This window comes from Aquila chrysaetos, chromosome 11 (assembly GCF_900496995.4).
Source record: "Aquila chrysaetos chrysaetos chromosome 11, bAquChr1.4, whole genome shotgun sequence".
Classification (NCBI taxonomy): Eukaryota; Metazoa; Chordata; class Aves; order Accipitriformes; family Accipitridae; genus Aquila; species Aquila chrysaetos.
In genome coordinates, this window is record NC_044014.1 from 8,438,893 (window position 1) to 8,554,783 (window position 115,891).

Sequence of the window (115,891 nt, forward strand, 5' to 3'; positions counted from 1 at the left end):
CTGCAGAACCACACGGGAGATTTCACTGCAAAGGCAGATAAAAAGAATGCCGTGCTGTAAAAGTTACCCCGTAATTCACGATTTCAGGGGACCCGTTAATGACTTCTGACCGTTCAGGATAGCTGTATCCACACGCCCCTGACAACCTGAAGGCCAACAGCCGACATAACCTTGGCAAACAACATCATCGCTCGGTCTCCAGCAGGACCCCAGAACCCTTTTCCTAGCGCACGCAGATGAGGCAGGGTGTCACTTTGGGCCGCCGAGGGGCTGCTTTTTTTTCATAGCGATCACCGTCAGGGTTTTTCTGCTTCAGTCGCCGCGAAATCCGCAGCTGGGGCTGGGCTGGGCTGCCCCTCGGAGCTCGCCCCCCGCCCCGCGGAGAGCCCCACCGCCTCCGAGCGTGCAGCCGCAGCCCTGCGTCCCTTGTGCGGCTGCGGGGAGCGGGCGGGGAGGGGCTGCGCAGCCCCGCAGCCTGCGCGGGAAGCCTGTCAGCGCCGGGTCAAGCGCGGAGGCTTCCCTTTGGCTCTCTGCACCGTCTGCAGGAAGGCGCAGCGGGGTGGGGACGAGAGGAAGGAGCGGAGCCTCCCCCGGGGTGGGCAGCGCAGCTCCGCCGCCGGCCCATGCCTCGGCGTGTGCAGTGAGCGCGGCGCGGCGGGCAGAGAGCCGCGGGGCGGCGGCGGGCGGGCCGGGCCATGTCGGAGACGGAGAGCGGTGCTGCAGGTAAGGGGCAGCGGCGGGGCTCCCCGGCCGAGCGCGGCCCCGCTCCCGCCGGGCCCCCGCCGCAATGCGGGAGCGCTGCCGGCGGCGGGCGAGGCGACAGCTCGGCCGCTCCTCCGGCCCGGCCCGGCGCGGCGGGGCGGCCCCGGCTTATCGGGGGAAATGATCTGGAGCCGGAGCCCCGTCCGGAGGAGGGGAAGGCGGCAGACAATGTCCCGGTGGCCCCGCCGCCCCGGCTGCGGCCGCTGCAGGCAGGGCGGCCGCGGCGCGGCGTGGGGCAGGGCCGCCAGCCCCCCCCCCCCCCGCTTCCCCGGCGGGGTGCGGGCGGCGGCGTGGGGGGTGTCCCCGCGGGCAGGGACGGCAGCGGTGGCGGGGGGGGGCGGCTCGCTGCGGAGCTCAGCCCCGCGGAGCCCCCCGCCCGCTGCGGAGCTGCCGCGGCTCATGACGTGCCGTCCCCGGGGGGAGCCGATGCAGCAGAGCGGGAGGGGATCCAGGTGAAAAAACAATGCGGAGGCATCGCCGGGGCGGGCGCCCTGCCCGGGAGCCGGTGCTCTGCGGCGGGCGCGGCCCGGCGGGGCGGCGCAGCATCCCTCCTGGGGGGAGCGGGGGGGCCTTTGTGGCTCCGGCCTCCCCGCGGGTCGGGGTCTCCCTTTCCCGACAACGGCCCGGGGGAGAAGGGGGAGGGCTTGGGCTGGAAATCAGGGGCTGCTGCTGAAATAGAGGAAGGCACCCTTTTTAGCAAGAAGCCCGATGCACTGAAAAAGAAAGACCTGGCAGCTCGGTGGGAGAGGCAGCGCGGTCTGGGATGAGAGCCTGAGCATCCTGGCGCAGCCTCGGGGACCAGGGAGCTCCCAACGAGGCGTAGGGATGCAATAAAACCCGAGTGGTGGTTCCGTTGTACCACGTTAATGGGTCCGCGGGTCTCTGACTTTGCAAACTTGACATAGGAGCTGAGACGATCTGAATCTTGTTTTGCCTGAAACAAGGATTCGGTGGGTTTGGTCCGTTTGCGATTACACTGTGCCTGAGAAAAATAACACAGCCGTTTCAGGACAGGGGTGGTCTCTCCTTGTGTGGGAAGGGAACTGGGGGAGGGAAGAGGGTTCCTAGGATACAAATGATATGGGTGAATAACCCTAAGGGAAATGCAGGCTCAGCCTGATTTCGTTCGATCTCTCTGTCCCTTCTTCCTCACTGTATGCTGCAAAGATTTAAGGAAACTGTAATGTTGAGCCTAAGGTGCCGGCAGTAGTGTATGGGGAAACTTAAAAGGTTGAGTTTGTACAGATCATAATGGGATTTGGGGAATATTTTGAATAAAATAGCTTAATTGCAGTGCAAGTGGAATAAAACAGTCATAAAGTATCCATTAAAAAAAAAAAAAACAACCAGAAAACAATACTTGGAAACTAAATCTTCAAGATGACCTGCTCTACTGGATTCCCTCCCTGCCCCCTCCCCCCATCTAAATGTTCTCTCAGTGCTTCCTAAATAAAGTCTCTAATGTCTGTTTGAAGTAACCTGTAACAATTTTCTAGCATGCAGCTGACAAAGGGAAGAACAGACTGACAGGTTCACTTGTCTTTTAGATGACAGGGTATCATGTGTTTTGTTTTCTGCAAAGCTGCAAGTTAGTTCGATGCAATACTGAAATGAAGTAACTTGTGACATAGGGAGAATCTGTGCAGGAGGGATTTTGTTAGAAGACAGAAGACCATGTAGTAAAGCAATGATTTGTTATGCCAGAAATCTTTATGTTCTTTCCACACACTGGAATGCTGAAGCTGTCTGAGGAAAAAAAGGCTTCAGGGATAAAATGTGATTTAGTGAGTGTTGTTGTATTGACAGTATTGAAGCTGCAGTCACTTATTGCAGCATGGTACAATGCGTAAAAGAAATGTCTATATGTAAAATAGCCAAGTGTTCTATGCAGTGCCTGCCAATCATTTTTATAGCTTCAGTTAGCACAGCATTGCGGTATCTGCAGCTCGGTTATTATGAGCCTGGATGAAATTGTTCATACTCAGGAGCTGTTGCATGTAAAGCTTCTAATTACACTGACTTTTGGCTTTTTTAAAGCCATTGGCTCATAATTGGGTGACGCCGATTCAGCCGACAAGTTTTCCTTTGTGGTACTGTCACCCTATAAGCTTTCGGTCTGAATATTTAGTTCATTCCCACTGGGGCAGCAGTTGGTGTTCAACAGAGCTGCCCTGCCCTGTACCTGCAAAGTTTCCTCAGAGCTGCAGTCAGCTGTAGTGAGGGCCCAAGAAGTCTGTTCTGTCCAGAGGTTTAGCTGATGCGTGAATGGCGTAAGGGGGCTTTATCCTAGTCTAGAGGGAGTGACCAGGCTGTCTCTCAAACACCACTGTCACCAGGAGCTGAAAAAGGCTGCTGCGGCCTCAGATGTCAGCTCAAGTTAGAGCAGCCTTCGGGAGGCTAGTTCTGTGCAGGAAGACCAGAATGCTGCCTCAGCTACAAAAGACCCGATCCCTGCATGTAAATGTCAAGATTTAGGATATGTTTCACTTTCTGACTGTGTCACTGTTGGTTGGGGTTTGTCGTGGTTTAACCCCAGCTGGCAACTAAGCACCACGCAGCTGCTCACTCACTCACTCCCCCCACCCAGTGGGATGGGGGAGAGAATCAAAAAAAGTAAAACTCTTAGGTTGAGATAAAGACAGTTTACTAGGACAGAAAGGAAGAAGATAAGAATAATGATAATAATAATAAAATGACAATAATAATAATAAAAGGATTGGAATATACAAAACAAGTGATGCACAATGCAGTTGCTCACCACTCACCAACTGATGCCCAGTTAGTTCCTGAGCAGTGATCCGCCACCCCCGGCCGACTCCCCCCGGTTTATATACTGGGCATGACGTTGTATGGTATGGAATATCCCTTTGGCCAGTTTGGGTCAGCTGCCCTGGCTGTGTCCCCTCCCAACTTCTTCTGGCCCTCCAGCTTTCTTGCTGGCTGGATGTGAGAAGCTGAAAAATCCTTGACTTAGTATAAACACTACTTAGCAACAACTGAAAACATCAGGGTGTTATCAACATTATTGTCATACTAAATCCAAAACATAACACTATACCAGCTACTAAGAAGAAAATTAACTCTACTCCAGCTGAAACCAGGACAGGGTTATATGCGGGTTGACTGGTGTCTCATCTTCTGCTCTTTTCTGCAAAATGCTTTTTTTTTTCATTGAGTTGATGTGACCTGCCATGGCCAACTTCGCCCACTTTCATGGGAAAGCTGTTGCAATTTTTGAGGCCCCCATCTGGACGTCATATCTGCTGCTGCAATTGATTCTGAATTTTTTTTCTTTTTTTCTTTTAAAGCTACAGGTCTGGTCAAGTATTTTAAAATTTCCAGTTCCTTATTCTTCTAAGCTGTTCTGGGTGATTAGTTCCCTTTTTGCTGTCCTCAGTTATGATTTCGCTTATTCTATCTATAATTGCACCAAGCAACCATCCTTTTCTTAAAAAAAAAAATAAATCTTAGAAATATATTTCTTATTTTAAAACAATAACATCCAAAGGATCCCATCACCTCCATTTTCTGTACCTGAATTGGTTCCGCCTTTTGACGATGTGTCAGATGGGATTTCACAAGTGTTTGACTTCAAAGAGCACATCATTTGTGGGTTTAGAAATTTCTCTCTGTGGCTGTTTTAGTCTGTAGGTATCGTGAAGGAGCAAATTGGCTTTCTTGGGTATTCAAAAAAGCTGCACTGGCTCTCAGTAAACAATGAGGGAAAATGTGAAAGAATAAAAAACAATGCACTCAAACAATGTTACTTCTGAGTAGGAGAACAAGAACAGTCATGACCTTAATTATGCATGAAGCAACATGACCTTTTGGGGGAGTTTGGATCTATTCCTTTTTTATTTTTTTAAGTAAAGCAGATGTTGATGTTTTCCATATGCAGCTTAGTGAAATCTTTATATAGTGTTTTGTCTATCCATAATTGACTTCAGTTGCTTACTTATTCAGCTTCTGTACGGCACTTGTCACTTTTCTATTAAACAGCCTTGCTAGTTGAAAACAGAAATGGGTGAAACTCCAGACCGCATCACTATCATGCAGGCTTGTTCAGCTGTATTTCTGCAATGGTTAAAGAGAGAGGTACCAGGAGGACTTGGAATCTTTTTCAGTAACGAGCTCTGAAGTCCATCGGTTGTGACTTCACGTGTAAACGGTATGCTCGCTTCACAGATGTTTTACTGAAGAGTGTGCAGCTGTTTGGTGATGTAAGGTCACAGAAGTTGATGTTGCGCTGAGGGAATGCTGTTGCCAGGTATGAACTTCAGTGATCTGAGATGCCTGTGACATACCTACAGACTTCATCTTCTTTACTGTGACAAATGTCCTGGCTCCTGGGTCATTAAATTGAAACTGCCTCTTCTCAGTGACCAGGCACATTTTTGATCTTAAAAAGAACATTCCATAGCTCTCATTACTCAAAATATGTCAACTGTGGCCCATGTGCTGTGCTGTTAAGAAACATTGTGATATGTGTTTAAAATAAACAAATGCAATTTTTAATTTTGCCATAACTACGATTAAAGCAGTGACTTTGCAATGCTTTAAAATTAGGATGGCAGTGGTTAACTGTGTAAGTGATTGGTATTAAAACAGGACATTCCTTCAAAGTCTGTCTCAGAGGGATTTGAGAAAGGTTTTCATGTAAATAAAAAGGAAAATGCAGTCAGTTCTAATAAAGTAAGCAAATAGGTAAAGTTCTCAGAATATGGACGCCAGCATTCAGGCTAGAAAGCCTTTGTTCTTTACTAAGGACTTGACTAAATGTCCTTACTTAGGACTGCATCAGGGTGTGTCAAGGACATCAGAGAGCGGCTTTATGAACTGCATTGGTGTGCCCTGTCATCAGCGCGCTGCTGTGATCTGGTTGTGTGTGAGAGTCATTTGCTGCTTGCTGGCCCAAATCAGTAGCTCTATTGTGATTGATTTGCAGGGCTCTGGGCACATGGATCAGTTCTAAAGGTGTCTTAATTTACAACAACAGGAGACCTGGAGAGGGTTTTTCTTATAGCTGCTGCTTCTGTAAGTAGTTCCTCAGTGCCTGAGTCAACACTCTCAGACTGTGCTCTGCAGATGCAGTTTCTGAGGAGTATTGAGAGAGATTTCTAGTAATTGTTATCAGTTGGGGTCCGGAAAGAAGTATGTATGTGAATCGAGTTTCATAATAGCAATTTCATGTCATCTAAGGGAGTTTATTCACTTACTCTCTCTGAAGAAAAACTCTACCGCAGTAGCCTACCCACCTTGCACTAGCTTCCTTGGGGAAGGAGGCAGAGATAAATTATTCTCCTTATGCTACTTCCTTCTCCCATAGGGAATAATCTGGGAACACTGCTTCACTTTGTCCATTTCTGGATACATCTTATGTTCTTAGTGCTGTTCAGGACCACTCTCTAGGGTTGAAGCAGTTTTTCTCGAAGGGTTTTACAGTCCCAAGCACTCCACGTCCACCTGTCCCACACAGCCTTTCCTTGCGGGGCTCTGTGCATTTGTATTCACTTTTTTTTTTTTTCTTGTTCCCTGTGAGGTCTGAAGAGTTAGTGAGTATTTGGGTGTCTCTCTCCTTGCTACAGCAACTGAGCTATTTTTCTCTGTTAAGAGATAATAACAACATTAAAATCACAGTTTCTTTAGTACGTCCTTGCCACCTCCTTGTCGTTGTTTGGGAAATGCATTCCTGTGACAATTTGGTCTTGTGGATTTCATCATCATTTGAGGACTCTTGATGCTTTCTCCACGCTTAAAGATCAAAATACCTGTGGTTATACTAGGTTGACTGGCATCTAGCCCCATTCCCTGGTGCCAAACAGATCCAACAAATTTAACATCTCTTTCTCAAGTTTCCATGGATACCTTAGTAGAGCACACGCTGTAATCAGAACGGCAGGGCATGCCGTTTACAAAAGCTTTCAGTATTGTCATTATGGAACTGCTGCATTCAAAAATCAACCTTTTGTAGTAGCTCTCTTGCTTACTCAGCTGTGCTCCTGTTATCATTTTAGCCATAGGAACTCCTTTGCAGGCTGTATCATCAGCTTGTCACTGTAACTTTCTAGTTGGTTATCTGGCTGGTCAGTGTTGGTCTCTGTGTGATGTGTATGCACAGTCATGGCACTTGGATGTAAGCCTGATGGGTGCTAGTATAAAAACCTCTGGAAGTGGATTTTGGTCAGTGACTGCATGATTTTGTGATCTGCTCTACAATCCTAAACATGTACTTTCTTCTGTCCATGGCTTCACTTCTCATAAGATATTTTCCTTTAAGACTGATAGCTGATCTGTTTTCAAGATTGTAAAATAAAAAGAATAAAGAAATACATACTTACTTTTGATTTAGCTATAAAGTGTCACTCAGAAGCTAAATCAATAGCCATAGACTACGGATTCATAGATGACTTTGCTAATGACTTGTCAAATGTGATACTAATTTTTGCAGTTTTGCAACAACTAATATTCTCTTATTTTCCCATCTTTGAACAAAATCGGGTTTAATAGCCTTGAAGAACATCAAGAGATTTATATATAGCATCACTTATGCTGACTACTGTGAGAAGTAATGGTTATTCTAGTTTGGCTATTCCTTTTACCCTGTCTCCCTCTTTCTTTGGTTTTTTTTTGGCGGGGGGAGGGAGAGAGGTTTGTTTTCCCTTGTCAAGAGTCTACAAATGTGTGAATCATGTTTGGCATTCCTGAAGATTGTCAAAATGAAGAAGACAAATATTTTCAAGCATTTTTTTCAATTCATGCTTTAAGAAAATGGAGTCAGTGCATTCATCCAGCTTTGATGCATTGCAAGATACTTCATGAATCTAGGAATGCTTGATAACTATATAACCTTTTTGCTTTCTAAGTTAACAAATACCCCCCAAAGTGTTCCTATTCCGTGTGTGCTGGACACACAGCCCAGAAAAGCTGAACAGTAATTCTTGTTCAGTCTTTGGATATCTTGATCTAGAAAGGTGAATGTACGATTGCATTGTTTTCAGGATACAATTGCATCTTGAGATGTTCTTAAATAGGAACTTGCAGTAAAACAGGGATTTTATAACTCTGTAATATTTTGATCTTTCTTTTTAAAAAGAAAAAACAACCAACTAGCCCACCCTCAGCTGGTAAATGGTGTTTTTCCCAAAGAAAGTGATTAGCATCACAAATGTTCTGTTTTATGAGTGTGGTCCTGGGAATTAGAGCATAATCTTATTAGTGCTGTTGCTGACAACCTTGCAGTGAACCAGGTAGATGAGGTAGATGATGACAGACATGATGAAGGAGAAGGAGCAGGAAACCTTTTCTAGGAAGGTATATTTTCACTAGGTTCTGTACATCTGTGTTTTGTTTTCTGTTTCCTATGTCTTTCTCTTTGGAAGCAAGGAGGGAGGAGATGAGACATGCAGGAAAACAGTGCTTGCACAGAGGCAAACAGTGCAAGGAAGCCTGAAGGAAGCAAGTTCATAGAAGAGCTTGTTGAAGGAAGACAAGGTTAGTTAGTGCGTATTAAAGGTGTCTAACACAGAACTATATCTGTGGAATATTTAGAAAGATCCTGGAGAGTTGTTTTCTACCACTTTGAGCTGCGAAATCTTTTGTTAACCCACCTTTATCACAACATGCAACCTGCCCTCTCCAACATGTAAACCAGGATCAGTTTGTCTCTCCTGGCAGTAGTACATGGGTGTGGAAAAGCTGGAACCTAGGAAGAGAGCAATCCCTGCAAGGTGCTGCTGGTGAGTTCCCCAAACCCCAGGCTCTGGGATGTGAGCAGGTTCTGTGCAAGTTGGAACCGTGTCACGACTGAGAGGGAAGAGGGAGCCGACTGAGAGGGAGCTGACTGACTGCAAAAGCGGGAAAGCTCTCAGGTCATCCAAGGTAGAGCTGGCTTTAAGACCTTAGAGTGCAGGTGGTGAACGGGTTTGAGTTTAAAGCAGCTTTAAGGGCGGACTTAGCTATTGGTAAGGACCTGGCTGAGGCTGTACAGACCCAGTTGTGAAGTGTGCAGGGGTGTGTGATAGTTCTGTTTTAGTCCAGCTTACCAAGCATTAGCAAGGTCAGATCAAATCTAGGTAAAATAGTTTAGCCTACATCCTGTCAAAAAGAGAAGTGAACGTAACCCATGTGGCATTTTCAGAAGGTTATTGCGTGTTCTTGTGTGTTTCTTTCATCTTAAATTAAGTTCACAGAAAATACGTAGTGTCTTTTGGTTTTCCTTTGCTGGTGAGGTGCAGGAAAATTAGTATTATTCACAAAGTGAGTGATGGGATGAACCTGGGATTGTTTTTCAATACTCTTTAACAATAATATTAAAAACTTAAATTATCTTAGAAAGCTTGATAGCATAGTGGAAAAGTAATTCCTACAGTCACACTGTAATTGTGATGGGAGACAATGTAAAAGCATAAATGAAAAAGGTCAAAGTTGTAATGAGGAACATGTCTTATTTTTAGAATTTTATCCAAAGAATTGGGAGATTTGTTTTACTTAGGAAATCACTGTACTCTTAATTGGTATCGATGCGATGAATACCAGCTCTTTGGATGACCAATTATTGTGAAAGGGTATCAGGAAACTTGGATTTATACCAGAGATTAGCTATGGCCGTATTCATAGAAGGGAAGCGTATTGCAGTTTTCAACAACCCAGCAGGATGCCTACTGGCATTTTAAAACAAAGAACTCTGATTCCATTGATGGCAATAGCAGTGGTGTCGCTGGTTTCAGTAGAAACAGAAGGTTCAGTAGAAACAGAAGGTTCTTACTTCTGATATGAAATAGGGGATCTTTTTATTATGCATAAGAATATTTTAAGTGGTTTTCTGTATTTGCTTCACTCTATCTCTTTTTTTGTTGTTCTATAATTATTTTCAAAGGCCACCTTTGTATTTACAGTAAAATGCTCTAGGTTGTCATGTTACATTTGGAAGCTGTGACATTTTGTGCTTAATGCAAAGCAAAATCTCAGCAATAGGAAAAGCTGAATAAGGTTTTCTTCATCAATGCAGCAGTTGCCAGCTAATAGCAATATGGTAAACCCTTCTTTTCCTGTTGTGCAAACATCATTAGCAAGCTTGCTTGTGGCAGAATTACTGATGCGCAAAATGATATACAATGTTTTAAATGAAAAACAATGGTTTAATACCATTCTTTTATTGCCTAATGGATACATTATACCCATATTTGACTCGGTACGTCCTCTTTTTAATTATTTTTTTATCTTTTTTTTTTTTTTAAATCCAGAGATATTGCCTGAATGAAAAATGAAGAATTTGGCTGAGATTTTGGTATGACCAGCAACCTGACTGAGATCATAGCTACATATAGCAGTCACTTTTACTAGCTGCTGGATGGCTGGAAATTCCAGAAAAATGGCCATCAGATATGTGCAAGTGTTTGATCTGTGAAAATGATCAGCATGTACACAGTAAATTCAGTTAACTTGAATTTATTAGAGCCATAAAGATCGGCTGCAATAGTGGCATTTTTAGTAGGACTAATGCATCCTGACTTACCCTGTGCATCGGGTTCCTCAGCCTACAAATGACTGAGAGGCTGAATGGATTTGGCATATGGAACAGTGGCTATGTATTATACAAATCAAGAAGAGTTATTGCAGCTTTCCTTTTGAGGCAGGGTGGTGTACTGCAGGCGTTCTCATTTGGGAATTTGGGAGAACCTGGAAAAGGGTGTGGTATCTAGGCCTTCCCAGTGGGTCCCCAGGCTCAGCCAGAGGTTCAGATCTGCACAATGAATGGAATTCATTGAATTGTATATTATGGATTGAAAAAAATGACTTATTATTGTGAGAGCACTTCTTAAAATGCTAGAAGTATGATCTGAAATAGGGAATAGTATTGATCCTATTGTTGATTAAGAAAATCGTGAGAAGAGTTTAATTAGCAAATGTTGGGTTTGTGGCAACTCTGGCAGGATAGAAATAGAAATGAACTTAAGGTACATTGATTGGGATATAACATCCATATACATAGTGTTCAGGCATGTTCCTGCAGAGAGATGATATCCTAGTGATGCTGCCTATTTTCTGGTTTGCAGAACAGACCATGTAGGAGATCCAGACCATGATGAGTCTCTTTCACCATCACTTGGAAGTGAGGTCTGCGAAGGTTTGGAAAGTACACTTCTTTCCTGGCCAAACCTCTTTTGTAGGCATGACTGTAAAGTACTGCAGAATGTGTCTGAAAAGGTCCATGTTGGGGTTTCTGATGGCAGACTTGGGGCTTGATACCTTATTTCTTTTTTTTCTTTTACTTTTTTTGTTTTTTTAAATTGTTTCTTTTCCATATGATGAACTGGTGACATGAGACATAGTCAGAAATTTCCCCCCTTCCATGACCTGACTGCATTTCTGTGCTTTATGCTGTTGAGCAGCATATACTGCTTCCTGAATTCCTGCTTTTACTTGTCTTGTTAAATTCTTACTTAGAGACAATGCACGCTTGCAAAAACTTTAGCTTATCTGTTGTCTATGTTACTTGGGTTGCAGGGAACCTTCTGTTAGCAGAGAATCCACTGCTATGGCATGCTGCTTTGCTGTTGAAATGAACAATTTCCCTAATACGTGAAGCAGAAAATTTTGCTGATGCCTGGTGTAGCTGAATTATATAAAGTTAAATATTTCATAAAAGCTGAAATTAATAGAAAAGATTTCTGTGTAGCTGCTGAAAAATTTTTGGTTTAGTACCACCTTAGTGACTTGTGACTGCAAGGTTTAGTAGTCGTCTTTCCTAAAGCAGGTTTAAGCTTGCTGTCTTAAAACTGATTATCTAAGACTGTAGTGGTCCATGTCTGATACTTTCAGTGGTTCACTAAAACTCATTTATCCAGTCTAGGAATCTGTGGCGGGGGCTCCCAAATATTCAGAACAGACTGATAGTCTTCCAGAGGATATCAGCTGCCATTAACTGATCTAATTAAATAACGAGCTTGGTCCTGTTCTCTAGGTATATTAGAAAATCAGATTCATCTGAACATGCTATCAGTGAAATGTTCACACTGCATCAGCTAAGATTTTACAAATGTGCTGGACTTTGCTTTTACTCTGTATTCTGTGACACTTAAAGGTTAATCCTTCGTTGCGTTTTGTCATCAGCTTCGTTGCATTTTGTTGAAATCTAGAACGTGGCTGATCATTTACTGAAATACAGAAAAAGCTAAACTGATTAGCTATTACAGGAAACCACAGAAAATAAACTCTTGCATGTGTTTAGTTGAAAAGAAGGAATAATTTAAATTAAATCTGTTAAACCAGTAATTGCAGCTAATATGATAATGGACATGATTCATTATTAATACAGTATCTGCTGATCTCATAATTTCACCAGTTCTGTAATTGGGGATTTGCAAATCAGATAGAACCCTCTGAATGTTAAAAAAAAAATGCTGAAAATGAGGGTCTTCTCTATTTTCTCTTCCTCTTCTGGTCACCTTGAAAATATACAAGGTGTTTTTTGGCAATTGCTTAGGTTAGGACTAAAGTCAGAAATTGTAATGATGTGGTCAAATTCTTTCTATACACATTTAGTTAAATTATCCAAACCCCTGATATAGACAGTCTTATTTCAGGTTAATGTTCATATTATTGTTTCATAAGTAAATTAAAGAGTTTCTATTTAAGAAGTTTTCTTCGTATTTAGAAAAAAGATTATTTTAAATATTGGTGTAAGTGTTTGAAGACTTACTTTAATTTGGATTCTAAATCAGATTCCTCCATTTATTTTGCTGTGCAAATTGTCAAGAATTAAATGTTTATTTAATGCATGCTGATTAGCTGTATGCTTTTTTCCACAGCATGTAGTTTGACACAGATAGAGGCCCTTAGTAAACATGAGAGATAAAGCTGGAACTTAAGCTATGTGGGACACTGTTTGGTTGTGGTTTTTTGTTAAAGAAGCCTTAATAAGTCATCCTGCTTTTAAGAAATGTTCCAAATACCATGATACTATCCAGGACATCTTCTTAAATTGTTAAGAAGAGGAATTTAGTCATAAAGGCTAGGCATCCCTTTTTTGTTGCATAATTGCAAATCAGGTTCCTTGCAACACTTTTCCCATTCCCTGGCTTGGAAAAGATGCTTTTTTTTCCTTTCAGATCAACCAATCATAGTCCTTTAGAAATAAGAGTTTTTTAAACATCCTGGAATATCTGTGCATTTACTGCTCTTCAGAACACAGTTGTGAAGATTGTGAGACATGCACATTTTTTCCCTAAGCAAACACTAACTCAACAAAATATTAAAGCTCCCACATGGACAAGTATATTTTAACACCTTTCAGTTTAGACAGGGCAGATATTATAATGTTACATATTTCTTGATTTCATTTGCTTTTAACAACTGTTTCACTACTTGTTAAAAGAACCTTTGGCATTAAATTCAGGGTGACTGCCTTGTAAGCCATTTTCTGTAAATGCCAACCGCTCTGTTAAATGACTTTTTAACTTCCCAGTATTCTGAACTGCACTTACTCACTTATTAGCTCTGCAAACTCTCTGATAGTGTCAGGGCCTCTTTTAACAGCTGAGTTACAATATTACAATTATGGCTGCCTCAATTATTTCCCATGATTAGTTAGTAGTCTTATGAAATGAGTTGTAATGTAATGCACCTGCTACTTGTGCCAACATGATAGCAACTCTACAGAATCACTAACGGTACATTTTGGTTAAAATTTTAGTTTGCTGCTTTAGAGGTTGTAGCACTGCCTTCCATGATTTTCCTTTCTTGATCCAACAAAACTCTAGGCTGGTGGCATGTAGGACTCATTGTAGAATTATTTTGTTTACCTGGATATTTGCAGGAGCAGCAGTGAATACAGTGCAGAATGGTCATGGGTTTGGAAGGATTTTTTTTCCTCTGCTCAAAAACCAGTGATAAATCACCAAGAGCTTAACCTTCCAGCAGAGTTGAGCAGTTGATGAGAATTAGAAAAAGTTAGCCGCTCCACAAATCCAGCCTTTATGGATAAGTTTTCAAAAGGATTCTGAAACTGAAATGGACAATTTATTTTAAAGATTTTTGATGAAACTATCTAAGTCTGTTTTAAGTGGTATTTTCTACAGGTAGCTAAGACAGACCTCTGATCTCTGCTTAACATTTTTTATTTGTTAGCAAATATTTCTGTACTTGTGGATACTGTAAGTGTCCTTAAATACATTTTACATCTCTGGATTATCACAAGTTAATTGGGTTGAATAAATTCTTGATAGACCACCACCCAAGTTAGCACAGTTTCATTGGATAAATATGAATATTGCAGTGGTTATTTAATCACTGCTGTCTGAGAGACAAAAAAATGTGTACATTGTCACAGAGGATTTTCTGAGTTGCATGTAGAGCTATAAATAACTTCTCAAGGTACACCCAGGCTGATAACTGAAGACAGGCTGGAAAATAGATGACTGAAACATGAGTGCTGAAACAGGTAACGAAAAGAATTAGTAACAAAGAGAAACACTGAAAACACATAGATGGTGATATAATGTCTACATTTTTGTGCTTCAAAGCCAGCATCCTAAGTGGGGGAAATGTACCAGTTACCAGAGATGTTGAGTCAGTATTGCAATGTCCTGATCTGCTCAGGAAGTATTGGTTCAGGTTCACTCAGGAATGACAGCAGGATGCAAGGAACATGTTTTGTTACTAATTCCCTTTTTTTTCTGTGCTGAAATATTGTTCTTAATTCTAGGAAAAATGCCATGTTGATGGTATAAAAAATAATCTGTTTTGAAAAGAGGAAGAAATTGCACAAAGGAGGCTGATAACAGCATCTGAGGCTGATAACAGCATCTGATTCAAATATATCTTAACGAACTGAGCAGATTCTGTGCTTGTCACATTTGGCCTGTGGCTTTTTGTACTTCACCACAAGAGGAGTAACATAATATATTCCTGAAGAACTTGTATAGGAAATGTGAATATTTTGCTTCTGCAAATGCTTCTGAAGATCCGGCTGAACATGCATATTGTAACTTGAACAAAAATAAATGTTGTTACAAGAGCAATATTAAGATTTGGAGGAAGATTTTTTCCTGTGGGCAGATTATCCCTTAGTTGCCTACTGCAGAGTTTTTGCATTTTCCCTGGGAACAACACATATTTGATTACCAGGAACAACAGGATTCTTCACTAAGTAGTTCTAAGGTCTTTTCTTAGACAGTAGCTCCTGTGTCATCTTAGATTAATGCTCTGACTTGTCAATCACGTCTAGGAATTACACGCTACGCATAAAGTCTTTAGAGACTTATTAAATAATTCTGCTTTACATCTAATTAGCTCGTATTTTACAGAAGAGAATTCAGTAAACTCAAGGCTTAAATTTGGGGGCAGAGGGGTACAAGCATGGACAGGGTGTGTGGTACCTTTTCTACATTCCATTTTGATAAACTATTGCAGTCTTCATAAGAGATATATTATATATAACTCCATCTGAGTCATCAATGCTTAATTATTTTAATAAGCCATTTCCTTTTCTATCATCAATGGGGTAAATACAAGAAGGAAAAATACAAATAGTGCATTACAGTATTTGTCACTCATTTGGTATGTTCCTTTAAATGAAATTTCAGTATTGTATGCAGGATAGAAATATTTCTTTGATGATTTGTTAATAATACTTTCCTTTTTCCCAGCTGAATTCTGTCCTGCAGTCATATTAACAGCTGCAAGATGTTTCAGTGCAGAGTATTGAAGAATAAAAACAGACACAGTATTGGGAAAGTTTCAGAATAAAGGTTCATGATGGAATAGTTGCAACTTACTCTTACTGTGTTGTCAAATTGATACCAACTCCTCTTTTTCTCTTAAAATGAGTCTGTCTTTTCTGATCTCAAAACTTGCGTTTAGTTTCTGCATTCACACATTTAAATCTTAGACTGTTAATGTGAGTGTATAGTGTTCAAGCTGCTTGTATAACTATGACTTCTGAATATAATTAGGAAGACTTTTAAAATTATACATGGTGATGTAATAGGCAGACGAATGGAAGTTAGTCATGAAGGTCAGACAAACATTTTAAAAGCAAAACTGCAGTTGTTGTGTCTTAGCATGTTGTAAGGGCAAAAAATATATTTTATGTGGTGACTGTGGAATTTGCTTTCTTTTTAGCACATTTGTTACAACAGGAAAATAGTGTAGCAGTATGCAAAGAAACTGTCCTATCCCACTCATTCTGCTTACGGACACTGAAGAATTTTTGTTTCCTTTCAGATGCAGTTTCCACATCTGCTTACTCATCACCAGCCAAAAGTTTGGGAGACCCTGGAATAACTCCATTGTCTCCATCACATATTGTGGTAAGAAATGCACTCTTAACATATACTGTATGTTGACATTACTTTCTCCCGCCTGTTTAATGGGATGTAATTTCTTTGGGAAGTTGTTATTTCTTCACATAGTGATCCCCTTTATGCTATCCATACTCTTAAGTGAAATTTTGGTCACGCTGGGGTTGGTAACAGAGCTGTCATTAATTTTGTTGGGGTCCTGGTTTTCCGTTTTTTTTTGTCTACTTGCTAAGCTGATAGATTTCTTCCTGCATATTTTTATAGCAAATGCAGGGGCTTCTTGATCCTCAGGGTTCCCAAATTCTGTCCCTGTCTTTATCATTGATTTGTTTAGGTAGCCCCTGAAAAGTGTCATTCTGTTCAGAAAAAAAGAAGGGTATGTATGATACTCAACAGTAAAATCCAAATTCCCAGAGGAAAGAATCTCCTCCAACGTAGAGAGAGAAGCTCAAAATAGAACTAGTTTAGTTTCTTAAGGAAAATAGCCACTTCTGTAAGCTTTTAGAAGCAAGCAAACGTCCCATAAAGGTAGTGTGTTTTAATCTCTTGTACATCATGCTCATTTTGTTGATAAACTCCCATTAAAACTAAGTCCCATCTGTTTTTAAGAGCATCAGCATCATCTGTAACACAGTATATGCACAGTGTATTTCTTGATATTGCAAGGGATCATGTTCAGAACAGATTGCTACCCTTGTCGGATTTCTTCCTTAGCTTTCTGAATCAAGTTCAGAGTTGTACAAGATCCCTCTTCAGGATTTTCAGAGTTGTCTCTCATAAATTTTTGCTTTTATTCCCTTCTTTCTCCATATACTCTAGAACTTCCCCCTTTAACTTCTGTCATACTGATGACTTTATGTCCTCTTTCTGTTAGATTTGTTCCTTAAACGCTTTGAGGAAAACATATAAATAACATATTGTCCTAGTTGAAAAGCTTTGGTAGGAGAATCCAAACAAGTCTTTCATTATTTGAGACCAAACGTTATTACTCTCGTTTCTCCATTTTAAGTAGCAGGCCTATGGGATGATCTTGGAAAATGTAGGGGTACAATAGAAAGGTGCTGGACGTAGCAGGCATGGAGATAACACAGATATGTGAGAAGGATGGTGGAACATTGCTCATAGAGTGAGAACATTTGGCAGTTCCCCTGTAAAAGTTAATAACAATTACTTCAAAATGTTATTGACAGTACAGGCTGAGCAGCAGTGGTGGAATTTCAGGCATGACCTGTGTAGTATAGGTCGACAGGTCTGTTCCATGGTGATTTTGCCAAGATGATGTGTGTGCAGACGGGTGTATTACCCTCCTTCACTACCTGCCTGTATCACATAGCCCTTTCACCAGTGTTTCCAGCTTGTTCTCTTCCTGTCTCGCTAAGCTGTTAGTCCTTTAACCACCATCAGCATGTGAAGAGTAGTTCCTTGCTGTTCATTACTTATTCCTCCTTTATACAGGATTTCTGTTAGGCAACAGCATATGGGGAGTGGTACAATTCCTTGTTTATTCATGTCGTGATTTATATCACACCATTATGATTTGGGCCATAACCCTTTCACCTCTTCTAGTTAACGTTCCCATGTTGCCCTTGACTGTGCTTTTCATGGATTGCAGGATTACAGGTAAAAGGCAGGGAGAAGGATTCAAATTCACTATAAGCAGCTGAACAGCTTTCCACATACTAGCACAGGCAGGAGGAAAGAATTCATATAGTGCTTACAGAATAAGTGTTATGTAAATTCTTCATAAATAAATAATTGTCACGGGATATAAAGCTTGTTGCTGTATTTTGGGTTGTTCTGTCTCCACTAGTCTTGAACGGTAGTAGTACCTCATGTTCAAGGCTATGACATAGTTAGCTCCTAAAACCACCAAATAAGTCCCAAATGTACCACACTGATGGATATAAACATATTCTTCAGTTGATCAATTTAAGGGAAAAAGGCTGGAAAAAACCAGCCCAAACCCAATAACCTAGTGTTTAGCCATAAATTTTAATGATACAGGATAATAGCTATTCAAAAAAATGAGTATGAAGGTAACTCTTGATTCAGAAGGTTATGTATAAAAGGCTCCAGCAAATATGTTGAGTTGTATATTGAATTTCTACTTCCATTGGAATGTGTAGCTTTCTGGTATCAACTTTGGTCACAAATGCAACTTTAGGGAAGTCCTTATTTCCACTGAAGAGATATACATGTCTCAGAGAGCAGGAATACTGGAGGGTGAGACATGTTACAGTTACTCTAATCAGTGACTTGGTGTCTATTTTGCTTCTGCTATTTAACAGAAGGACTCTGATGCAGATGATGCTGTAGAACAGTTATTTCTTGTTGTTGTGGCTATTGATTTTGGCACAACATCCAGTGGCTACGCCTACAGCTTCACCAAGGAACCAGAATGTATTCATGTAATGAGGTAAGGGCTGCAATGCAGCATTTAGTTTTCAATCGTGATAACATGGATTGTCTGCAGTAGCTATGGGTATTTTCTACAGGAGCCTGAAGTGTCTAGATTTGTCTAGTGTTGCCACAGTGTATGCCTTTCTCGTGGTTATAGTATTTTGTTGCATCTTACTGTATTCTAATTTGCTTTAATAATAATTTTGAACATGTCCTCTCTCTGTTATTTTGCTGATGACATTGTTATTTTACAAGATGACATGAATAAAAGGAGGGATCAGTGAGTATTTAGAATTGTTCAGGGAGCAGCGCTAATTATTAAGTCAGGATGCCCTTATCTCAGAGATTGAGAGAAACTACACATTTATTAAGGGTCATGGCATTTTCCAGAAGCTGCCCGTCCCCTGGAATCATGCTTCTATACAGTTGTATGTACAACACTTAGTTACTTGCACCCAGAAACTGGTTTTCATTTGGCTGATTTAAGCTTTTTAGCATTAAATTTGAATCAAATCTCCGATAATGAACCAGTGATACTGGGAAATAAGCAATCAAAAGGCATGAATGTGAAAATTAAGGTTTGATGTGAAATCTGTTCTGTATTGTATGTACGTAAGGGACAGACTTCAGATGCTGTTATGTAGGGGTTTTTATTTTTTTATTTCTTGGTTAAACCAACAAAATATAAATCCATCCATATAAATCTAATGCAATCACAGATGCAAAAACTATTATGGCAGGTACCTGAAAGGATTGCCCTACAAACCATTTTGATAGTGTTTTATAGTGTTTTTAAAAAGTTTTTTTTATAACTAAAAACATATACAATTCTTATTAAAGTATCTTTCAAATTACTATATTGTAACAAGACCAAGATATAGATAATTTCAGACATAAACAAGGTATGTAAGAAAAGCTTAGCCATAGAAGTTCTTCTAAACAACACTGCTGTTATAGCAGTAGGTAATGTACTGTTTGCAGCACTGTAATACTGAGGAAAAAAGGGCAAAAAGACTAACTTGCTGTAGTTCAGTGAGATACACTGTAATTTTTTTAAGCAAGGATGCTAGCTGAATGCAGCTCTCTCAATCTCAGCAGACTGTATTGATTGAGCAGTCAGCCTGCATATTTGGTTTGTATGTGGTTGCAAAGTATTTCAAATATCTAATGCAACTGAGTGATTTGAAATACTGTCTACAGGGAGGTAAATTTTGGAATGGTATTATGCCATCCAGTTGCAAAGATACCTACCATTTTCAGTATGGACGGGTAATCCTTCAAGGCCTTTTATGCATCTCATGCATCTGTTGTTCTCTGAACAGCGCAGGAAGCTGTATGAGACTAGAAGTCAAAGGACAGGCCATGCGTTGCTGTCTCGGACAGGTTACAGGGTTGTCAAGTCAGAACCCATGTTTATCAATTCCTACTCTCTTTTGACAGCAAATAATGAAATTTCTTAAGAAGTTCAATGAAATGAGGGAAGACATCTCTGAAGCTGTACCTGAGCAAGCCTAAATCCTATATACTGTGTTGTTGCTATAACCTCTGTGGTGATTTTACTATGTGAAATCACTACTGTTTCTAGGGATGTCCTTTAAGCGCTTTGGACTCAAAATTTTACCTTAGGACCTGATTTTGCTATTGGGTTCACACTATACTGCAGCAAATTACAGGCTAGATTCTCCTTCCAGGGTACCAGGCTTCCTGCTGTAGATCACTGGGACATTGAAATGTAGGTGCTGTGTGGCCAGTTGAGAGTATATGCCAAATCTTAATTGACATTTTGCTACTTGTGGTTCAAAATGCCATATTTTCTTCCTTATGCAATAATGGTAGCATGATTGTGATTTCAGACCTGGGTAGATATTGTATGAGATGCTGATGTAAAAAGAAATGAAATAAATTAATTGATGTATTTCCAACCAGAAGGGAGTAACATATTTGGAGGGGTAAATGTATTCAGATTTCCAACAGGTATTTCAAACAATTGAAAATATTTTAATAGCAAGAAGGATTTTTTTTTTTTTTTTAATAAATATTGCTGGCAGGGAACGATTTTGGGGAAGATACAGCTGAAACTGACTTATGAATTAATGTGTATAATATTTTAATATATATTTATATATAAATACTCATGAAATCATGAAATTCAATTAAAAGAATGGTCTATGTTTCAAAATAAGGCTTCAGTAGTTCAGCAGGTATTAAGAGGTTCAAACTTTGTATATAATGAGGCTTACATGTAGGATAATTTACACATATTTCAGCAGAGTAAATGTAACTTCCTGCCCGCACTCAAGAAGGTTTACATTAAAATAAAGCATACCAATGATGCATGGTCCTCTTTGCTTCCTAACATTTTTTCCACCTTCCTTCCTTAGTGTTGATCCTTTCCAGACATTTAGATTTCTGACTGCCTTTTAACAAAGCTGCTTTTCTGTAAATGTCTCAATGAAGGGTAAGATGGGTTTATTTAGAAGGTCCTACTTCAGAAAAGAGTGAATACACAGGGCTTTAGTACTGAGTTTGACTGTAGTGTCTGCAAAGTTGTGATTCTAGTAGTGTAGACAAAAAAAGTCATGTTTTTGACTGTGTGTGTTTATTTGCTGTGATGCCCGGTACTAAAAATGAGTATATAAGCATTGACATAACAAAGTTCTTTAAGCATATACTTAGCTTTAAAAGTATGTTCAGCTACTCATGTTCAGTATGAGTAGCCTCAGTCATGTCAGTAGACTAAAGCATGTGTTTGGAGTTGGGTGTGTGTTTCTAGATGACCAATAAATGACTTCACTTTGATTGCATAACATTAGTTACTGTTTTATCAATTTTAGGTCATACTTCACATCTGTCAACTCTTGCTAGCTGCTCACAGCTTCTGTAAAGATAGTTGTGGTTACTTTCAGGCTCTTGTTGCAGGGTAGAAGTATATGTAACAAACAGTGCTGTTTTCTGCATACCTTGAGACTGTGGGTAAATGCATACGAACAGCCTGGACATGAGTTCAGCAAGCATTTCAGTGGACAGGGCAGTGCCAGAGCCGTAATGAAAGACAGTTTGGTGCTGTAGAATGAGTTAATAATGTCTCCTTTGAAGGGAACACATGAGGTCTTACACAGTTTTGAAAAACTCCTATTGATTTACATGCACTTATGTGAAGTTATAAATGTTTTGGCTACTGGTTAAATAGCAGCAAACTGAATGTGAGTATTTCACAAATGGAGAAAAACAAATGGAAAAATGCTTGTGATTATGAAACAAATTGCAGCCTGTCTTTGGAAGAAGGGAGAATGTGGTCTTTTTTCAGCGTAACTTTACTTAAACCTTCAAGTTTTTCCTTTTCCTTCTCTTCCCTGTTTGATTGTAATTCTTGGCAGACACATGCTTGCCTTTCTTCTGCATACACACTCCTAGTGGCATTCAGCTACGTTTTGATGACCCCATTGCTTCGTCTCCTTGACTGTTATGCTGCAGCTCTGGATCAAATTCTCATCACTCTGCACGGATCACTCTCTTTGCTCTGTCTGTTAGCCAGATTCATGTGTAAGGAAGGGCATTTCTCTAACCTTAGTATAACCCTGTTATCCTTTCCACACTAACTTTCCTCCTGTGTCTATTTTCACTTTTAATATACAGTTAGATCCTCTGTGGCTATAAATGGGTCTATGCTGCTCTGTTGAGTTAATCCACTTGATATCGGCCTAAGAACTGGTCTCATATGTCTGAATTTAGGCAGAAATCTACCTTGGGTTCTGATTTAATAGATTTTTAGCTCTGACCCTGCTTTGAGAAAATATACCCCACATGCATTTAGAGTACTGCTGGCTTGTATTAGTTCATGCTCTTAATAGGCATTTCCATATATCTTTTTTCCTAAGAGCATTATTACCATTATTTTGCCTGTATTGCGACCATGAAAGAAAACTGCAAATGACGGTGCTGAAATCGTAGCCCTACTGACTAGAAGCCTCTGCTAACTGGAGTGAGGCTAGGGCTCCACCTGAGAAGAGTGTCACCATCAGGAGTTACCACGCACATGCCTTTTCAGCTGCTTCTCTCTGGAAAAGATGTCACACAGGAATATTTTTAAATCTCTGATTGCGAGTGGTAAAGTTGGACTTCCCCTCCTGTTTCCTTATTGCTCCTTCTGTGACTGAACAGTAATACAGGCTGAGAACTTTAGAATGTGCTGAGCAATTACCGTGTCTAGTTTCCACCAGAAACTCATCAGGAAGTGAACATCCAGTTCTCTAGGTGGCTTTGAAAGCTTCAGCCCATACCCACTGAGCATCAGTTTGTCTTCATTTAAACTGCACCTTAAGTGTACTTATTCCAGAAAGAGAAAATATGCCTAGCCGTAATGAAAAATGAAGAAGTATTGTTATTAGCCATTTATGGAATTTCCCACCAGTGACTCAGAATGAATCATTAATGATTCCAAGCAAAAACGATACCAGTCTGTCTCCTCTCTGCTTGCAGTGGGTGTGTGGGATTTAACAATCTGGTGAAATAGGCAGTGTTTTCTGTTCATGGGCTGCAGGATCCCAACTTTTTCACACTGGAACAGTATGTTTGCTGTAACACCTACTCAAAGATTTTGGAGTTGACCAAGTACATTTCTACCAGCAGGTTAGAAGAAATGGCCTGGAGCAGAGCCTTTGCCAGCTGATAATAGCTCAGGGGCTGAGCAGCGGGACGAAGGAGGTTTAGGAAAGTTTTTCCAAATGGTTGAAGGTGGAAATCATTCTACTTCTCATCATGCTGTTTCTGCTCTCAGAGCAGTGGAATTGCCCTCTACACTGAAGTAAATTCATAGACATGATTCCCTGCCATCGCTGCTGCTGGTGGAAAAAAGGGCAAATTTTGCTGTTTGATCTAGTTGAATGGTCTGAAGCGTTCCCAGCACTGTTCTTTGTTACTTTGCCAAGTGTTAACCCCTTAGATTGCAGTTTTCCATGTCAGTTGTCTGCCTTGGTCTGGAGGCCAATTCATTTTCAATTGGTTCAACTGTTTCTGAGAATGAAATGGAAAAGATTTTTCTTCTACATAATCTTCCTATGTCACATAAACAAGTACCACAGAACAAGGCAAGCTTTTGGTGCTACTTTGGCAGTAGTATATTGTGAAAGTGTATTTTGCTATCTTTAGAAAAAAGCAATCAACATGTGGTTTAATAATGAATGCAGTTGCCTGTCTGATCTTAACTTGGCTTGTGTTTGAGCTGTGTTATGATTATATATCTGATAGCATAAAGCAGATTTTCCACTGATGCCTTTTTAAGAAAATGTTTTCTGTTAAGTGTTTGTTTCCCATGCTGAACATACTTGTATATGAGGCGAGGAGGAGCAGTAATGCGATTTTCTTTTTCTTCCATTCTGCTTTTTTTGTGATGGAGAAGTGAGGAGAAGACAAGAATGCTCACAGCTGTCTCTGTGGTACAACTTTCTACTGTCTGACCTTGTCGTCCCACCATGCACCCCCCAATTTCTGCTGCTAGGTGTTCCCATATTCAATGTTCTTATTTATTTCCTTATCCATTCAGTGAAACAAGCTTTGGGTTCCTTTTGCCTTAAAACTTTTGTGCTTCTTGGGTCTTCCTGAAGATAACTTCACAATCTTGATAAGATAGGATAGTTTTATTCACCATTTTAATAGATAGTAGTGAGGTAAATGTTTTGGTGCCTATAAGATACTTGGGGATCGGGGGAGTCTGCTTTATTTTTGACAGATTAAAAATTTTACAGCATTTTTGGCATTTAAAACACAAAATCCATCAACTTCAGGTGAGTAGAGAGTGCAACACTGAGAGCCCAACATCTGCATCATGTCTTCAGAGTTTCAGTTGTCCAGGAAATTAGGCATATGATCAGACATTGGTTGAACTGGCTTGTCTTGCTTTGGAGAGCTTTCTGTGACAAAAACAGGGATTTAATCGACTTCTCCACAGTGGTGTTCAGATGACTTAAACAGGTCCCTAATTCAAAATGGGGAAAATATCCTGTACAAGTAAGCATTCATGGAGTCTGATTGACAGTTGGATAGGTCACTCAGTTTGAAGATTTGGATTTTCATTAGTAGTGTTCTTGGAGAATTACTTGATATTTTTTCTGTAGGATATTTATTACATGTATACGCTTAGTTTGAAAATTTAAGTGCAAAACTGTTTCCTTGTTAATTGTGTATGGCTTACCTCAGGCAACCTGTTTTCTTATCAAAGACAGAGTATGATTATGTCCTTAAAAATTATACAACTAACTGCAAAATTTATTGAATTATCTGAAATGAAAATTACTGTCATCTTTTCTTGGATGTGAATAAAACCACTTGATTTTGGTATTATAAGGATTGAAATTAGTATCTTTGGAGGGGAAAGCAGTCTGTGCAATCTGCCGCCACGTTGTTTTTCTCACAATATACTATTTTTTCTGCTGCTCTAAACATCAGTATCACTTACTGAAGCTCTTTCACTTGTTGGATAGACGATGGGAAGGTGGAGATCCAGGAGTATCCAATCAGAAGACACCAACCACTATCCTCCTAACACCAGAGAGAAAGTTTCATAGCTTTGGGTATGCAGCAAGAGATTTCTACCATGACTTGGATCCCACTGAATCAAAGCACTGGTTGTATTTTGAAAAGTTTAAGATGAAGCTACATACCACCGGTGTAAGTAATAACCAATTCTCTTGGATAATTGTGCATTTGCTACTCAAATTATCTTCCTGTGGACAGTACTAGATTTTTGCCTAAAGATGGTCAACTAGATGTGAAGCAGCTCTATTTCTAAGTTTAGAGAGTAAATAAAGTAAATTAAACTCTTCAGTTAACATTATGATTCATTTTGCTTTTCACTGCATTTGCCAAGTGTATTTTGCCAGCCTTCTTTCTAGATCTTAGAAGTCCAATATCTGCTTTGCTTAGATCTTCTTGTCCTAATTTTCCTGGGTGAAATTCATAGCTGTCTATGGAGTCTGCGTGAGGTTGGTTTGTTCTATAAATTTACTCAGAAAGCAGAAATGGAATAGAAGAGCCATACTGAACTCTAGCACAGTGGAACAAATTTACCTGGAGTTCACTGTCAAAAGTGCAAGTGCAAATCATGTTGTTAATTTGACATTATTCGTACTGATTATATTTTTGACTTTACTCTGTTGCAGAGTTTTGGGATTCGGCCAGTACTTTCTGCATTGAGGTGTTTTCTGGTTTCATGTGTTAGTGGGAAGCCAAAAATCTACACTTTTAACTCTGAACTTGGACTAAATATCATGCATATGCAGCTTTGTCGCAATTAATTACAGATAGATTTATTGTAATTATTTAATATTTAGTCCATATTTCTCTCTCTGCCTGCAGTTGTCTAGACATGGTAAGTGTTTAAAAACAAAGTCTAAAATAAGCAGCAAATGTCATGCTCCAGGAAATTCAAGTGATGAGTTAGATCCTCTTCAGAACAATTTTGTCACTTTTTCCTAACCGGGTGGATAATGAAGAGTTCCCTTTCCTCAAGCAGTGGGAATTAATTCAATGTTTACCTTTTCCTTTTAATAACTTCCAGTTATTTTCTTTCATGTAGAATCTTACCATGGAGACAGACCTGACAGCTGCAAATGGCAAAAAAGTCAAAGCCCTTGAGATATTTGCTTACGCTCTGCAGTTCTTTAAGGAACAGGCATTAAAGGTAGGGTAATGTTTCCTTATCTGGATTTTCTGTATTTATAACTGGTATAAATGTGAGCTTAACACTTCTAACCTTGCCAAGCTTTGACCTCAGTAGTACTTGATGTAAACAAAGCAAGGCAGCTGTAGAAACTCTAGGCAAGCTGTGGACTCTGGAGAGCTCACAATAGCCTGAAGTGATTTCCCCTCACACAAGGGAAGCTTGATTCATTAATAGTAAGTGTATCGCTGTGGTGCAGAGTTCTGATTATCTTCTTACTGGCTTGAATATTTTCTACTGCTTTTCTCATAGAAAAACGTTGATTTGAAAAGAAAATTTAAAAGTGTAGGAGCTGAAGCTCAGGAATTAAATTTGAGACTGGGTCCTGTCCTCGTCCCCTACACTTCTGCTGCTGGGACGATGGGTTGTTCTGTGTTCACACAAGGTTCTCTCTTATGTTAAAGAGTTGGCACTGTGAAACGCAATAGGATGGGCACCTAGAGATGTCTCCTGCCCCAACCTGACTTTGTCTTCACTGATTAAGCAAAGGGAAGTTGGATGAGCTGGATTTATTTTGTAATAGAAAGATTATTAAAAGCTCATTTATAATTTGGTGAGTTGAATCTCACTGTAAGTCTGTACAAAGATGACATGCTGAGGTGTACAAGCTGGCTAACCTGGTGGAAATAGTGTAATTATGCCAGTACAATGATTTCTACAGGCCACTTGATTGCACTGAGACGTTCAGTATAGTAGCCTATGTGGAATTCTGCACCAGCGCAGATAAATAGCCTCCATTACCCAAACCAACACAGGTACCTTTGCACAACACTCCTTTATTCTGTTTTACACAGTTAAACTGTAGCATGTGTGCCAAAGAACCGCTGACCCTTTGCAGGGGTGAATTTCATGTCGCTCTGCTGTGAGATAGAATCGTAGAATCGTTTAGGTTGGAAAAGACCTTTAAGATCATTTTGTGCAACTGTTACCCTAACACTGCCAAGTCCACCACTAAACCATGTCCCTAAGTGCCACATCCACACATCTTCTAAATACCTCCAGGGATGGTGACTCCACCACTTCCCTGGGCAGCCTGTTCCAATGCTTGATAACCCTTTTGGTGAAGAAATTTTTCCTAATATCCAATCTAAACCTCCCCTGGCACAACTTGAGGCCATTTCCTCTCGTCCTATCACTAGTTACTTGATAGAAGAGACCAGCACCCACCTCGCTACAGCCTCCTTTCAGGTAGCTGTAGAGAGCGATCAGGTCTCCCCTCAGCCTCCTTTTCTCCTGGCTAAACAACCCCAGTTCCCTCAGCCGCTCCTCACAGGACTTGTGCTCCAGGCCCTTCACCAGCTTTGCTGCCCTTCTTTGGACACACTCCAGCACCTCCATGTCTTTCTTGTAGTGAGGGGCCCAAAACTGAACACAGTATTCGTTGTGCGGCCTCACCAGTGCCGAGTACAGGGGGACAATCAATCACTTCCCTGCTCCTGTTGGCCACACTGTTTCTGATGCCGTTGGCCTTCTTGGCCACCTGGGCACACGGCCGGCTCATATTCAGCCGGCTGTCGACCAGCACCCCCAGGTCCTTTTCCGCCGGGCAGCTTTCCAGCCGCTCTTCCCCAGGCCTGTAGGGTTGCATGGGGTTGCTGTGACCCAAGTGCAGGACCCAGCACTTGGCCGTGTTGAACCTCATACAACTGGCCTCGGCCCATTGATCCAGCCTGTCCAAATCCCTCTGTAGAGCCTTCGTACCCTCAAGCAGATCAACACTCCCACCCAGCTTGGTGTCATCTGCGTTATTTGGTTGCCCTGATCCTGAATGCATGTTTATGCAGAAAATCTAACAAGCATTAGGGAGAACAAAAAGTAAGACAGACATCTGTCAGGGGTTTAATTTGTAAATTCATACTGTGTTCTGATGGACTGCTTCCATTTATGTTGCCTTTTTTTTTTCTTTCTTTCCTTTTTTTTCTTTTCTTTCAACTGTGGCTGGTGTTGGTAAGGAAAATGCATTTTATTTTCCATTTCCCATTTGAAATGTTGCAATACTAATTTCTTGTAATATTATTCTTGGGTCACAAGATTTTTTTTTTTTCATATTCTCCTGTGAAATACATGTCCCCAGTAAACAGTTTTTGAGATTTAAAATCTCATGTAAACAGTCAAATGTAAATTAAGTACACATTGGCTTCAAATGTGCCACTATAAAGTCAATGTAAGCATAGCAGTTGCTGGGTCAGATGAGAATGTTCATCCAAGTAAGCATTGTTTAAAATAGCCTTGTTGTTAAAAATTAATGTACTTTTTTGAATGGGTTTAATTTATTCTCTGTGAGATCTCATTGTATTCATTATGGCTATAGAGAAACATTCCTACCATTACAACTCAAATTCCTCATCTTGTTAAAGACTTACTTAACTAGATTTTGGGGTTGATTGTGGAGTGACAGACTTGAACCCGTGCATAGCCTGGGGAAATTCTTAGTGAATATGAATGCTGTTGGGTACAATCCCATATACTTGCTGTGCTGCCTCTTCAGGGCTACATCCTTTCTTGATGTTAATAAATAAATCCCTGTGATTTGTGAGTGCATGCTGAAACTAATTAGACAAGCGATGTAAATGAACTGTTACTTTTCACTATAATCTGTCCATTTCTAGTGCCCTGTGCAGTATAAAGGTACTACTTTTCTAGCATGGATTTTTAAACTGCAGCATAGCTAAACAAACACAACACCTTGGCATAGCACATGCAGAAACTTTTTTTTTACATTCTAAAGGCCCGTTGTTCACCTTTCTGAACCCTTCCCTGTTTGGATGGAGATTTAGATAGGACATATGGTAATGACATTTTACTTGGAACCTTTCCCAAAACATGTCAGTATATCACCTAATTTGCAAATGCAATACAGACTTTCCTCTTTTTAAGGGAAAAAAAAGGACAATAAAAGAACTAAACTAGTCTTGAATGTTAGCTTAAAGCAAAATTTTCAAGGAGCAATCAGTCAATTTTTTTAAAGGGTTTAACTGTAACTTTTCCCTTGTTAACAGAGTTGTAAAAATTTGATTTAAAGGTGAGTCGTGTATAAAGAAGTTATTGAAAAAATCCAGATTGTAAAACATAATGTTCATCAGTGATACCTCAAATATTTTTCTGTGTATTAATCAAGATGCAAGTGTGAATTCTTCAAGCTAACAGCAAATCCCACACTGTGACTAAGAATGTACATAAACATTCTGTAATATTCAGCAGTGAATGAGCTGCTTTTGGAAAAACTAACTTTTCTACTTCATGTTAAGCAGTAAACTTTTCTGTAGGCCTCCTTGAGAAGGCATCAACCCTAATCCCAGCTTTTGGCACAGTAAAGCATTCTTGACAGGTTGGCAATAATTCTGATTTGTAGCATAGATGTAACAGGAAAAAAATTGCAAAGAGAAAGTTACTGTTACTAGAGCTAGCAGAAAATAATGTTTTCTTATAAAGTTGACACCCATCATTTTGCATTCACCTCTATTTTCCTTTTATTTAGGAGCTCAGTGACCAAGGAGGCTCAGACTTTGAAAACACTGAAGTAAGATGGGTCATTACAGTGCCTGCTATTTGGAAGCAGCCTGCAAAGCAGTTTATGAGACAAGCTGCCTACAAGGTAAGGTTACAGGCTGAATGTAGAATTGCCCCTTTAAAGCCCTAGTTGATAGACTAAATGATAAACTGTATTTGGGGCAATTAGCTCTGGTATAAACTGTATAAAAATGGTCTAGAAAAGAGTGAGACTAGAAACATTTAAAGAGGTGTTAACTCTACAAAGCAGTAGCTTTAAGTCATACACATTCACCTCTTAAATGCCTTTTTCTTTCTATTTACTTTTATATATTGGTCTCCTTCACTGCAGACTCTGATGTTTTAGTCATCTTGTACACTGTATTCCTGCTGAATTCAGTGCACATGGAGCAGATGCAGTTTTGAGACCCAAGGGAAAGCTGATTTTAACATACTGGACACAGTTTTGTTTTGTTACTTTCTTTAGGTCATCACAGACTTTTAAAGCAAAAAAAAAAAAAAAAAAAAAAGGAAGAGGAGGGAGAGCAAAGAGCCTCCTCGGTGGGACTTATTTTCCAGTTCCCATTTTCCCACAGTAGGAATGAAAGGACTGTGAACCGGATAGTCTGGATATAAAATTAAATTCAAATGTTATTTTCACCAGTAAGAGGCTTATCTGCATTTAACTCTTTCCCCTCAAATGCCCCCCAAATATTCCATATGCACTTCCCATATGCATGTCCTTTATTTCAAATTCAGTTTGCATCTTTAATACATGAGATGTACACATTCTTCTTTTCATCAGGGTATTCATTTTCTGTTTTGTTTTTTTTTATTTTTGGTCAGAGATTTGCGTAACCCTCTGGCAGCAGCTCTGTGATGCACAGTATATAAAATATCTAGTAGTTCATGAGTAATTTGCAGAGTGCTCCTGGGAAGCACCCAGATTTTTCTAACTCTGTTTCTAACTATCTCTAATGTTGAGCAACATTTTTCTTAACAGTCTTTATTGTGGGATTGCTAATGCTAGTGCCAGAAGCAAAACACTCTTAAAGTTCTGATGGAAGGACACGGTTGTAGGTAAATCTGAAACACTAGAGACCCATTCATTATCTTTGTATATTGTTGTCTGCCTGCTGTCTGTGTGCATGTGTGCTCGTGTACTGGGAGCTGTGTAAGGAGCAGGGCAGGCTAAGGTAGATCTCTTGGCATTTCTCATTTGTGGCACAATGGAATGTTGTTAATTAGTGTCTGTGTCTGTGGTTGTGTCTGTGATTGTGTATTTTTATCGGCAAGCTTGATAAACAGCAAGGACTGACAAGGCTTTTAACTCGGGGTGTGTGATCAATTGCAGGACAACTTGAGTTTAGGGGAATAATTGATGTTTACTTGACACACGGTTGATTTTTTGTAAAGTAATGGGGATGAAGAAAGAAGTGCAGAAAACTGAGAATTCTGCATTGCCATTCGGTCTTTCATATTCCGGTTGCTGGATCCAACACATTCGTCAAACCAATATGTACAGGTGGATCAGAAGTTGCAGCTCTTGTTTCTAGCTATTGGAACATGCAAGCATCTTGAAAATGAGAGCTTGTCATAAGAGTAATCGGGGCATCGAGTAGAGAAAAGTGTGAAAAGGGAGTGGTAGAAACTTTGTTACTGGTAACACACTGAAGTACAACCACTAGTCTAAGCTGAGAGTTAACTATTGGGAAATGTTAATGAGCTGTAGAAATCTGTGGCAAGTGACATAGCTCTAAGAGAACAAAAATACTAACGGCTTCAGTCATTGGTTCACAATGTAAAGACTTGCCTTTCTGGAATGGTTAAGTAGTTGTCTAGGCAAAGCTAAATATTGCATGGAATTAATAAAGTCAAGTAAGTAGTGTTGTAGGTCTGCTTCTGCACTCAACATCCAATCAGCTTTTGTACAGCCTACAATCTCAGTGCATCTCTGACATGCCCTCATTTCTGTTTTGCCTTAAACAAAACATTGCTAACCTGGAACTCTTAATCTGCCCCAGGGCTCCTGTGACACCCCCTTCCAGCTGCTGTGCTGCTTTCTCATTTGAATGAGTAATCTGAGTGTTCCCTTCAGCTCACAGTTCTCTCTTTCCATCCAGCCTATCAAAATCCTGCTAATGCTGTCTGCATGACAGCTTTTCCTGTCTGTACATACTGCTGAGCTTTCATCAAAGCTGTAACTGATTTTGCATCTTGGTTGCTGCAACATCATTTCCTTGGCTTTGGCAACTGTAATCTGGCCTGTTCTCTATCTCTTCAGAATATTGCTGCTAAAGGGTTTTGTGGCCTCACATTTGACAGGGAATCAACCTACATTTGACTCCTTCATTTGTGTCATCTCAGACATAAGCTGCATGTCCTGGACATGAACATCTGTAATGCAAACTCATTTTCCTCCTCTGAAACCCCCTCTAAAATGCTGTTTTATTCACGCATACAAAAACTTGACTGTGATTAACCTACTGATATGTGAAAACTGCTCCTCATTGCTTCTTGCTGTTACTCTGCCTGCCCCATCTGTATTCATCTATTGTGCTTTTTGTATCCTTAAGTCTTTTTATACTTGAGTCATTACCTCTTTGAAGCAGGTGTTTGTTTATTCTCATTTGTCTTGCTCTCTGGGGCCTCCCAAGGGACTAAGTCTGGTAGGCTGTAGAGCTGCATGTCTTTACAGCTTCACTTTCCTGAATCAAAATTGCTCTGTTCCTGAATAACAGTTCACAGATGCTTCTTCCTGTCCCTCATGCTTAATTTCTGTGTGTCCAGAGATAGTTCTAAAGCTGTGTGACACTTGTTGAGGTCTGGTCACACTTGGAGTGAGCTCTGTGGCAAGAGCAGAGTATCATCTCTGTAAGACCCACTTTGGCTTAAGTTTCCTTTCTCAAAGCATGTCTGCTGGGATAAGTGTGCATTGCATATGTGTTCGTTACATCCTGAATAATGACTCTCAGGATGCGTTAGTCAGGTTTGCCATTGTCCCCACCAGTAAAATATAAGGCACCATAAATAGCGTTAACTTTTCTTGTTTCCGTGTCCTAGTTGTTCTGTTTAAAATTTTTTGCTTTGGTGTAGTTGTCCGAAGTGCTGCATTTACCAGTATTAGAAGGAATCCCATTCTCATGAAGAACTCGCATCGTGAGTAATAAATTCAAATTGTTGATATATTTTCTTATTTTGGAGACCTTGGCAGCATGGTCTGGTTGGACAACATGTAGTAGGACTCCATCCCGCTCATTTGGGTGGGACCTGCCCTTATTCTTGTCCTTGCAGAAGCAGCCAAATGCAACTACCTGCACTGGCCCTGAGGTTTAGACCCCAACGTGAAAAGATGGCTTAGGTGTGGAGGCAAGCCACTTCTTGCTCGTGAACATGGCCTGGCACTTACTGCCTCATCAGAATGGTGGGTGAACATGGACACAAAACCAGGATCCCACCTCTGTGTTGTCTGAGGTCCTACTGACACAAGAAAATTCAGTGTTTTGTTAGTCTTGTATTACTGATGACAAAAAAAAAGAAATGGAAAGGTGAAACTCTAAAAGTATTCAAGATGATTTGTGTAGAAATCCATTGAATCTAGGTAGGCATGAATAGTTGGTTCAGTCTTAACGGCACTTTGCTGTCTTAATATATTACTATGAGCAGCACTTTTAATCCTTTACCCAAATGAAATTCAGGCACTGTAGATTGTTTATTAGAGGAACACAGCATCCAATATTCTTGGCAGAGTGTTTCTTTTTAGTAAAGGCATTTTTCCAGCTCATCTTTCAATACACATTCTTTGGGCACAGTAAGTGCAGAGCAGAATCTGCAGGCTGGAATTCCGTGAACATGCCAATAGGAATAAGGTTTTAAGGAAGAGTTTGGAGTGTGACAGGAGTATGTGAATGCAGAAGCTATAAAATAAGAAAGTAAAACATGGCACACCAAATGCACTCAAGGCAGAGCAAAGGAAAGGGAAGGATAGTGCATTTTTGTAAGCTTGCCCCAAATGTTCTGTAGGCTTACAAACATCAGTCAGCTGGTCTACTTAGAGATATCGAGAGTTCTTTTTCTTTTTAATATGAACTGTTGATTTTGAAATGGAGTTCTAGAGCTCTGAAGTAGATTTATCTTTCAATTACAAATAGCAAATAAAATCATTTGCATGTTAAGCTCGTATAAATAGAGAGGCAGTCTAGGTCCAGTGAGCCTGAAATTCCAGAGGCTTTCTTTAACCAGCTCTTATGCTGAATATTTATTAATGTTTTCACATCAGTTTCATCATTGAATGCGCATGATGAGAATTATTTAACATGTTGTGTTCCACGGTTACATTACATTACATTGATCAGTACTAGCCTGCTCTGTAGAAACCTTCGGAGAAAAGTAAACACATTTGGTGAGAGAGTAATGTGATGACACATAAAATTCCTTGCTAATAAAAACGTGATGTGAAATGTGTTTGGTTTTTAAAAAGATGACTAGAGAGACTTAACCAGATCGATATCTGTGAAGCTGAGCTATGCTTAACTCCTTTGTAAGTATTTTCTTTGGTACATAGAACACACACACAACTGAAATTTATTTGTCTAGGCACAGTGCAACAGACTTCTGCTATAAACTACATAAAAAGGCAATGATGTTCAGGCATAAGCAGCACTGGGAAGCTGGTGATTTCTTTGAAACTGTACTTGTTAGTGGAGGCAGATGAAGCAGAAGTGCGTTAATGCATCAACCATCCTGATTATTTGTAGCTTCTGGGGTTCTCTTGAGTCCATGCTTTCACTTTTGTGATATTAAGATCTTTTTAATCATAAGGATTAAAATGTTTATTAAGTGATACGATAGGGAGGATTCTGCATCTTGTAGCTATGTTTAATTAGGAGAGGATAACTAATTGAGGTGTGAAGATTACAGAGTGGGAACTCAGCACAGTGGGAAACGTGTACTAATTGATCTTGGTTTACGCATTTTAATTACCCAGCCAGGTTCAAGCGAAAGCAGAGGCAGTTGACAAAGCCATCTGCCAATCCAGTTCTGTACATTTCTGTTTGTCCAATTCTGTGGCACAAGTTGGAATATTTGGAGGTTTTCTTTTTATTTTGCTAAGCAAGTAAAATAGGAGGTTTTTGTAGCATTCTAGGTAAGAATAGGTAGATAAAGCTGTGCCTGTCTTAGAAAGCTGTGGAACATGTTTCTCAGGATCTTGGAAATTGCCTGAAAGGGCACTGGAACCAACAGGAAATAGCAAAAAATTAGAATCTTCCCTCTGCCTGGCGGAAGGACTGTGCTAGATGGGGTTTTCTAGCCAAAAGAAGAAAACGACAGTCTTAAAGGCTTTAAGTTACAATCAGGAGGAGTAGGGGGAGTGATAGAAGTCCAGAAACAAATATAAATCAGTGTGGACAAGGTCTAAAACTAGCGGGTAGGATTGTCTGTAACAAGTTCATGGAAAGGACAACGAAGGAGGATAATAGATAGGTCTAAAAGGCATCTTAGATGCCAGTATTCAATTACAAAGACAGGGAAAAGAAATACAAGCTGAAAATATTAAGGCAAAATCAGAAAGCCCAAGGTACAAAATAAGCTGCAACTAACAGAAAATAGCAAGCATATAGTTTTCTCAGTGAAACTGCTCTCAGTCAGGGCCACTTGTGTCTCCTTAATAAAATCAGCCTGAGCCATAAGGACCTACAGTGAGGATATTTTGAAACAAAGGGAAGGGGCGAGCCTAAGACACTAGGAGAATACTTAAATAGGAAGAGAGTAAGGCTTTGCTGTTGTGGTAACTGCTGCATGCCCATGGTACAGAAACCATTTCTAGAATAATATAACATGAAAAATTGAAAAGCTTATGTGAATTTAATGGCTTCATTTTTCTAATGCATTCTACTCATAAAATTTGCAACTAATGTCCTCCTGCACCTTGGGGGATATAATGTAATGCAGCAAAAAATTCTTGGTAATGCCACTTTGAGCTAAGCTTTCATTTACTGCACAAATGTGATCTCTGGCAACAGTCACTTGGGAGTGAGCTGCAGCAACGTCACCCTAGTGGAAGTATGGACTCAATGCCACTGTGGTCCCATTTACCATCAACCTGTCAACAAACATAACCTCTCTCTTAGCACGTTATTGTTTGGCAGTATGTGAGTCAGCTTCAGTAATGCTAATTTGGATTCGTGGTCCCAATACCTGTGAAAATTTTGGAGGAGTGAAAGGGCAGGGGCACAACAAAACAAGCAATCTGGAGATTTTGTGTAGCCTGTTGTGCAAAGAGAAAAGTTGGTGATTTCAGAGTCTTGTGTTTTTTCCTTACCTTGTAAGGCATCCAAGATTCTTCCCCTTAGAAAATTGTGTCTACATATCTGGGATTACTTCTGAGACCAAAGTGTGATAGACTAGATGTGATGTCCTAAGTAAGGTCTGCTGCAACTATTGTTATTCTTTTCTGCCTCACAAATACAAGAAATCCTTTTCTGTCTCATGATGACCCAGAAAGCTTGTGCCTTGCCTGTGTGTAGCAAATCATCTTTCTTTCTTTCTTTCTTATTAGCAGTTCACAAAAGCTTTTTGAGGAATAGCCACAGGTAAATGGCAGAACCTTCTCCATGCATTGTAAACAGAAGTGGTTTTAATGCTGCTTCATGATTGTTAGCCAGTGTTCGTAATTCAGATATTTCCTTCCTTATGTTCCACTTTTGTTCCTCAAGGCCTACTCATCAGCACGTGCTACAGCACTAATTTCCAAACCACTCTGCTCAGATGCGTTCTTGGATTCATCCATCTCACTGTTATAACCTGTGAGTGTTGTTTCTCTGCAAACTACAGAGCTCTTCCCTAGAAAAGTGAAGTATAATTGGAAGAGGACATTTCTGGATTTAAGATAGCAACAGGAATAATCTTCTCATCATGCCATGAAGTAGGACTTATGTATCTCTGTTTCTGTCTGGAAAGCAGCCACTTCTAGAAATTCAGTTCCAGTGGGCATCTTCTAAAGGCAGTGGAGAACAGACACCCCTTCAGGGGGTAGGTAAGCCCTCATTTTCTGTCTTAATAAGGACAGCAGAATCTTTTTACATTAGGAGACATTCGGGGCAGACCGCCATACAGTGCAAAATGGCAACTGAATTTTCACACCACTCCTCTCAGTAGTTGGCAAAAGGCAGCTGAAGTACTTTGTTTCCACTGAAAGTGTTCTATGGATGCACCTCCTGGTGATGCAGGTTCCAGTACAGGGGAGAAGAGAGAAAGCAGGAGGCTTATGACAGGGATATAGGCTCTGTGACTGCATCAGAAAGCATTCAGACAGCAGCGTGTTTGGAGTTTTGGGTGCTCTCTTGTGCTGCTGGGAGATGTGGCAGCCCTTCCCATCTCTGCACAATCTGTTCAAAACAGATGTGAACCCTCAGTGAGCCAACACCACTCCTGTGGCTGTGGCTGGTGCGGATCTGAGCCCAAACTCATGAGCTTGCTGAAGTATGTGCATGAAGAGGGGAGTCAAAGACGGAGGGGGTAGAACAGGCAGTGGTATGTGGCAGTTCCTCCTGACCCTCTTCCCAGATCCTCCCACAGGTGCAGTACACACATTTTCCTACATTTTTATCTCTGATTTCCATCTGTCACCTTTGCCAAGACAGAACAGAAGATTCTTTCCTTCCACATTAGCCCTCAGGTCTGCAAGGCCCTGTAAAACCCTGAAATCACCTCCATGGGGAGTTCAGCATGAATGGTCTTTTCCTTTGAGAAGTAAACAAATGACCAACAGTCCTTCAAAAATTAAAGATGTATTTTTTCAATGAAAGGATAACTTTAGGATAAACAGCTTGTACACATTTCTCAGTGATTTCTGACAGGTATAAAATAGTTCAAGATTGTCCCAAGGACCTTCTTCTTTGGGTCGTAGGACATGTCTGCTAGTTTTGGGGTAGGGTGACGTTCCCCTATCAGAGCTGCCACAGTACAGTTTTAAATTATAAATTTCCTCAGGTTTTTGAACTAAGACAGACCAGTTAAAGGACTTTGTCTAAGTGTGAGAGGAGGGTGACATTTTGGAAGGTTTGACAGAGAGGAGCCCTTTTTGTCATCATGGTTGTTTTCTGCAAGCATTTGGACTAGAAGTATAATCTTAATCCTTGTAACATTTATATAGTAAATACTGTATTCTTTCAATATTCTGCAATTCTGCTAGGGTCACATATAGGGATCTGACAATATTTCCCATTCTCTATCCTCTCATTGCTCCTACTGCTCAGGAGAACTTCATGTTTGCAGGAGTAATACTTCACAGAGCTCAGAAGCCCTTGAGACTATCTGCTTCTCTTCCTTCGCTGGCTTCCATGATGTATTTTAGGAGTTTCAAAAGTTTGTATTATATCCTACATTTAGTAAATTTTATTGTTTTATAAATTTAAAAAGGGAAATTATAATACAAAATCCAGAAGACCTCATGAGTATGGGTTTTAGTAATAGAATCAAACAGTGCTTACAGTCCAAAAGAATTCCAAGGTCAGGTTGAAAATACAAAGAATAGATTATAAAAATAATGTATAAAATATAAAGTATAGAAATGCACTGGTAAAGCAGTCTGTGCTCTTAGCTGGGTAACAGCAACCCCAGGAAAAATAAATTGAGGCAGTCTGACCATGCTTAGCAAAGGCATTTATCTCAATAAGACAGCCTAGCCATCTATAACAAATCAGTTCATCTAATCAGTGACCACACAAATACAGCCATTTTGACTGTAGCCAATGCAACTCCACAAAATTCATTATTCAGACTGTGCTGAAAGTAAAAGTCACAATTCATTACAGTTCTAGGTGCCTCTTTTATCTTCTTGCTTTTCAGAATGGGATAATGCCAGAGTTTCTAAACAGCCATTAGCAGGGAGCAATGTTATAGGCTGTACTTTATTTCTTATCATAGGAGTAGCTTTATTGATAGGTTACTAAAGAGTAATGAAATGAATTCTGCTTTGGTCCAAACCAGCTTGCTAAGTAGCATGATCAGGTATGTGTATGACGGATAGCCAGCTTGATTATTCAGAGTCCAAGCATCCCCCATTCCAACAAACTTTGGCAATAGCTCCATTGTAAACCTTGGTATTGAGTTGGATACTCAGAAATTGATGCATTTGCTTTAGTGGATTGTTTCACAAAGTTTGGTCTAAGTGACTTGCAAAATGTTATGTGGGGAGCTTGTAGCAGAGCTGAACGCAAAAGAATTGAGCTTCAAGTCCAGGTCTGCTATTTGTATTCTCATGCTTTTAAGCACAAGACCATTTTTTCTCTACAACCAAATACAGGAAAATGAATTAATTAGGAATTGAATTTCCCTGTCTGACAAGACACTGGACTGAGGCAGATTGGTTTTTTTTGGTGCAGATTGTATTAGTGTTGTAAACTCAACTTGTGCATCCTTGATGCATTAAACTAACTGCTTTTGCTATATTGAATCACTTTAAAAAGTGACTGATGGCTGATGTTTAAGGCTAAAGGACTGCTTAGGACTGTTGTGCTCTTTATATTTTCAGATTTTAAAAGTGTAGCTTTCAGATTAAAAAAAAAGTGCACTGTGACAAATGTTTCCTTTTGATTCCAAGACACTCAAATAAAAGTTCTGATTGACTGAACTCCACACGGAAACCTGTGACGCCCTGAATAACTGCAGGCTTGTTACAGTGAGTCTGGTACTGCTGTCATACTGTCAGACACGATGGGCTCCCTCTCGCTGATACAGGCAATGATTTGACATGGCATTCACAAAGACAAGGAATGAGAAAGTGTGTAGGTCTTTGGCATTTGGGAGATTCCTACCAGCAGTTCTGGTCTTTCTCAGCATGTAATACCTGCACCATTTTAGAATCATGGAAGCATTCATTGGAAGTGTTTGTTGGAGATCATCTAGCCTGACCTTCCATTTGAAGCAGGGTTATTGCCAGCACCAGGTCAGCAGTGGCTTTGTTGAGCCAAGTTTTAAAAATCTCCAAGGACAGAGATGCCTCTCTGGGCAGCCGTTCCAGTGCTGCATCACATTCCTAATAATACCCAATGTGTAATACCCAATTTGAACTCTGCAAGCTGCAATATGTGGCTGTTGCCCCTTGCTATACCTCCTGGCAAGACTGAGAAAAGTCGTGTTCTGCTGTCTTTGTAACTGCCCTTCAGATAGCTGCAGGCAGCTGTTAGATTCCTCCTTGGCCGCCTTTTTACCAGACTAAACACACCAAGCTCCCTCAGTCTGCCCTTGCAGAACATGTTCTCTAGCAGTCCTCCTTGAACCCTCTCCACTTTCTCCATGTCTGTCGTGAACTGAGGGGTGTAAAAGAGTTCAGTTGATAGCCTTTACAGAGCTCATTCTGTAGCCGTTACTCATGGAAATTGGCAGTCATGAATACTTGTACTGAGAAATAACAAGGAAGTAAGTGCTGTAGTAGAGGGCTGTAAGTGATTCTAGTGGTTTCTTTGGAATTAACAATAATAATAATAATAATAGTTTACACAGTGATTACATATTTTCATCCCAGCTTTTTGAAGTTGGTATCCAAGAGTTTCTTCCACCATAAAACTAAGTCTAATTATAAATAAAATAGTAATCTAAGCCTCTTGCCCCTTCAACATACATGTTCATGCACAAACTCTTAAATGGGGAGTAGTGTTGCTATTAACTGGAATAAATTTATATCTTATCTGGTGAAGTTCACCAAACCAGATATATGGGTGCAAGTGAGAGGTACCTTATTATCATCTATCCTGATTTCCTGCAGATTAGAGGATTTAGTCTAAAAACTCCCTTCACAGGAGTTCATAGCTTACGGGTTCTACCTTTGAAGTGTGAGCAGCAGTAAGTTCAGCCTATGTGAAGGCTGTAGGAAGGCTGTGAATTTTCTGTGGGTTAGTTACTTTGTATGAGCTTCTGGTATGGGCAAGCCCTGGGAATTCAAAAAGCACTGCAAAGCCTACGCTCTGGTATTTTAAAAGCAAGCAAAAATTTTATAAATATACAGTAACAGTAACTGCTTCATCATGGCAGAAGGGAAGATATCTGGGCTCTCAGAGAGGTCTCAGGATAATCCCAAAATCCTAAGGACAATTTAAAGGCCGATTTTTACATTGAGTTTCATCCTTCTATGTCTTTCACGTTACTTAATCACTTATGCTAGTGCAAAGTGAATAAATGAAAACTATTACAGGGGTCTCTCAACTTACAGTTTTGTGCCCCCTCCATTAAACCTATGGCTTTTCCACTTTTCACCTTTCCTAATTTATATTTCCCTTGTCTGCAAAATGAAGTTACTACTGTTTTACCATAGCCTGAGATTTCATTTATGCGCTCTCAAGCAGTTTTCTCACAGAGAGATGAGCATCTTTGCCCTCATGTTACAAATGGGGGGAAATGTTACAAATGGGGAAGCTGACACTGAAGGAATGCTGCAGCTGTGATAATTATCCACTATGTTCTCACTTGTGAAATGCAAAATACCAGTGGCACCTGATCAGAATAGGACGAAGGACAGCCTGTGCCACAAACCTAATTTTAGCTCAACAGGCAACAATAGTGTGAAAATGTATGCATTTATGTATATCTATTATATATATGCATGTATGTATAGCAGGTGTTGTTTAAGAGAAAGCAAAAAGCTCTTGGTTCTGTAGAGCAAAAAGTGCCTCTGTGACACTGTAGATGTTAGATCTTTGCAGGATTAACCACCACCCAAACATGGTGTTGACTGGATTTCAACCAAAAAAAAAAAAAAAAAAAAAGAAAAAGAAAGATGTTAATTCTCAGTTTTCATCTAGGCTTTTAAATCCTGAGGATGAATTTTTGAAAGGAGGGGAGCACCCAGCAGCTCTTCCTCCTGCCTTTGGCAAACGCAGCCTCTTTGCTGTGGTCACTAAGAGGAATCTGGGTGCCTTTGAAAATCCGGTTTGTTTTGTGGCTGTTGAGCAATTTTAAGAATCTGTCTTTGAACAGATAAGTGGACTGAGCTAAATGGGCTGTCTGGCGTCGCTCCGTTGTATTTATTCACGATACTTATTGTGCTGCAGTACTCTTCATCACTCTGAAGACTAACGGCAAAGCATCAGTGTATGTGATGGCGTAATGATTTTCAAACATTTTTTGTGAAGGCTTCTTAAGTCTCAAGGCTGAAGAGCTAGCAAAACTGCATGTGCTGTGCTTTTCATGCAGCTTTGTGATGTCCACTAGCCCCACTCTCTGCCAACCCAGCTCCCCCTTACGTGCCTCTTTGTGATTGGTAATGCTGAGAGTCTTTTTCCATGTTGCTCATCTTCTTTCCTGGCATGCTCTGCCTCTGTAATTAGATTGCAGTCGTTTATTTGTGACATCCCAGTTTGATGCCATAGAACTGGAGAAAGTGCTAGCTAGTGAAAAAGGAGGAGGATTAGAGAAGAGCTCACTTACCAGCGCACTAAGTGGATGGTGTTATCATGAATCCCTTAACACAATGAACTGATTAGTTTAAATGGTGTAAATTTCACAAGGCACTTAATTTCCAACTGTTGTTTTGTGTTGCCTTGATTCAGTCACACAATACTTTCTTCATGCGGGCTATGCGGTTCTTAACTTGCAATCATGGCTTTCCTATTGTTACTAATTGTAATAAATATCTTGGAAAATAGAAAAATGTTGATGTTAATTCACAGCTTCTGTTTTTTTGGCTGAATGATGTTGTCCTGCAGAGCTTCATTTGCTAATGAAGCACATTATCTTTATGGAGCTATTTCATGGACTCCAACTTTTAAATTGTCTCTCTGGTGACTACAAATGTGGCTTTAGCGGTAAAACAGGTTTAAAAGGTTCTTCCTACTACCCAGAAGAATGTATCATTACACTCATCTGGTCTGCAGCGTTGCTTCAGAAGTGATTAAAGTAATGCAGTTGGTGGAGGTGGCAAACTGTGAAAACAGAATGGGGACCCAAGGCTGTGATGGAGCTGTCCCTGCAGCTTCTGCACGTGCTATGTGTCACATGCAGAAATTGAAGCTTGCTGTTTGGAAAAGAGTAGCATTTGGCTGGGACACTGAACTGTAGTTCTGGGGTTGCGGAGTGAATTCCCACCTTATCATGGGTTCCTGTGCAACATTAGCCAAGGCTTTTAGTCTCTGTGCCTTGTTTTTCTAACTGTCTAATGAGGGTGGTTCTTCTCTTGCACATGTTTATCTGTTTAGTTTATTTATGCTACATTTTTGTATCTGGAAATTATTAATTGTGAATGCAGTGCCTACAGCACTGATGTAGTACTGAATCAGATCTTAAATGACTACAAAATTTATCAGAGCAGTAAATTAGAATTTATCCAATCAGACCTCATTCTTAGTTTGTTTCTCTTTCTCAAAGATCAAATTTAACTACCATGAAAGTAATATCACGTATTACTCTATACTTAGTTTACAAAATGTTTTCCTTTAGTGGTTTTCAATGCATAAAGCACAAAGGCACTAGTATATGTGTTCTACAGATAGGTAATCTGAGCTAGGAAGGAGTATAGAGTCTGCCAGGATCGTCTCACTGGTTAGTAGTGCAACAGAAAGTGAAATTCACTTCTGAGTATAAGCACAGTTCTTATCCAGAGAAAATACATTTTTTAAAATTTGTGAGTATATGTTGGAATAATTTACTTATTCCATTTGACCCTGAAAGTGCTGTAGGAAATGTTATTAAATGGGTAAAAAATGGGTCTCAATCAGATTATTTTCTCTAGTTCAGAGAACTGCCCTGAACTACTCCCTGGACCAAAGGGGAATCAAGGGGTCACAGTGGCCTCTGTGTTCCTCTTGCAGTGGTGAAAATCAGCACTCTGCAAGTTAATGTAAGCATTAGCACTGAAGTAGACCCAGCTGCAGTTTGCTCTGGCCCTGCGCAGATCTGATTAATCCTAAATCTGTGTAGTGCTCCTTTGTACCTCCATTATTTCCAGTATATACTAAATCTTAACCATTTCTCTTTTACTTTTCGGACCTTTTTCAGAGGCTGTGTTAAGATATATTTTCACCATATTTTTGCCATAAGGAAGATGCTGAGTTTATGATAAAATGTACGGCTGCATCTTAACAGGTTGAGGCTTTTTTGCCTGTGTTAACATAACACTGAGGTGCAAGAACCATCTGAATCTAATCCTATGTGTGGGGGGTAAAATTTACCTCATCCTTTATTTTATTTAATTAATTAATTAATTAATTAATGCTTTTATCTCCCCCACCCCCTGTGCTGAAGAACATAATCAAGGCAGATCCCTCCACTAACAGTCTTTCTCAGAATTTGCCTGTGTGGGGCTGATTTGGTCGTGTGAGCTGCTGCTTTCCTGCCTGGCTTGGCAGGGTAGCACCGGTAGCCTGCAGAGGAGCCTAGGGCCTGGCCCACAGCTTCAGTCAGGTTTGACAGCCCTGCTATAGACTATTCTTCCTCCACACAACCTCCACACAACCTGAGGGATGTAACAATCTAATTTTTTTATGTACAAACTTAACACAAATACTTTCCTTTTGGATGGAGAAAAGTTCTTGGAAAGAACTGCACAAGACAGGGTGGTGTTTTGATCATTGCTGTTGTGCCCCTCGTGTAGTTTCATTCTGCAGGTTTGGCCTTTTTTAATGATCTGGTTCCAAAAGTAAGCTAGACCTATGCAGTGATCTTGTGAAAGTGTGTGTGCCTGCTGGTGTTATCACCCAGTGTTGATGGAATGGCAGAAGCTTCAGAAATGATTGAAAATAGGCTGCTGTGTGCAGGAAAGCATGGTTATGTGTTGTTCCCTGACAATGGGAAAAGCTGCAGTGTGAGCTGAGAGCCTCCCAGCCCTCACAGCAGTCAGCTGTGAGATTTCAGAAGTTTTAGTATTCAGAAAACAAATTTGACTTTAAAGTTTTTTTGAGTGAAGAGGAAATGTATGTACATGAAAGAGAAAGAGAGTATTTCCAGGCAGATAAAGCTCAAGGAAATGAAGATGAATACAAAATACATGGGGCTGACTCCAGTTTAACATATGATTCTAATAATAAATCGGTGTCTTAAATTCAACAGATGGAGTACTTTTTTTCTGGGGGGGGGGGGGGTTGCACTATTTAAGACCTTAGTATCAGTTATTTTAATCAGTTTTATAGCTCAAGGAAATGGGTGCACTCCATGTAAGGCATGTTCCTTGTGTTACGAGTCGGTGGTCAGGTTTTTTTATTGTTTGCCTGTAAAAAGATGCCTGATGTATCCTTCTGAAAAAGCAAAAAAGGTCATCTAACTTTTGCTTTCAGTAGTTTGAAATGACAGTAATAGGAAACGTGTACCTTGTCAATGATAGCATGTTTCCTAATATGCTATTCCTTCTGAGATCACCATGGTGTAATAAATAAAGCCTGATAGAGCAACAGCATTCTGCCTGGCTGTGTTATGAAATACAGGAATACTCCAGCTAAATGCTGATGCTTCTAATTATGGCTGCTTTCAGAGATGGGAGCTTTTCATCTAGGCCTACCTCGTGGCTTCATTGCCTTTTAAAAAGGCTCAAACTACATGGAATATTCTACTATAATGCTGTCTTTAAGGCCATATACATTACAATATGTTATAAAAAAAAAAGTGCATTGCTTTCTTCATTGTGCGTCATGGCATGTGAGGCTGGGTTTTAAAAGTACCATCTTTTAATCTGTAGTAATGATGATTCTGTGTATGGAATGAGTGAATATCATTTAGTTCTCTGGAAATGCTCAGACTGCTATACTGCGCTTCCGTCCAGATCTCACTATTTGCTAATGATGAATTAGTCTGACACTTGGCAGCTGATGCTGTTCAGGGAATCAGTAATGTATTTGTGGTCAGCTGTGGCTCTCGTCTGGTGACACATCTCTGGCTATAAAAGCAGACCAAGTGCGCCAGGTTGAGAATTCAGCTGCATCTGGATGGTAAAGTTATTTGTGTTCCAGTACGTGAGGCTTTGAAGCAAGTTGAGGTCTGCTGTCGATGATGCATTTTGAACAGCAATGCACTGGCACCAGCTCATAGACCTGTTTTACTGGAGTGAGTGAAAATCTGGAGTTCAGTTGTCAAAGCATGAAATCCTAGTCCTCAGGCATATAAGCAAAGTCAGTCTGGGGCAGTCTTGTAAAGTAGTTCTTTTCATAGTGTTCTTGGCTTCTTCCATGTATATAAATGCAGCAATGTCCTGCAAATAAATTCATTTTTAAGAACTTTCTGGTGTTCAAAGGATTGTTGTAATTCCATGATGGGTTTTCCACGTTTGTGGTTTTGGGAAAACCTCTGTCTGCTGCTTTCATGTTTCCTAAGTGATGACTGGGTTTATACTGCTAGTGAGTATAATGGGAGAAAGAAAATCTCCTTAGCAGACTGGAGTCAAGACATTGCTCTGTTATAAAGTCTGCTATAAGCTGCCCTAGGCAAAAGCAACATGATGATGCATCTGTCCCACTGCCAGAATGATCTATAATAATGTTGAATACCAAGACATTGTTTAGATCTGTCCTGTTCAAGCCTGTTAACTTGTGAATCTCTGTTCTTAGCTACAGTAGTGCTGGGGCAGCAGTGGGTGAGGGCATGGAGTGAGGCAGATAGAAAGGAACAAATGTAAAAATATAACAAATTCCCAAACTTCTACAGCTAATATTTTTAATGAATGCATCACTGTTTCTTTGTGTTGACTGCCTGCTGTTTTCACTCCTCTTTCTCTGCACACTAGATATTTTTCTCCCATCTGTCCCTTTCTCCTTGGCTGTAATGATGGGCCAGAGGTACTGCCTCCTAAGTCTTCATCTTCTCAGAGCTTGTATTAAAGCAACCTCATTGCTCCATTCCTCTCTAGCAGTATGTATGTGCTCATGTTTCTTTCTCATCGCCCCTTCCCCCATTCTCTCTGTGCTGTCTACAGATACATATGTACAGTAATGTGCTATCTCTGATGATCTAAGTAGAAATACTACATACACAAGGTATGAAATAGTCTATTGATCCATACATATATATGTATATATACATATAAAATTACATACATGTTGGATGCCTTTTACCTTTCACTGTACAAGATTCTTTGTATGGTCTTCTTATGATGTGAAATAACACATTTTTCATTGTAACTGGCCCTTCAAACTCCGTAAGAAAATCTTTTTAACAAAACCCCCCAACATTTTCTTCATGAAATTCTGTTAGGATCAGCTGTGCTTTGAACTGTTAAAAACTGTCATTTCTGTTGAATGTTTTCCTCAGGAGATATTTGAGAATGTTAAAATAATATCTAGAGAGAAAAAGTAGCAAGAATAGCATCTGCTATACTTGGAGGGTCTGAGAACATGGATCTGAGTCCATCCGCTGCAGGTCACTGCCTTCCTCGCCTGACGTGCAGGCTGCGATGTGAAAAGTTCATGGTACAGACTACTGCTGGAGGAGGGGAGGAAGCAAGTGTTATTGTTAATGGTTTACTGTTTTCTTTTAGCAGAACCAGCCTTGGAAATTTGTACCAAAATCCCCCCCTAGAACAGATGACTGCAATTAATATGATCTTTTCCCTCCCCCCCCCTCAAGTTAGGAAATACCAGTACATTCCCTGCATGTGCAACTCAGTTCTTGTCACCTCTGCAAATTCTTTATGATGTAGCCTTTGGATTTTAATATCCTTAGCAGCAAACTATTTTCTCCCTAAAATACAATTTTCTCTTCTAGTGCGTAGGTTAGACAGGAGACTAAGAATTGCTTTGTTTGTGCTACTGACATTTATCTAGTACATGGAGCAGACTGAGCACGCTAAGTTTATCCACATTGCTGGATATTAAAAAAACACTTGCTGCTCAGATTCAGAGCTCTCACAAGACATGATAATGGATTTAATATATGTGAAAACTGCAGCAGGGTGGTAGGGAGCTCTTTGTTCTCCATGCCCTTACTGGATAGGGCAAGAACTGCTGGCCTTAAAATTGCAGCAAGAAAGATTCAAATTAGGCTTTTAGCAAAACTTCCCAAAGGCAAAGACAGTAAAGGGCTGAGAGTTTGTGTGCAGAGACCATACATTTTTGGAATTTTTTAGCAGATTAGATAAATATCTGTCAGGGACCAAGTATTGATTCATATCTTGAATGTTGCCCTTTCCAGTGCAACAAATTAAAGCATTGTGTCTAGAAGAGCTCAGCTGGAAATAAGTGATGTTGAAGTGAGCTGTCATGAAACCAGCACTGCTTGTGCCTAGTACATCCAGACCAGTTGGAGGAAAGATTGGGTTTATACTGAGGCATGATGCAAGAACTTCATCTTCATCCCGAGTACAGCTCCAGAGCTTTATCTAAGCCTGTGCCTGCCAGCATGCTTGCATGCAAGCGGTATGATGGCAGGAGAGTCTGGCTTGGACCTTTACTTGATTGATAGTCTTTTTATATGGTTTAGGGTTACTCTGGTTGCTGTAAATCAGCGTTTTCCAAATTTTGAAAGTTTGGTTGCAAACATTCTTTTCAAGATAATATTTTTCAATATGCATTGCCACAAGGCTGGCAAGGTTTGATATTCTGTGGTATTTGCACAGTATTGCCCTTCCCAGACAGTTCCACTAATTTCCGATCATGCTGTTGAGTCCCTTGGATATAAAACCCTGTTGAAGGTTTTACCCAATAGCAATAAAGCATGTAAAGTGACCATAATCCCAATCATGAGGTGTACTTTTAAAATAATGAGCAACCATGATTAGTTTAACCCTTTCTTATTTTGGAATTTATTTGTACTTTTTTTTCCTTTTTTGTTATCAACAATGAGGAAGATGCTTTCTATAAAAATCTATTTATCTCATCTATTAAGATGGAGAGGGTAAAATGAGTCAGTAAACGTGAAGGACAATTTTATGTCTCCAAGTCTTACCCCAGTATTGCTTTTTGAACAAGCTTTACTTTGGGTTTCTAGCTGCAGGTGTAAATTAGCCAGCAATTCCCACAGCCCACAGTGTAGCTGTATGAAGGAAGCCAAATTCCAGTCCAGGTCTGCAGTCTTTCCATGTGAGTCTGCCTTTTTTTGGGGGTGCTCTGGAGCCACCACAGTGGTTGTGTATGAGTTGAAGTGAAGGTTTGCTGGAAGACTGACAGCGGAAGCAGAAAAATGTTTATACGTGTATTTGTTTGCTAGCATGCTTTAGTACGCAGGCACTTAACTGAAAAACAATAGCAGGTAAACCAAAAGTTGGACAAAAATTGTTGAAAGATACTGTTATCTATTTTAACAGAAAATCATACAGTAGGGAGAAGTACAGGAGAAAAGAAATGAAAACACAATTTTGTCAACTGCCCTTTGATATTTTTCTCTAAGCCCAGCTCTGAGAGTGATGTGGTTACATGAGAACTTGTGGATTCTTGAAAATCTATGTGTCTGGAGGCTGAAAATGCAGAAAGAAAATAGAAAGAATGGCAAATGTTGATTTTATAATGTGGGATTATTTTTAGGCTTGTTCTCATTACATTTTAGGGAACCTGCCCTATTGTATTTTGAGACCTTGAGTATACTGAGCATTTTGAAGATGCAATAAAAGTGAATGTGCTTAAAAGTAATGGATTTTGAAGTAGAAAATGTTGGTTTTAAATCAGAAGATGCGTTACTGGCAAAGTGTATCGTATATTCCTAGTAAACTACACAGTGCGGGGAGTCCATTTCAGCAAGGACTATGTATATCTGGGATATAAAGAAAGGCATACTTAAAATATTGTTGTGGGGAGGAGAGGCCAAAGGTATTCCTTTATTCCTTAAAGGAGGCTGGGGCCCCTCTTAGCAGGCAGATTCACGGGTTAATTAGGGGTTCAGATTTTAGTCCATTCGTTACAGGTTTCAAAATGACTTCCTTTCTCCACCTGTCATGTACACAGCTGCTCGGTTAGACACTTAGCATGGTAAGTGCATGCATACTTCCCTGTTACAGCCTGTGAAGTTGTGCTATACATTGTGGGCAGGACCATTCCAGATCAAGACATTTAGCAAACAGCAGCAGCTCCTTTGCGCATTGAACTTGGAGGGCTGACCTAACTGAAACCGAGAGCTGGGGAAAGGCTTGTTCACTTGCTGAAAAGGGTCTGCTAGGTTGTGGCATTTCCCACTCCACTTCTCTGATCAATTCTCTCTCGCAGGCAGGAATGGCATCTCCTGAAAATCCCGAGCAGTTGATCATTGCCCTGGAACCCGAGGCTGCCTCTATCTACTGCCGAAAGCTCCGCCTGCACCAGATGATAGACCTGAGTAGTAGGGCACCTGTCAATGGTTATAGCCCAAGTGACACTATTGGAACTGGATTTACACAGGGTACTTCTTCTATTAACTCACTTCTTCAGATTCTTGTGCCTGAGTTTGCTTTGTCCATGAGGGCTGTTTTCTTACCATTTATTGTTGTCTTTGCTCTCAAGATGTTTCAGGCTAGCATCAATTTGCTTTTATAAACTGTTTTGCTGTTCACTGTAATTAGACTGGTTTAGGCATTGATCAGCAGACATGTTTGCATGCACTTGAATTTTAGCATGCAGGTAGCTTCATTGCCTTGACTTTATTGGAATGTTGTGGGAGTCTTTTAGTATTTTCACAACGGTATTTTTCTGCCTTAATTAAGATCAATACTTTGTGTTGGGTCATTTTTTTAATTTAATTTTTTTGAAACAATTATGGGTTTAATTAGATGCATTATTGAAACAGTGTTAAATAACTGGATCTGCAATGAGATTTTTAGTCTGAGGCGTTGCAGAGTTTTGGCGGATGCTTTCTGATGTCGTCTTTATGAAATATCATTAATTACTTTCAACACTCAGGTGAACACACAGTATTGGAATAAAGCAATGAATTTATCTGCTCGTAGATGAGCAACTAGATACGGCACTTCTGATTTATCAGCCTGGGGTCTGTTGCTAATATCAATGTTTGAAGACTGACTGACAGTGAGGGACAGAGATTGGACCACAGTGTAAGTCACTCACCAAAAGATCCTTTGTCACCAAAGATTTTTGAGCTTGGTATCATACATGAGATTGGAGGAAAATGAGAGGAACAAAACAGGAAAACGAAGCAGCAGTAAGACGTGATTGCTGCATAATGCAGTTTTCCTATCTGTGTGAATTGTAACAGTTGCACTGATATTGGTGGTAGTGTGCCAATCTGTGCCAGAAGGAATTTTTCAGAAGAATTTGTATTTTATCATATTTACTAGGTCAAAACAGTACAGGCAAATGGAAGATTAAGCTAGTAAAGCTATTCCTGTAGTTACCGGAGGATATTTTTTTTTAGTTAGGCAGAGTCACTACATCATTCTCTCAAATCCATGCCTGTCCTAGCCAGCACTTGTCAGATGTGTTCAGCGTTACGGAGGCCCATGCAGAGCACAGGACAAAACCAGTTTTCAGGACACAGTCCCTTCAGGAGCCCCTCACCTTCTGACCCCCTTGTTCGTGTCCTGAACCATTCTAGTTCCATGTGGTTTTACATGAACTCGCTTTCAGGCTACACAAGGATTTGCCTCTGGGAAAATAATAAAAGAAAAGAGTTTCTCTGGTTAAGGTTTTGAAGCTGGGCAGAATTTGACAGATCATGGATTTCTGCTATCGGGCTTTTTCTTGGATGTGGAGTACCATTCTTCTTCTTGACTTTGTATGGTAAAAGCTATTGGGGATGAGAAAGGTTTCATGTCAAAATTAATGAAAACAAAGTTTGGAGTGAATTAATTTGGGGTTAGAATTAAAATTTCATAAAGGCATGGCAGGGACCCAAGACAAGCTGAGAACAGATTAAGGAGAAAAACCCTTTAAATATAAACAGAGAGAAGTACTCCAAGGACCATATTATTGCTGTGAAGTCAAAAGAAAAATTTTACTGTTCATAGTAGCCAGGATAAGCTTACTTCAGTCGTAGTTAAAGGCTGGCTCTTGTGTTCACTTCTAGCCCACAGAAGTGAATGAAAGAACTCCCATTGAATTCTGTGGGCTCTGTGTCAGGCCCTTGCTTGGACCTAGAGCTCTGTCCTTGAATGCTCCATCATCTAAGCTCTCACTGTGTGCTGCTAAGTCAGTGCAGCAAAGCTAATGCAGCTTGTCTGCATCATAGGGTCTTTATGGGGAGGGTAGAGTGCGTGTGCAAGTGGAGCTGCTGGTCTTTTTCTGATGATAGGCACTATAGAAATGAGAAGCAAAATGCATTCAGTGATTTGCATGCTGATATTTTCAGAAAGAATGATATTTGCATGCGTGACAGGATGCCTCTCTTCTTCTCTAGTGTTTTATAGAAGTGCCTTTGAGGGTGAGTGAAGGTTACACAGGGAATGATTTTTTTTGATCATTCAGTTGTAGAGGTTGATTTAGAAGCATAATAGCAAAGGCTCTCACTACTCTGCTTTGTCTTTACAGGCTGTTCTGCATCTTCTAAAAGTCTAAGTAGCAATTAAGTCTTGTAAGTTAACTGATTGTTATAATAGTATTGCTAGATTATGATTAGTTTTCAACTGGTGTATATTTAAACTATTATGAGGGTCAACCTTGGTGATCACTGTGGCCTTAAGAAGTTATAAATGTGAGCAGCAGTGCTTTCAGCTGCTTGTTTTGAGACAGACTGACGTCCTGAGAGGCTCAGGAGGCATCTTTGCCTGCGCACCCAAAATCAGCAGTGGCTTTTGGAAACGTGGGGATGGTCTCGCTGGCCCCGGGCGGCGCAGGTGGGTCTGGCGGCGGGCTGGGGCTGCCGCCTGGTGGCAAAGGCTGGCTGCAAGCCCCCCTCCCCGGTTCCAGGCGGTGCTTTAAAAAGCAGAATATATTAAAAAAATAAATCAGACCTGTTTATGCCTTTCATATGAGGTTATTGGTTTTAATCCAGTTAGTATCAAGGAAGATCAGTGCAGCTGAAAAACATTTTTCCTTCTTTCTAGGAATGATGTTATAATGTTCCTGATTCTAATGCAGTAATTTTTGCTCATTTGTTTTGTTAAAAAGCAGTACATACAGATCTGTCAGCCTGCTTGCACTTGTTTCCTGCAGCTTATGATATCAACTTCTTCATGCTTTCTCATACTCAGTTATTTTTTCTCTGTCAATGACTAGCTAAGGAACATGTCCGTCGTAATCGACAGAGTCGTACCTTTTTGGTGGAAAATGTCATAGGAGAGATCTGGTCCGAACTGGAGGAAGGTAGTATGCTTTCTTGAATAAACTTTGCTCTCACCGGTTTTATATTGCAGGCAAACATTGTGTTTCCAACAAATGTGCTGTGCGCTGCGTTGTTCTCACAGTGATTATAAATAGGAAAAGAAAAAAACACAAGTTCATGTGCTGCTCTTAGTTACTAAGGCTGACCTGCAATTCTGTATGCTCTAGCAAAATATGGTTTATTAAGGAGATGGTAGAAGGCAGTCCAGGTTTTAAAATGCAACCAGAATATTTTCCTCAGAATAGGCCTTGTAAATATGCCATAATATTAAGTTGGTAGCCCACTAGAATGTACACCAGCAACGTGGGCAATTCCACTAACCTGCTTTTCATCTGTGTAAATCAATAGCTTTTGACATCTGAATTTCATATTTGTTATCAATCATTGCATTATAATTACTAAAAAAGACCAAGTCTTCAGTGTAGACATTCATGACTTTCTATAAGCCATTATCTCTCATGGTGATAATGCCCCTGAGAAGCTTTCATTGCAATATGCTGTTGTGATAACACTAATGTAAATACCATTTGGCAAACTAGGTGACCGTTACATCGTTGTTGACAGTGGAGGAGGCACAGTGGATATGACTGTCCATCAGATCAGGCTCCCTGAAGGACATCTTAAGGAGCTGTACAAGGCAACAGGTAATGTCACTTCCACTGCTTGCTTTATTTATGCAATATTTTGACTTGTCAGTGAAGGAAATGTATGCCTTTATTATTCACTACATTTCACTAACAGTTCTTCCTGAAATAAGAGCAGCATTCAGAATTAGTATAACCTAGCTACTGGTCAGCAGACATTGGTAAATCACTTAATGCTTCTGAAGCTTTTGGATGGTAAACCTCACATTGGGAGAGTAAGAATCTGCCATCTCCTGTGTTATTCACTCCTATTCAGGCCATGACCTCCTGCCATGGTCCTGGTCTGACTTCTGCTAGGAGAGTTGTCACCTTCCTGTCCTTCGAGAGGTCACCTGTGTATTGCTGCTCTGTCCAGGTATTCAGAGATGTATTGTGGAGATACAAATAGATGTGTCACAAGATCCTTGTAAAGTGGCTGTTGTCAGAACAGAAGTTTCCCTAGATTTAAGGGGAATCTTATATATTCCAGTAATTTCACAGGCAGTGTAACAAGGATGGTCTACCATCCCCTGGAAAAAATGTACAATAATTGGTCCCCAACAAAGATATAAAGTGCAATCCTTGAATGCTATTCCGTCCCTGAACTCCAGATCCCCTTTGACTTTGTCCTGTGGCTAAGCTGTTAAGCACACGAGTCAGCCTATTATTTGTTGCTGTGTCTCTATACCAAGTTAATCTTCATCTGTATGGTTCATCACTGAGCCTTCTCAGTCTTGGTGGCTGTAAGACTACCTCAGGAAACAACCTAGTAAGAGCAAATGGGACAGTGTACATCAAATCCGTCTACCCCTAAATATGAGTCTAACCCACACCTTCTCATGTGTGGATAAGGAGTCAGTTTCCTCTGCTTCTAATAAAAATGTTTCTGTTTTATAGTGGTAGTGTTACGGTGGCTATAATGGTATGGGAGTAAAAGTGAGGCAAAGGTAAGATTATGTTCTGTATTAGAACAACTGTTACATTTAGGAAAGATACCTCTTTCTGTAGACCTTCTCCCATGATAGTCCTAGTAGTGTCGATCTGATGTGTATTTGGTCAACTTGAAATCTAATAAGCAGTTCAGAGTATTAAAGCTGTGTTTTGTTTGTAATGCAGGTGGGCCATATGGTTCTCTAGGTGTGGACTATGAATTTGAAAAGCTTCTATGTAAAATATTTGGAGAAGACTTTATTGAGCAATTTAAAATCAAGCGTCCTGCTGCCTGGGTTGATCTGATGATAGCATTTGAGTCCCGTAAACGGGCAGCAGCTCCAGACAGGACCAATCCACTAAACATCACTCTGCCTTTCTCCTTCATTGACTATTACAAGAAGTTTCGAGGTCACAGTGTAGAACATGCCTTGAGGAAAAGCAAGTGAGTAGACAATTGAACACAAATGGATGCAGAATTAACTACTGGTAGCAAAGACAAATAAGTAAAATATCCTAATTACATGTAGACTGCAAGATAATAATGTAAAAATGTAGTATAAGGATGAGAAAATGGGATTGCCTGAAGTGCGGTTTCCAAAATGGAAAGTTCTGATCAATTTCTTGCAAAAGCTTTTCTGTACAAGACTTGCACTCTGCTAGTATTGCTTTCTATGACTTTTGTTAGGCCACCACTGCATCACTTTCCTGAATTTGACCATATATTTTGAGTCCCTTATGTGTTGATTAGGAGCATCAGATCAAATACAGAATTTGAAGTCTAAAAGTTAGTTACCTAGAACCTTAATTTTTAGAGGCCTGGGCCCTGGAACAAAACCAAGATCTTGAGTGCAATGATGTGTAAATATGGTCGTGGCTTGAGGAAATTTATTAAGAATACCAGATCACTGGTGAAAACATATACTACTGCATATAGCTCTGCAAGGGGAAAGCATTCTTCTTTTGAAGTGATGGCAGGCTTTCTTTTCTTCTAGTATTTTACCAGTTCAATAATTTGCTCGGTAGGTGGGGAGACATAATCCCCTCCAGAGATTTTAATTCATGATTTTCAGTGTCAAGAAGGCACCCTAAATGATAAGATCATGGGCTGCTATAGAAAAGGAAGTGAGGAGAAAGTAGAAGTGGGCATTTTCATCTTTTGAAATTATATACTACAGGAGACCTGGAGATTAATGACATAAAAGAGAATGAACAAGAGAGCCTGCAAATCTAGGGAAGAATGCTTGGGACCTGAGAGCAGAAAACATGATTATTTAGTACCTGTACCTTGGCTTCTTTCTGCATTTTTTAATCCAGTGAATCTTGAATGTAGCATTGTCGTGGTTTAACCCCAGCTAGCAGCTAAGCACCACGCAGCTGCTTGCTCACTCCCCCTACCCAGTGGGATGGAGGAGAGAATTGAAAAAAAGTAAAACTCATAGGCTGAGATAAAGACAATTTAATAGGACAGAAAGGAAAAAAATAATAATGATAATAATAATAAAATGACAGTAATAAAAGAATTGGAATATATAAAACAAGTGATGCACAATGCAATTGCTCACCGCTCACCAACTGATGCCCAGTTAGTTCCCAAGAAGCGATCTGCCACCCCTGGCCAACTCCCCCCAGTTTGTATACTGGGCATGACATCATGTGGTATGGAATATCCCTTTGGCCAGTTCGGGTCAGCTGCCCTGGCTGTGTCCCCTCCCAACTTCTTGTGGCCCTCCAGCCTTCTTGCTGACTGGGTGTGAGAAGCTGAAAAATTCAGGGCAAGCACGCAGGCTGAAACTCCTGCATCTCTTCCTAAAGTTATTGGTAAATGTACTTTAAGCCTAAATGACTTGGAATTCAGTTCATAGTCACTTCCTAAGAGACTGAGGTTCTGAAATCATTAAAAATTTCTGGAAATACTCCCCCTCACAAGACCATCTCCTTATTAATAGTCTTAATGGTGAATCTTAGAGGGAATGCTAAATGTTTCGTTCAAATAAAATTAAATTAATTGGGTAACGGGATACAAAGAGCATAGAGGTGACATATAATGTGCATGAATGGAGAGATTACTGAGCTATATGTATGTGTATCAGTGATGGAATAACATAATGCTTGTATTCATTTAACAAATGTTATGCCTCATTAAAAATGCTGTGCCCCCTTCTGCCTCCTGAGGCTTCCCATACTTGCTTGTTTTCCTTGTGTGTTTCCAGTGGCTTTGGCCTGCTACTGCTATAATCTAAATGTTGCCCTTCTGGGGATAAATCAGTGCTGTTTCAGATCAGCAAGCACTGGATTGACTGCCAGCTGTTTCAGGAAGCAGCTGAGCATTGGTAATGCTGCAGAAGGCAGTCGGGCAAAGAAAACAACAATTAGACAAGCAAAAATAACAATTCTCCCTTGAAATTTTACATTGCTGCAGTTGATATGGGGCGAGGATGAGGTGGTGAGGCACTTTCTTCCAAGCAGAATGCATGCAGATTCTGTAAACTCATTTATTTATTTATTTATTTAGTGTGTCTTGTGAGTGCTGGGCTGTTTCTTACGGCTCAGCTGTAATATTGTAATGTCCTTTCTAACTGTTCTTTTCCAGTGTGGACTTTGTGAAATGGTCATCCCAGGGAATGTTGAGGATGAGCCCAGATGCAATGAATGCTCTTTTCAAACCTACAATTGACCAGATCATTCAGCACCTTAGTACGTATCTGCGTGTGATTCCACTTTGCAGCTGAACTGAAACTGAAGCTTTGCTTACCTGTTTCAAACCAGTAACTGGCATTAAAGTCAAACAATTCCCCTAGTACGCACCAAATGTGGGCAAGGAATTTAGTTCTGAAACTTGCAGTTCTCTACAAAGTAGTTAAGAAAATAATAGAAGTAAGGGACATCACCTTAACACATATTGCTACCTAGTTCTAGTACTAATTACTGAGTGTGATTCAGTCCTGTTACTGCCTAAGCTTCAATTATTCTGTACTTCCAAGGCTGCAAGCATTCAGAAGGCTGAAATGCACTGACTAACCCAGATCCTGCTTTTCTTTTTCCTGTTTCAGGCAACAACTAAATAATGCCAGAGATCTAACTAGTTTCTGATTATTCCTGCTATTAGGACCTCTAGTTCATTTCTCTTCAGTGGAAGGTCACATTTGTTCATGACCATCCAAATCACTGACATCTCTAAAACACAAATAATAAATGATGCATCATGGTAAAAGTACTTCCAGGCATGGCTTAAGCAGCACCAGATATATTTATCCAGTAATGGAAAGTGACATAGGCTTACTGGTAAATTTATTATTTGAAGTCTTCCTGGTGGAAGATAGAGTATAATATATATACTGAGCAAAGTATTGCTGTTCTACACATTATAAAGCACCAATTGAATCGCATTTGGAATGGAATATCCAGCTTTGCTCACTATATGTGAGGAATTACTAGGTAAATTTCAGAGGTCACAACTTAGTAAGACAACTAGTACAGAACAGCTTGTACTTGAGCAGGGAGGGAGAGACCTAGACTTACAATAGTTGTGACACATAACTCAGTCATGCTGCATCAGTTATTTGAGCTAAGGGTGAGCCTACAATTGAACTGTATGGTTTTCTTGAAAGTAGGGGATGTGGGCTTCAGCTAAGAAAGAACATCTGTAAAATTTAAGGAAGTATTATTTTGCAGATGGTACTTATTGTGATTAAAATGTTGGGATGAGAAATAAGAAGTGAATTTAAAATGGGATGACTTATCTGGAATGCAGTAAAGGGTATGTGAATTGGTTAAGTTTGGGAATATCTCACTGATACTTGAAGTGGCAAGATGATGTCTGTTTCCCTACCACCCGTAATGTGACTGGCAGGATTTCTTTGCAGGAAAACCGTGTCTCCCTTTACTAGTAGAAGGTAAATAAAAATTCTGGTTTAAGTGCCACTTCAGGAATATTGTATGCTTTGGGGTAAGTTTCCATTCACAGTGAAACAGTATAGAAGAGACTACAGAGGGGGAACAAGTGCATGCTGAGAGTGGCAGTGTGGGCATAGATGTGGGAGTTTCAGATCTTGTGCATGTGCATGGGACATTCAGTGCACTCAGTCATTAGGAGTTTCACCTGCATTGCCTTATCACAGTGGATTTTTCCGAATTGAATGGGCTCTGTTTCTGTTTAGGTGATGTGTTTGATAAGCCAGAAGTGACCAATGTCAAGTTTCTGTTCCTGGTCGGTGGCTTCGCTGAATCCCCCTTGCTCCAACAAGCTGTCCAGAGCGCTTTTGGTTCGAGATGTCGGGTCATCATTCCTCAGGATGTGGGGCTCACTATCCTCAAAGGAGCTGTTCTCTTTGGTCTAGACCCTGCTGTCATCAAAGTGCGGCGTTCACCTCTCACCTACGGTGTGGGTGTGCTGAATCGGTTTGTGGAAGGGAAGCATCCACCAGAGAAGCTTCTAATCAAAGATGGCACACGCTGGTGCACTGATGTCTTTGACAAATTTATCTCAGCTGACCAATCTGTAGCCCTCGGAGAAACTGTGACACGCAGTTACACACCTGCCAAACCTTCTCAGTTAGTAATAGTGATCAATATCTATAGCTCAGAACAAGATAATGTTAGCTTCATCACTGAATCTGGAGTGAAAAAGTGTGGCACCCTTCGCTTGGATCTCACGGGAACTGATGCTTCAGTGCCAAGCCGGCGGGAGATCAAAACACTTATGCAGTTTGGGGACACTGAAATCAAAGCCATGGCCATTGATGTTGCCACCTCTAAAAGTGTCAAAGTTGGTATTGATTTCTTAAACTACTAACAGCCTGTTTTCCCCACCACAGCCTGTTTGTGAGACTGATCTTCCACTATTCCATTTTTTGACTTTCATATATCACGTAATCAACTTGAATTTCAGCAGGCTATATGAGAACAGCTAGTAAGGTGGGGTATGTCATAATGTGTGCCCTTTGATGACCAAAGGCTGGATTGTGAAAGACCCTTAAAAAGTTTTGGGAGCAAAAGTTCCAGAGGTAGTAAGAGTTCCCGAGTTACTCAAGCATGCTTAAAGATCTACCTTTATTAAGTAAATACTGATTATTGGTGCATCCTGAAGATTAGTTAAAAAGATATAAAATCGTAATCTCTTTGCCTTATTCTTCTTCCTCTTCCTTTTTCTCCCAAGAAAAACTCACTAACCAACATGGTTGTTGTAGGGGGTGTATCTGTGGGTTATCTGTTTAAACAGCACCGTCCTGTGGCAATGGGAACAATTTAGTAGTCTATAGTATTCTTTTGTTTGTTTGATTTTTGCCCTGTGCTTTCAAAATTTTAAGTGCTGAAAATCAATGACTTAAAGAAATGGGAACTGGTTTTCTTAAATTCTGAGATCCTACTGAAAAGAAAATCCTCAGAAATCTTTAAAATTAAATTTAGGAAATACATACATATAAGGAGCCTAATATTGATTGCTGCAGTTTGAAAACAAGGCCTTTATTGTCAAAGCCCTCAGAACAAGCTGTTGGATTACATAGCTAGCATTACCCTCATTATACTTTGGAAAATTATTAAGAACAAAGCTATTTCCCTTTTGGGTCTTCTAAACTCATTTTTATTAATCTCCATCTAAAATCATAGAATCATAGAGTAGTTGAGGTTGGAGGGGACATCCATTGAGTATCTGGTCCAATCTCTCAGCCTTAAGCAGTGTCAACTAGAGCAGGATGCTTTGTCCAGTTTTGAATATCCCCAAATGCCTAAACTCTGGGCAACCTGTTCCAGTATTTGACAACCCTCACTGAAAAAAGTTTTTCTTATGTTTAAAAGGAATTTCTTGAGTTTCAGTTTGTGCTCATTGCCTCTTGTTCCTTCACTGGATACCTCTGAGACTCCATTACTGTCTTCTATCAGTCATTTATACACATTCCTAGCATCTCCTGAGCCTTCTCATGTCTAAACAGTCTCAGCTTTCTAAGCCTCTCCTCACATGACAGATACCCCAATCCCTTAATCATCTTCATGACCCTTTGCTGGTCCCAGTCCAGTATGTCCATGTCTCTCTTGTAGAAGCACAGAACTGGACCTAGCACTCCAGATGTGGTCTCACCAGGGCTGAATAAAGGGGAATAATCACTTTTCCTCGACCTGCTGGCAATGTTCTTCCTAATGCAGCGCAGGAGGCTATTGGCATTCTTTGTTGCAAGGGCACATTGCTGGCTCACACTCAACTTTGTGTCTACCAAGACCCTGAGGTCTTTTTCTGCCAAGCTGCTTCCCAGCCAGTTGGCCCACAGCATATACTGGTGCATGGGGTTATTTCTCCACAGGTTCAGGACTTTGCACTTTGCTTTGTTGAACTTTATGAGGTTCCTGTCTGCACATTTCTCCAGCCTGTTGAGGTCTCTCTGACCCATCTGGTTTATCAAGCACTTCTCCAAGTGTTTATATTTCTTTTCTTGTTAATCCCTGTGTTAAGATTTGGAAGTACAGTTAGATGATGGCTGTCCAGGAAGATTTAAACAACTTAAAAGAGAGAAACACCCAGATCAAAAGTGACGTAATATATTTTGAGTAGCAAGCATTTTAATTGAGTAAAATATATTTCTGGGTTGAGTTGAATGGCCAGTTAAGTGGAAGGCAGAAGCCAAGAGAATGAAACTACAAATAGCATTAAATAAAACATTCCTTACATGGCTATAAGCACACAACTCTTAACGCAGGTGAAATACAATGATGGTCATGGTAGAAACTTGTTTTCCAAATAATAACTTTCTGGAAATGTTTTCTTAAGCACATTCACTTGGAAATTTCTTCTGCAACTGGAACAGTTTCTATTTTGCAAAATGCTACAGGTGGATAACTTCTGAAACCTACAGTCTGTATCTGCCATGAACTGACAACTTCAGATTCAAATCTAAATCCCACTCCAAATTGGCAGACTGGTACTAACCTGTAGAATTACCCTAAAATGCTGACACTTTCAGACCTTTTATACAGAGCTGCCTGATTACCTGCTGGAATTCATTACATTTTTGAAACTTTGAAATGTTAATTGTTAAACTAAACCTTCCTTTCTAATAAGTTGAGCATGAGTTAAAGCCATTACTGACACTGTTGGGAAAAGAAAGCTTTATCAATTATTTCACTAATTTACGTTCCAATCCTGCACTGAAGCTTTCTGTGTTTAGCCTGGAGTGTTGCCACAGTAAAGAGCTGCAGAACTGATCTACTGCATTTTGCCATTGAGTTTTCCGTGTCTCCTGCAGAATTCCCTAGTTGAATGTGAAATCTGTTCTGCATTCAGCTTTAAAAAAAAAAAAAAAAAGAAAAGAAAAAAAAAAAGGACTATGGAGAATGCTAGTCACAGTATCCGGCTGGATACTTTCTATAATTACAAAGTGTGCTTGCTAGCATTCAGTTTCCTGCTGCCTGCTAAATGCTTTAAAAGCTAAATACTGGGATTTTTTTGTGTGTTGCTTTCCATGGTTTACAAACAAGAGAAACTTTAAGATGAGTTATGAACAATATAATTTTATGTATATACAATATTTAAATATTGTACAGACTCTTTCTTTCTACAGTGCTATTTTCTTGTATAAAAATGCTCTTTGCCTCTGTTGATTTCATTCAGGTGTTAATTTTAAATAACATAGTTTCTCAATCAGCTTCTGTAATTATAGGCTTTTGAAGATGGTAAGATATGAAATGTAAAAGGCTGATCTTATAATAATAGGAAAGAAATGTTGGTGTGTCAGAGAATACAACATTCTTCCTGCAATGCAAGTCATACCAGTTAAGCATATTACACAGATGCACTAGTACGTTGCTGGGATTTTCATTTCTTTGTTTCAGATGGTGACCATTCCGTCTCCAGCAGTTCATCATAATAATGGATGAATTCTCCTGTAAAACCAAGTTAAAAATTAGATTGTATGATCTGGATATACAGGTTCCTCACTAGCTTTTGAGGTTTTGTTAAGGATCTTTTCTAGTTTAAAAAAAAACAAACACGAAACTACCTTCCAAAGCCAGGCAACACTGTTTTATTGTAGCTGCAGGCAAGAGCCAGTCTCTGACTACCACTACCACAAGACAAAATCCTTAAAGAATAGGCTTCAGTGTCTTTGCATCCTATGTTAAACTGAATTGGTCCAGTTCTGCACAGATTTGTTTCTGGTGGCCTTAAGTTAACACAGAATTTGGTCTAATAAATGGTTGCAACCTCCCCCTCTCCCCTCTGAAGAGAAGGTGAACTTCAAGATCAGGTGGCCCATGATTTTTGTGGTGTTTTCAGCCTGTCTGCAGGGAATGCTAAGGGTAGTTTCTGCAGCTCTTCTGAAGCATAGTTCCCTGCACAGTAGTGATTCTCTGCCCTTTCTTATTCACCTTTTGTAAGATCCCATCTGGATCCAAGCAGGGGTTTCTTGCTGAAATTACTCTACTGTAACTGTAAAATGTGGTTGGCATATTTTTGCACTTCCTCATTCAGTCTGATGAGAGCACTATCAAGCTTATCTTTGCAGAGCACTGAGTACTGAACAAACTCCCAGCTGTCCTTGTTGCCCTCTTTAAATCTAAGAATGGAAAATTAGCTTGTCTCTCTAAGGAATTAGAATTGTAGGTAGAATATTATGCTGTGGTCTGTAGTCTATAACCCAGTTAAACAACTTTACATTGTAAGTGGCATGTGGATGCCCATTTTGATAAAGGATGTTAGGCTGTAAAACTAATATGAAATTTATTAGGAAATAAGTAATTTTTAGAATAGTAGTTCTGATACTTTTGCAGGAGGTTCCCTGCAGAGCACTTTTTTGGTAGGGGTTTCAGATGACATTGTGCAACTTGATGTTGAAAAGGCAAGGCCTGCTATCCTTAGGGAAAGCAGAAAGTCTTGGCAGAAGTTTCGCTCTAGGCAGCAGCTTGCAAGTTTGGGTCCAAGTTACTTAACTTTAGGCTGAAAATTAGCAGCTAATTGTGATGGAATGATTAATTGTGCTAGATTATGATAAATGTGCAGTGATGGTTAGGACAGCTTACATTGGTATGAATATACCAATATTTATATACAGGAGTTTTAATGCATTATTATGAGAAGGCTAATTATATATTGCAGAGATTTAATCGCCAAGATAAGCTGCATATTTATGATATGAAGTGGCTTAAGCGGATGAATAGTATAAAAGTTGTTGGGCATAACGTCACAGTACTCACCTGCTTGAAATAGTCTTAAACTATATTATAAAACCAACCATTGTGGTCTTGTTCACCTCTGTGCAAGATAAATTCAGATTTCACTGATGTTTGGAGCTGTTCACAACTTGTCTGGATTGTATCTTGAGTGTTCTTGTGTCTTCAATCATGTCAAATAAAATACTGTAAAACTAATTTTTCTTTTGGGGTGTTACTATTTTTATGAAAATGGCTATAAAAAGAAACCTAATTTATTATGAAAGTGAGAAACGCCAAGTGGTTATACTTGCATTTGGATGTTCCTTCATATGTGTAACTGAGCAAAAGTGACACCACCCGTATGTACTGCTTATGCGATTTCTTCAACCGCTGAGATGTGTGGACACCTAGAGTCTTTGCCAAGGGCTTGCAGGCCCCTGTGCAGCACACACAACTCTTCGACAAGAGGCTGCTGCATTTTTAGTTCACTTGTGTACTTTCTCGGGGGGTCCGTATGTGCCCAAGGTAGAAGTCCACTGCTGGTGATTACTTGACTTCCACCAAAGCTGGTGTAGCTCTGAGTAGGGTGTCTGTTGGAGTTAAGACAGAAAGACTTTGGACAATACTAAAAGCAGATCAGGTATTTTCTGTAACGATGCTCTGAGAGCGCCAGGAAATCAAATATAAAAATTGATATATCAAAGAGGACTGTGGTCTCTTAGGCCTTGTCAAAGGCTGGTTTATTGATAAAACTGTATTATCAGGCCAATAAGCTGGCCAATAACCAGGTATATTTGCATGAGAGTGTACGTCTTTATTGTGGGTTTCTAGATGTAGGAATGGTTAGTAAGGTCCAGCTGCACTGAAAAAAAACTTGCATAACGGTTTGTGCAATATTGTATTTTTCTGCTCCCCATTGCAGGCCACGTCCCTCTCGAATTTGGCAGCATTGGCACTAGCTATGGAGACGATTCAGTGGTGTGTGTGACCTTAGTGTACAATACTGCTCAGATGCAAAGATGAAGAGAATGAACTGAGATGCATAGCAGCCACTACACCCCAACTTCCACCTATTTGCTGCAATGAAGATGTTTTACAAGTGCTTTATGACTATAATTATAAACACCATCCTAATAGGCTAGGTACTGTATTTAACTTGTAATGAACTTGATTTCAGCTAAACATTCAATTAATGTTACTAGTACAATGGGAAATATAATTACAGTCTTCAGGGACACATTAAGAACCAAATTTTGCTTTCAGTGTTCTAGCACATTGCTCTGGTTTCCAGGGGAGTTTCATGTATGTGCATTCAGAATTTGGTCCTTTCACTGGACTTTTCTAAATCTTAAGGTTTTCTTATACGAGTGCATTTATATTTAAAGTTACAGCCCCATCTTGATAGGAAGGAGTTTGTATAAATTATTGGCTCTACCAAGAGCACATAAATACTTACTGAAATTTGCGGATGGTGTTTTCATGTTAGTAGCCGTGGAATAAAACAATTTATAAAACAACCTCTATGACAGCAGTGTCCAATTTTCCCAAAGAGGTTCTCTCCTTTCGGTTTCCTAAGCAGCTACATTAAACACCACCCAGGCATCTGTCTTAAAAACAATGGATTCAGAGTGCCCTTACTCAGTGCAAGAGCTGCCTGATTTTCAAGAGATGCAGCTTGGATAAATTGGTGAGAACTGCAGATGCTTTGTGTAACTGGGATTCAGGCCTGTTATTTGCCAATCTCATTAGGCACTTTTTTGTGCTTTTTTTCCTTCAAATTAAAGATCTGAAAGTGGGTATTCAAACAAAGGAAGAAGTTTGCACTACAGCCTGTGCAGTTCCACAGATGCAAAGATCAATTTCTTGAAGCAAAAACAGTCTTATGCCATCCTGAAAATGCATCACAGCAAATGTCATGAGTGCTGAGTAGCCTCTGGGGAGGTGAAGATGTTCATGGTGTATTTGTGATGTATGAGTTCATGAAAATTCTGTTTTCATACTTGCAACTTAACATGTGGACGGGCTCGTGGATTAAAAAAAAAGTAAGATGATCTCGGTATAACTAAGGGGGATGTCAAAAGCAGCTGAGCATATACCTCACTGATAATAAAGGGACTAAGTGCAATAAATTAAGTTAGTTAACTGCAAACATTTTTCTGCAAGCCAAGAAATTCTGTATCATCTTCTTTGTTTAACATAGAGTTGTGTAGGTGCTGGCTATAATTTTGAAGTAGTATCTATTTTCTCATTTTTCAGGGACTGTAATAATAGGGAAAAGTTTACTAGATGCTATATCCCAGGAGCACTGGCTTTGTGCCCAGAGCAGAAGTCATCGAACTAGGACAGAGTGTTCACTACCATGTGATGGCAAAAAATTAAGAACTTGGTAGATTGCAACTGCTATGATCCTTCTATCAGTGTCCACAGGTGAGCTTACATAAACATGCAGAAATGAAAAATACAATATAAGCTTACTCCAGGAATATTGTGTGCTGCAGCAGAGCCAACAAGTAAAAGGAGGACAATACTTTATTGAGTGTAAGGAAACCGAAGGTATCGGCTGAAGAGGTGTGTAACTAGGATTTGGATGTGAGAGGATGGAGGCACTGGTGTGCTCCAGCAGTAACTGAAAATCAGGCAAGGTTTCAAAGTAGAAAGGAGTGGTGAGACTGACAGCTGTGAATGCCAGAGTTTGCTAAACCGTAGTAATGAAGGAGTTAGAAAGGTGTCACTCTCTTTCCTGAGGACAAGGAGTATTTCCTTCCCTCTGAGGAATAAGCTCTGCACCTGCAGTAGGAACTTCCGTCTGCCATCAGCTGATAAGAGCGGACACCAGACTGAACATATCCTCTTCCTCTGTAGTACAAAGAGCAACCTCAGTGCTGACCTGATGCTTCCCCCACACAAGTACACTGCATACTTTACATGTGCCATCACTGCGTATTTGCTAACACATACCAAGGTTGCAGTTAAAGCACTGCAGTAAAATGTATTGTTCACAGAACTTTTTATCTAGTGAAATTCTTAATAGATCTATTTTCTCAGCCCGTTCGCCCCTGGGGACACACACACACACTTCATCTAAATTACTGTTGACTCCTCAAACTGAGTGGAGTTGAAGGAAGTTAACTGTGAGCAGAAGTGAATCCAGCAGAAAAGATGCTGGTCCTGCATGACATCAGCAGGGGTTCCTGTATTTAAGTGTGTTTTTTCCATGAACAACATTACAGCATCCTCCTTCAGATAATTTTCTCCCTATGTTCCTTGTGTAAGCAGAGGTCCCAGATGGCGGTAGTATCTGCAGGGTGTTGGGAACACACAGCTAGCTGCCTTGTCCATGAAAAAGTCCTTAGCAAGTAGTACATAGGTGGGCAGGAGAAGAGATGTTTTGTCAGCTCAGGGCAACAAGGTCAGCATTTAAGTCTGATAATTGTGTAAGGCATTTGAAGAATCAGGTAACACGAATAAGGGTGTTCCAAAACACATTTAAATTAATTTTGTAGTTATTTTGTTTTGTCTTAGCGGTGAGACACATGAGATCAAAGATCAGAAAGTACCACACACTTACAAAAGGTGCTATAGGACTGAGGGCACGTTGCCAAAATACACTGATCACATCCTACAGAAACATCTATCATTTCTCTCCTTCAGTCAGGTAGTATATAGTATTAATTATGGCTTTAGATTTTTTTCCCTTTTTTCTTCTCTACCTCTGTGCAGACATATCCAGTATTTTTGCTGGCTGCAATTGCAGCTGTCAGAGCATCACAGGAGATGCATGTAGCTGGAAAGGACCTCGGACATCTCACATAAAAGGAGGACATCAGACATATCTCACTGTCCTGCTGCAAAACAGTTCTGCCTAAGCTACTCCCAACTTTGGTTTAATCTAGTTTTAAACCTCCTGATACTGCAATGGTGCTATCTGCCTGGGCAGTTTATTTGTGTTTTGCTGTCCTCACCTTTCTAAAGTTTTACATAATGTCAACTCTGACTCTTGGTGGCTGTCCTACCCCTAGAGAACATGAGAACATTTCATCCTATTCCTGCTCTGACAGCTTTTGACATATCTGAAGACTAGTTTCATGCTTGCCCTGAATCTAATTCCCTAATTAAACCCCAGGTCTTTCAATCACATTTTATAGACCTGTGATCTTTTTTACGGCTCTGTTGGGAGCTTTGAAGATTAGACAGGGATAGAGTTAATTTTCGTCATACTAGCTAGTATGGGGCTATGTTTTGGATTTGTGCTGAAAACAGTGTTGATAATTCAGGGATGTTTTCATTACTGCTGAGCAGTGCTTACCCAGAGTCAAGGCCTTTTCTGCTTCTCACCCCACCCCAACAGTGAGGAGGCTGGGGGGCACAAGGAGTTGGGAGGGGACACAGCTGGGACAGCTGACCCCAACTGACCAAAGGGATTTTCCGTATGGAACAACATCCAACAGTGGATGCTAGTTTCTTGCAGATTAACATCTCATTGTTGGAAGGACATTTGGAAACCGATGCTGAAGTCATTCTGTGTGCCCATACATGGAGGACTTGTGTTGTGCACATCCCATTACAAAACAGAAAGCCCTGGAGAAGCATCAACAAACAATGAAATGTGATGTGAGTAGTTGAGGCACATTGTGGTTTTGACTTTTGCAAACATTGATTAAAGGCCTTCTTGTGTGCAATCTGAAGAGTGCGTGTTTAAACTTTAGGAGCTTGTTACGGTAGTTAATATTATATTAGCTGGGTGTATTTTTGATAAATTGCACTTATGAGATAACCACAAATCATGGTTATGAAACATACTGTGAGTTTTGCACTCATTTTGCTTTTAGAATTTGCATCATTAAAGCATTTTCCTTGAACTCCTATACTGTGGAAGTTCTGATAAACTACTTGTGCTTTACTGACCTGAAGTGTGTTGAGCTTTTCAGCTACATGAAACATGCTGCAATGAAAAACTTCAAAGAGGGTGAGAAATCTCTTAACTTCCTGAATGACTTGCTGGGGAAGTTTAGGCAGGATACATTGAGCTTTTAACCGTGAATTTAAAATGCAATAAAATACTCCAACTGCAGAAAACCGGGCTCCACTCTGAGGTTAAAAACTAATTTCATCTGGTCATCACCCCTACTTTTGACTAGGTGTCAGCACCTCTGGTCTTTAAATCTCCCTTACACACCTCCGGTCATAAAAATCCCCGGCTCTTCTTATGTGGCTGTTACGGGACAAACCGTGCTTTGGTAAACAAGGATCTAAATGAGTGTTGGAAGACAGTGCTTTAGACTTGGTCACTTAATTGCTGTTTTACTCAGAATTGATGGGTGTGGAAGAATCACATGATCTCTTGGTAGATTCCCAGTGCTCCATCACCTAAATTTATATGACTGGTATGATGCCAGCAATGTATGGTATGTAGCACTATTTCCTCTCTGCTTAACTAACTGACTGAGAAAGCAGAATTGCTGTAAACAATAAAACAGCTCACTGTAGTGCAAACTCTGTAATACAAAATTTGTTTCATCTGCCCTATTCTACTTCTCCACAAAGGTGAAATGAAGCATTTTTCACACTGTCTCCATACCCAAAAGCCTTCACATGAACAAAGAAGATTACAGAATTGATATGAGCATCTTGGTGTGCCCAGAGAACCCCAAAAGATCTGGCCTATAGATATGCATGGTCTGCAAATGCAGTCCTGGTTGGGGGTGACAGAACAGCTGGACCTGTTTTGGATACCAAAGCAAAGCAAAAACAACTGGTGAAACTCCTCAAATTTATTGAACGCTTCTAGGGGGCCTTTTGTGTGTTAAGTTATATTCATCTTCCCAGAGTACTATTAGCATATTCACCTACATTTAAATAATTAATTTTCTTGTTACACGCCAACTCTTAATTTTTTGTTCTTTCAAAATTATTGAAATCTGTGACAAGAGGTAGTGATACCAGGAAACGCTTGGTTTCTGGTTTGTTAATCAATTCCATAATATCTCATTCTTCACAATTGCTTTATTTAATAGCACCAATTTCTGCTTTCAGGTCTTGACTTCCCTGTTAAGCATTTAAGTTTCAGAATTTTTTTTAATCTTTTAACCTTTATCCCTTTGAATTTTTTTTTTCTCAGCCTATAATTTATTATACAGTCTCCTGTCAGAGGAGGAGGTAGACTAGGTGATTTTTACTGTATTGCAAATTATAATTATTATCGTTATTTGCATTAGTAATGGATTCATTCTTATCACTGAAAACAATTCCATTATCTGATCAGACAGTTACCTTCACACTGTCCGTGATCATATATTTTCATTAGGCACCTCTTTCTCTGTGGGTCAAAAGGAGAATTATTCTTTGGTGCAGTCACTTTGCTCTTCACTTTTAATGTTTTCCTTGGTTAAAAAGAAGTTTTTCATCCCCTACAAGCGCCCTTTGCAACAAAAATATGCTCCTTTCTGCTGCCATGTCATCATCCCTTCAGACCCAGCAAGAAATGTCACATCACTGCTATGAGCTGCCCTTCAATGTCCTTTCTGTCGCAGCCGCCGGGAGAGGGTTTGTAGTTCAGGTTCAGTGGGAGGAACTGAGAAGCTGATTTTCATGGCCCAGCAAAGACATTTTGAGTCCTTTTTTGGATTAAAGCAAAGACTTGAGGGTCTACAGTCTAATGAAGTGGAGAAACCTCCTTTCCCAAGCCCTCCCTCCCCACGTTCTGTGGGAGACGTGGGTTTGGAGAAGGATGATTGCAGAGTGAGGGTGCAGAGGGAGCAAACGCATCCTCCTCTTTGACTCCCTGCTAAACTTAGTGTGCCTCTGCAGGGGTATAAAACAGTCAGATGGCACCAGTTTCCAAACTGCCAGCAAAGGGGAGATGAGAAAGGTTGGAGAGAGATGTGAGGTCTGGCCACAGACCCTCCTTGAGGAACTGACAGCAGCCTTGGTGAGAGCTGAAGGTGGTGGAGAACTTCTTTTCACACTTCTCTCCTGTTGATTTTTATTCCCTCATCAAATGAGAGATGATTGGTGTTTGAGTAAGGAATTAAGGACAGTAAGGAGATGGTTGTCAGTCTAAAACAAGAGATTGGGTTTATTTTTAAGCAGCTCCTTTAGAAGTTTCTGTAGCCCGACTCGGGCTGTGGTCAGCAGACACAGCGCTCCATGTTCAGAGGAGGGCATGACTTCTGCTCTTCCATCATCACAGGCAAGACATACACATGCTCACTGTATATTTTGTATCCTGTGTAATTAAGGTGATAACTATATTCCTCCTCCATGAAGAACCTCCTCTGAGTAAGAAATGGTACCGCTCTCACGGGAGACCTCACTTTCCAAAGAGGATAATCAACACTCCCAGGGGAATCCAGACTCTGAAACTGCACACCCCAAACTGAGGCACCCAAGCCACCAGTATTGTTCATTGCTGCTGTTTTTAATGAGAGCAAGTGAGACTTACATTTATCTAAACTTATATGCAAAATTATAATAAGGCAAATTATTATGAAAAAAAGTGCATTGCTTTGGAGGTTTAGATCCCCTTTTTTTCCCCTTCACCTCCCTAATTGGTTTGCTGTGAAGCAATTATCCACTTAATGCAATTAATGGTAAGATTTTTCATAGGATATGTACCGCAACAATAATTACAAGGGCCATAGCACAAAGAGGGACTTGAATGCAACTTTTGTCTTTGGGTCTCACATAATATATGTCTTCAGTGCACTAGCAAGTGTAGTAGCCACTCAGTTGTTATTGTGTAATTGAATACAACATTTAGACTAATTTAAAGAGTACTTTGCTTCTCCTTTCTGTTTGTATACAGGCACAATTTAGAAGTAAGTGTCATGTAGGCCATGATTAGTATTTTTTCATTTAGGGCTGTGGGAGCATCACATCGACCTTCTCCTTTCTTCCTCTGCCCCCTACTGAAGCCTTCTGTTTTGACTGATTAAGAATGCTGATACATTTTACCCTTTCATTGTCTTCAAATTTGAGAGGGTTTGCAGAGGAAAAAAAATGGGTATCTGAACTTATTATATAATTTCTTTGGCAAAAGATGGTATTTTCTTCAAGTAAATATCTCTTTTGTCAAAGAAACTGTTTCCAATTTTTATAAGTAACAAGATGTTAACAAGTTTAGCCTTGTTTTTTTCACAGTTAAATAGAACCATACAGAGTATATATTTCTGAAGTATGAGGGTGTGGCAAAATAGCTTGTGATTTACACTCAGATTAAGAACAAAATAGCCTTCAGGCATAACATCATAAAATTCCTATTTGCAACCTCTGAGGACACATCCCAGAAAGGTATGGAAATAAATACACGTACATAACACTGTCAGCTGTGGCTAGGTGATGAAAGCTCTAATATGACAAACTAGATTAAAAAAAACCTCAAGAGGTTCAGGAAGGAGAATTCATCAATGCCAAATTAAGATACACTCAAACATTTCTTGAAAGATAGAACCTCATTATCCTACTGATTTATGGAGCAAAGTAATGACTATAGACGGCATTGTCTAAAGACAACAATGAGCACTGCTATATCTCAGTAATAATTAGAGTCACATGAAATCTTCTTTTTTTTTTTTAATTGTTCTCAGATAATTTGTAATACAGGAGAGAAATACATTGCACATGGCAATCTAAAATGTAATAAAAATACGTGGCCCAAGTTGCTCTCATATTTAAAATTCTGATTGCAATGCTGCCCACCAACAAAATAATAGTAATTTCTGGCAGGAATTATAAAACCTAAACTACAGCACAAAGTGTTGTTCACCAAATTACTCATTCCATATCCACAATTATAGCCCATTTTTTTCTTATGCTGATAACAAAAGATACATTCTAAGATCTGTGCTGTGTTACTCTTCCTTTAATAAAGAAAGTGAGCTTTTCAAAAGCTACAAAATCGTGCAGATAAAAATCAAAACATTTCTACATTTAAAGATTCAATCAAAGACTTGCCACGAATGGTGTGATATTAAAGTTTAAAAAAATAATCAATTTAGTGTGTATTTTTGAACATGATTTGTCACAAATAGCATTCCCAATAGATAAGAATGATTATATGGTAAAGAGCGTAATTTATATATCTCGAGCACTATGCTTTTGTCACCGACATCGTTAAGGAATTTGACACGTTTGCAGGAGAACAATATATGTCAACTGAAATATATACCAATTAGCCATAAATGGGACACTGAAATGAATGATGCATGTGCATGCTATACTTACAAGTAATAACATGTGGTTTAAAGTCGCTTGCGTTTTCAAACAAGAATTCTTTTTATGTTGTCATTTAAAAAATCTAATATTTCAAAAGGTCAGGAATAAATAGCACCATTAGCATTAAAAGCTAGCTAAAGGGAAAGTAATTTGTTGTTCATTTAACATTGCGTTTTATGTAATAGCTTTGTAAAGTGTTCAGGGTGGGGGGGAGAGATTTTACTCTGCTAAAACAAGATGACGGCAGCTCCAGTTCATTATTAAAAGGAGATTTTTTATTATGCTATTGTCAACTTTAACATCTTGATTCTGTTATGTGTTTGTTAAAATTACATGGGCTGCTGAAGTGGCTATGGCAAAGGATAATGCAGAGAATATCATGACTGTCAAAACAATTGTGTAGGCAAGAATCTGCTTATACTAAGGTAAAGGAACAAAAGACAAAGGAGAAACCCTTCTGCAGTGTTAGGAAGTTAATAACCCTGTTGAGGTTTCCTCAGCAGGAGGTACTGAGATCAGGAAGCCAAATTCTAGAAGAGACAAACAGTCAAGGCTGAAGGAAGCAGGCGATGTCAAAGGGACGCGGGGTACATGGAAACCCAACATCACATGCCAGCTCCCGTGTCTATGGCTATGCATCCTCTGAGTAAACCCATAACTGTTTATCGCCCTGGAGAGGGGATGTGTGTTTCTCCATGGACTGGATGACATGAATGAAGTGTGAAAGCGTGTAGAGTCCTGCGGCTGGATCCTCTGCCTCCTGCACAGCCGTGGCCATGCAGCTGCGGAGAGCTGAGAAAGGCTTTGCAGGAGCAACCCAAAACTGGATTTATCACAGCCTGATGCAGGACAAACAATTAACATCCTTGAAATTATTAAATCTTACCCTCTTATTCTACTATAAGGCTGACCACAGATGGGAAAAACTGGAGCCAAAATAAGTGTTAGCTTATACCCCTCATGGACAGTGTAGGCTGGGGAGAAGACACAGAAAGCAAACTTTGCTGTGCACTTGCTGCTGCCATGAGGAGCTGCACAGGGAGAGAAGCAATGTAGTGAGGGGAAGATGCAAGTAATATTGTCAGGGTGAAAAACATCCATTTTTCCCTCTTGAGAGAAGTTGGACAAGAAATTGGCGTAGCAGTTTACTACCCCACACATCTATGACAGCACAGCAAGCGGTGTCTCCTTTACTAATTCATGTATTTATTCCCTGTTATCCTCCTAAAGCCAAGGTTTCAGGGACTCAGAAAACAGTGATTCTCCACATCAAAATTTGGTTCGTACTGTGCTCCTGGGGCAGCACAATTGGGTAGTGACTTTTAATCTGGGCAAGAAGCACAAGTGCAGTTTAGTTTTTAAACATAAAAGCAAGCCTGCACATCTCTGACTAAAACTGAAATTGCCAGGGCATATTCTTTTCAGTTAGGTTAAACCAAGGAACAGTTTGGTTTTCCCATAAGGAACTTGTTCCAGCTCTGAGCGTGCCCACAGGTTGCCAATCTTCAGTGCTGATGGTTCTTTTTCTACTCTTTACAGCCCCCTCTCCCTCCCATCACCCTGCGAGAGCTGGCAGAATGCACTGAATTAATCAAACTGCTTTTTGTTCTGTATTAGAAAAGTAAAGTAGTGCTCCAATACAGAATAAATTGGTTTCCACCTCCACCACTGCAAAGGGAATCCGAAGCCTTGCTAGGGGGTTGATGTCCTTCAGGACAAGACATTCTGGGGGAGGAAAGGCCAGACAGAGAGGCAGAAAGAGCAGAGTGCCCCAGTCTGGGGAACCTCAAGAGAAACTGGTGAAGACAAAAGGTCCCAAGGAGCAGTAGATCTCTAGGCCCCAGCAGTTCCGTGGTTTGTTTCAGTGAGGATGGGGTTCCCCTGGCAGCAGAGGAGAAGCAGCAGCAGGCTGAGGGAGCCGAGACAGGATTACGTACGACAGAGATTAATTTGTGAACTATCCACACTTCAGCTGAATGTGTTTATCAAAAAGCAGGGAAAAAGTGACTCCCTTATTGCATTACCTGTTTTGACCTCATCATCTGGCAGTTTTGTTCAAGGCTGAGGGCCAGGATATGGGATTTCAGGACACTTTGGTGATTGTTCTGATTATAAGCATTTTAGTGAAACTTCATTAACATTTGAAATTTCTTCTGCAGCTTTCTTAGATTCTCATTCTGTCCAGATTATATGGTACAAGCTTAGTTCAGCATTAACACACCAGAACACAATACCAGTTCTCCATCATGTTCACTGTTCCATCTCTCACAGGTAATTAAAATTAAACTTCTGTCCTCATTTTGTAACCACTCACCCTCCTATCTCTGTTTCATCTTTATCTCACACTAATTCTGGGTTTAGCCTTCAGTTTAAGAACATCAGCTTCCTTAATCCTCTCATAGAATCATAGAATGGTTTGGGTTGGAAGGGACCTTAAAGATCACCTAGCTGCAACCCCCCTGCCGTGGGCAGGGACACCTTCCACTAGACCAGGTTGCTCAAAGCCCCATCCAGCCTGGCCTGGAACACTGCCAGGGATGGGGCAGCCACAGCTTCTCTGGGCAACCTGTGCCAGTGCCTCACCACCCTCACAGTGAAGAATTTCTTCCTAATATCTAATCTAAATCTGCCCTCTTTCAGTTTAAAGCCATTACCCCTCGTCCTATCACTACATGCCCTTGTAAAAAGTCCCTCCCTAGCTTTCTTGTAGGCTGCCTTTAGGTACTGGAAGGCTGCTATAAGGCATCCCTGGAGCTTTCTACTCACACGCAGTTTCTCTTGGTACTGCCCAGGAGCCACACTCCAGATTCTGTTACCTGCCCCCTTTCCTCCCCTTGTCTGAAATTATTTTTAAACAGGCTGAAATCAGGGGGATTTTTCAACAGGCTTTGGCTCATTCATTCCTAAAGCTACTCTAAAAATTCTGTCTATAGAGAGGTATCCATAGACTTAACCCCCACCTCCCAAACCAGCAAAAAAACCCCAACACACATCACCAGTATTAGAACTCCAGTGACCGCAGACTCCAGTGTTTTATGCATGACTAGCTTTTATTGGTAGCAAGGTTTTGGGCATCCGTATGTGCTGTTAGCAAGCAGTAAGAGTTTGCAGAACATCCTCCCTCACTGTCTCGGAACCACAGAAACGGAATCTGAAGAAAAAAAAGATACAAGTGCCTTGAGTTGTCAACATTTGTTGAGATTATATAAGTGGATTTGTTTTAATATAAGTAACCTGGTTTGTCATTTGACACAACTGAACACAACATCCTTTGAGCTCCTAAGTTTGAAATATTACTGCTAGGGAAAGCACTGAAGGACTGTATTCATTCTGGTTCACTGCCTGCCTTCCTTTAGTTTTAGTTTCTTTTTTTTCCAGATTTTGTGCTACCATCACTATGTAGATTGTCACAACTACTTGTGCAAAGGCCATGAGTCAACAGAAGAGTGAGGGCCTCTCTACAGGTGTACGCTTTGTCAGCAATGTGCTTCGGTGAATAGAAACTACAACAGGACTTAGGACCTCTGCTTAAAGGTAATGCTGCTGGGCTGTAATCATTTTGCTTTGCTTGAAATTGTTTCCATCTCCCATGTTGTCTTTTAAGTGATGGCATTTTAACTATGAATTTGTATATGGGTCTAAAACATATACTCTACCTCCTCTTCCAGATACCCAGTCGTGGGGTGGATAAAATAAAATAACTGATCAAGCAAATGAGGGAGTTTGTTTTAAAACGTCCAGGAAAATGACTAAAGCTGGATCAGTAAATCATAATTCTATAACCTGAACATCCAAGCCATATTCCACAAAGTCTAGAGAAATCAGTTTTAGCCTCTCTCCCTCAACTTTATATGTAGCCTTTTAAGTGCAGCTTCCAAGTATTAGCCTTGCTCATTGGAGGGATAGGCTTATTATCACTGTCCTCTTTTATCAATTATGATCTCAGGGACCATCAATATCAATGGAAAATGTCTGCTGGTTCCAGCTGACAGTGAATCAGACGTCCTAATGCAAGCTCAGGCACAGATAACCTATTCTTGTGGACAGTAGGAGCCTGGCAAGAATGATGCTGATAATCCAAGCCATGGCTAGTTTTTCTCACCCAAAGGGTTATACAGGAAGTTTGCTCTTCTGAAGCCTAGAAATATTTTAAGTTTTTCTTTGAAGTTATTTAAGGCAAAGAGTTGAAGTAGTAGTGAATTGAACTATGAAGGAACAGTGTCTTAAAAGGAAGGAAATAAAAGGTTTTCTTGAGAGTCTTTTTCTTTTAATGCTTTAAATAGCTTTTCTTGTGAAAATGCTTTCACCCCACATATAATTTTGTCACCCATATTACCGAGTAACTTTCAAGATTTTCACAATGCATATACTTACTCTTTTCCATTTTCTCCAGATTGTACTGTGATAGTTGCAGCTCCTAGTTTAGGAAAAGTTGGATTTAACTGGTTGTTGTTCCAAAGAAATTTAACTTTTGTAACTGTTCCAACATTAACTTCTGCATCAATGAAGTTTGTGTAAGTGTTGGCTGGTTTGAGGGTTCCCCTGTGAAAAAATAACATTTTATGGATGTGAGGCATGCTAGCATTTAATATGAATTACCAGTCCTGTTAACTGATTGGCTGTGGTAGCAAGTGAGTAGAAAGTTAACAGAGAGACAGTATTTAGCTTATAATATAGTAACATCATTATTGCCCATTTTCCAATGTAATTCATCCCAAATCAGTGTTTGTCAGAAGCAGCAAAGGCAGGTAGGCCTGATATGCCGCAGTCACACCTCACAATGAAGACCCAGTTACAGGACAATCCCTGTGGAGAAGGTAGAGCTTGCTCCCTGTTGCTTATGTAGGCAGGTTTTTTTGCACATAAATGAAGTTTTCATTTAATATTAATTAATTTATATGATACAGATGTTGCATTTTTGGGGGTTGGCCAAAAGGATTATCTACCAGCTGCTCAGCCCTGCTCTCTAGCAGAGATTCCCACACTTGCAGCACCGTGGCTGAGTCAAATGTGCATCTGCTCTTGGGTAACCGTAGTTTTAATCTGGCTACTCATTTCACGCGCATCAAAGCTCTAAATGGCAGCAGTTTGAGACCGGTAATGGCTTCAGCTACTACATCTCACTGAATATGAGCCAATGCTTCTCTGATCCTCTCCTTTGCCCCCTCCCACCCCCGTGCTCTGAAGGTGAAGGGCTACTTCCTTAAATTTACTCCTGCTGTATGAAGTCAAGAGACATTTGAATGTGTGATGCCTTTATCACTGCAGAACTGTTATTGTAGACACGACCTGAGAGATACAGGGAGCGGGCGGGGGGGAAGCAAAGGACCCGGCAGAACCACCCAGCAGAAACCTCTACTGTTTTAACAAGCTTCATGAGAAAGACAGGATTTTTATTCCTTCCCCTAGCTTTGCACTTTCTCATTCAACCGCCTTCAGAAGATGATATTTACTCTCCTCCATATTAAAAGGCTTATGGTAGGGGAAGTAATGAGAGACAGGACAAAATCCCTTTGCCTTTTTGTTTCTTTACTGGATCCACAGTGGTGCCTGGTAGGTTAGAGCAAGATTTGCTGAGGAAAATAAAGTTTACTTCCAGCAATTGAATTGACACAGGCCCTGCAAATGGCAGCTAGAGAGTGCTGGAGTGCATTCAGTACTGGCAGACTCATCTCAGGTAAATGCATGGATGCCAGCAAACTGGGATCAGCTCATAGCAAACACCTGCTGCCAAGTGTGAAGATGCAAAGCCCTTCTTGGAAAAGTGGAAGTGACATAGTTGTCAATAAACAAAAAACAAAACCAAAAAATAAAACCCCAAATCCACATCAAAATACCTTCTCCCTATTTTTCAACATTTCAGGTATTTCAGTTGAAACAAACAAGAAAAATGCAAATAAACAAAACCACATAAGGCAAGCAAGCAGCTTCAGTGTAAGCAGGCAAAGTTATGAGCAGTAAAAAAATAGATTTTTATATGGTAAATCATGAGGTAACTTTAGCTGTAAGCAGCTGTGGCAGGAACATTTTACAAGCCTGTGAAAGACAAAAAGATAAGAACTCCACTAGTGTAGGTCCAAGCAAGACCTTAGTGGGACAGCAGACAAGTGACATCAAATTCTAACATTTTAAAATCCTGCATTCTAACCCTCTCCCTTCAAATGTAAAGCCAGAGTGAGCAAACTGTCGCTGCATTTACATCGGGGTAGAATTTTACCTCTAAAATAAGACCAATTTAAACAGAAATATTAATTAAAAATATGAATTAAATGTTCTAGAAGAGAAGTTTCTTTTCTATTGAATTTTTAACTTACTTGATGATCTGATGCTGCCTTGTGTTCCCACCACTTCCATACAGGGCAATATTTACATATCCTTTTATTTTACTCCTTCCAGAGAGGGTCACGGTTACTTTGTACCTCCAAACTACACAGAAGAAATACAGTAAGTTAGATTGTACCCAGGGAGAAACAGTCTCCAAAATATCAAGTGGTGCCTTTTTTTTCAGTCTGTACACTGTAGTTGAAAGAAAAGAAAATTATCGCTGTCCTTCACTTTCAGCTCAAGGCTACATCACAGGCTGTCTGGACTCAAAGGGGTTAACACAATGCTCTCACACGTTAATCTTGGTGCTTGTTGTTCTTCCTTGGGTTATAACTATGCAAAACAAATACAAAACACCAGCAAGTCAGATCTGTCATTATGCCCTAATGAGATCAACTTGAGAAATGGGTAGACATTTGTGTTACTTTCTGGGAAGAAATAAAAAGCGCTAGTCCATAACATGGTAAACACAATGTAGACCTCAGCATTTTGGCCATGAAGGTTTTCATATACAGTGAACTTGGAAAGAAGGAGGTGTTAGGAATAAACACTGATACATACCAGAATATAAGCAGTGTAGAAGGAGTGTAAAAAAATTCTGAAGCTCAAGGAAAATAATTTTTGTGGGTGGGAACTTTCTTTGAGTGTGCAATTAGCAAAAGCGGCTGTTCCCCCTCTGATTCTTGTTTACAAAGGTGAAGGAAGAACAGTCTTGTGAGAGCTGACATTTAGGATAACTGAGGTTGTAAAGGAGGTCATCTCGTCCATCCACTTCTCAAACAAGGCCAGTTATGATCAGCTTGCTCTTGGCCTTTGTCAAATGGAGTTTTGAACATCTCCAAAGATGGCGATTTCCCAGCTTCTCTGGGCCCCTCTTCCTGCATTTAACTACTGTCATTGTGACAGTAATTTTCATACTATTTAATTAAGAAATTCCCTTGCTGCAACTTCTGTGAATTGCCTAACCTTTCTCCTTGCACATTGTAGTGCAGTCCACTAAACATCTCCGTGACCTCCACTAGACTCTATAGTTTGTCAGTATCTTACTTGTACTGGAGGGCCCAAAATTGTGCACTAGTGTTGGAGCAAAAGAGAAAAAGGCATGAAGGATTGAATAGCCACTGCACTGCTATGAGGTCTGTTCATCTGTTAAAATTAATTGTAAAACAGGAAAATTAAAAGGGTTGTTTACAAGGAGTAGGTATCAATGGAAGGAATTGAAACTCACGAGCAAAATCCCTGGCTTCTCCAGTATTCAGGTAAAGTTTCAGGAAATTGTTTTTAATTTTCCCTTTGAATTTATCTGCAAAGTGACCCATATTTGGACATCCCTCTCGCGGGCAAGGGAAACAGGTTTCCTATTGAAAACAAATATATCTATTAATAAAATTATCCAGCCAGCCAAGCCAGCCAAGAAAAAAAAAAATTAGTCATAGTACTTATTTTTAACATACCCACCTAACTGGCCCCGTACCACAGCAACAACAAATTTGAAGTAACACTTTCTGTGACTTAAGAAAGATCATATAAGCTAGACAAGTTTCTCAAAGGCTCTGATTTTTCAGGGCTCTATGGTTTTTTTCATGCCATTTAGCTCAATCCAGCCACATCAGTGACATCCTTGAGTAGTCTTGAACTGGAGCGGGGAGGAGGAGGTGTCCTTCCCAGCAACTGATGAGAAAGAATTATGTCTCCTCATACCTTCAGGTTGGGTCAAGAAAAGCTTTGTCTTGAAAACAAAGCTCATTTTTGTCATGAAAGCAGTTTTCTACTATGGTGACAGAAGCAGGTAGTCACCTTCTCCCAAAGTGACCTGAGAAGTGTCATCTCTATTACCTGCTTAGAACGTGTAAAGGTCAATCTAAGCACTATGTAAGTTTATACCTCTGTCTGTAGGATATGACAAGCCCGTTGCCTCCCTGCTACTCTTGGGCTGTAGCTCCCCATCTCCCAGTCTGGGACAGGGAAGGGCTTCCTGACCTTGGTCCATAAACCATTGTGCTTTGTCCCTGAGGCCATCTTAAGTCACCAAAGTACTTTGATCATGGACTGACCCCATCAGGTCATCACATATTATTTTCCTTCTTGTTGTTTTGAAAAGAAGACATTTAAGCTGTGTTTGAAAGCTCATCTGCTACAGTATGGGATTCTGCTCATTGCTGTTTGATAAGTACATTTGGTGATTACAGGGACAGGCTCTTCTCCTTACCTCTTCTACAGCTTGATGCAGCAGAGCAGGCCTGCAGAAGCCACGCTAGCTCCAGTAGTACCTCAGGGCTGTCACACCAGCACAGAACGAGGGATGTCCCTGTTTGTTGTTGCCTTTTTCTACTTTGACCCATGTCAGCTGAACGAGGTATAATACTTTAGGCTGTCTGATACTTCTCTTACAGATGCACTCATTGGGTGCAAGCTAGCATAAATAAATTGAATTTCAGATGTATAGATAAGAGACACTATTTTTGATATGGTCCATCCTGAGGCTCTGAGAAATACTTACTGTTTCAAAAACATCATATGAAGCACAAGGATAGCCTAGAAATCCATCAGGGTAGATAATACTGTCAGAGTAATACTTGTAACTCCGCAAATGATTGCAAGCCACAAAGTCCCGAGTTCCTGTGAAAAGATGCTCCCAGGTTAGTTCTCCCTTTCTGTTACCATTCGAGGAAAGACACTGGCACAGCCCTTGCCATGTCATTGGGATACATCGTTCCTCCTCAAAAGCCTCATCACAATTCTTGGAGTATCAAACGTAAGGGTTGAAGCTTGCTCTCGCAATGAATTGATGCTCTAAGGAATGTCACTGACTCAACAGGTATAAAATGCAAACTTGAAATGCTTTGTGGAGCCCAACTGTGCAGCTCAGCTCAGCTCAGCCCCTCCTCTTCCCTCACAAACACTTATTCAAGCAATCTGACCGAGTTTCACAATAGAAATGAGAACTGCATGAAGCAGGTCTTTTGTAGGCAACAGTGACATTACCATAACAAAAGAAAACCAAATGAAAAGTATTTAACAGTGAACTTCCTAGGGCAATGCCGATTTGCTCCAGCTGAGGACTTCAAAACAAAATTATTATTATTGGGGGGGGTGCTTAAGGGAGGGAGACTCTTAAAATTAAAATAATGAATATATTATTTTCCTTTGTGTTGCCTTTATTTTCCTGACTTTAGGTTAAAAAGAAGATCATATACAACACAGTTATTTCTTTGTGCCTTAATTCCCCATTATTGATAACAAGTTTATTAAAAAAAAAAAAGAAGAAAAAAAGAAAAAGTAATGCCTCTAGCTGCATTGAATAAAAACTGGAGAAAATGGCTAGTCATCACAAATAAGTTCATGGATTCTCAGAGTTTAAGGTGTTTGCAGTAATGTAGGAAAGAGCTCAGATAATATACTGAAAAATCTCTACAGCAGAAATCTTGGGTTTTTCTTTTAATGTTATGTACAATTAAACTTTATAAGGAAATTTTCTAATATTTAGAGCTTTTATTAGAACCATGTAAAGCAACAGAGAACAGTCTACTTGAGCAGTTATGTGCCAATCTTTTTTTTTAGCTGACTAAAAATAGACACAATGATGTTGCTTTAATGCAACCCAGATTATAATAGGTAATTAAAAAAAAAAATTAAATTGCTCTATCTCAGAAGAACTGCAGCTGAAGATACCCTAACAGAAATAGCTGTGACCATCATTGCCCTGCTCCACCCAGTATTGCTGCTGGGCAACTAAATAGAAACAAAGTGAAATGTGTTGTTACAGACCCTTCAAAATTTTTGGCACAGTTTCAGTAACTTTTGTTTCTGCTGTAAAATACTTTAGAGGAGGCATATTTTCCAGAGGCAACACCTTTGTCTTGTTTATTTTTGAATAAGCTTTGGGAAATAGTGTGTTTTGAGCATATCAACAGTTTCACTGCACTCTGCAGCTGCCATTGCTGATGAGCACACCAAAAACTAATACAGAACACCTGAACTAAGAAAAGTTAAGTCCTTACATTGTGAGGGGTGAGCTTCCCCTGAATTTGTAATGTAATCAACACACTTACCTTCCCAGATGCCATCGAGATCTACAATCTGTGAAACAGGGTTCTTCCCACACCCTGGCATTTGCTTTCCTCCGTTTGGGTAAAAGTCAAGATGTCCTATAGCTGTGGGTATGCCAAAACCTGAAGCATTTAAAGCGGGGGTAAGCAGGTTTGAAATTAATATTGTCTGGTATTTTCTCATACCTATAGCTACTGGCTTGAAGTTTGTCTGTGCTTGGTATTTTAGGATATGAGCTGTTAGTGACCAGAATGGTGTATTTGTTCTGTGTCTATGCACCACCCAGCACAACTGAGTCTTGATGAACGATTAGGATACTTAAGTGCCACAAAGCATAAATAATTTAGTATTAATACAGTAGAGTTGAATATTCACCTAAGTAGGGGATTGTGGGAGCTGAATCTGTGTGGATAATGTCAACAAACTCTGCATCAGTTTTATCCAGTCTGACTTCAAGTGGAGTGTCTTGGAAATAAGGTTGAGCAGGGTCCAGTCCTGAAAGAAAAAGACTAGTGTTACGTATAGATAAGGAGATATAGATGTATCATTTTGCGTAACACTATGATTGTATATAACGAATATTACATATATAGTTGCCTATGGTGCCTTATATCTAAGTAGTATAGGCATTAATAAAATGATAACATGTGCTCTCTCTTACCAAGTGGCTTTTCAGGAAGGAGAAAGGGTTACCTGCGTGAAGCCTATTAAATTTTACTGATTTACATCAATATTGACTCCCAACACTTGGATGTAAATTTTTTTTTTTAAATTGAACTTCCCTTTAATAATGTTGCTCAAATTGAGGTGGCTGCGTCTGCATCCCATGTAACTCAATGTACTTAAACAGTAATTGATGCTGATAGCACCCCATGTGCTTGGAGGTGTTGGAACCAGCTTGCCTACTTGTGGCTCCAGTCAGGTTTTGGAAAAACATCTAGTTTTGAAGTGATGATCTTTGCTTTTGATCCTAGCAGAAAACAGAATTCATTTGCTTCCCAAATTGCTGCAGCAATTTCAGGAGCTTGTAAAGTCTTGCAAATTGCATAATTTTTGCTACCTTATACTTGCATCTCTTGTTGTCCCCGGGCAGCAGATTTGGTTTTGTTCTTAGTAAACTATTTTGTAGACTATTAGTCCAAGGTTCATCAAGCCTGAAATCCCTGAGGAAAAGTAACAATTGAAAAGGGCTGTGTTAATAATATCCAAAATTGTCTTTTGTGTATGAAAGGTCACTCTGCTTAATGCACACCGCCCTTGGCGCTGCCTCCATGATGAATAAGGAGATCAAGCCCATAGCTTTAAACTCTGGAAATGCTAAACATGTTAAAAAATTGCTAAAGAATGCAGACTGCAGCGTGAGTTTCCTGTATTTTGAGAAGGGCGTGGTTTGATCACAAGCTTAGCTGATAATACCTCTCTTCAGTTTTGTTCTCTGGGACATTATTGGAGGTTTTAAAATGCTCGAAATGGTGTCTCTGCTTTGTGAGGTCTCTGGAATATCTGAATATCTTTTTTAGAAATGAATTCATATTGCAATAAATACGCCTGTTTGATTGCCATTTTCTTTCTTAAAGAGTCAGTTAAACAATTTAAGAAAGATGAGGGCTATCCCTTGAAGAACAGCGCAGGGATATGGTGAATGGTTATGCGGTGGCTATGTTGCACTGATGCTCCTGCTGTGGGCAGAGAGCTGAGACAGCCTGCGCTTCCATGGAACTTAGCTTTGCCTCTTGGCCCTACGCATTTTTATCATTTAAGTCTTGCAGTGTTGCAAAATGGTTCCTTCAAGAGTTGTTTGCTCTCAGCTAGTGTGGGTAGAGAGCACATTATGAGCCAAAGGATGGTGAAAAAGGAAAACTTGCTGTTGGATCAAAGGGAAGACGAAAATGCTTCTGGCCAATAGTCACAGAGGCTTGTTCTGTTAGATCTTGCAAGACAGACACTATTTATGGGACCAGTGGAGGATGTCCAGATTCTGCGTATTCAGAGCGATAGGTGGACAGCTATAAAACAAACCAGAACCAAAAATGCCCTCTCTGATAGAATTGAACAGGAAAACCTGGCTTAGCGAGAGGCTTTCTCACTTTCTCAGAGCATAGAGTGTGTAACTTGCAACAGGGAAAGACAACAGAGTTGAAATCTGACTGTTTCTTTAAGTATAAGTGCAGTTTCTTAGTAAGTCTACTTGAATATGGACAGATGATATAATCCTGTGTGACTCAATTTTTGCTGCCAAGGAAATACAGAGATTAGTGTATCAACAGTTAAGCGAAGAAATGAAACTTTAGAAAGTTTGCTGGAAATAAAAACAAAAAAAAGATAATTACTGATAATGTACTCTAGTAGGTGAAAAGTTTACGTAGACATAGCAAAGCAAGGTGATAATGAGTAATATATCAGGAAGGTTAGCCTACTGCTTCTGAAACATCAGGTTTAATCCATCCTTTTCTGGAAAATGATATTTGTTAGAAAAACTACTGCACAAAATAACTGCTCACTGTTGTGCTGCTTCTAACATGCTTTGGAGGGACCTGCAAGCAGTGGGTGATGTTGTGCATCAGATGTGCTGCTGTATAACAGGCCAGATTAATGAAAGATGAAAATGGCAGGAGAAAAGCTGCTAGGACAAGGAAGGTAGGGATTACTCTCCTGGTCTGTTTTATTACATTAGTGTTGGACAAATCATTATGAAAAACAATCATGGCAACTAAAGCTGGTTCTGGTTGTACGGTAGTTATTGCAAGTTCATTTTTAGCAGCGACAATGGAGTATTGTTATGTTATAGCATCACTCCCTTCCTGCTCCAAACTAGCACTGGTCTGGGCAGGGACACTGCTAGGTTGAAGCACCAGAAAGCAAGCTCTGCAGAAATTGCCACAACCATTAATATTTATCAGCAAGTCAATTAATGCATTGCAGGGGGTCTTCTGTCTCTGTTAGCTGTACGGAGCCTTTCCTTTGCTGTGTAAACATATGCAAGCAAAATAATCATCACACTGACTGTTTTCCCACACTTACCGGGGTACCACTCCCCGGTGTACTGTGAGAAGAAGTTAATCTCTGTAATGTCCAAATTACCCTTGACTAAACTACAGCCCACAGTCAGATACAATCATAACAGAAAATGAACAGCAACATTTTGTTAAGCAGTGATGTCTTTAGTCACTGACTTACCAGTTATTCTTCCAATTCCTGGCTGCCTCCTGCCAGCCTCACCTGCCGCATGTGCTCCAAGACTGTGGCCAATTATGTGAACATCAGCTGGAGAGTATCCATATTTTTCCTGAAAAAATAGCAATATAAAAAATTACTACATCTGTTTTCATCTGCAACAGGGAAGAGTAAAAAGGGGCTGAAAAACTACTTTTAATTTGACTACTGACTCGGGAACTCGTATAGTATTTCAGCATCTGTTTCCCAGTTTAGGTACTTATGTCCAATACACAAATTTTTCAAAACTCCTTATTCATGTGCTGCCCTCATTTGGAGGCTGCGAAAACTCTAGACAGCTCTGCCAGCAGAGTCCTGAGAGGCTCTGTATCTATTTTACATCCTAGACCCATTAAGATTCACAGGATGCTTATCTGGCTTGCAAGTTTCAGCCAGGCAGGAACTCTTAATTACACCTGGCAGGTCAGGAACCACATGCAGCTGGAGGAGGACATGAGAAGAGAGATGCCTTCACCCTTTTTGGACAGTGATTCAGTGGCTGCAATGCAGATGTAGAGAGTGAGACATGGGTCAGAGCACTCCTAGACCCAGCCTACTATCTAAGTAGTTTACAGTTCTTTTATGGGAATTGTGTGTTGAAAGCACTTAGATTAAAAGAAGGCTTCAAACCAAGCATCGCTTCCCATGTGAAGCTGGCTAAGAAAGGGGGCACGTGGCACCTTCTGTAGTTTTGGGCACTGTACACAGTGACCTTCCCCTGCGGCAGCTGGCTGGGTCCTATTTGTCCCCAGGTGTTGTTGTTCACTGGAAAGCAGTTGTCCTCCAGCTGCTGCTGGCTGCCAGCTGATTTTCTGGCATTCTTAAGAGCAGTTTGGTAGGTTTTGTCTTCCTGAGAAGGCAGTTTGCTGTGTCTGTTTGTGTATTTAAGACTACACAACACTTTACATCTGTTAACATCTATGGAATAACTGTTTGGCTATACTCTGGGGATATCTTGTAGAACTTCATATCCCTAAGTTGGCTAACCCTGCTGTTATGACATAGTTCTCTAACTTAAAAAAAAAAAAAAAAAAAGAGTCTGTCTTCAGCACAACTTCTAAAATGATCGCTGAGTAGAAGAAAATGTTTTCTGCTGGTTACATTCACATTGATGAAAGTTCTTGAATAGTATTTCTTTCAAATCAGCATTATAACTATAGCTTTATAACCGCAAGATTCTTACCATAAGAACATTTATAAAATAAGCTATTTCAGCGCCCACAACACGGACATTGTTTGATGCCTGGGTGTACTGACATCTTGCGCCTTTTTTCCAGTTTATGCAGATGCAGTTCACATCTTCCACAGAAAGCATCCTCTGTTTTGTAAGACAAAAGTAAAAACCAAAGATCCCCACAGTAAATGCAATCTGGAATTGATTCATGTTGCTTATTAGAGCTCAATTCATTAATGTTGCATGAATTAGTATAAGAACATTTTAAGAACCAAAACCTTAGCATATATATGTGGCCCTGCCTGCTCACAGGTGTATGTGTGCTCACACAATGCTGAAATAGGGACACAGTGCTGAAATAGGGTGGTATGCTGTAGTAATGGCCACACCATCATTTCAAATAGCCGTAGCAGTACTTTTTGCAGAAGGGAAAACACTACAAATACTGATACTTTTAATTTTTAATTTCAATCAAACTTTGTATGTAACACTAAATAAGAGCTCTACTCTTGTACTGATTCGAGTGATTTAAAAGTGCTTCTTTAATTCAAATTCAGTTAGAACTTATATTTTTTGATGATAAAAATTGTTTTTCTGATACAGATTTGTAAGAAAGAGACTGTTTTTATAAGAGGGTGCATAAATTGCTGGTGTCACTGAATATTCATTTCAGATTTATGGCTTTAATTGGGACAATGTATATACAGGCAGATACTTTATTGTCTGCCGCAGAATCTGAAGCTTTGCTTTTCTCCTCTGAGCTGGATTGTTTGGCTAAATGTATTTTGCTTTAGCAGCTTTAGTATATTTATTCTTCTTTGCTTTAAGTTCAGACATTATAAAACATCCAAAACAAGTTACGACTGGCAAAGGACAAAAAAGGCAATAGAATTGTCTGTGGCTATGTTAGAAGTGGTAAAAATAAATGTGCAGATAGGATTATTACTTAATGGGAAGGAAAGTAAATAACAGATACACATAGGAGGGGCTGATCTATTCACAATCCTATTTGCTCTGCTCTTTACTGAAAAGATTCACTGAGACCAATTTTTTATTTTTATTTTTTTTAGATAAATTGGAGTATTGTGATAAAACACAGGTCACCGTAATAGAGAAAGAATTTAAAGATATATCTCATGTGTCTACATCCTTGTGAAAACTGATGAAAAGGATTTAAGCTGAAGCAAAATGTGAGCTATCTTGTAGATTGTGAGGTTCTAGAAAAAAATCTCTATTTTAAGAGTGGGAAAATGGGAGACTGAGAATTATAAAAACATCAATCTGCTTCTGATACTTTGAACAATTATTAGCTAACAAATCCAACAGTCATTCCTCAATGTTCCTAAATTGATAATCAACATAGCTTTTTTTCAACAAGAAACTGTCAAATAAATTTAATTTATATTCTTTTGACCTAGTATTGAAGAGAACCAGGTAACAGGGATGCAATAAATGTGAAATACCTTGATTTTAGTGGACTTTCACTTGTTTCTCATAGTGTTCTCCTAAGTGAAATAGGAATAAAGAATTTGAACAAAATTGTAGTTGTGTCAATAGTTAGTTGAAAAATCTTATCCTAAAAGTGTCATGTGCCATCAACTGGTATTTTGCTCTGTGCTGTATGACTAGTAGCTTTCGTTAGCCGCAGCTGCAACAGAAAGCATGTTTATAGGATTTGAGAAGACCACAAGCTGGAGTTGCAACTTTATATGGGGACAGGATTAAGAAATACCTTGGGGAATTAGCACAAAAATTAATAAAGTAGTGTTTTATTTCGTTCACTGTTCATAGCAAGTCCTAGATTGAAAGCTTTGTTCTAAATGATCCCCTTCAAATCCCTTTCAGATGTACATTTCTAGAGCTTTATTGCTTCTGTTAATGGTCAGCCCATGTCCTCAGCCTCCAACACCCATGTGGCAGCCCATACCTTTGTGATGGACTTTCCACATCTAGAAACCTGTCTCTTGTCTGGAGAAATATGATGCAATAGTTATGAGTCTGCAGTTATTTCTGGAATCACCCTAGTTCCTAAGCAGTATCTTGCTCCAGGGTTTGTGTTGTTTTCACCAAGAAAAAGGACGCTTACTGAGCCACATCTTGTTGTTCACTTCACTAAAGAGAAGAACTGAATGCATTTTACCTCCTGCTTTTCCTCAAGGTGCAGAGCTACATATGTAAGTTGCTAACGATTTGAAAATGTGGCCTTTTTCCCTTTCATATCACTACAAGTACCATGAGAGAAATTGGTTAGAAATAGGGAAAACAGGCAATTTGTAGGAATGTGTTTATAAATGCAAACTAAGGAACTTCACAGGGACACGATTTCCCCGTGGTACCTACCTTGCACATGTCTGACAGCCAGTTTTCTTCTCCATCATCTATAAATCCATGTACGATAAATCTGGTTATCCTACTTGCATTAAAATTTGAGTAGTCAATTGTTGCGGCATCAACTGCAGAGATCTCCTGTTGTAGATGTTAAATTAATAAATTAATAAACATTTAAATCTGCTTTCTGTAAATAGTTTGTCAAAATTGCAAAGACCTGAACTATGCTCATCTGTACAGACATTTAAAAGTTATGCAATGTTAAACTCATCTGCAAGTGTTTATGTGACTGTGGCTTGAGATCTGTATCTCCATTCAAAGCAAGCTTTGACACATATCTTAGAGCAGCCAGGACTTTATTTTAATGTGTTTTTATCTTATCTGTGGAAAAAAAATTACTCAACAATTTAAAAAATGCACAGTTTCCCAGTACTTCTCAGTGGCCATACAGAAAAAATGGGGGAGTGCTGCTTTGTGAGGGTTGGAGGAGGGTGAGTGTTCTGTCCCAGAGACCCTGCCAAGGAGCTGGAAGAGCTTGTCTCCTGCATAAAGTGGAGGTTTGGCCATTTCTAATGCTTTCCAGGAACACAGCTGGAGTCTGTGTTTATTCTTTTTGCATATGACTTACTAATGTTTAAACCGCAATACTTACTTGAAAGACAGTAGGATTTTGTCTTGTGTACAGGAGGAAGTGAATGTCTATCTTTTTTGAATCCCAGGGTAACTTATGGATTGGTCTTTCTGCAGTCCCAGACCATGGTATATCATCTGAGAAACATCCAAGCCTTTCATAGCAAACTTCATTGCCTGTAGCCCACAGATGAGATCAATAATATGTGAATGAGCAAAGAAGCGGAGCAGGCTAGTCATAACTCATAGCACCTCTTCTCTGGAGGTCTCTTGGTTTCCTGAAACTCCTACGGTTTACAGAAAGCAAAGACCAGCAGTTGCCCTCTCTCAGATCTTCAAAGGCTACAGTTTGCCCTGAGGAAAGAAGCCATCCTATTGCTCATCAACAAAGTATTCAGTGGAGTTTCTCCATGGGTATCCTGTACCATACCTTGGGTCTTTCCCCAGCTGTGTTTTGCCTAAGGCAAAGGCAGCTGATGAGTTTCTCCTAATACCAAGCCAAGATATTGCAAATAATCAGCAATAACTTGAGACTGTGCTGAAGAGCTGACTACACTGTACATGAGAACTCTTATACTATACAAGCCAGTGGCTTCTGCTGAATATAAAATTATACCCTCATTAGACTGCCTCTGCCCCCCGCCCTGGCTTTTTCTCCATTTCCATCACTAAAGAAGAGCACAACAAATAATTTCCTAGGTTTGGTAGAGCAATAGCTTTGCTATGAGATGGAAAACACCAGCATTTCTTGCATGCTCCTAGGGTGGGATTTCCAGAGTGGAGAAGAGGAAGGACAACATGCACACACACTTGTCTCACTGTTCTTGTATAGGAAAGTGAACTATGTAACCTCAATCAGTAAGTTTTAAGGCATCATAGTGTAGAATAATATCTCACAAAATATAGCAGCATTGAAAGGCTATATAAATACTAACCCCATATGCTTACCTTCTGCTGCGCTGAGCAGAAATAGTGCAAGTATCCAAATTCCAATCATCTAGAACAGTAGAAAAAGAAGCAGCTAGGATTTGCTAACCCGCTTGATTAGCAAATGCACTTAGCTTTCTGGTGCTGAATTTTCTCAAGGTGAAAAGGGTGCTGTGTCTCTCTTCTCTGCAACATGTATCTATGTGAGATACGTATGAGTCAGCTTTATGTTTGCTTGCTCCACTAGAGACTGTGGGGCTCCTAAATCTACTAAAGCGTAGCTTAAATCCAGAGTGTTTTTTGTCCTGCTGAGGCTACACCTCTAATTGGAGGTATAGTAGCTAATTCAGAACTAGCGTAAGGATGCCTATGTGAGCTGCCATTCCCCTTTATACTGCTGGGTCTTGGGAAGCCATACACCTGATGAGGTAAAAGAAAAACCCCCAAACCTGAACTACTTACGCTGCAGCCTTGAAGCCCCATGTGCTAATGTGCAAACTTTGCATGTACTTTTTATAGTCTGCTTTATCCTTGGAAATGTTCCCGGAAAGATAGGAACATTTATTTCAGATTATAGTTTATAACTAAGCTGGAAAACAACTTTAATGGTTGGTTTCTCTGAAAACTCCAAGATCCATGGACATAGACTTCTTGAATTGGTGTGCTGGAGCCCGGAATAGGATTGGAGCTCCAGAGGTAGGGTAATCCCCAGGCAGCATCACATCAGGAGTGGGACATTAAAGAATTTTGTGGATCTGTGTGGCAGTGCATTTAGGGGCTTGTCTTTGCTGGGAAGGATTTTGTTTTTAGTGTTGTGTAGTTGAGATGTAGGGGGTCTGCTGGGGAAGTTAGCAGGGAGCCACATCGTCTTTAAGTCCCCTCCCCTGCCTTGCATCAAGTGACTTTGGATGTGGAATGCTCCTGTGCTTCTGGGTCTTCTGTGCCCATTTCCTGACATCAGCTCAGTTTGGCTAAGCCTTATCCATTTAGGTAAACTTCTTAGTGGGCCTAGTATGTCTTTTCATAGTGAAAGAGCCTGACCTTCTTCTGGTGTCTCTTTCTTTTCCTTATTGAAATAAATAGATATAGAAGGACAATTGTCTACCCCTTTGGATTCTTTCTATACTACCCATGTAACCCAAGTTTTGAGAAAGCCCTTCTCTGAGTGATGAGACACATCAGCTGAAAGGTGAAAAACAGCCTGTGCAAATGAACAGGACTAGCTCTGGGAACCCCTTGGTCCTGTTCATCTCCAGGAGAAGGCTGTAAGTGAACTCAAGAAGAAGTGAGACCTCCACTAACTCTTCACCAAGAAAGCTTTGTCAGCGTGGCTATGCTTTTTTGCTGTGGCCACCTATTTTGCAGAGCTGACGTTCCCTAATCTCCACCTCTGGGAATGACCAAATGGATACCAGCTGTCTGTATAGGTATTACACTGCTATCTTCCATACTAGTGGGGTTTATTTCTTTAAACAGTAGTGAAGTTTTTAATTTTCTAAAATATCACCTTTGATACTAATTTAGAGCTCAGTGCTCCTGTCCTTAATTGAAGTAGCATTTTAGTCTGTAAACATGTTCATATCAGTGATACAGGAGAACCAGTACATGCCCTAGTACACTGACAAGTTTTAACACTTGTTCAAAATGAGGGGGGAACAGTCTTTCCCATTTAATTTAAGAGCTGGTGGAAAAGATTTGAGTTAGGATTTTATCATAGTCTGCTGCTCTTATTCAACACAGTGGTAGCACAGGGCAAACTGACTAACTAGACATTCCTTAGGCCGTGGTCAGATGGGTTTCAGCTGCTTGCCTCTCCTTTGGGAAGAAGGAGTAGGGCTGGGATGTGTGTCCCCCAGTACAATGCAGGATGCTCTCTGTTCCTGGAGGAGCTGTTCTGGTCCTTGCGACCTTACAGCCAGGAGCTGTTGGAAGAAAGACAGCTTTTGAGAAAGAAAGTGATAAATAAAGGCCCAGCTATGTTTCTGCAGTCCTGAAGAAGCTGTGACTGAAGAAGCTGCAGAGGAGAGGACTGGATTTCTGGCGCTGCAGGATGCCGTGCCTCTCTCCTGGGATGCGGCGCGGTGCTTCCCACCACTGTTCACGTTTCCCTTGCCACCTCTCAAGTCCCTGGGGCACTTGCGGTACTCAGGACTGCAGGTCTCCCTTGGCTGAACCTCAGGCTTGTGTTTAATTATGCTTCTAATTTCATACAGGCTTGGTTAGTGTTTAGTCAAGGATACAACAATGACTGTTGTTCTTTTTTAAAAAAAAAAAAATCATTCAGATATTTATACTCATTATAAATATGTTCTTAATATTGTATTTCTACTCCTATTCATTAGAAGTTTATCTGCCCAAGTGCTTGTACATCATTTATCAAACACGGGGAAATGGGACTGAATAAATTATTAACTCTTGCTTCCTATTCATTAAGTCAGTTTGGTTTTTATCCTTAGAAAAATATCCACTGCCTTGGTCTCCTAAAGCTCCAGGTGGCTTACTCATGCCATGCTTTGCAGAGCAGTAGTGTTCATTTTAATGTGAAATAGTCAATCCCAGGTTTTGCAAAGCCTGGAGTTATTCAAAGTCAGGGTTTCTCTCCAGGATTGTCAGAGGCCACAGCAAAGGTATGTGTTTGAAATTAAGCAGTAGCCAGGTGCTGTGATTGAGCTGTTTCGTTTCTTCCAAAGCGGGGAACACTTGAGGTTTGCCTTCATCTGTTGCTTCCATGAAGGTGCAACGTACAAAGTCCTGTTCTGACCCGCTGAAGAAATATCCTGGTCTTGTTCTGCTCCTGCCTCATCCCACAGCATCTTCTGAGGGCAGTGCTCTTGTGTGGGGCTGGAAAGTTTTGAGCAGTAGCATAGATTGCAGAAAGGAGGTGTTTGGGACTATTCCCAGCCCCAGGGGTGTGCTGAGGTAATGTGCTGCCTTGAGAGTGTTTGATAGACAGAAAATCTGGCAAATTATCAATGTGGTGGGAAACAGTTCTTATCTTGAGGCACTGGCAGAGTAAGACTGTGCAGTGTTATAAATGGATTTTAGCATATATGATTTCCAGTTGCTTCCGTAACTACAAGCACAATAAACTTGGTTCAAACATGAAAAACATTGACAAGTGTGTTTGCAAAGAACTGAAAAAATAAAGGAAGCAATAGGCAGTTTGATTTTTTACTTTAATAGCCTTGTGTACGAACACTCCCATGCACAGGACTGATGGTTTGCTCAGCTGCCGTTTACAGAGCAGTTGTACGCAGTGACCTTCTAGCAAGGTGTAAGCAACTGGGGAACTCCATATGTCACAGTTCCATGGCCACAAAAAGTTGACCTGAGAAGAAAAAAATACTTGGATCAAGATTTATTTATCTATTTTCCCCCAAAGAAAAATGAAAGGTTGTCAGCTGTCACCTTGAGGGTTGTTAGTTCGATCTATAATCCCACTTAAGCCTTCTTAAAAGCCTGCTGTACAGAATATTAGCATCTGCATATTAACAGTAACAAGCTGAATTTCCTTCTTTTGGGGAGCAGCTGTAAAATTTGAGTTTTAATACATGAATAAAAATAATCTCTAAATTCATAAATACAGAGCTCTAGATAAAGTCAGAAAGGTGTCTTGTTAAGCTTTCTTTATAGGCTAGGTGCTTAACTAGATTTCCCCAGTCAAAGCTTTGCAGCTTTTCTTTTAGGAGCTGAAAGGGAGTTCATCAGCTTCTCTAAATAATCCATGTCAATGCCAAACTGTGAAGAAGGTTTTTTCCTAATATCTAACCAATATTTCTTCTGTTGTAAAATACATCAATTAAACCTTGACCTAAACCCCGTACATATGTGGAATAGTTGACTGTTACCCTTCATGGACAGTTTATGCATATGTTTTTATGCTCCTCTCCAGGCTTTTCTTTATTGAGAAACACATTTCCTTCAGCTGCTCTACACAGATCAAGTTTTCTAAATCTCTTTTGCTATTTTTCCAGACTTCAGTCTGTGTGCATTGTTCCTGAAGTATAGTCTCCAACCTTGAAAACGACCCTGCTTCTGGTTACAGTCTTACCCCAATTATTCAAATTGGAATAATTACTCCCTGGATCTTCTATACAATACTCCTGGTAATGCACCTGGGAATGAGACTTGCTTTATCTTGGTTTGTAATTGTTTTGCAGTGGCAAAACAGTATACAAATTATTCACTGCTGTATTCCTTTCCAGACAGTTATTCCCTGGCTTGTACTCAAACATTTGATTTTCTGTCCAAAGTGTAATATCTTGTTCTTTTCGTTACTGAAATTCACATTGTTGTTTACAAACCACGTGTCCAATTTATTAAGATCAGCTTTCAATCCTGTGTCCCAGAGTTTTTGCACTCCTTTCCTATTCCTTCTGACCTGTAAAAGGGATATACTTACCTATGTCCATCTTCTCCATGAGTTATATTGACTGTTTCTGCTCCCAGTCTTGCCCAGAGCAGAGTGAATATGGTTTTATTCCAGAGAAATTCAATTTTTTTAGTATTTTGGGGGTTAATTTCAACATCAAGGTATTTTGTATAAACTTGGTCTTGAGAGAGGACTCCACTGCAAATAAAATGAAGACAGCAACGCTAAGTTTAACAGTTTAGAGATTACTGAACTAAATCACATTCTCCACAGGAGCTGGGTTTTCCCCTTTGCTACAACAGAAATTTGCACTTTTGCTCTTCTTTGCAACAGCACAGAGCACTGGAGCAGGACTCTGGGGTGTTATGCTCTGAACAGGGAGAGGATGAAAAACAATACTGGAAACTTTAAATATGCATGTGGCAGGAGACCACCGGGAGATGATAAGGGTGAGGCTGCCTCCAGCCCCCAAGTGTGCTGAATTTTGCAGGTATCACTGCAGGAAGAGCTCCAGGCAAGGTTTTTGGGGAGGATTTTATAGAAGATCTGGGAAATTCTGTGGGGCCTTGGTCTGCACGTGCACAGAGGATGGCAGGAGAACGCGTGGAAGTGCTTGTTTCAGAGCAGGTATAGAAGACAGCGGGAGCTGCTATTTTGGTAGTCGGTGGGAGATGATGTGAGCTGTGAGCGAAGCTCACTGGCCAGATTATATAAATGTACCATTTATATAGTAGTGATGGCTTTTAATATATCCTAGGGAGGAAGGAGGTATCCACTTTGCAAATTTGATAAGTTCAGGCACAGGATTACCTTGCCTGAGATCATACAGCAAGTCACTGGCAGAGCAGAGAGTCTTGTCAGCACGTGGAGCGAGTATGCCGACACGTGTGATGCCGTGCTAGTGCGGGAGCGGCAGTGCTGAAGCATGTATGTAACGAGTGAGCACTCTGTGAATTACATGCATTCCAGAGGTGTAAATTTATTTTTTTTAAGAGCAACTCAGGGAAACACAGCACTTCTCCTGTCGAACTGTATTCCTAATTTATTGTAAAGTCACATGAGTCATGGAAAGGAAGTGACTTTCATTTCCTTTTTGCAACCATCCATCTGCCCTCATAGGTCTTATCTACGGGATAACTTTTTTTCATATCTGATGTTAAGTAGAATGTCTGCAACACAGAATAAGTGTTTGCACTGCTTAAATATGTGGAAAATGTGTAGATTAAGGTTAGCAGCATTAAATGCTATAGGGAAATATTAGTTTATCTTACCTGGCAATTTCATATTCTTTTGTGTTCCCCTCTGTGTCATGGAAAACTAGGTTTATGTCCCCCCTCATTTTCTTTACACCAGACAGTTTGATAAATACTTTTTGTCTCCAAGCTGCATAAAGACAAGCAAAATAAAACTAGATTGTCATTGATATGAGAGATCTAAAAATGCTAGTATACTGGAAAGTTCTTTCTTTCCTAACTGGAATTCATTCATGTTGGCAAATGAAAGACTTGGTGAGCTTGAATTTTGGTAACTAATGTAGCATTTTTTGTCGGAGATGTTAGCACTTGTTTATAGAAGCAACAGAAGTGCATGGCTGTAAATCACATCAAGGCAATCACTTTTCAAACATATGATCAACTGTAACAAACCTCCTCCACTTACTAGCAAAAGGTGGGTCTGCTGCTGTATTTAAAAAATACTTTTGGTTTACCCTCTTCAATTTAGCTGGGAATCTGTCAGCATAGTGGCCCATCATTGGACATCCCTCCTGGGAACATGGGAAGCAGTCTCCCTAGGGAAAATACAAGCATCAGGTAATGGGGAGTGTTTTTTTTTCATCCTAGCTCAGACAAAATTAAAGCTCAAGATGCTGTTCTGATCTTGCAAAGCTGTGGCAGTGCTGTGTGTTGTCATATCTTACCACCAAAGCCTGATAAACTTGTTTCAGATAACGGCTTCTGCACTTAGGCATACCAGGTGTGTGTGGAATAAGCAGGTTTAATACCTGTGTGGATGATGGTTTGAAAATCCCTAGTTCAAATATTTTTCAGCTAGAGTCTAGGACAAAATATAAACCAGTTTTACCCTCCCAGTGGAAGGAAACTTGCCTGCATCCACTTTGCAACACAATATGGAGGGGAAAAAAAGGAACATCATTCGTAAGTGCATTTGTTTAGGTGCTCTAATCAGTGCCCAGTGTACATTAGAGAAGAGAGTCAATGATTTTGGAGGCTCCAAATGTCTCTTCTTTCACCCAGGAATTAGTAGGGTAGATACATCTAACCTATGTGCTCTTTGCATAAAAGTTTAGGGTGAGAATTGTATGGGGCTTAATTTTTTTTCCTATTGGGTGATATCATCTGTGCTTCAGGATTCATTTTTCAGAGCGGAATAGTTGATGGAGCCACTGTGCCTGTGCTTCGCTGCGTGCTTCCTCCTACCAAACCACACCATGAGAGCACAACCATCAGCATCCAAGCGCTCTGTGCACGTAGTGGGACCTACTGTGAGTGCGGAGACCTGGATTTTCTTTACAGCTCACCCATTCCTGGGTTGATATACTTACTGACTCAAAGGATTTGTACGTTTCACAGGGATATCCAAGGTATCCAGTGGGATAGAGGATACTTTCAAAATAAAACTCATGGCTGCGTGAGTGATGGCACCCCCCAACGATTGTAGCATCTGTTGGAACAAAGTTTATGAGCATCTGTGAAATAACCTCCTGTTCTCCGGTACAAGAGTTGCACGTGCCTCACCATGGAAACAGCCAAGGCACGGAACAGAAGAACAGCATGGTCCTGTAATAATTTTTCATCCAGTTTTACACATTTCTAGTTGCAGTAAAAGTTACTGTTTTGTCTGTGTTTTATCCAGAGAACTGTGTGCCAGTTACGCCAAAATTTCAAGTGAGATGCATTAGTCTGCTATGGTGTAATAGTCCCTTTTAAGAAGACAGCCATATATATGAGATGTCACAGCAAGATGACATTAATTATAGTTTTAAAAGGCTTAATAGAGCAAGAGGAATCCACCAGCCTTCTGCCAACCTCTCCAAAGCCTGTGAAGAGAGAGAAGTCTCAGGTGGAGAGGTGAAGCATGTACAGTCCCTGGAAACACTGAGTGCTTTTGCCTAATTCATGCCTTTGTAAGTGTCGCATGCTCTTTGCAGCATCTGCAAGGAGCCAAAGGTGGTGGTGACATGCTGCTGGTTTAGTCATGACGCTGGCCTATCTCAGCCTGGAAAACCTCCTGCTGGGGTGGTTGGGCTGTTGGACTTGCACACTCCCTGTTCTCTGCCTTTTTGTGTTCTGCAGGTCCAATTTCAAATTACAGAAGTAAAGCTTAGGCCTGTATTATACCTCCTTTCCCTACAGCGGTCCCTGGGTAACACTTTTCTGATCCAGCCTTTATTGTTTCTTATTGCCTTTTCTAATTTATGAGTAAATAAGCAAAAATCAATTTTGTTTTGCTGTTTTCTCCCAAACAGACAGTTACTTTCACAGTTCATGTTTCAGGATTGAACGAAAATGAAGTACTATGCATGTTGGGAATGTATGTTTACCTGCAATGATAACTTCAAAATCACTTTGCTTCATCTCTGGAATGAAATCAGTGCATCCAGGCATCACAGTTCCTCCATTTGGGTAAAAGTCCAGGTGACCGGTGGTGTTATACATTCCAAGCCCTGAGATACACATGTGTCACCAGTGTCTTAGTGGCATGCCCATCCCTGCAGATATTTACTTGCACATGAACACTTACCTATGGCGGGAAAGTGAGCAGCGTTACTGTGAATAACATCAACAAAGTCTGCATCTGAAGGATCCAGTCTCACCTCAGGAGGAGTACCTTCAAAATAGGGCCCAGCAGGGTCTAAGCCTAAAAAAACCCCACATTTATTGGTTGAGGGAGGGAGAGAAGTGCTGCACGTGTTAGTATGTCTTTTGCCAGGTTACAACATCACATACTGAGTATTGCAGAAGGCATCTTGAATAATAATGATGTGAATTCTGAGCTAAACTGAAAAAAACATGCAATCATATGGTTTTATGAACCTTTTGGCAAACTTATTCCAACAGAAGTAAAATATTTTCCAATAGACTGTATAATGGCATCGTATTACTATGAAGGAGGTATTTTATAACCTGTGAGCTTATTACTAGCCTGTAAAGCTTTATGAATAGGAAAAACTGAGGATTCTTGGTATGTTGCTTTGTGTAGGGCTTGATGCAACCCAGTGAATGACAATAATGTTAGAAACTTATTAACTATGTTTGTCCTTCCACTAAAGTCTTCCACTAAAGAGTTTTTAACCTAACTAGAGAAAGAAGATATAATAATTACCCTTGTTTCGGAGAAGCATAAAGTTTGCCTGCTCTTATGCAAGGTGTCTCCAGCACTGCCAATGATTTAATACCAGTCTACAGACCAGTGTGTTGCAAGTTTCTTTCCTTTAGAACCGTGCTATGTTAGCTCTGCACCTCGGTGAACAGCCTACCTGTTATCCGTCTGATGCCTTGGATCCTTCTTCCCGCCTCTCCTGCAGTATGTGCTCCCAGACTGTGGCCAATTAAATGGATTTCCCGAGGGGAATATCTGAAGATTTTCTGATTGTTAAGGTGGTGGTGGGAGACAAGAACACAGGCTTTAAATAGCAAGCAAAGAGGGTGTCTTACATGATGGGCCTTTGGGACCATCTAGACTGACTTTCTGCATAGCAAACAGGGTGAGAGTACCTTGAGTTAATTATTGTTTGAATTACACTAAGACTTGAGAGAAAAATGATCCAATCTAGAATTTTAAATGTCTAGTGATGACAGATTCACTGTTGTAGTGTTGGCATATGGTTACCGTATTCAGCTACCCTTGGTGACAAAATACGAACCTTCTTTCTCATGTGGATCAACCCCTAATTTCATCTTCTATCAAAATGATCTTATTTTTTCTTTATTTACTCTGTTACGGAGCCCTTTTTTATCAAGTCTGTTCTCCACGTGTCTGCTTAGAACATGTGATCATATCACTCAATAATATTTCCACTGACAAGTTTAGTGGGGTGACATTCATTCTCCTCTTTGCCAGATGTCACCTGTACAAGACCTGCACTGCTGAGATATTACGTATGTGTTGAAGGTGGAAATGGAGATTAATCAGCGTGTAGGCTGCATGCAGGGTCACATTCAATCCAGGGGTTTGCTGGGTTTTATAGTGACCAAAGACAACAAGGGTTGGTTGCTAATTGCTTGAGGTTTTTACACTGTTTGGTTTTGCTTTGTCATGCATCTACCAAAATAAAAAAATATCTGTAGTACTGGCCTGTCTACCTTTATTGTTAGACAGCAGCTTCCTCTGAATACATTTTATTGCAGTACTTCTATTTACAATGCAGCTTATTTTTTCCTAAAGTCAAACTTCAGAAGCTTTTAAATTGGGGAAAAGAAAAGAAAGTCTAAGGATCATTTATGCATTTTTGTAATGGAAGAAAGAGAGGCCTAGACTGCAAATGGTGCAGTAATAGAGATACTAAATGAGAAACTGAACCCATCTTTGAGTGCCCTGGGATTTGTACACAAAGAAGAAAGATACAGAAGCAAACGTGTGAGGCTAGGGAGGAATTTCCTAGGTAGAAACAGTAGATTGTACCCCAGCAGATTCTGGGGAGGTGTTCTTTGATACTCAGGTGCTCGAAAAGTTGCCACTTTGCCTTGTGGGCTCTGAACTATCTCTTGCAGCACTTTAAGATGAAGACCTCCTGACCAGGATCAAGTCCATAGCTGGGTAGGGTTCTGATTTTCAGCAGTTCTAAGTACTCACAAGTCTTTCTGAAGTCAGTGGGAAATACTGGTACTCTTAAACTTTGCAACCGAGCAGTTCTGCGCTATATGTGTAAATGAACATTTGCCTTCAGGAAATTCACATCTAGAAGGCAACAACTGGACAGTTTATCGTGCCTGTAGACAGGCAAATATGGCATTATCAAGTGAGCCAGCTCCTGCTCGTTTCAGTGGTGCTGAGATACTAATTTACTTTTAGCACACGTATATATGCTGGAAAAAATCCTGTAAGCACTGAACTTGTAGGCCTTGCCTCATTTCCATTGAATGCCTTCTTGCCTGTATCATCATATGGAAATGTTGCCACCTACTGGTCTTTAATTAATTGGCACCTCTTTTCAACCACATTAGCTTAATTTGCGTCTTTTGTGACTGTGAGAAGTCCTTCCAGAGTTGATAATTAGTATAATTAGATGGATCTCAACTGCATGCATTGTACAGCTCTTCCTGAAGCACTGGCTGACCATACTGGACAAGGTTCAAAATCAAAGCAGCGGCATCATAACCCCACTACATCCACTTAAGAATTGTAGCTGTGTCTTTTACCTGTAAAGTTTTTATGAAATAAGCAACCTCAGCCCCAATCACGCGGATGTTGTTCACTGCACTGACGTAGGTGCCTTTTGCACCTTCGTGCCAATCGACAGCAATGCAGTTGATATTTTCCACTTCCAGTAAGAGCTGATGTGGGAACACATAAAGCAAAGTATTTAAGGAAACAAAATAACAAACAGAGATTCAACTTAAATCAGAATAAATGTTAAAAGGTAATATAATCATGGAATTTCTCATTCTTTACTAACCAGTACTCTTCACTGTAGCCCGTATGACACTGAAACATGCATCTTCTTACAAAGTGGAATATAACAAGGCATTCATCCAAAAAGTATCAATTATGAAAGACCTTAATAAAAATATTTTACATTATAAGCCACTTGTATACATATTTGAAATAATATGAAAAAGCCACACAACTGCACAGTAGTTTCTATATACGGTATGTGACTTTCTTTGAGGGATGTTGGGGGTTTAACTGACTAGCATAGGAAGTAGACTTATTTACCAAGTGCCTTTAAAACTGAGAAAGTCATGTCAGACTGGAAAGTTTTGGAGCAGAGTAGAAAGTTGCTATTTCAGCAAAGCAAGCTAATGCATTGGTCACTTTGGTACTGGTCAGTCTTGCAGAGATCTGTGATTTTTCCACTGGAAGAATCATGTATTAAAGTCTGCAGTTGTAGCTCTGTCACTAAGGCTCACTAAAGGTTTGAGAAAGAACAAGGAGCGGAAACAAAAATTAATCCATGATAAACAGCTGAAGGTGAATGACAAGCAAAACAGAAGCTTGAAGTGATAGTGTATTGAACCCTGGGCTCTCTCCTCTCCTGTAGGCACCATAAGTTTGTAGTGTGGAGAGGCAGATAGAATTGCTGGTTCTTTTCAACTGAAAAAATTGGAAAGTTAATATTCTTGATTAAAAGTTTTCATAGATTTATGAACAAAAATAATGCTGCAGATCTGTGACTTAGTATTCAGTGGTGGTCTTTTTCTAACTTGTCCTTTTCCCTGCCATTGTGGAAGAAGCAGAAACTAGAGGTTTTACTTATCCATCAGAGCCAAGGCTGTCATTGACACAGTACACTCTGCTGGTTTTGTGGTAGCTTCCACATTTCAAATCTTTTTACATTGCACTCTATGATCAAACAAAAAGTTTGGTGTTTTGGTGTTTTTTTTTTTTTTTTTTTTTTTAAGAACTGAATAGTGGTGAACAAGAATACTATTTGCAGAATGAAACTTGAGCTTTACAACTGAGGAAGGCCTTTTGACTGAAGGATGGTTCAATTGCTCCTAATGGGAGAGGTAGTGAATTGGTGTGTCTAATCCTATATTCTGACATTGGTGTAGAGACTGGGGACATCTGTGTTCAGTTTATGGCTTTGATCTGATCTGTAGGGTTTGAGGATGGAAACTCTCTGGAGAGACAAAATGTCAGAGATGACCAAGAAGCCTTGACTATGCTGCATCTTCCAGAGCAGGAACATTTTGGCTTTTGTGAAATTTACTTCTTGATTGGTATCTGCTATTACCTAATGAATTGCAAAATGGAAGGTGAGCATTAGCGCCTAAAGGATACTGACAGATTGTAGTTACAACTGCTGATGGAAATCAGAGGATACTCTCTCATACCAAGCACATTTCTACCACCCAGCCTTTTTTTCCAGTGCTGCCAAATCCATGAATGATGAAAGAGGTTTTCCTACGTGAGGAAAAATGTGAGTTTTGGATGGTTGATGAATTTATTGCTGAGATCACCTGTGTGTAAAAAAAGAAAAAAAAAAATTATCTATTCATACTTTCAAACATTTGAAAAAAGTCAGCTAGGTCATCCCCTCTATAGGACTCAAGGGAGTACTTTGAATGGACAAATTCTGTGATTTTGGGTCTAGGGACCCTTGTATCTCGCCTTTCTCAGTTCCACTATGGTTTCCAAAGAAGTTGTGCCCACGTGGTTTCTGCTGCTTCTATCTATTTTGCTTAATGCAGGGAGAACCCCCTTATGTGGAATATGAAGCAACCTAAAAGGGCCACAGTGTCGCATGATGCCTGTTGGCCTGAGTTGGACGAGTTCCTCCAGAAAGCAGCCCACCAGCTCCGCACCTCCTGGTTCAGCTTGCCCTTTTACTGACCTGACCTTTGGTTTCAACGTGCTGCTCTGCATCTAAGCAACAGCTTTTTTTTTTTTTTTTTTTTTTTTTTTCTGTGGATAGGTGATGTTTCTATGCCTGTTTTGCTACTCCAGAAAGGCTGAAAGAATTTCATGCAAGAGCTGTGTGCAATAGGGGTGAAGCTGATCTTCCCACATTGCTGCAAGCTGCTTAATTGTATACTTTCCTTTTTCTCTGAGAATGATAGTTGACTGTCTGTATTGTTTTCAGACAAATACAGGGTCTGTGATGTGAGCTCAGGGAGTTTGGGTGTGGAAGGGCTGTGCCCTAGATCATAGATACATTTAAGTTTAGTGGCTAGGAAGTAGTGCAAGGTGTATTTTGACTTATTTTATCAACAACAGATGTGCTGAGTAACCTGCTGCTGAATGCATCTTGTGTGCTCACCTGTCCCTGCTCTGCAGATTGTAAAAGTTTATTATGGGTATAACCCTTCATCTTTAGAGAGCCTGAGTTGGATTCTCAGCGTGGCAACCAGGTTTGCTGCAAGCAACGATGTCTGCAACAGCAGTGATGGTATCACAGTTCATGCCAGAGGAATCCTAAACATCCCTGTACAGCTCACGGGACGCTAGGTTTGGGAGCCTGAAAGGCATTTAGTAGCTCCATAAGCATTTACTGAAGTGATGTGGTCCCAGCTCCTGATCTTACAGGTTCCTCTGCATTGCTCTGCTCAGTATTTCAGGGCATAAGCAACTCAAGGAGTTCTGTCTTTTTTTTAGAGTGCAGAGAGACAGGTAAGAATGTAAAATAACTCAGATTTCAAGGTGGAGTGTGGGTTTGGAAATCGCATAAAATCAGTCTTCTTCAGACTTTTATTTTTAAAAGTCACAATACCTTCCTAGCTCAGCGTTCCTGTAAGTCAGTATTTGCTCTCCTATCTGAATACTCAGAAAGCTGTTTATTTGAACAAGTCTTCAACTTTCCTCAGAGAGCTAAATGCATGCAAAAGGTAGTCTGCCATAACCCATATCCTTGTGCAGGAAAATGCCAGGAAAGCCGTTGTGTCCTACAGTTCATTCACAACATTTTTTTTCATGCTTTACCCCAAAGTACATTCATTACTGTACCTTCAAACTATCCTCTTATTCTGACTTGTTTGCCTATGATGACTGACGTAGACTTTTTAACAAATCAACAAACATTTGTAGGTTTAGTTAGTTCTTGATGTTAAAAATAAATGTCACCTGTGAGTTATTTCCTGTTTCTCTGGTGTAGAGAGTGAAGCTGATGTTCATATGTTCTGGAGAGTCAGGCAAACCTGTCAGAAGTCTCCCTGGTACCCCAGACCAGGGTGGGTCATCTGTAAAACAGCCAAGCCTGTGGTAGCAAACTTCTTTACCTAGAGTAGAAGAAACAACTTCTTTATATGTTGGACTCCCTTACGCTTGATGATGTATAGTCTGAAGAGCAGAAAACTAAGGATTTGATTTTATGATTAATTTGGAAACTGAGATTCATTCTTGTTTCCTTTATGGATATTTCCTGAAGCAGGTAACATGAAGGGAGCTAAATAATTTGAGGATAAACCAAGTAAAGACCCAGAAGCTGTTTTGACACCATTTTCTAGGCTTGTAAAGGATTAATTCAATTTCTTTAAAAAAAAGTCTTTTAAGAAGTGCTTGTTAGAATTGCTCCTTCATGCTTCCTCCTCCAAAGCATTGTGTCTCCGCTGATAGGAATGAAGGATATCTAACCAGTAACCTTGTACTGTGAAGGAAATGATCATTTCTTTCAATATAGTAGCTTTTTCTAGATCAAGCAGGTGTCTTGCTCATTTAGGCTCAACTTTTATATTTTAGCACTGTCTGTTGTGCTAAGCACCCTGTTCCTGAGCAGTTCTTTGTATACAGCAGTCATGTAAAGACAGCTCGTGCACTGACTTGATAGAAGGAGGACACGTGACTGAATTTCTCCGTGAATTTTCAGCACAGAGTTATGTCTCGTATTCTTAATAATAAAATTTAAACAGAGTAGAGCCTTTTAGCATTAGTTCTATGCACCGTAATAGACATTGTCATACAATGACCCACAAACCATACTACAACTTCAATGTAAGGGAAAATACCAGTCATCATCTCCTATATATTATTTCATCTGAATACACCTTCTAGTGATAGTTTTTATAGATATAGTGTCTCACCTGCTACTGTGCCAAGGAGATAAAATGCAATAATCCAAATTCCAATCACCTAAAGCAAATGGAATATATACATTAAGCATTTTATTTAGAGTAATTTGTCCTTTTAAAAAGAGTGTAATACAAAGAGAAATGCAAAGACCTGCACCTGAACACTGGTTGGTACATACTGGGGACCCATCAGCCAGAAAGAAGCTTTACAGAAAGAGACCTGAGGGTCCTGGTGGACACCAATTGACCATAAGCCAGCAACATGCCCTTGCAGCAAAGGCAGCCAGTAACATCCTGAGCTGCATCAGGAGGAGCGTTGCCAGCAGCACAAGGGAGGTGATCCTTCCCCTCCACTCAGTTTTGCTGTTCGTTGCATTTCTTGCACAGCCAATGCCGCATGCAGGTTGCTGAGGGAGTGAATCAGATCACAAGGTCCTGATTTTTGCCAGCTGTGAGGAGACAGGTGGGAGGTGTGGTGGAACAAAGACAGCGATACCTATAACTTGGTAAAGTCTACATGCTTGGCAGCTTGGGTCGCTCACTACAAGAAGGACACTGAGGTGCTGGAGCATGTCCAGAGAAGGGCAATGAAGCTGGTGAAAGGTCTAGAGCACAATTCTGATGAGGAGCAGCTGAGGGAACTGGGGTTGTTTAGCCAGGAGAAAAGGAGGCTGAGGGGAGACCTGATCGCTCTCTACAGCTACCTGAAAGGAGGCTGTAGTGAGGTGGGTGTCCATCTCTTCTCCCAAGTAACAAGTGATAAGACAAGAGGAAATGGCCTCAAGTTGTGCCAGGGGAGGTTTAGATTGGATATTAGGAGAAATTTCTTCACCAGAAGGGTTATCAGGTATTGGAACAAGCTGCCCAGGGAAGTGCTTGAGTCACCATTCCTGGAGGTATTTAAAAGACGTGTGGATGTGGTGCTTAGGGACATGGTTTAGTGGTAGATTTGGCAGTGTTAGGTTAATGGTTGGACTCAATGATCTTAAAGGTCTTTTCAAACCTAAATAATTCTATGATTTGTCTTCAGGCTGTTTGTGCTGTTTTTACCCAGGGCTCTTTGCATCTATGCGCCTTCGTATCCCTGACTTTATTCAGATTCCTCTCCTCACTTGGCTTTCCTGTGGCAGGGGTTCCATATATTTCACCATTCTCCCCTCCTGTTTGCCTCATTCACTGGTCTCAACTTCCTCTTCTTCTAGGTGTTTCCTATGGTACCTGCCTCCCATTTCTAACATACTGCTTTTCTTGTAAAGCAAAAATTTTGAGCTGTCACCCCTGGCCACTGAGATAGCTTATTAGAAGTAATTAAGAAAAAATGGTAAATTTAGTAGGTACAGTCTTCCTATGTGGGAAACTGTCTCCAAGGGATATTTTTAGAGATTTGGCAATGTGAGAAAGCTAGAAAATCAATGCTCCGAAGGTCATTGATACTAATAAATGCTCTCAGAAACAAACATGAAACAATTGGGAATTTCACAGAATTTGTCCTTGAAGCTTGTCTGTCAAATGACAGACAGGAGGCATATGTGGTCCACCTATGTGCTTTTTTTGGTGGAAGTTGGATTATTTGGCTGTAATGACATGCTTTTCTAACCAAGCCAAATGGGGTAAGGTCAGAGCGCAGAGAGTGTGTCTCTGAGCACTCTCTAATCAGCTCTGAAGTCCCTGTGTGGCAATAGCTCATTGTTTCTGTGGTAGGGCAGAGGAGCAAGGCTGAATATCTAAACAGTGAGCTGGAGTTGCAAAGTGCAGAGCTGAGAGGAATCATGAAATTTCCTTGGAGATACAGTTCTCTTCCCAAGTCTAACACATCCGTTGATGTAGTTAACAGAGAAGAAAACTAGCTGCCGGAGGAGAGTGGAAAGTGGAGAGGAAGTCTGGCAGTGAGTAAAAGTAGGAGGGATAAAGGATCAGGAGTTACTCTAAGCAGCTGGTGACAGACAAGAACAGAGAAGTCCTAGCTGTTAGCCAAAAGGAGGACCTCCGTTCAGCTGGAATATCTGTCAAGAAGTACCCATCATCATGATGAGAACCTGATGACAATGCAGGAAAATCACAGAAGACGTGGCTCATCAAATGAATTGGAGAGCTCAGTGGGATTTGCTTATATTTAAATGGAGAGCTCTCATACTCAGGAGATGTATAGTCCGTGTTGAGAACACTACAGCAGGAGGGCTAGTATAATTTCTTTTCAGACCCAAAATCTGAAAGGCAGCTAATGAGTAATGATTTTAGAAAATGTGGGAGGTTGCTGCCAAATAAAAGTGATCAGTAGTTTCCTTTCAGAGGTTCTTCTTTTGAAGGCAGAAAATAGAAATTAACATGTAGCTAGGTAAGTAATAGAAGATGCAGGAAAATGATTTTTTTAATATTTACTTTTTGTGGAATATTGATTCATTCTGTTAATAAGAGAGGTGTATTTTGGGTAGGAGACAATTTTTTAGTGGGTAGGCTTTCTATATTGGTCTATGTTAACTTAATGACAAAAGGATTGCAAAGAGGTTAAGAAATTATGTCTTTGTAAAAAGAGTTGAGGCAACATGCAGTTTGATGGGGGAAAATTCTTCCACTAGGCATTTAAGAGGCTTACTGCTGAACAAGAGGAACTGGAATGACTTGTTTGTGAACGTGATCTCAGCCTAGCCAGTATTGCGGGCAAGAAGGCTGCTGAATGCTGAGCTCAATTGTTATGCTCAACGGACAGAGGATATGCACTTCTGAAGGAAAACAGCACTAAATATTTCCAAATTGCTGTTCAGCTCAGAAAAAAATAGTAATAAATTACAAATATTCCTGGACTGACATCCTAATATATAAAACCTACATTGGAGCAGTAGTTGTCCTTCACAATAGGCCATCAAGTCACCTTCGGGACACTGTTGCTCAACCTGTGATTCATGGGCCACTAGTGGATGGTTTGTGAGATATGAGAAAGTCTGCATAATGACTGTCAACAGTGTATTTTTAAGTCCCACACATATACCCACACACCTTCCTCAGGACACGCACAAACACGCACACAGTTTATTCATGAGAAGGAAGCCCAAATCTCAGGGGTTTTAATTATCAGCATTTTTAACCTAATAATCTCACTACAATAAATAGATTTTTTTTTTTAATTTTAAACAACATATTTATCTGATTGCTAAGAATTTTACTCACCATTCTCTTATTACTCTTCTTATCTCTTTTCCTGGTGAACAGTAACAGGATACAAAACAGCCACTGTTTTCTTTAATGAACAGCCACTGTTTTCTTTAATGAAGATTAGGTGCCTTTATACTGGAAAAAAAAAGTGATAGAAAAGAGATGAAAAACCTACAGGCAACTTGGTAAAGTGAAAGAAACTGGAAGAATACAAGAGTACAAAAAAGGGGAATATTGGTAACTGGGAATTAATAGCTAGAAGTCACACAGGTTTCATAAGGAAAACAGCATTGCCAACATGTAAATTTATGGCCAGTAGAATTAAGACGTGAATTAAGGAGTCCTTCATGCATGGAAGAATTAAAAAGATGCGATGTTTTTGGTCATTACTAGATAAAATGGAAAAAAAGGCAGTGATGCAACTGAAGTGAAATGTTTACACTTTTCTTTTTCTCTCTTTACCAAAACCAGCTGATGTTCACACCAGAAAAAAAGTTCATGGAGATACCCTGTTCAGACAATAATGCTAGATCTGCTGTAGAACAGCTGCTGGAACTACATATTTTAAAATCATTGGACTTTGGTAACTCATAGCTGGGATCCTTAAAAAAATAAGAAGCTATAGAAAGACCTTAATGACAATTTTTTGTTAGGTTATTGATTAGTAAGAAAATTCCAGGTTTGAAGAAAACTGATATACTAACAGGTAAAAAAAAATAGGATGAATGACCTGAGGAATTTCAGACCCATGGAGTTTCAGTCTGATATCAGCCTGAGGCAGAATAATGAAACTCTCCACAGGTTACTCACTCATGAAAGAAAAATTGTGAAAAACTGTTAAAAGATTAAGTTGTATAATTGAATTCAGTTACATGACATGACAAACTAACGTGACACTTTTATAAGATCAACATTGTAAGTCTCATGATACTCGGATTTTAATAAGATCTGCTCTGCTACTTGGTATTTTGGTTAAGAAATTAAAATTATATACATGCACTACTACAACAGTTAAGTAGATTAAAAATTGAATGCATGGATTAAGTAGATTAAAAATTAAGTAATTATTGCATCTCAGACTCTAAAGGCAAAGAACTAGAAGGCAACTCCTGGATTTACAAATAGAGCTCTTCCTACTCTGCACCCTCGCATCACATCATGATCAAGCTGTGATCATGTTTTTTTAGCTGTGTTTTTTGACCCTATAATTATTCACTGCTCATGATGGATCATCACTGATTAGGGTTTTAGAGGAATCAGTTTCTGGCATTACGCTGCATGCCAACTTTCAACACTGGTATTGCTGGACACGAGCTCATACTGAAAAAATACTGACATCCAGACTAAGGGATTACTAAATAAAAAGTACAGGTCATGAATGTGGGATTATTTTTTATTGTTTGGGAAAGTAAATGCTGTCACACTGCATATCATACAGAATGGAGGTGAGCATCTGAGGAAGCAATAACTGAAAAGGCCTTTGAAGTCTTGCTAATGTATTATTAGTGACTTTTGAAGTGCCAGGCAACTTGTTAGTCTTTGTTTCCACATAGACAGTTGGGAGAATAGTATTTTCAGCATATATATTGTATTCAATATATAGATGGGGGTATTAATTAAAAAGTACAGAGGTTTCATTGGTGCTGCATGCACAGTTCAAGAGGGATATTGCGAAAATGGAGAAGATTGAGAGAAAGTCTTCTTGGATCATCATGAGAATGGAAAAGAGGGAATGCAGAGCAAGAAGTGAAGGGAGGACTTTTAGACTAGGGGTACAAAGGCTCAGAGTGTAAATGGTTGTTTCCCAAAGATATAACCTGAGACCAGAAGAGGAGCAGTGATACTTAAACAAAGCAGTAGTGGTGGAACAAGAACTAGCCATGAAAAAATGAAGTCCAGTGTGTTGTCCTGAAACAGCCATCCGGCTGGAGTCACAGGGCAGAAAACATAGCTAGTTTTAAGATGGAGTTTTATTGCATTTTAATGTGACAGTGAGAAGTGGCATGGATGAGGGTCAGTGACCTAGATGGTGCCTTCCACTTCTTCATCCTGTGTTTCAAAGAGGCCAAATGGTAAGTTAAAGGGTCACCTCAGCAGCCTATGCTGAGGTGGGGAACAGCCTTTGTTAATATCATTATGTTCAGAGCAAGCAGTGGTAGAGCAGGAGCAGCTCTTTCTGCAGTAACAATCTGCAGTGCTAGCTCATTTTCATCTGTCAACAAAGCTAAGCATGGTATCTTCTGTCCCTTCAGTCTTATGTTGTCTTTCCAATTTTCAGGTCTGCTTTTTCCCCTTCAGTACTGAAGTTTAAGTTCTGTACCTTCTCTCAAGTCTTTTTAATTTTCACCATTTATATTTTTTCCCCATCTTTTCTTGCCTTACCGCTCCAACAATACTTCTTATAATTTCTGAACTGGCACTGTCCTTAAAGAGAGAATATTTTTGTCAGTACCATCTTTTCAGTGTTTTATTTTAGCCTTTCATATTTTTCAGTAGTTTGGCACAGTGCTCAGTTAACAGTGTAAGGGCAACACAAAGGAGAAGCAGCCATCTAGAGTTTAGCATATAAGCCTTGGGTATAGAAATTACAGGTTAAATTCCCCGTTCGCTCAGCAAATTCTTGCATGGCTTTGAGCCTGAGGCACTTAGAGGACACTTGCTAATTTCACAGCCAAGCGTTGTAACATTACCTAAAATCGTAAGAGAGACTAAGGAAAACAATATTACAGTAGTATCTTTAGGCCTCATAAAGGGGATCAGGTATGTATTTACCCATATGCAAATACCTGAAAGTACGCTATAATTTTTTCTGTTTTATTTGAATGTAATTTTGTTGTTCAGCCCATTCTTTACAAGTATACAAAGAATATCATCTTTTCTAGGCACAGTCCCCATTTGGTAGCTCAGACACAGACTATCAAATACTGAAAACTTGTGTGCACGGTACTGGATAAAGTGCTGGTGATATGGTGTACTAATTCAGGTAGCAGAGTAATTGGCATAATTGATGAAAGACTTAATTTCACCTTCAGCTCCTTCCCCATAAATAGCCCATAGTAGGGTTCTGATTCTGGATGAAGGCCCTTTGGCACTGCTTCAATACAAACGAGTAATACTAAGTAAAAGTGCATCTCGGCATTAGCCAGTCTCCTTTCTTGCTGGCTCACCAGCTTTTGCGTACAGCTAAGTTCTCCAGGAGGAAACTGATCTTAACTGAATAGCTCTGAAACCCACAAATTTAACATTAGATAAATCAATTTTGTAGCGGAGCAAAGATGTCCAGAACCTTTTGTAGATTTCCTTCTCCAAACCACCCAATATGAAGTAGTAACCAAGGCAAGGCAGGGCTCACATATGTTGTCTGGTCTAGGTAATAGGGATTTCTGTGTATCTACTGACCTCTTAAACTGATTCTGAGACAGTGGACTAGGGCATTAACCTGAAATAATGACTCAGAATAGTGATGCAAATTCTTTTCTTGAGGCGTTTAACATGGGAAGTGTTCCAATAAAAGGTTAGTATGTAGGCGAAGTTGTACATAGATTTGTTCGTCATTGGAGGATTCAGTAAGATTTGGGCTTTTAAGGTGTTTAGGTCAGTTGCTTAGAAATAGTGAACAATGTAAAGAAATTGCAAGATAATAGTAAAGAAAACCTATTAAATATCAAGTCCTTGGCTTCCCACTTCAGGACTTTGTGCAGTACCTGCTCTGATTTCCTAAATTATAGGGTACTCACCTTGACCCTACACTGATATTCATACATTTAAATTTACAGAGACAATTATGATCATTTAACCTGTCTACAAGCATCATAAAAAGCCCAACAAACATGATTCAGTTTTGGGAGGTGGCTGTGCCAGTTCTGTGCTAACTAGGGAGCCTTCATCCAAGTTGCAGCCAGCATCTGGCCACTTGTATGTCTTTCCGGGAGGACCTTCACTGTTCCTCTTCACTATCAGGCTATTGTTAAATTTAGTGAACTCTAAGACCAACACTATTTTCCTTTTGCCATTTCTGAAGTGCAGAATGACTCTTGCTGATGACTAGTTCAAGTTTCTCTGTATATGGTATTCTACCAAAATACATCGTTTGCCACATTCTTTCAGGTAACAGTTCTGTAATTCTTTCCCAATTCCATTCTCACTTTAACTTTGCAGTGCTCCTAATAATGCTTGATTTGTAGCCTAATTTGTCCTCCTTTTTCATTTCAGCTTTTATTTGTGTTCTCATGCATTTTCCCTTTAAAAAAAAAAAAAAAGGTCCACATTCCATGTGCAAATACTGCCATTTTGTTCTTCCTTTAAAAACATAGTGAGGTATTCAGTCTTAAATTACCTTAGCCCCACTGAATCCACCCTGTTTTCCTAGCTGCATTACATTGTCACAGCCCAGAAATTCTCATCTCCTACTGGGATTTCCTGGAATTGAAAAGTTTTAAGCCTTGTAACTGCTGCCAGGGTCTTCTCAGGATCACTCTGAGTGCTGCTGTTTGCTTTTCGCCTGTTGACTCAGACCATACCGTTTAGCCGGTCTTTTTTTAAGCAGGAGTCCTTACAGTCCTCCAGCCCCAACCAGGAGTTAGTAAGGACACTTGCCCAGAAACCCTCCCAAGTTTTCAGCCACTTACCACTCTGAATGCAGAAAGGGTTGCTGCTTTGCAAGCTCCGTTCAGCCAGCTCCCTGTCAAATCCTGGTTGCTACCGGCTCTTTTCACTTGGAATCAGTCCCACGACGGTGGGTGCGGACCTGCCCACACGGCATCTAATTATAGGCTTCATGTGGGTGACTGAGAACCTTTGTAAGAATGATACCCTTATTGCTGGATATAACAGATGTTGCCTTTTCTTGTCTCTCATCACATCTAATTCATCCAAATTTGCACCTCTTGAAGTTTTGTTATGGGTTTGAAGAAAAGCAGGACGAGGCCATTTTAGCCCTCAGAGGCGTTCCTGTATGTAACATTCATAACAGTCAACATGAAACGCTTACCTGAGTGAGCTGGTTTTCGTAAGCTCCTGTTACAGGCGATGGGCTGAACCTCCTCTGTGGGGAAGTTCAGAACAGTAGCTTAATTTTGCTGCCCTGTCTCACCCACTGGAAGTCACCAGCTATCTGTTTGTTATCTGTCTGACGTGTATGCCCTGTGGAGCAAACCCTTGTACGTTTTCATATAATCAAAGCTGTTTATATTTTTTACATAAAGCAGGCTAGCTTCTTTTAAAAAGGGGGGAGTAAGAAAAAATTGTGTTACAACTTAGGGAAAATATAGGTGCCCGAGCATTTATTAGCTTTTTCTAATGAAGTTACTCGAGCTCTGTCTACCCACTACCATTTTGACCAATCTCTGTCCTCTTAGGCCGTGTGGGATTCACAGTTTCTGTGTCTCTGTGCCAAGCTCTCTCATCGGTTGGCATGCTCTGAATATAACTGGCATCTACTGACAATATTGTGATCCACTTAGAGCAGAGAAACCACAGCCACTTTCATTCAAACCTGTGTCAGGAGGAGAAGGATAGGATGATGATAATCATGTCGTTCACCTTTTTCTCTGTAATGGCTTCGTGACTTGTCCATCATGTAAGTCTCAGGTTCTCCTCTGTGCTCTGGAGGTTGTGGGTCACAGCTGTGTCACAAGCCAGGTCTCTCAGTTCCTGGGCAAGACCTCAAGTCACTACACTGCTATCTACAGGATGGGTGCTGCCATAATCACCTGTGCAGGCAACTGTATAAGAGCCACTGTCATCCTTATACAAGGAGTGATTCACGTGCCTAAGGGCAGGAAGTAACTTGGGTTGAATCTGCAGGTCATATAAGAAGCCAATTTGTGGTCTTGAGATAGCGCATTGCCTGAGAGAAGATATAATTTCAGAAATAACACCAAAAGTATGTTTTTCCATTTGCTGAGCTATACATAATGCACTCAGCCTGCTAGCCATTGTAAAAACCAAGTCAAGAATGTCTGTCACTCCTTGTAGGACGTGGCACCTATATGAATGTTTGGATCTGAGTCTGGTTCTTGCTGGTAAAGTGGTGCAAGCCAGTGCCGTGTACAATGATAATCATTAGAAAGAAGTCTCAGAGGAATCTGGAGGAAGCAGTGGCTAGTCAGTAACTGGATCTTGTATTTAATTACTGCTTATACTGAAGACACATATGTAATTTCAGATAAGACAGAACAGACCTAGCTAATAAGAAATTATCTATAGTCTAGTCTATGTTCATTGACTGGAAGATGGAAATTTGGCAGCAGTTACGGGACCTGTATCTCCTCAGAATGATGTAGCTCCTTAGATAAGTCTG

The 115,891-nt window shown here is 40.1% G+C and overlaps 3 protein-coding genes across 5 annotated transcripts; 1 reads left to right on the forward strand and 2 right to left on the reverse strand.

Annotated features, from left to right (window-relative positions):
* Positions 1-388: 388 nt before the first annotated feature.
* HSPA12A (heat shock protein family A (Hsp70) member 12A) lies at positions 389-63,737 on the forward strand. Of its 2 annotated transcripts, none has more exons than XM_030030724.2 (12): positions 389-723; positions 15,988-16,073; positions 18,353-18,480; positions 24,944-25,130; positions 26,038-26,142; positions 29,660-29,776; positions 49,782-49,953; positions 52,722-52,808; positions 53,367-53,471; positions 54,567-54,825; positions 56,974-57,077; positions 58,541-63,737. In XM_030030724.2, the coding sequence occupies exons 1-12, from the start codon at positions 696-698 to the stop codon at positions 59,173-59,175; spliced, it is 2,013 nt and encodes a 670-aa protein (XP_029886584.1). In that variant the 5' UTR covers positions 389-695; the 3' UTR covers positions 59,176-63,737. The 2 variants fall into 2 exon arrangements, with proteins under 2 accessions (XP_029886584.1, XP_029886585.1); XM_030030725.2 differs by lacking the exon at positions 389-723 and adding an exon at positions 4,975-5,029.
* Positions 63,738-75,772: 12,035 nt separating this feature from the next.
* Positions 75,773-91,863, reverse strand: LOC115348498 (inactive pancreatic lipase-related protein 1-like). Its single transcript, XM_030031304.2, has 13 exons — positions 91,843-91,863; positions 91,402-91,450; positions 90,476-90,630; positions 89,836-89,961; positions 87,505-87,639; positions 86,286-86,394; positions 83,484-83,603; positions 83,111-83,230; positions 81,559-81,677; positions 80,287-80,416; positions 79,049-79,160; positions 77,109-77,276; positions 75,773-75,885 (listed from the first exon to the last, which is right to left on the reverse strand). The coding sequence occupies exons 1-13, from the start codon at positions 91,861-91,863 to the stop codon at positions 75,822-75,824; spliced, it is 1,428 nt and encodes a 475-aa protein (XP_029887164.2). The 3' UTR covers positions 75,773-75,821.
* A 2,675-nt stretch (positions 91,864-94,538) lies between these two features.
* LOC115348497 (pancreatic lipase-related protein 2-like) lies at positions 94,539-114,318 on the reverse strand. Of its 2 annotated transcripts, XM_030031302.2 has the most exons (14): positions 114,219-114,318; positions 109,606-109,725; positions 106,453-106,501; positions 105,497-105,651; positions 103,771-103,896; positions 102,133-102,267; positions 100,251-100,359; positions 99,515-99,631; positions 99,315-99,437; positions 98,316-98,434; positions 97,412-97,541; positions 97,024-97,135; positions 95,783-95,950; positions 94,539-94,708 (listed from the first exon to the last, which is right to left on the reverse strand). In XM_030031302.2, exons 2-14 carry the CDS (start codon positions 109,606-109,608, stop codon positions 94,645-94,647), a joined length of 1,410 nt encoding a protein of 469 aa, XP_029887162.1. In that variant the 5' UTR covers positions 109,609-109,725; positions 114,219-114,318; the 3' UTR covers positions 94,539-94,644. The 2 variants fall into 2 exon arrangements, with proteins under 2 accessions (XP_029887162.1, XP_029887163.1); XM_030031303.2 differs by lacking the exon at positions 106,453-106,501 and having other exon boundaries at positions 114,219-114,284.
* Positions 114,319-115,891: the final 1,573 nt, after the last annotated feature.

Coding starts and splice junctions, on each gene's coding strand:
- LOC115348498 (XM_030031304.2), bottom strand. CDS start 91,863: ATGGGGCTTCAAGGCTGCAGC. Junction 83,604..86,285: donor AGGAATTGGAAGAATAACTG/GTAAGTCAGTGA, acceptor TTTTTCTTTCAG/GACTGGACCCTGCTCAACCT. Junction 81,678..83,110: donor TCTCGATGGCATCTGGGAAG/GTAAGTGTGTTG, acceptor ATCTTTTCACAG/GAACTCGGGACTTTGTGGCT.
- HSPA12A (XM_030030724.2), top strand. CDS start 696: ATGTCGGAGACGGAGAGCGGTGCTGCAG. Junction 25,131..26,037: donor TGAAGCTACATACCACCGGT/GTAAGTAATAAC, acceptor TCTTTCATGTAG/AATCTTACCATGGAGACAGA. Junction 54,826..56,973: donor CATGCCTTGAGGAAAAGCAA/GTGAGTAGACAA, acceptor GTTCTTTTCCAG/TGTGGACTTTGTGAAATGGT.
- LOC115348497 (XM_030031302.2), bottom strand. Junction 97,136..97,411: donor AGCAGACCCACCTTTTGCTA/GTAAGTGGAGGA, acceptor GTCTTTATGCAG/CTTGGAGACAAAAAGTATTT. Junction 94,709..95,782: donor CATGGAGAAGATGGACATAG/GTAAGTATATCC, acceptor TTTTCTTCTCAG/GTCAACTTTTTGTGGCCATG.